At 53.1% G+C, this 116,086-nt stretch overlaps 2 protein-coding genes and 1 long non-coding RNA gene across 14 annotated transcripts; 1 reads left to right on the top strand and 2 right to left on the bottom strand.

Moving 5' to 3' along the window:
- Positions 1-39,219: 39,219 nt before the first annotated feature.
- Positions 39,220-92,168, bottom strand: ATE1 (arginyltransferase 1). Of its 11 annotated transcripts, none has more exons than XM_081104517.1 (13): positions 90,745-92,168; positions 88,249-88,312; positions 85,375-85,437; positions 83,305-83,408; positions 81,335-81,574; positions 79,169-79,380; positions 78,110-78,238; positions 77,116-77,244; positions 68,932-68,964; positions 61,552-61,733; positions 58,692-58,791; positions 49,018-49,138; positions 39,220-42,117 (listed from the first exon to the last, which is right to left on the bottom strand). In XM_081104517.1, exons 1-13 carry the CDS (start codon positions 91,250-91,252, stop codon positions 41,939-41,941), a joined length of 2,064 nt encoding a protein of 687 aa, XP_080960643.1. In that variant the 5' UTR covers positions 91,253-92,168; the 3' UTR covers positions 39,220-41,938. The 11 variants fall into 11 exon arrangements, with proteins under 11 accessions (XP_080960643.1, XP_080960649.1, XP_080960646.1 ...); XM_081104523.1 differs by lacking the exon at positions 90,745-92,168 and adding an exon at positions 90,114-90,290; XM_081104520.1 differs by lacking the exon at positions 77,116-77,244.
- Positions 90,516-101,410, top strand: LOC308528751. The gene is made up of 3 exons (XR_013996733.1): positions 90,516-90,618; positions 98,745-98,819; positions 100,361-101,410. It is a non-coding gene; the product is annotated as an uncharacterized lncRNA (long non-coding RNA).
- A 2,672-nt stretch (positions 101,411-104,082) lies between these two features.
- Positions 104,083-114,063, bottom strand: NSMCE4A (NSE4 homolog A, SMC5-SMC6 complex component; the record flags this gene model as incomplete). 2 transcript variants are annotated; one of them, XM_081104516.1, is made up of 11 exons in its annotated part: positions 104,083-104,249; positions 105,059-105,144; positions 105,229-105,317; positions 105,960-106,008; positions 107,008-107,102; positions 107,713-107,803; positions 108,411-108,510; positions 109,745-109,896; positions 111,919-112,049; positions 113,243-113,320; positions 113,767-114,063. In XM_081104516.1, 10 exons carry the CDS (start codon positions 114,050-114,052, stop codon positions 105,061-105,063), a joined length of 1,155 nt encoding a protein of 384 aa, XP_080960642.1. In that variant the 3' UTR covers positions 104,083-104,249; positions 105,059-105,060. The 2 variants fall into 2 exon arrangements, with proteins under 2 accessions (XP_080960642.1, XP_080960641.1); XM_081104515.1 differs by having other exon boundaries at positions 113,240-113,320; positions 113,767-114,052.
- Positions 114,064-116,086: the final 2,023 nt, after the last annotated feature.

Raw genomic sequence — 116,086 nt, 5'->3', positions numbered from 1 at the left:
CTCCGTCCCCTCTTCAGGGAGCTGATGGTACTTCACCGAAGCAAAATCATGGGGCCCAGCACGGAGCCGCACCCTGATCCTGAGCCCAGAGGCCTGGCTTCCCGCGGAGGCCTGACCGCCCGGTGCCAGCGGGCAAGGCGGCCTCTCTTCGCTCCAGGCTGTGTGGGCGAGTGACTCGACTTCTCGGAGCCCCCCGCGTTCTCAGGGGTGACCTGATCGTGCCCGGCTGGCTTAGGAGGGGCACCGAGGGGCGCCGTGGATGGAGGTTTGCCAAGGCCTTTCCTATCGGAGGCCCCTCTCGTTCTGGAGACTCTGTGCAGGGAGAAGGCCACAAGTTTCCCATCAGTCTGATGGGTCCTCGCTAGTCCCCCCTCCGGGGGCGACCGGGAGGACTGAGGGGTTTCCGGGTCGATCCTAGAACCCACCCACGCCAGCTGGATGTCATTACGGACCCGGTTTTAACAGGTCCGGGCCATTCCCTGCTGAGCCCATCCTCTCCACCCCTCACCTCTGCCCAGCTGGACGGCCTGGCGTGCCCGCGGGAGACCCACCTGAGGGGAACCCTGGCCTGGGTGGGTGGCCTGAGTCGTGCAAACGGCCGCCAAATGGAGGCTGTGCCACGCTCACTGGTACCCACGGCCCGTGCTCTATCCACTGAGCCACCCCGGCTGGGGCTCCCTCTTCTAGTTGAAAAGGTAAGTGTGTCTACGCTCCGGCCCCTCTGAGCACCCCTGGCTCCAGAGACTCTGAGAAGGTGCCGCCCATCACCCAGAGCGACCAGGTTACAGGAAGTCAAGTCCACTTATTGGAAACCACAGCCCAGGAACCCCGCTGCTGACCCCCGTCTCCCCGAGAAGCCCTCTACCCCGGGCGCTGCTTCGGGCAATGGACGGCCTGTCGCTGCCTGGTGCCACCCCTGCCCCATGCGCGCTCCACCGCCAGGTGCCTGCTGGCAGCCGGAGAGATAACGCAGGTGGCTTTAAGCCTGGTCTCCGTGGGAGGTTCTGTGGCCCCAAGTTCCTGTCCGTGAGGACTGCGGCCCCCCCAGATCCTCGGGTCCCAAGTCCGCGCGCTCAGAGCTGGACCCCAGAAAAAGAAAGGCTGCTGCACCGAGGTGGCAGTGCCGGGAGAGGAAACTGACCTCCGATGGCCCTTTGGGGCGCAGGGTCCCCTGGGAGCCACTCCCTCTAACCCCCAGGAAAGCCCCGCTTTGGGGCTGGCCCTCCGCCTGGCGGCCGGCAGTGTCCTGTGCTGCCTTCTGCCTGACAGATGCCTGGGGCTGGATGGAGACTGCGATTTGGCCTCTTGGGGGGTCTCCTGGTTCCGAGTAAGACCCGGGGCGTCTGCAGGGCGTTGCGGACGGTCGGACAGCCGGACAGCCGGACAGGCGATGGGGTTATTTACAAGCTGGAGGGTGAGCGCCCTGGGCCGCCGGGCCGTGTGGCGGGGTTGCCTTCCCCAGGCGGCCTGGTTTCCACCGCCTACCCCCCCCCCCCCATTCCTGGGTGACCCTGTTCCTGAGGGGGTGTCTGCTTTGTCAAACGTGAAAAGAGGTTCCGTTTCATAAGCCAAAGGGAGGCAAATGCTGCGGCCGGACCCCGGTGAACTCGGGGCAGGAGACACGCACACAGGCGGGGCGCGGCGTAAAACCACGAACCCCGGAACCGTGTGGGGTCCCCGCGCGCCCGTGTCCCGTCCCGGGGCTGGAGTCGGGGGGGGGGGAGGCCATCGGGGAGGCGATTCCTTCGCGGATCCCGGAGCAGCGCGGAGCAGAAAGGAGCTCCCCGCGGGGCTGGTGCCCGCGAGGCCGGGGCGCCCCGGAGCAGGTGGCTCAGGTCCCGGGGCTCCCTTTGTTCTCGGGCTCCGGGCGGGCGGCGGCGCCCCCGTGTGGCCGCCGGCGGCCGGTGCGCGCACAGGGTGCAGGGGGGCGGCGAGGGGAGGCCGGCGGGTGCAGGGGGCGTGACGGCCCGGGGGACCCGCCTGCACCGGGCGCAGGTGCTGAGCCTGGGCGTCCGCGGCAGGAGTCCCCGCGCTCCCCGCGCGGCTGGCCCGTCCCGGGCGGCTTGTCCCGAGGGCCGGGCTCCGGACGAGCGGTGGACGCACTGCGGCGGGTGTATCTCCAGCGGGAGCGTCTCGGACCCGCGCTCCGCAGCCCTGCCCCAGCGCCGGCCTGGTTCCTGCTGGTTCTGTTCGCGACCCGCGTCTGAGCTCCTCTGGTCCCGTTCGCAGGCGGCGATGTTGGGTTCAGTGCTCACCTCTCCGTCTGGGCTCCGCCGCAGCTGGGGCTGTGCAGGCGAAGGAGTCGCTCGCCCGCCTCGGACGGTCCCCCTGGGATCACGCAGACCCACCCCCGTGGGAGCTCCCGGCCTCGGCAGACCCACCCCCGTGGGAGCTCCCGGCCTCGGCAGACCCACCCCCGTGGGAGCTCCCGGCCTCGGCAGACCCGCCCCCGTGGGAGCTCCCGGCCTCGGCAGACCCGCCCCCGTGGGAGCTCCCGGCCTCGGCAGACCCACCCCCGTGGGAGCTCCCGGCCTCGGCAGACCCGCCCCCGTGGGAGCTCCCGGCCTCGGCAGACCCGCCCCCGTGGGAGCTCCCGGCCTCGGCAGACCCGCCCCCGTGGGAGCTCCCGGCCTCGGCAGACCCGCTCCCGTGGGAGCTCCCGGCCTCGGCAGACCCGCCCCCGTGGGAGCTCCCGGCCCTCGGCAGACCCGCTCCCGTGGGAGCTCCCGGCCTCGGCAGACCCACCCCCGTGGGAGCTCCCGGCCCTCGGCAGACCCGCCCCCGTGGGAGCTCCCGGCCCTCGGCCTCTGTCGCATCCAGCGGAGGCCGCTGTGTCCTGCCCGGGACCAGCGACGGGCCATCCTCTCCCTGTAGGTAGGTCCCCTGTGCGTCCCAACGGGAAGCGAGGCGCTGGCGGGCGCCCTCCTCCAAGGGGCACAGACACCATCAGCGCGCGGCCGGGGCGGACACGTTCGCTAAGGAAGCAGGACGCCGTACAGTTAGAATTTCAGACAGAGAGCGGATCGTGTTTTCGAATGCACGTTCCCCGATGCTGCCTGCACAAATACTGCACGGGACGCACTTACGCTGAAGAATTGTGCCTTTTTTACCCGGAGTTCCGGCTGCTCCATAGGGCAGTGATGGCGAACCCACTGAGCTCGGTGTGTCAGCATTTTGAAAAACCCTAACTGAACTCTGGTGCCGTGTCACATAGAGAAATTTTTTGATCTTTGCAACCACAGTAAAACAAAGACTTATATTTCTGATATTTATTTTATATATTTAAATGCCATTGAACAAAAAGAAATCAACCAAAAAAAATGAGTTCGCGTGTCAGAGGTGACACGCGTGTCAGAGGTTCGCCATCACTGGTTTAAACTTTCCTGCACGTGCCCCAGCTGACGGCTACCTGGGGCCTCCCTCCCTCCCTTCTCCCTGCTCATCCGAGCTGTCTCCATCCTTTGAGCCGCCCTCAATGCTCTTCAAATGGAGAGATCTCGCTCGACCGCCGTGGCCCAGTGGTTGAACTCCGACCTATGAACCAGGATCCACGGTGCGATTCCCGGTCAGGGCACAGGCCCAGGTTGCGGGCACGTCCCCAGCGGGAGGTGTGCAGGAGGCAGCCGGTCAGTGATGATGCTCTCTCATCATTGGTGTTTTTCTCTCTCTCTCCCCCGCCGCCTACTTCCTCTCTGAAATCAATAAAGATATCTTTTTTAATTTTTTAAAAAAATATATGTTATTGATTTTTTACAGAGAGGAAGGGAGAGGGATAGAGAGTTAGAAACATCGATGAGAGAGAAACATCGATCAGCTGCCTCCTGCACATCTCCCACTGGGGATGTGCCCGCAACCCAGGTACATGCCCTTGGCCGGAATCAAACCCGGGACCAACGCTCTATCCACTGAGCCAAACCGGTCAGGGCAAGATATCTTTTTAAAAAGCAAAAAAACAACAACACCCGAGTATCCTGACCTCGGACCTCGCTCGTTTCCAGAAACAGCCCTGGGCAGCGTCCCCCGCAGATGAGAGCAGAGCCGAGAGGACGGGGACAGCTGTGCTGCTGGGAACGGAAGAGACGGCAGTGTCACTGGGGTTGAAAGCTGCCCGAGAGGGAAGCACCATCCCCCCAAAGGCGGTGCCCAGGCTCTGACCTCGGGGCGAGGGGTCCCCGGGGCCAGCCTAACCCTGTTTTGTCGCCAGCGTCCAGCCCGGGTCTGGGAGATCCGTGTGGGTTTGTTCAATGAAGACCTTGAAGTGACCTTGAAGAGGCCATCAGCCAAGGCTCTGGACACTGCCCCCTCTTGCAATGGGACCTGGTCTCCGGCGCCTGGTCCAGCATGCGGGCGGTCACCTCCCAGGGGCATGGCCTGAGGGTATTGGCCGAGGGCAGAGCTGGGGGGGGGCAGCAGCGAGGGCCACGACCGCCTGGGGCCGGGAGGCGTCCGCGCTGTTTATACGATGGGTATCTGGTGGATAAATAAACTTCGTATTCCAGGGCTGCCAGTCTCTAAACATGCAGAAATACACACTCGCTCAGAAACTTTAACAAAATAAACAAAGTGGTGATGTTTGAATCTTCCTCACATCGAGGCCGGGGCCCCACGCTGCTGCCTCTCAGCTGCTTCGTAGGCCCGGGGTATGGGCCCCCGAGGTTCCGCTCGGAGGAAACGCTCCTGCGGGGCTGGGGAGGGGGTTCCCCAGCAGAGCCTCCCGTCCACACCCCGCCCCCCGCCTTCCCCAGCCCAGGGCGCCGGGCCACGCACACGCCCACGGTCCAGGGGGCCACCAGTGTCCGCTGCACTGGCCCTGCTCAGCCGACAGCAGGGAGGTCAGGGGAAAAGGCAGAGACTTAACCTGGTCCCCTTTTTCCGGATCTGAGGCACCTTAGCCAGGCCTCTGCCACCACCACCCCCTCCCCCCGCCTCCGTCCTCCGGTGCCAGAGTGAGGACGGGGTGCCACAGACACCAGTGTGTGCGCTGAGGACTCACAGCAGCCTGGGGGCAGGATCAGCCATACAGCAGCCTTGGGGGGACATCGCCCTGGCAGGGGGACCAATGGCTGGGGGTGCCAGGTCATGGTGTGGGGCACCAGGTCATGAAACACAGGCATCGCCATCTTCCCTTCAGGCTGAGAGCGGGCGGGGCCATGGCTCTGACATCCCCCACCCCCGGCCTGGGCTGGCCACCTCCTCTCTCCTCCTCTTGACTCTGGAGGTGCCTGATGCCAACAGGAAGCCCCATCGAGGCAAACACCTGCTCTCGTCCACTGGGGGACCAGATGGCAAACCCACTTCCTGCCGCACCTTCCACCCCCGGCCGACACCGTGCGCCGTGCCCATGACCTGGGTGAAGTGAGCCTGTCAGGGCGTGATTCTCCTGCAGCAGATTCGCATCCTCACGGTGCAGCTCGGAACCGGAACCGGGGAGCCCGCGGCAGGGGTGGGGGGTGGGGTGGAGGGGGGGCTCTCACTCACCCCGCATCCGCCTGACTTCCCAGCGGCTGCAGGTACCACCCAGCAGGACCTCTGAGCTGCACCCAGGCCCCGGCCACCCAGACGGCAGGGCTAGCAGTTCCCAGGAAGGGCAGGGGGGAGGAGGAGGTCAGAAATAGCTTTTTTAAAGAAACTTTTTCTTCATTGATTTCGGAGAGGAAGGGCGAGGGAGAGAGAGATTTCCCCGTGATCTCCAGGTCCCGTGTGGAGCATCGGTCGCACCTGGAAAAGCTGTGCTGTCTCTTTAAGGCGGGGAGGGCCACCTGGCATCGGGCTGGGCATCTCTGGGAACCTGACCCCCATCTGCAGACGGTAAAGAGCAATCGTCAAGCAGGAACTTGCTCGCGCCCAACCCACCTACTTAATTGGCGCTTGGCTGAAGCTAATGTTTCCCATTATTTGGGCCTCCCCAGGTCTCATTAAAAAGGCCCAGCTCATGCCCGCAGGGCTCCAGGCCTGGGTGCGCCCGCAGGTGCCCGCATGTGCCCACAGGCGCCCGGGGGCCGAGCCTCCCCGCACGGCGCTGGGCAAACCAACGATGCTTCCTGCAGCCGTGCACTGGCCCTGGAAGCCTCCTGGGGCCACAGCGGAGGCGGGAAGGCCGCCCTCTGTGAATCCTCACGGCGACGCCCAGCGCCGGGGCCGAGGCTGAGACACGCGAGTGGGCCCGGCCTCCCCCGTCACTGCCTTCGGGGCCTGACCGTCCTCCGGACGTAGGTCTCGGGGAGAAGGACTCAATGGAGCAGCCGGGAGTGAAAGCATCGCGAGGGCGGGTGGGCGAGGGGGGCGGGGGGAATGGGAGGCGCCTGCCATGTGTCAACAATAAAGAATTTAAATTCAGTAAAAACAAAATCAGTGGCCAAAACCGGTTTGGCTCAGCGGAAAGAGCGCCGGCCTGCGGACTGAAGGGTCCCGGGTTCGATTCCGGTCAAGGGCATGTACCTGGGTTGCAGGCACTTCCCCAGTGGGGGATGTGCAGGAGGCAGCTGATCGATGTTTCTCTCTCATCAATGTTTCTAACTCTCTATCTCTCTCCCTTCCTCTCTGTAAAAAATCAATAAAATATATTTAAAAAAAAAAACAAAATCAGTGAAACTGTTCACAAGGCACAGGCCTGGGACATGTCTTTCCTCTGTCCACGGGCGGCGTTTACCAGCAGTGACAGCATTAACATTAACTGTTGAAAGTGGCCACACGCGCCTCGCAGCAAAGCCGGAGCCATGGTTACTCACACCGGGAGGGCAGGCGCCCACGGGACCGCCGGGCGAGGAGAGCCCCGGCGGTTAAGAGTGATGGGCCGGCCGGCGTGCTCAGTGGTGACCTAGGAACCAGGCGGGCAGGGTTCGGTTCCGTCAGGGCACAGGCTGGGGTGCGGGCTGGATCCCCACTGGGGGCGTGCAGGCGGCAGCCGATCCGTGGTTCGCTCTCATCACTGATATTTCGGTCTCTCTCTCCCTCCCTCTCCCTTCCTCCCTGAAATCAGTAAAAAAAACCAAACAATTATTATTAGTATTTTTTTAAAGAACGTCCCGAGTGGCGCTGCCTGTGAGCAGGTTCAGGCTCGGTCGTGCCGGCTCAGACCCCAGGGTCAGCGTCGCTCTGCAGTGACTCAGCTCCTTGCCCCCAACCACACCGGCTCCACCGGGAGGCACGGTGACGAGAGGGCACCGCTGTCACCGCGGTTCTGCCCGGTCACACTTTGCAAAGGACGACAGTGAACCTCAGAGAAGCGGAGAAGCAGCCCGAGGCCACACAGAGCAGGGGCGGGAGCGGGGGGGGGGGGGGGGGTCGGGCTGCAGGGGGTCGACTGCGTGGTTTCCGGGGCGCTGAGCGCGCTGATGTCGGTTGTGATACGAACACTCCCTCCAGGTCCTCGTCTTCTCTCTGCGTGTCTGTTCCGGAACTCACGCTCGTCCTGGTCCCGGGAGCCGAAGCCGCCCTCGGTCAGGACGCGCCGCCTGCCCTGCGCCCACGCGCCTCCCGCCATCACCAGCTAATCACCTGCGTGCACCGGTGTGCCCAGATGCGCACCCACCGCGACAGCTGATGCTCAGAATGTATTTTTAAACAGTTTCATTGACTTCGGAGAGAAAGGGAGAGGGAGAGAGCGAGAGAAACAGCAATGATGAGCCCTAGCCAGTTTGGCTCAGTGGGTAGAGCATCGGCCTGCAGACCGAGGAGGCCCGGGTTCGATTCCAGTCAAGGGCACGAACCTCAGGCCCTTGTCGGGGTGTGGGCAGGAGGCAACTAATCGATGTGTTTCTCTCACCTCATGTTTCTCTGTCTTTCCCTCTCTCTTCCACTCTCCCTAAAAAATCAATGGAAAAATGTCCTCGGGGGAGGATTAACAAAAAAAAAAAAAGAAAAAAGAAACATTAATAATGAGAGAACCATGGACCGGCTGCCTCCTGCACGCCCCCTACTGGGCATCGAGGCCGCAGCCTGGGCTTGTGCCCCGACCGGGAATCGAACCCGGGACCCCCTCCTCCCTCCCGCCCCCTCGCCAGGCCTTTCCGCGCTGTTGCCTGTGCCCGTGGTGATGCACAGACGCTTGCGGGTTCCTTGGTTCACCCCTCCCTGCCCTCCCGCCTTCGCTCTGAGATGGTCTGCGTGCATCGCAGCACAATGCGCAGCCCTCGGGTCTGGACACGGCCCCGGGCTGTCAGAGGCGGCGGGAGGACAGTGTGGGCAGCGACACCCGGGACTCCTGTGCAGCTGGGAAAAGAGGGTCTCTCGCCCTCTGAGACGCACGGGGAGCATCATGCCAAGCTACTGCTCTGGTGTTTTTAGGGAGAATTCTGACGAATTTGGTGGCAGAAATAAATAAAGTCGCACAAAGATGGTAACATAAGCCCGATGTCGAACGAGGAAAAGGATTTTTAAAACATCCATCAGCGGTTACGTCCTCACCACTGAACCGTCACCCAAAGCCCAAGTTTCTGTTCCCACCAACCGAGGAGTCCAGCGCGGCGCCCAGCACCTCCGCTCGGCGGTCCCCGGATCCTCAGGCACCCCCTCCCCGCCCCCCGACTTCCCTGGTGGCCGCCCTCGGCCCTGCGCCTGAAGACCAGGAGCTTTTCAAGGCGCTGCGGACTGGGGAGTCCCTGCACCCACCGCCCCCCCCTCCACACACACCGTCCCACCCGCCACAGGTGCGTCCGAAACCCAGACCGCGAGTCCCTCCCAACCACATGCCTCCTCCCCGAGCAACAACACCCAGGACCTGGGGCTCCCCACCCCATAAACTACAGGGAAACAGGAAGGCCCCACGGCCTGTGGCTGCCGAGGGTACAGAGGGGGTGACAGGGAGCCGAGGTTGCAGGGCTCCCCCGACGGAAGCCGCCTCACTCCCCACATCCCCTGGGAGCAGGGTGAGCATCCTCTTCCGCTTCTAGAATGTTCTGGATGCCTCGGTGCACCCCAGACTCGCCAAGGTAACCAGCCTCCGCCAGGTGCTGGGGGAGCAGGTGGGGCAGGGGCTGCCCTGGGAGGAAAACTGGCCCCGCTCCTGCCCCTGCGGCCAGTGCAGCCCCGGCGGCAGTCATGTGACCCCAAAGTCACCCGGGCAGTGAGCTGTGACTGAGCAGAGCCCCAGGCAGGTGAGAGGCCCAAACGCCCCCCTGTGCCCCCCCGCCCCCCCAGCTCCGCCCTGGATCCCAGGCCCACGCCTGCTCTGGTCACCACCAGGAGCCACCCAGGGCCCCCTAATGCCACCCAGGAACACGGCTTCTCTCCCCAAGGGGCAATGGGAAAGCCCTGTTAGGATGTTCTGGAAGCTCCCATCAGGCCGAGCCGGCACACACAGCCCAGGCACGGGCATAAAGCTGTGGGGCCTCCGTTCCGATTGGGGGGCCTCCCCCCACCCCCACTTCTGCTCTGAGGACACACAGCCCCGCCTCACCTGGGAGCTGCTGGAGGCACAGCCTCAGGCTCCGCCCAGGTGTGGGGAGCTGACCTCTAGCCTCTCGACAAGGTGGGCAGGACGCTCGCAGGCACATGAACGTCCGTGCCCTGAGCCGGCAGGTCCGACGGCTCACGCGTCTGCGTCTTCCTGCTCTGCCAAGGCTGTGGCTCCGTCCCACGTACAGGAAACAGCCAGCGAGTGCACAGATCAGCGGGGCAGCCAATCAGTGCTTCTCTCTCACCCCCTTCCTCTCTCTAGAAATCAATAATAACTAAAAAGTTCGAGAAACCCTCGTTTATGAAACTTGTGATGTTTCCGCCAAACTCTGCGAAGCCGTGGGGAGCAGCCAGCGCCTGCTCAGAGTCCCCCCGAGAAGTCGAGAAGTCGGCTCAGCCTCGTCCGGAAGCGAAGCCGCGAGGACAGGGTATGGGAGGCGCCTGCGGAGGGGGCGCTGGCTCTGGGTGAACCCCTTCACCGCGGTCGCACACTGGGGGGCAGCCCGCAGCTCCGTGTCCGTGTCCGGCGGTGGGCTCTGACGCGGTCCCTCACTCACAACGTACCTGGGTGTCGGCCGTGGGCTCCCGCGCTCGGAGGCGCCGCAGGAGCCAAGCAGAGGGAGGGACGGTCGGCTCACCTGGGGGAGCAGGGAGGGGGGTGCAGACGCGGCTCGTCATCCCGCTCCTCGCTCCTCCATCCCGGGACCCTCTGCAGCCGCTCCGCTGGCACAGCGGCCGTGGAGGCGTAGCCGCTCTGAGCAAGGCCGCCAGGCCCCTGCCCGTCTGGCAAAGTGCCCCTCTTATGAGACCAGGGTGTCCCCTGGGCTGCCATTTAAAACACAGACGCTTGCCCGGCCGGCGTGGCTCAGGGGTTGAGCATGGACCTAGGACCCAGGAGGTCAGGGTTCAGTTCCTGGTCAGGGCACAGGCCTGGGTTGCAGGTTCGATCCCCAGTAGGGGGCGTGCAGGAGGCAGCCGGTCCATGCTTCTCTCTCATCATTGATGTTTCTCTCTCTCCCTCCCTCTCCCTTCCTCTCTGACATCAATAAAAATATCTTTAAAACAAACAAAAAAATCGTATAAAACACAGAAGCTCCATGAAACGCAAGCCATAGCCTTGGCAGGAACCAGCTTGTCAGACAACTGGTCAACCTGGGAGAGTGGGAAGGGGTGATGGGTAAGAAGCAGGCGCACTCCAGGTGCGGGGGTGGGGGTGGGGGGCAGAGAACAGGCAGCTGGGCGAGGTCATGTCCACCCTGGCCTTGGGCTCGAGGAGGCAGAACACCGGCCGGGCCCCTGGGAGAGTGAGGGCTCCGCCTGAGGGAGGTGGGCAGCCCCAAAGCCAGGGGACTCCCCCTCTAGACCCGAAGCCCTCGGTCAGAGCACGGAGAGCCCTGGCAGTGCCACGGGGGCAGGAGAGGGACGTTAAGTCAGCGGCTCCAGCGGGTACATGGGCCCCAAGGAGAAGGATCAACCGGAAAACTGGGTTCAGTAAACAAGCCCTTAAGCCAAGCCATCCACCCGCCAGCAGGGCCGGGAGGGGCTGGGGCTCAGGCACGGGTAGGTTTTGATGAGGGGAGGGGAGGGGCGGGGAGGGGAGGGGAGGGGAGGGGAGGGGAGCAGAAAGTAGACTAGGCACAGGCTGATCTGAAGACAGGGGTGCAGGGTGCAAGGGTGGGGGTACCAGCCAGTGAGGAGCTAGGGTGAGGGCTCACGGCTCTGGGGGAGGAGGGGGGCAGGGACAGTGGTTGCCTGCGGTACAGGCTGCAAAGCTGCACCTAACAAGAGTGACAGGGAAGTGAGAGAAGAGGAAGGGACAGAGAGAGGAGGGAGGAGGGGAGGAGGGAGGAGGTGGGCCTGAGGCACAGAGAAGCCGGCTCACTGCTCCTGGGCCCAGGGCAGCAGTGCCAGCCCAGTGCCGTCGCCTGGCCCTCGCCTCCCCAGGCCGCCCCCAGGCCTCAATGCCTCTCTGTGACTCGGGGACAAGCCCCATCCCCCCTCCCCACCCGCCCTGGAGCCGAGGCCTCGCATCATGCGGTCCCCACGCGGCGGGCACCGGGCAGGAAGGCAGCTCGCTCGCTGGCACCAGAAGCTGCAAACAGCCGAGCTGTCACTGCCCCTTTGTGTGGGGACAACAGAGAGGCCGTCTCAGGACAGGGACCGCCTGCCCCGCGTCCTTGTCTGCGAGGAAATGCAGGAGAGAGAGCTGAGGGCGGTGGGCTCCCAGTGGCTCCGTGACCCAGCAGGTCCTCGTTCTCACCCGCATGTCACCGCCGCCTCTGCAGCCGCCCTGCCAGGCCACCTCCTCCCCATGTCCGTCCGTCCAGCTTCCAGCCCTGCAATCACACCTCCTCGCTGACCTCTGGTCTCCATGCCCGCCCTGGTCCTGGTGACCCCTGCTCGGTCCCTTTCTGACTCCTCCACGACCTCCCAGCATGCACTGTGGCCCCTCATGCGTTCCCCTTGCACCTGGCTCCATCCCAGGCTGTCCTCCACCAGCAGCCAACATGGTCTTTCTTTTTAAATATATTTTATTGATTTCAGAGAGGAAGGGAGAGGGAGAGAGATAGAAACATCAGTGAGAGAGACGCATCAATCAGCTGCCTCCTGCACGCCCCCCACTGGGGATGAAGCCCGCAACCTGGGCCTGTGCCCTGACCGGGAATCAAACCCTGACCTCCTGGTTTATAGGTCGACGCTCACCCACGGAGCCACGCTGGCTGGGCCTGCGTTTATTCTCCATCAAATACTCATTGAGCACCTACGACAGAGCGTCCACCCCCTCTCTCCCCCCAGAGCCCGTGAATTCAGGGAGTTCCTGAACTTAAATGGAATAAAGTGACACCTTGCATCTTATGAACTTCAAATCAGCACACAGCATTCCTGTCCATGACAACCACGGTCCCAAACCACAGCGGTATCGCCAGTACCTGTGACCTTTGTCGCCAACGGGAACCCCAGTGGCTTTGCAGCATTCTTCAGTTGCTGCAGATGTTGTAAAATAGCACTTACCCTCACCGTTACCTTGAAATGCAGTTATTACAGTAGTTATTACACCCATATTGAATTTCATTGCTTAATGTATTAATATAGAAGCACATACATTATTACACCACATGTTTTAAATATATTGATATTGATTCAATTATATTGCAATATACTTGGCTTCCTTTATAATCTTATACACTTCGGTTTATGCATTTAGAGACATTATGCTGAGAAGGCTGCCAGATGGCGAGGCGGCCATGAGTCCCCAGTCAGCCTCCTCTGGATCTGAGTCTCTGACAAGGAGCAAGGCCGAAGGAATCCCGGCCTCACAGAGAGCACGCCAGGGGGTGAGACAGCACAGGCACGGATCACGCAGTGACATAACTGCCCACCGTGACAACGACCTCCGAGGAAACAGGGAGGGGAAGGGCACAGAATGACTGGGGGGTGGGGGGCTGTTTGGATAGTGCAGGTGAGGAAGTCTCTCAGAGAGCAGGGTGTGTGAGCAGAGACCTGAATGATAAAACATGAGCAGTAGAAAAAACGTGGGGATGAGATCATTGGGCAGAGGTTACAGCAAATGCAAAGGCCCTGAGCTGGGCCTGAGGGGGGTGTGGCGGCGTGACCATGGGCAGGACTGAGATGGAGAAGGGGGTGGAGGTGGAGAAGTAGATGGAGATGGAGAAGGGGTGGAGATGGAGAAGGGGGTGGAGATGGAGAAGTAGATGGAGATGGAGAAGGAGATGGAGATGGAGAAGGGGGTGGAGATGGAGAAGGGGGTGGAGGTGGAGAAGTAGATGGAGATGGAGAAGGAGATGGAGATGGAGAAGGGGGTGGAGATGGAGAAGGGGGTGGAGATGGAGAAGTAGATGGAGATGGAGAAGGGGTGGAGATGGAGAAGGGGGTGGAGATGGAGAAGTAGATGGAGATGGAGAAGGGGTGGAGATGGAGAAGGGGGTGGAGATGGAGAAGGAGATGGAGATGGAGAAGGGGGTGGAGATGGAGAAGGGGGTGGAGATGGAGAAGGGAGTGGAGATGGAGAAGTAGATGGAGATGGAGAAGGGGGTGGAGATGGAGAAGTAGATGGAGATGGAGAAGGGGGTGGAGATGGAGAAGGGAGTGGAGATGGAGAAGGGGGTGGAGATGGAGAAGTAGATGGAGATGGAGAAGGAGATGGAGATGGAGAAGGGAGTGGAGATGGAGAAGGGAGTGGAGATGGAGAAGGAGATGGAGATGGAGAAGGAGATAAAGATGGAGAAGGAGGTGGAGATGGAGAAGGGGATGGAGGTGGAGATGGAGAAGGGGTGGAGATGGAGAAGGAGATGGAGATGGAGAAGGGGATGGAGATGGAGAAGGAGATAAAGATGGAGAAGGAGGTGGAGATGGAGAAGGGGATGGAGGTGGAGATGGAGAAGGGGATGGAGGTGGAGATGGAGAAGGGGGTGGAGATGGAGAAGGGGGTGGAGATGGAGAAGGGAATGGAGGTGGAGAAGGAGATAAAGATGGAGAAGGAGGTGGAGATGGAGATGCAGAAGGGGGTGGAGATGGAGAAGGGGGTGGAGATGGAGATGCAGAAGGGGGTGGAGATGGAGAAGGGGGTGGAGATGGAGAAGGGAATGGAGGTGGAGAAGGAGATAAAGATGGAGAAGGAGGTGGAGATGGAGATGGAGAAGGAGATGGAGATGGAGAAGGGAATGGAGGTGGAGAAGGGGTGGAGATGGAGAAGGGGGTGGAGGTGGAGATGGAGAAGGGAATGGAGGTGGAGATGGAGAAGGGGGTGGAGGTGGAGATGGAGAAGGGAATGGAGGTGGAGATGGAGAAGGGGTGGAGGTGGAGATGGAGAAGGGAATGGAGGTGGAGATGGAGAAGGGGGTGGAGGTGGAGATGGAGAAGGGGGTGGAGGTGGAGATGGAGAAGGGAATGGAGGTGGAGATGGAGAAGGGGGTGGAGGTGGAGATGGAGAAGGGAATGGAGGTGGAGATGGAGAAGGGGGTGGAGGTGGAGAAGGGGGTGGAGATGGAGAAGGGGGTGGAGATGGAGAAGGGGGTGGGGATGGAGAAGGACAGGGAGAAGGTTGGCAGGCCAGCCCTTCAGGGCTCAACAAGCCCGGAGAAGGAGCTGGGATTCATCCCCAGTGCGAGGGGGAGGAGGAGACAGGACGGTGGAAGCACAGTGATGCTTCCATCTCATTTACAGTTGAAAGGATCGCTCTGGCCCCGTGGGGAGAGGGAAGCCAGGCTAGTGAAGAAGCCATTGTGCTCCTCTGGCCAAGACACAATGGAGGGGCCTGGAGCAGCAGGGAGCTGGAGAGGGGATGAGCGGGCTGCATGTGGCCTGAGATCGGAAAGCAGATGACAGGATCTGAGGGGCTGCAAGGGGTGGGGAGGAGGGGACAGTGAGGGAGTGGGACTGATGCAGCTCCCTGGCTTGGGCCCCAGCCACTGGGTAGACAGCTGCCAAGAGGGAGACAAGGGAGGAGAGTGTGGGGGCAGGGCAGGCCCTGGAGCTCTGCCACGGAGTGCCCCCAGGGCAACAGCCCGACTCCTGCCCCCTGGCTTTAAACCCCCACCACCTGGCCCATCCTCCCGCCCATCTGATCCTGCTCTGCCCCTTTGGGTAAATCCCGCCCCTTCGGGCAAACCCTGCACCGGTAGAGTCTGCCGCCTGCCAAGCCCCTGTGAGGCTCACGTCCACCGCGCCCTCTCTCCCCATCCGCCGCAATCCAGCTCCCACACCAGGGCCCAGAGAAAGCCCACCTCCTCCACGCAGGCCTCCTGCGGGCACTGGGTGTCGCCTGCTTTACTGGTGACTTTTCTTCCCGCCCCCCTCGTCAGGGCGGAGCAGCCTCTCTGAAAGGGTCAGTCGGATCAGTCCTGATGCTTCTCGGATGTTACCCACAATCCACGAGCGTCCTCGGGGCTGCCAACAGCCGGAGCCGCTAGTTTTGAAACTTTTGCTCGGTCGTCTCCCAACTTGAACAGTTAGTTAGAAACCACTAATGGGGTTGTTATGAAATGTGACATTAAAAGTATCTGTGGTCCGGCCGGCGCGGCTCGGGGGTGGAGCATTGACCGATGAGCCAGGAGGTCAGGGCCCAGGCCCCGGTGGCAGCTCCAGCCCCAGTGGGGGGCGTGCAGGAGGCAGCCGATCCATGATTCTCTCTCATCACTGATGTTTCTCTCTCGCTCTCTCCCTTCCTCTCTGAAATCAATAAAAACATTTTTTAATTCTCTGCTCCCGTAAAATGGAATCAGCACCAACTTCCGGAGAAGGCGGAATCGAACCTGAACGGCAGCTGAGGCCGCCAGGCCCTCGTTCGCTGGGCACTTTCATGGCCTCTCTGGCCCTGCGTGTGCCCGTCTGCGACAGAGGGAGACACTGTACGGGCTGGTGTGAGGAGAAGGAGGGTAAAGGGCCCGAGGTCGAGAGCCAGGCCTGGTGCGTAGCAGCTGCTCAGTGACCGGTCGCTGTCGGCCCGAGCGAGAGCCACCCGCAGTTAGGAGACGCTCCTCGGCAGGGCCACGCAGGAGGCGGGTCTCCGGGAGGCACCACAGACAGCGGGTGGGGCTCCATTACCCCGGATGCCGGACGCGGGTCAGTCTTTTTGGCCGTCACGTCTGGTGTCGGTGTAGAGCCCGTTCTTTAATCCTCCCCCGAGGACATTTTCCATTGATTTTTAGAGAGTGGAAGCGAGAGGGAGAGACAGAGGAACATCGATGTGAGAGAGACATCGATTGGTTGCCTCCCACATGCTCCGGACCAGGGCTGGGAGCCTGCAACCCAGGTACGTGCCCTTGACCGGAACCGAACCCGGACACTTCCGTCTGCAGGCCGACGCTCTAGCCACTGAGCAAACTGGCTAGCGCTACAGCCCGTTCCTGAAGCTGCCACCGACCCTCGGCCAGACCGCCAGGCCTGCGCTGTGCCCGCCGGGCAGTGCGGGCGGAGGAGAGGCAGTGCGGGGCGTGGGGGAACCGGGGAGGCTACCGCCGGAGAGGCTTTGCAGCTGTTGATTTTGGACCCCGTTTGCGGAGCTCCTTTGAGGGCTCGGCCAGGAAGCCGGTCCGCAGCGCGGCGCCTGGAAAAACGAAGCAGAACCCTCGTGAATTCCTTCTGTGGCTCTGTGGCCGGCCGCCCTGCCAGCGCCTGCTCCAGGGACCACGGCCGCCCCTTCCTCGCCTCCGTCCTCCAGCCTCGGGGCCTCAGCCGGCGGCCCCACCCCTGCCTGTGCTGGAAACAGCGATGGCACCATGGACGGGAGGCGCTGGGGCCAGGGGCACAGGTCGTAACTGACGCTTCGCTCCCTTCTCCTCACCTGCACTTCTTCTCTCTGCACAAAAATGTTTCCTTTTTTTGTGTTTTTATTCATTTCAGAGAGAGGAAGGGAGAGGGAGAGAGACAGAAGCATCCATGATGAGAGAATCATGGATCGGCTGCCTCCTGCAGGCCCCACCCTGGGGATCAAGCCCACAACCCGGGCCTGTGCTCTGACCGGGAATCGAACCGTGACCTCCTGGTTCATAGGTTGACCCTCAACCACTGAGCCACACTGGCCGGACAAACGTGCCATCTTTAAAGAGGCCCCTCTCGCTAGGGTGACCCCCAAATAGTAGGTACACACCTAACCGCTGATAACTCACTTATTTCCACTCCTTTCCGGGTTTAACTGACACTGACTTGATAACCGTTTAAAGTGTACAGGCATTGCCGTAACCGGTGTGGCTCAGTGGATAGAGCATCGGCCTTCGGACTGAAGGGTCCCGGGTTCGATTCCGGTCAAGGGCATGGACCTTGGTTGCGGGCACATCCCCAGTGGGGAGTGTGCAGGAGGCGGCTGATCGATGTTTCTCTCATCGATGTTTCTTATTCTCTATTCCTCTCCCCTCCTCTCTGTAAAAAGTCAATAAAATATATTTTTAGAAAAATAAAGTGTGCAGACATTTTGTGGGGACGCCCTGTATATTTTTAAAGTTTGCCAACCAGGCCGAGGCTTGACCCACTACTAGTTCCTTGATCTGAGCAACGAACCCTCCCTGCCTCGGTCCCCATCGGGAAAGGCGGCTGCTCCGTGGGCCGCAGCGTCGCTGGGAAGTTGGCCTCACGGACGCTGGAGGCCATCGCCATCGCGCCTCGGTGAGCGGAGTAAAGGCGGCGCCGGCGCCCGCTTCCTCGTCCCCCTCAGCAGGCGGGCGCCCTGCGGACCTGCCCTCGGGTCTCCCGGGCCTGTGCGCCAACGACGGCTTTTACGCTCACAAACGGCTGCCCTAAAAGACAAGAAGAGAAAATGTCGCGACACATTATATGAAGAAGCAAACGCTCAGGCCCTAGACAGACATGACAGGGCGTGTGTGCACGTGGAGACGCTCGTACACGGAGCGGAAGGAGAGGCTGGTGGTGGGGATCCTGGGAAAGACCGGAACCGACGGCTCTGGAATCTCCGACACCAGGAGTCTCGGCCGCGGTGGGTCTGACCTCATGATGCTCCTGAGTCATGTGCTCGGTGAGCCGGGGAGGCCAGCGGCTCTGGGGTGAGGCCGCCCCGAATTCCTCGAATTCCCGTGGGATGAGCCAAGCGTGGAAGCCACACGGAGCGTCCCTTCCAGCGATGTGGGCAGCGGGGCGCCCCGTGCAGGTGCAACGCGGGCGGAGCGACCGGGGCACCGGAACCCACGCACCCGGGGCCCTGGGCTCGGCTCCTCGGAGAGCACAGCACCTCCGGCCCCTTCAGCCGGGCACGGCTCCGCCCTCCACCTGCTGCTGGGCGGGCGGCGGGGGGACTTGTATTCCAGGGAAAGGTGTTTTGTGGTACAAAATGCTACACCTGCCCGGCCGTGTGGCTCAGGGGTTGAGCGTCAACCTAGGAACCAGGAGGTCAGGGTACGATTCCCGGTCGGGGCACAGGCCCGGGTTGCGGGCTCGACCCCCAGTGGGGGCGTGCAGGAGGCAGCCGGTCCATGATTCCCTCTCATTGTGGATGTTTCTGTCTCTCCCTCTCCCTCCCGCTCTGACACCAATGGAAACATTTAGAGGAAAAGATGCCCAGAGGCCCACAGCAGAGCGGGAGGGAGTCCGGCGCTCTTGGCTCCTGGGTCACCCTGTGCCCTGACCCCGAGCGGCTGTCCTCAAGCCCGGCTCCCCCGGACGGACGTGCACAGAGCGGCTGCGGGTCCTGGACGTCCCTGGCCACCAAGCCCGACCAGCCCTCCTGTTCCCTTCAGCTCCCGCCTCGGGGAGCCCCACCGTCCCCTCTCGGCCGCCCAGCAGCGTGACTCTCTGAGCTCCTGCTGAGCGGCCACGACCTCGCGTCCTCTCACCTGCACGCCGTGTCTCACTCCTTCACCACACGGGCTGCGGTCTGACCCGTCGCGCCTCCGGAGCCGGCTGCGGTCAGTCTCTCCGGGTTCCCACGGGGCCCCTCCACGGCCCAAGGACCACGCAGCTCCGCGTGTGCACTGTCCACGGAGCCGCCGCGGCTTCCAGCAAACGCCTGGAGCAGAACAGCCACTCTCCCTCCCAGCCTCAAACAGCAGCAATGGCCGGAACGGACCGCGCACAGAACTAAAACACGACGAAGCTGAATCGCCTTTGGAAATAAGAACCGCCTGAGCACAGACACCGTGCGGGGCAGCGCGCAGAAAGGCCGCGTCCGCGGCACCCAGGCCCAAGTCACAGGGTCCACGGACCAGGCTGCGTGGAGGGCGGCCTGAGAACAGCCCGCATCACAGCGCCCCACGGGTGTGCCCCCGGGAAGGTCGGCAACGAGAGATCTGACCTGCCGATCTGCCAGCGTCTGGGGCTTCTCCAGGGACCAGGGGTCCCCAAAATGAGGGGAGAGGGTGGTCAGTGGATTCGCATCTGATTCAGAGAGAGAGAAAGAGAGAGAGAGGGAGAGAGAGAGAGAACACACCTGGAATCTCTCCCCTCTCTCCCCTCTCTGGGCCAGGTGACCCCCCCCCGCATCCCCCCAGGCCTCCCTCCCACGGGGCCTCAGCAGCTCTCCACAGAGAGGAAATAGCCCTAGACAGGTTGGCTCAGTGGATAGAGCATCGGCCTGCGGACTGGAGGGTCCTGGGTTTGATTCCCGGTCGGGGCACATGCCCAGGTCATGGGCTCCATCCCCAGTTGGGGGCGTGCAAGAGGCAGCCGATCCATGATTCTCTCTCATCATTGATGTTTCGTCTCTCTCTCCCTCTCTCTCTGAAATCAATAAAAATATTTTTTAAAAGGTAGCTGAGCATATATTCATGTGGATCCACTTTCTAATGAGAGGCGACTTTTAAAAAATATATCTTTTTATAGATTTCAGAGAGGAAGAAAGAGAGAGATAGAAACATCAATGATGAGACAGAATCATGAATCAGCTGCCTCCTGCACGCGCCCCCCTGGGGATCAAGCCCACAACGCGGGCACGTGCCCTGACAAGGAATCGAACCCTGACCTCTTGGTTCATAGGTCGACGCTCAAGCACTGAGCCGCGCCGGCTGGGCCAGGGGTGACTTTTTCACAGTGAATTTTAAATCTGTCGTTTTGAAGGTCGTTGTGCAGCGACGGGGGCGGGGGTGGGTGTGGGGGGAGGACTTCTGCAGAAACTGGCAGCAGAAATCACGGCGTAACAGCTACGCTGAGGTGTGCGCCCGCTCGCACTCGGAGGTGTCAGGAGGGAGGCGGCCTGCCTCTGCTGTTTGTTCTGGCAGGAGGAGCGCGAGCGGAGGAACGAGGCAGGCGGTGGGCCTCTGAGCGGGCGGCTCTGGTTTGCAGCAGAGAGAGCCAGGCCGAGCCTCGGGGTGTGGCTTTCCCAGCTCAGCTGCCGTCTCAGGGCGATGCTCCCTCGCCCTTCAGGAGGGCAGAGCGCGGAGCCCGTCCCGAACCAGGATGCAAGGCGAGGACACCAAGCGAACGCCTGGCCGGCGCTCCCGGCAGCTGCTCAACTGCCCCCGGAAGCCAAGACAAACACCCAGGGGCCGCCACAGGCAACTCCACAGCCCTGGCCCTCCACCCGGCCCGGCCTCCTGAAGGCTGCGAGCTGGGCCTCCACCTGCCACTGCCTGCACCCCCTCCCCTGCCCCCCACACACGTCCCTCCTCGAGGGGCTCCAGGAGGCCACGGCCGCTGGCCCGAGGAGGATGCTGGGAGCTCTGGGGAGAGAAGGGCCGTGTGCTCTTTCTTTCCTGCTGGACGAACGGTGGGTTTGGTCCCGTGCCCACTCAGCCTCCCAAGACAGGAAAAGCCGAAGGCGCCAGCCAGGCCAGGGACCTGCCGGAAACGGTGCAGAGTCAGCGGAAAGCGGCCTCCCTGGGTGTGGAAACTGCTGCCGGGACACACGGAGCCTTTCCAGGTTACAAGGCAAGAAACGGCGCGCCCCGGCATTCCGCGCTGGCTCCAGAAACCAGGAGAAACCAGGCTGCACATTCTTTCCAGAAGGACTCCTGAAAGGGCTTGCTTTACCCCAAGTCTACCTATCCAGTCACCCATCCATCCATCCATCCATCCCTCCATCCATCCACCCATTCACTCATCCTTCCATCCCTCCATCCACTCATCCATCCATCCATCCATCCATCCATCCATTCACTCATCCATCTATCCATTCACTCATCCACCCATCCCTCCATCCATCCCTCCATCCATCCATCCACTCATCCTTCCATCCCTCCATCCATCCATCCACTCATCCATCCATCCATCCATCCATCCATTCATCCATCATTCATCCATCCATCCATCCATCCATTCATTTTCATCATCCACTTATCCATCCATCCACCCACCCACCTATCCTTTCATCCCTCCATCACCCATCCCTCCATCTATCCATCCCTCCATCTATCCATCCCTCCATCTGTCTATCCATCACCCATCCCTCCATTCAGTGCTCACTGAGCATGTTTTCTGCGTATAGCACTGGCCCAGGTGTAGTGGGGGCCCAAACCCAGCACCGGAGTCAGTGCCCCATAGAATAGAAGACACTGAATAAATGTCTGCTGAACAACTGAAATTCACAATCCAGTTTGGACGGCCAAACACACACATGACAGGTTAATCCATGAAATAACACCGTGAGAGGGAGTTGAGGTTACGTGTCAGCGTGTGCAGAGGACGGTACAGCGTGGGGACAGGATGTGGGTGGGTGGAAGCGAGTCTTCGTGGGGAAGCCTGGCCTCCAGGGGCTGGAACATGAGGAGGTGGGAAGGGATGAGAGAGGGCGTGTGAGGCTGCAAAGTCGGTCTGGGTGACGATTCTCAGCCACCATCTTCCGGGTCTAACGGGGCCTCTGCGGGCCGGGGGGGGGGGGGGGGGGGGGGGCGGCTCCACGTGCTGCCGGGAGGAGGAGTGTGCGTGGCTTGGAGGGCCCTCAGCACCGTGGGCACCGCTGGGCACTGCTGTTTGTGGTCCTGCTTTTACGGCTCCGACTGGGTTCCGTTTGCCCCAAGGAGCAGGTCGCCCTCATACACAACGATCCCAAGGCGGGTCCGAGCGAGGGAGACCGGCCGCCACCCCCAAGCGCGCGGGACAAACCCGACAGAACAGCCGGTCCTGGAGGCCCCACCCGGGAGAGCCGCCCCCTTCGCCGCCTCTGTCGCCGCCGGAAGCCACGGGCGCACACACGGAGCCCCCCACGTGGGCACGAGCCGCGCAGGGACCCGCGGAGAGCGCTCCACCGCTGGGAGGGCAGCTCCAACGCGGTGCCTTCCTCAGGGCACCCGAGGGAGCCTCTCCCAACAGGAGGGTCCCTGCCCCTGGCGTCGCCTCTCCGCCTCGCGCAGCCTGATCCCAGCCCCACCGTCCCTGTCCTGACCTGCACCCGCAGAGGGAGAGCGGGCCTGCCTCCCGGGCCTCCCCTCGGCGTCCCTGTAGTTTCCTCTGGGTGAGAACAGACCGTCCACGCGTAGCAACCGCGTGAGGATCGAGCCGAAGGCACCGCAGCCACGTGGGGGCCGGCGGGGGCACCTGGGAGGGGGCTCGCTCCCTCGCTGCTGACAGTCATGGCACAACAAAGGGGCTGGGGGGCTCCCAAGGCATTTGAGGGGACCCCCCCCACCCCGCTCGCTCCTTCCGCCAACCAGGGAGCTGGGAGGACAGTGCCTCCCTCCCAGCGACCGAAGACCAGAACTTCCTCTGGTTCCGCCTCCTCCCCCAGCAGCAACAAGGAAGCGCCCCCCCACCCCTACCCCACCCCCCGCACAGCTTAACTCGGCTGCACTTTGGGTAAAACGCTGTTTTTCTGGGAAAGCTGGCCTCTCGCACCGGGTCCCCAGGTTGCCATCGCCCCTCCCCTTTTAGGCAACGGCCGGGAGCCAACCCCGTCCTATCAGAAGCCCTGGGTCTGGTCACACCCGTACAGTCTGCGCCCAGAGCGGGTTTGGAACGTGGTTCGGCCGACAGTAGTTGCTGTGGGATGTGCAGGCACGAGGGGGGGGGGGGAGGCCCAGAGGGGCAGATGGGGTGCCTGGCTCACCCCGGCCCGCCCCCTCTCCCCTAACGCCCCCCAGGACGGCCGGGAGCTCGGCGGGTGAGCCAAGGACTAGGAACTAGGAACGTCACCGCCTCCGTTCTAACTCGTGGTCTTTCTTCATGAGCGTGGACGAGGGAGCTGGCCGCTGGGAGTCCTGACGTAGCGTCCCTGCAAAACGGGAGCTCAGACCCCGCCGCACAGTGGGATGGTCGCTGCGATGGTAACACTTCCTTGTAAATCAAGGCCGGGCGCAGGGACCTGTGAGAATTACGTCTTTGTTCCCAAAACTGCGGCTCCAGCCTGCCCCCCCCCTCCGTCTGCCTCTGCGGCTCAGAGGGGCCTCCTCCTTCCTTCCCCCATCTCCCCCCGACCCCTCAAGGAGCCGGGGCGTCTCCACGCGCTCTCACTGACTAGCATCTGACATATGCCCACACGGGCCTACCCTGGCACGGCCGTGGCATGCCTCCAGGAAGTGGTTGTTATCTAAGCTAGACAGCCTATCACGAAGACCCCTGCCTCAGTTTCCCCCTTTGTAACAGCCCCGTTGCTCTGTGCACGTGGATGCCGCCATTTCCACATCGGTCCTGATCCCTGAGCAGGTGCTGGGCTCTGCCTCGCGTTTCTGACTCTCCTATCACATGTGGCGCCGCAGAAGCGGGAGAGGGGCGACGAGAACAACAGGCTGGGTGCGGCTAGAAGGGAAGTGATGCCGGTCACGGCGTGTCCAGCCCGCAGCTCGGAAGGGAGGAGGAGAGGGTGGGGATTAGGACAACTCCCTGACACCCACCATCTTTCAAAGGCATCCTACCGGCCTTGTCATCAGGACCTCAAACCGCCCTAAAGATCCCCCCAGAGAGCGGCACGCCCGTCTCCCAGGGGTGAGCGGCCGAGGCGCGCGGAGAAAATTAACAGAAAGTAGACCAGTCGCCACCCGCAGCCGCCCCGTCGCTACAACAGGTGGTGCCGTCCTTGCGGGCTTTCGTGCACTTGGACGCCGGCAGCGAGAAGAAACGGAGCCCTGTCTCCTTTACCGGGAGGATCATCGGCACTGAAACAGCTCCATCCGGAGGATTCAGGCCCGACCTCTCAAACGCCGTCCCTGGAAGGAAAGAGCCCACGTGAGGCCTCGCTCTGCGGGGCCGGCCCCTGGGAGATGCGCCCGGTCCGGCAGGTCCCGACGGGACCGGTCTCTCCTGCCCACCTGCTCGCCCCCATCCGGGCTGGTGACGGCTCAGAGCCAGCAGCTCCGCGAGCCGCCGGGCTGGTCTGAACTGGTTTGGAACAACACGTGTGTCTTCCCTCTCAGGTACGGGCAGGTTCCGGCTCCCCATGCAGATAACAGGGGGACGTGTTGGTATGATTTTCAGTGCTCAGCTCTTTCCCTCGGGGGCAAACCGACCGCCGGGGCCTAATTAAATTCCCACGGAAACCGTCCGAGGGCGTCCCGGGCCCCGGCGTCAGCAGCACCAGCTCCCGGGGCCTGGCTCACGCGCTGGTCCTGCTTGGACTTGAGGACGCGGACCTGGTGAGATGCTGACGACGAGGCGCCTTCTTTATAGGGATCAATATATTGTTATTGACGTCAGAGAGGAGGGAGGGAGGGAGACGTCACTGATGAGAGAGGATCGCGGACCGGCTGCCCCCTGCACGCCCCACACTGGGGACCGAGCCCGAAACCCGGGCCTGCGCCCCGACAGGGAACCGAACCCTGACCTCCTGGTTCACAGGTTGACTGACACTCAACCCCTGAGCCGCGCCGGCCGGGCACAACATTTCTAGACTTTAAAGCGTTTCTAAAAACGCTGTGCGGCCCCCTATCCAGGAAGCAGAGAGAAGTTCTTTCCTTTGTCTTATTGTCCTGAGTTCAGGCAGAGGCCCCAGCTCAGGGCACCAGTGAAGATGAGCCTCCCCAGCCCGTTCCATCGGAGGCGGAGGCGGCGGGCACAGCAGACACAGCCTCTGCCTCCCAGGCCTGCGGAGCCGGTTACCCCCGCCCCGCCCCCCGCTGTCGCCCCGGGGCCCACATTCTCCCGGCAGCCTCCTGGGATGGCAGGAAGGACGCGCCCAGACAGAGCGGCTGCGGGAGACATGCTTCCCTCCGCGGCTTCAGGTCCCGGCAAGATCCGGAATCAAAGGAGAGACGCCGGACGCCCTGCGCCCCAGCCCGTGCCGGCGCCCGCCCGGGGCAGAGCCCAGCGAGCAGTGGGCAGGGCTCTCACGGAGGCGCTGGGTCGCGGCAGGCGGGTCCCTGCGGGTCTGAGAAGAGCCCGGCCCCGGTCAGTGTGAGTCACGCGGGGAGCCGCACCCAGCGCCACGCGGACAGGGGCCCGCGTCAGGCCGGGAGCCTCAGTGCGTGTCCGAGCCCAAGCGCAGGGAGCAGACCGCCTGTCTGTCCCCCATGGGAGTCACAGCCTCCGGACACGCCCAGATGGGGCCCGGCCCACGAAAGGCTCAGACCACCCGAGACCCTGGCCCTCAGATTCCTGGGAAGGTCTCCGTTTCCATTAGCAACAATGTGGCCCTGCCCAGCCCGCCCACCGCCCTCCCCGTCACTCACGCTCATGCCGCCCTCGCCCACGGACGCCAGGTTCTCCCTCTAACGTGCTGCCAGGAGCGACCGGAGACGCTCCCCAAAGGGAATGACATGAAAAGTACACGCAGCTCACAACCCTGCAAACGGGTGGCCGAGCTCCGGGAGCCGCCTCCTTGGAGAAGCGAGCACACAATGGCTCCGTGCCTGTGGAGGTCTCCCCCCACCTTCACACGCCCAAGCACATGTGTGCGCACACGTGTATGTGTCTTCCGCATGTGTGCATGTGGGCATACGTGCATGGGTATATGCACGTGTGTGCACGTATTTGTGTGTGTGTTATACGTGTATGTCATGTGTGCGTGTGGTGCTGTCTCTGCTTTGCTGGTTGCTTGGATGAGGCTTTAAAACACAACTTCCCGGGGTCCCCCCTTGGGCTGGAGGTGCTGCCGGGAGCCACACGGTCACCTGGAGACGGCCGGGCTGTGGAGGGGCCTTGTCAGCCTCTGGGGGAAGGCCCGCTGGTCAAGGGCAGGAAACAGGCGGAAGGTGCCGGGCCCAGTGAGACGCAGGAGGCAAAGTGGGGCGAGCTCAGCACAGCCCCCATGTCGAGGGTCCTCTCGGGCCTCGCCCGCCCGCCCGCCCTGACCCGGGAGGAGCCGCTCACAGGAGAGGCCCTGGAGCGGGACTGAAGGACCAAGGACAGCGGGGCAGCCGGCACGGGGCAGTCCGTGCGGGGCAGGCACTGGGCGCGGCCTCGCGGGCTCTCCTCACGTCTTACAGAGGGTGGAGGCTGCCCGGCCGGTGTGGCTCAGGGGTGAGCATCGCCCTATGATCTAGGACAGCCGTGGGCAAACTACGGCCCGTGGGCTGGATCCAGCATTTGAAATGAATAAAACTAAAAAAAAAAAAAAAAGGCCGTTCCCTTTTATGTAATGGTGTTTACTTTGAATTTATATTAGTTCATACAAACACTCCATCCATGCTTTTGTTCTGGCCTCCGGTCCAGTTTAAGAACCCATTGTGGCCCTCGAGTCAAAAAGTTTGCCCACCCCTGCTCTAGGAGATCGCGGTTCGATTCCCGGTCAGGGCACAGGCCCGGCTTGTGGGCTCCATGCCCCAGCAGAAGGCAGCCGATCCGTGATTCCCTCTCATCACTGATGTCTCTCTCTCTCTCTCTCTCTCTCTCTCTCTCTCTCTCCCTCTCTCTCTCTCTCCCTCTCTCCCTTCCTCTCTGACATCAATACAAATGAACTAGTGTTTTAAAGAGCAGAGGCCTCTCCCTGGGCCCGAAGCTGAGGGTGTGAGAGCGAGTCCCTCTCCAGATCTGAGAGTGGGAACCAGTTCACCCCCCAGCCAGGACCTCTGTCCTGCGACTCCGTGGGGGGGAGGCCGTCTGCAAGCACGGGGTGGGAGCTGGTGCCCAGGGAGCCCGGGGGTGGGAGCTGGTGCCCAGAAAGCCCGGGGGTGGGAGCTGGTGCCCAGGGAGCCCGGGGGTGGGGACTGGTGCCCAGGGAGCCCGGGGGTGGGAGCTGGTGCCCAGGGAGCCCGGGGGTGGGGACTGGTGCCCAGGGAGCCCGGGGGTGGGAGCTGGTGCCCAGGGAGCCCGGGGGTGGGAGCTGGTGCCCAGGGAGCCCGGGGGTGGGGACTGGTGCCCAGGGAGCCCGGGGGTGGGAGCTGGTGCCCAGGGAGCCCGGGGGTGGGTGCCGGTGCCCAGGGAGCCCGGGGGTGGGAGCTGGTGCCCAGGGAGCCCGGGGGTGGGAGCTGGTGCCCAGGGAGCCCGGGGGTGGGAGCTGGTGCCCAGGGAGCCCGGGGGTGGGAGCTGGTGCCCAGGGAGCCCGGGGGTGGGAGCTGGTGCCCAGGGAGCCCGGGGGTGGGAGCTGGTGCCCAGGGAGCCCGGGGGTGGGAGCTGGTGCCCAGGGAGCCCGGGGGTGGGTGCCGGTGCCCAGGGAGCCCGGGGGTGGGAGCCGGTGCCCAGGGAGCCCGGGGGTGGGAGCTGGTGCCCAGGGAGCCCGGGGGTGGGAGCTGGTGCCCAGGGAGCCCGGGGGTGGGAGCTGGTGCCCAGGGAGCCCGGGGGTGGGAGCTGGTGCCCAGGGAGCCCGGGGGTGGGAGCTGGTGCCCAGGGAGCCCGGGGGTGGGAGCTGGTGCCCAGGGAGCCCGGGGGTGGGAGCTGGTGCCCAGGGAGCCCGGGGGTGGGAGCTGGTGCCCAGGGAGCCCGGGGGTGGGGACTGGTGCCCAGGGAGCCCGGGGGTGGGAGCTGGTGCCCAGGGAGCCCGGGGGTGGGTGCCGGTGCCCAGGGAGCCCGGGGGTGGGAGCTGGTGCCCAGGGAGCCCGGGGGTGGGAGCTGGTGCCCAGGGAGCCCGGGGGTGGGGACTGGTGCCCAGGGCGCATGGAGCATCGTCTCTGACCTGCGAAGCCCCAGGGTCTCCTCCCCACCCCCCTGCCCCCAGCCCTGGGGTGCCGTCCACTGTGTGACAGACAGCTGGCCCCGGCCTGAAAACACTGCTTTTAACCGAAAACAAACACTGTTTTGTAAACTCCAGCAAAATGCTATGAGCCCTGGCCAGTTTGGCTCCGTGGCTAGAGCGTCGGCCTGCCAACCAAAGGGTCCCGGGTTCGAGTCCAGTCAAGGTCTGGTCGGAGTGCAGGCGGGAGGCACCCCATCGATGTGTTTCTCTCGCGTGGATGTTTCTCTCTGTCTCTCCCTCTCTCTTCCACTCTCTCTAAAATCAGTGGGAAAACGTCGCTGGGTGAGGATGAACAGAAGCCTCTGTTACGGAAACGTCCATTTATCCCCGCGTCCTCCTGAAACACGGCTGCTTGGAAAATGTCCACAAAGACCCGTGACCGAGAGGCCCGTGGGCGGCTTCCCGGCCGGTCCCCGACGGGCCAGGCACAGACACAGCTGGGGGCCGGGGGTGACGGCGCCGCGCACGCAGGGCCGCTGCCGTGGCGAATGCCTGGCCGCGAGGAGCCGGCGCCGGCCCCAGCGCGGGGGCTGCCCGGCGCGTGCGTGTGCGGCCGGCTCGGCCTGGCCCGGCGCCGCTGCCTCTCACGGCCCCCGTTACAGACGTGCGATTGAGGAGGTTACAGCGGGACGGGGAGTCGTAACTGAGTGTCCTGACGGTTATGACTTGGAAGGAGGGTAACACGGCTACTGCTTTCCCTCTGTGTGTTTTTCCTGTTCTGGTCGAGGCTGCTTTTCATTGCATCTTGGATTCCCTGAACGATGTGGCGGGTTCTTTATTCCAATGCAGAGATCAAATGTAAACCTCTGTTCCCAAAACAGCCGCTCAGGGCCTGTGCTGGCGGAGGGGGGCGGTGCACATGGCGGCCAGCACCTCCTGCTCCCCATTCTCCATCTCACCCAGGCGGTGCTGCGTGCACACAGTAGGGCCACGACAGCCGCCTGAAGGTAAGAAGCGAGTACTCGATGGAGGGTGAGGAGGAGAAGGCAGCCCGGCCAGCATGGCTCAGGGGTGAGCGTCAACCTATGAACCAAGAGGTCACAGTTCGATGCCCGGGTTGCAGGCTTGACCCCAATGTGGGGCGTGCAGGAGGCAGCCAATCAATAATTCTCTCTCTTCCTTAATGTTTCTCTCTCTCTCTCTCCTTCTCTGTTCCTCTCTGAAGTCAATAAAAACATTTTTTTAAAAATAAGAGCCCTAGGTGGTTTGGCTCAGTGGATAGAGCATCGGCCTGTGGACTGAAGGGTCCTGAATTGGATTCTGGTCAAGGGCACAGGCCCGGGTTGCAGGCTTGATCCCCAGTGAGGAGCGTGTAGGAGGCAGCCGATCCATGATTCTCTCTCATCATTGATGTTTCTCTCTCTCCCCCACTTCCTTTCTAAAAATCAATAAAAATATATTTTAAAAAATAAAGGGAAGGCAATTAAAATGTATTAACTCTCCACTGCAGTTTACGGAAATTGTATGTTATCCCCACATTTGATAAGAAAGACACGACCCCATTTCACAGATGTGAGTACTGAGACTCCCACAGCTAACGCTGGCTCCTGGGTCACAGAAGCAGGGCCTGCACGTAACCTTTGAACAGCTCGAGCTTGCCCTCATTCCCACCACCCCAGGCAGCTTCCTGGCATCCCCAGCCGGGCCTTGGAGACTAGGTAGGTGCCGTTTTTTAAATCCTTTTCTGTTTCTCCCCCTAAAGCAAAACACATTTGATGGTAAAAATTCGGAAAGCAGAAAACGCATGCATGACCCCATAACCCAGAAACCACCACTGGGAATTTTTCAGGGTTTTCTGGGTGCGTTTCCTTGTTTATTGCTTATCACATAAGTGATGTTCTTTTACACGAACGCGCTCACGACTCTCCCGTGGGTTGTAAACGGTTCAGGGCGGGGAGCGTGACAGGTGAGTGAAGGTGTGGGTGTGGGTGTGGGTGTGGGTGTGGGTGTGGGTGTGGGTGTGGGGTGTGGGTGTGGGGTGCAGGCACCCATGGGCTATGGGCCGCCTGGGCCAGGGCCGCCCTAATGGCCTCCTTGTAACGTTATCACCTCTTCAGAGACCCTCTTATCAAGTGCAGTCACCCAGGGGCTGGGCTCAGGGCTTCCACACCCAGGTGCAGGGAGGGACCCATTTTGGCGGGTCCTGCCCACCTTACAGAGACGAGGACGGGGTGCCAGGATCACCGGCGTCGGGGTTTCCTCCCGACACCACCAACGGGCGACCGGCGGAAAAGCAGACCCGCCCTGGCGCGGTCCCTCCCGTCGCTAAGAGGCGCCTCCCGGCCCGTGTCATCCATTCTCCACGCTGGGGCGGCCGGGTCTGTCCCCACCGCCCCTCTGCCCGCTGCTGGCCCTCAGCGCCCGGGGGGAGCAGGCGAGGCGGACAGGCGATCACACACCGTGAACTCTTCATTCACAAGAAACCCACCCGAACGTCGCCCTCGCTTTTAACCCCGTGGGGCCGCGTGGGATGTGACGGCGCAGCACGGGAGCCATCGGCGGCGGACAGGCTTTCCCACAGCCTCTGGCCCCTCGGCGTCCTCATCCCACGGACGCCCCTCCTGCCGGCCCCTCGCGGGGACCAGGGCTGCGTGGAGACCGGCTGCCTGTTGCTATGGCGACGCAGGGCACCCACCCCGAGCTCTTTTAAACCAAACCACAGGCTTATGAAAAGAAAGGAGAAAGTTTCCATGAAAATACCGGGCTGATTACATGTGGAAACTTAATAACACGCTGCGACTCAATCACTCCCGGGGAGCTGGGCCCGGCGGGGCGTCCGGGGTTCGCAGGGGAACAGACATCGCGGATGGAACTCGGCCTCTTCACCCCGTGCAACGTTTTAATTCGCAGGGAAAGTCGGGGGCACGTGCTTTTCTTCGGGCTCCAGGAGCCGCCGGGGGCGCGGGAGAATCCCTCCCCAGCAGCCCGGCCGCAGGAGCCCAGCCAACGGGGGCCGTGCCCGCCCCCTCCCCGGCCAGCTTCCCGCTGCCCCTCGCCCGCCAGCGATTTCGCAGAAGAGGGTGCGTGGGCCTGGCTTCTTCAGGCCCGGGTGGCGGGCTCCATCCCCAGTGGGGGGCGTGCAGGAGGCGCCGATCCGTGATGCTCTCTCATCATTGATGTTTCTCTCTCTCTCCCTCTCCCTTCCTCTCTGACATCAATAAATATATATATATATATCTTAAAGTTGGAGGAAGGGGAAATAAACAGGATCTGAAGGAAAACATTGCGGACGAGGCGCGATCGAAGTCGCCCTGGTGGCCGGTCTCAGACGGCCGGGGAGGTGGGGGGAGGCGCCCACTGGCCCGGGTTCTCTGTCCCCCTTCCCTGTGCCCACGTGCGTCCCTTTCCTCTCCTCCTCTCGGTAGAGGGACCAGAAGCACGAAAGCCCAGATGCCCCCGAATGCGGCGCGGAGACAACGTGGGGCCTGTCCGCAGCCCGCGCCCCCCGCCGTGAGGAGGTAATGACTGCAGGGCAGAGGCCTCGAAAGCAAAGCTGCCAGACCCGCCCGCCCGCCGCCCGCTCCCAGGTAAAGGCACATCCGGACTGTGAAAAGGAGCTAAATAGAACCGCGATTTACAGACCCAAACGCAAGTCTGAACGAATCCCAAAGCGTGTCCTCCCTTCACAGCAGAATCCGACGGAAATGAACCCGTTTAAGGACGGAGGTGCGGGGCCGGGGGCCTGGGCGGGCGTCCTGACTCGGCAGCTCACTGTGCGGCCCCAGGCGAGTCCTCGGTTTCCCCACTTGTGGGATGGGCATGAGCATCACGGAAGCCGTCACTTCAGGCTCCACAGTGATACCCGCCCTCCTGCTGCTCAGAGTGAGGCCCTGAGGTTCGTGGAGCACGCGCTGCCTGGGCTGCCACCCGCGCTGCCACCCGCCTCCCCCTGCGACCTTCCTCAGGACCCGCCTCTGGAGGGAGATGAGGCCCCGGCCCCCAGGGCGGCAGGTCAAGCAGAAAAGGCCAGGTGCTGGGGACGGAACAGACGGAGACACCCTAACCTCAAAATCCCCGTGGAGACTGGAAGAGCTCTGGGCGCGGGAGGCAGGGGGCGCGAGGCCCGGGCAGTCGGCCGCCTCCTCGGAGAGGTGGGGGCAGTGTGGGAGGCAGAGGGGGTGGCTCACCCGGCCGGGAGGCCAGGAAGGCGGCGGGATGCGCGCTTCTATTTTGATTAATGACACTTAAAAGATAACGCACTTAAAGGGCTCGAAGTGCTTGGATTTCGCTAGGAAATAAAAACCCTATTTATACGGGTGCACAGTGTAATTACTCACACTTCCAAAGTGTCTGAAGATAACTGGACGGAGTCCACAGGTCTAAGTACTCAAAACGCCAAGGAAACTGTGTGCTCCTGTGATTTGTTTTCTACTTAGAAAATAACTCATTTTTAAATTATTCTGCTGGGAATACTATTACTCAGACTTTCTGGTCCGAAGGAGAAAACTCCAGATTCTAAACAAAAGCGAGTGCACATAAAGCTCTTGGGGCAAAGAGGCCTCTGCTTCCACTTTGCACGCTGGCACAGGGCTGGGCATTTATTTTTTTAAATACATTTTTATTGATTTCAGAGAGGAAGGGAGAGGGAGAGAGAGATAGACACATCAATGATGAGAGAGAACCTTGATTGGCTGCCTCCTGCACGCCCCCTACTGGGCATGGAGCCCGCAACCCGGGCCTGTGCTCTGAGCAGGAATCAAACCCTGACCTCCTGGTTCCTAGGTCAATACTCAACCCCTGAGCCCCTCTGGACGGACACATGGCTGGGTATTTAATACAAATAAGCAACATCCTCCACATACATTTACCCAAACAGCAGCGGCAGCCACAGTGACAGAAAGATAAAGGCGGCATCGGCTGCAAGGCCAGGCTGCCCTGAAAGCAGACAGTCCCTCCGACGGGGTCGTCTGTACCCTCCAGCCGTGGCGCTTAAATGTGGTCCACGGACCCACAGTATCCGCTTCACCTGGGAGCTCGTGGGAAACACAGAACGTCCACACCCAGCATCCGCACGCCTCCTGAGTTAGAATCACTTTTACTAGAGCCCTAGGGCCGTGGTCGGCAAACTGCGGCTCGAGAGCCACATGTGGCTCTTTGGCCCCTTGAGTGTGCCTCTTCCTAAGCCTTAGGAGTCCCCTAATTAAGTTAATAACAATGTACCTTCCTATATAGTTTAAGTTTAAAAAATTTGGCTCTCAAAAGAAATTTCAATCGTTGTACTGTTGATATTTGGCTCTGTTGGCTCATGAGTTTGCCGACCACTGGCTAGGTGATCCGTGTGCACCTGAAACTTGGAGAACTGATGGTCCACACGGGGTTTGCACAGAGCAGAGTGAAAAGACACGCAGTCACCCACTTAAAGACTGCATTTCCCAGACTCCCTTGCAGCTAGGTGTGGTCATGTGACTAAGTTCTGACCCTTGGTAAGTGACCAGGAGGGATAGGTACAACTTCCAGGCCCTGACCTTCTTCATCTCCATAGCGCTCGTGACACCACCTTCCGGTTGCAACCTGTATGTGCTGCTCACTACAGACCGTGAGCTTTCTGTAGACCAGACGGCGACCAAGTCCGGTGTGATGCTCACATCACCTGTTCTGTGCCTGGCCGACAACAGCCTCACAAAGCGCCCAGTTAAAGGAACGAGCAAACGAATGAATGGATGACGAAGGAGCCTCCCACTGGCCAAAGACGGCACCTTAGGAGCTGAAGAGGATATAACTGCAACGGACTAACACTCACCGACTGTGTTCAGATACGTTAAGTACGTTTAAATCACTCACACACAGACACACACACACACACACACACACCCCTAATTGGTCACCTTCAAAGAATAAGGAGCAAATTTATTATCATGAAAACTGGTACGTGAAAGGATCAAACACGTATCCTTCATTTCCTGTGTGACCGGAGGAACAGGCTGCAATGCATTTAAACCACTTTCTCTGTTTCTACCCGCAAGTTCCTATGAAACTTAGGAAAAACTCATTGGCTACCTTTGAAATATGCTAGGAGACCAAGTCCTTATTTCGAAAATCGCTAAATAAAGAGCAAGAATGAGGAACTGATCTGGCTTCTCTACATGCACTGTACTTTGGGGGCAAAAGTTGAGAGTAAGTTCTCTTTATGAGTAACAAATCAAGATAGAATGCAATTAGCATGTCCCCATCTCCAACCCCGGCTTAAAATATGGGTCCAGGCAGTGACCACAATGGCTGTGAATATGGAACAAGAGAAACGACGTTTGGACTCTCTGTAGACCACACCATCACCATTAAAAAACTGAACTTGGCCCGGCCAGCATGGCTCAGTGGATAGAGCATCCGCGTACAAACCGAAGGGTCCTGGGTTGGATTCCAGTCAAGGGTACATGCAGGGTTGTGGGCTCGATCCCCGGTGTGGAGCATGCAGGAGGCAGCCAGTCAATGATTCTCTCTCATCATCGATGTCTCTCTCTCTCTCTCTCTCTCTCTCTCTCTCTCTCTCTCTCTCTCTCCCTTCCTCTCCAAAATCAGTAACAGTACAAGGTTTTAAGATGAGGAGGAATTGGAAACCCAGGCCCCACTGACCGGACCCCTTCCCGTGGGCGATGCCCAGCGAGCGTGGGATTCCCACAGGAGCCCCTCAGCCGAGGAAGACGTGACCTGCTGGGGGGCGGCCGCGAGCAGTCGTATCAAAAGCGAGGCGCCCTCTCGGGCCAGATGCCTGAGGATTTTACTAGCGACACAAAATACCAGCCATCAGAATAAAACAAACACTCCGGGCTCAACCTTTATCTTTACAGGGTGTGGCAGGAGCCGGGAGGTCTGGGTTGCGGGGCCTCCTGGGGAACTTGGTCCTGATTGAAATGCTCTGACACCGGCTCTTACTGTTCTCTCCCTTCGAAACGGGGTGGGAAGTCTGATACACGGCAGGGCACAGCCCAGACCTGCCACTCCCGACTCTCACGCCCTTTGTGCCCCGGAAGCCAATGTGAGCCCCGCGACTTCCCCCGAGATGCCCGGGTCCGGCACCGCACGGGCTGGGAACGCCGGGCCAGTAGCGAAGTCTCCGCTGGGAAACGGTCTGACAGAACCTATGACACCAGGTTCACTGCGTGGACCTCACCGTCCCTCTTGGAAGAGGTGGGTCTGGCCCTGGGAACTGACACTGGCTCCCGTGCAGGCCCCCCCAAGCGGGGAGCGGGGCGCTCGCTTCCTCGGCAGATGAAAGCATCGGCAGCCAGGCCGCGGGTCCTGGGGCAGCTCGGGAAGAGTCACCAGAACCAGGACCAAGGGAAGGGCCAGCAGTGGAGTCCTCGCAGTGGGCGCGGCCTCACTGAGCACCCTGTCCCAGCACCTGGTGTGACCTGGGGGCACGAACCTGTGGAGTGGGAAGGGGCAGGCACGACAGGGGAGGGAGACCCCACGGAGGTCAGGAACCAGGAAGGAAAAGGCTGAGGTGGAGCTTCAGGAGGGAGATGTAGGGGGAAAGGTGGAAGAAATTGGGCTGGCCAGGCGGGTTCATTCATTCAGCCGGGATGGGTCGCTGTGATGTGGGACCAGGAGAGGGACGGATGAGAAGGGCGACTTCAGGGAGGTTAAACTGCCAGGGGTGGGGGTGGGGTGGGGGATGGGGACGGGAGGCTGCAGAAGGCTTTCTCAATAAGCCAATCCGAGGTGCCACCGTCCCGCACCAGCCCAGCTAGTCTGGACGCGGAGAACAACGTAGGCGAGGCGGGGATGCTGTGTGGGGCCGGGGTCCAACCCCAAAGTCATTCATCGATACAGGACGCTACATATCTGTAACTTCCTCTCACCACTGTCTTAGATGCAGAGGGGAGAATTAATTCAAAGACAACCCAAATCTGAAAAAATAAAGCAATCAAAGACATGCCCAATGGGCAATAGAATCCATATCAAAAACACTGGCCAAGATGGGCCAAAGGAAAGCTCCCCTCTCCCCATGGGGTTGTCAGAAGTTTAAGAAGAGGGTGAGACGGTCTCCTTCTGCCCCCTGGTGGCTCTGGGGAAACCAACTGAAAGGGCAGGACAGGGACAGCGGACGCGTCTCCACTGCACTCAGGGCCACCTGAGCAGCTCCCTCTCCACGATGAAGATGATTCACTCTCCCGCCACAGCTCGCTTCTGCCCAGGTCGCCAGCAGGTGCCAGGTAAGCAGGCGGCTCTGCCCACCTCTGGCCACAGGAGCGCGGGCGCTGGGGCTGAGCCATGTGCTCTGGAACCATCACTGGTCACTGCTGTGAGCACAGAGCTTCCGACGACCCCAGGAAACAGCTCGGCCGGCCTCCGTGTCCAATGGTGCTGCCCGGGGCCGGGCACACAGCTCACACAACAGAGCTCACTAATTACCACCAACATACAGAGACTTTATTTTTATTTTTTGGTTAAAAGCTACAAATCTATTTCCCAGTCTCATCGTCCCCACTGCCCCAAGGCAGCATCCCGCAGCCCTAGGTCAGGCGCCCCCTCCCGTCGGTCTGAAGGGGGCTGGTTTCCCACCTACTGGGCAATGGACAGTGCGCTGCGCTCCCGCTGTGGGGAGGCAGGACTTTTCCAAACAAGCTGAGCCCCCGTGTTTACTGGGATCTTTATGCTTAGGCCTCAGCGTCCTTGCTTACAGGACACCGCAGACGCACGTGTCTTCGCAAGGATGCTTGCCCTGCTCATAGTATTAATAGTTACTGTTAGTTCAAGCTGTTACAATAAAAGCCTAAGGAGGCAGGCGAAGTTGGGCCGTTTGGTTTCTCAAGCCAGGCAGTCCCTTAGCCTCTTTCACAGAACCGTGTCGGAGTAATCATTCACCCGTCGCTCAGGGTCTGCCGGTCAGCCCCACAACCTGTGACTCCGAGGCAAGTCGAGGGGACGGTGTAAGGCCTCCGCGTGGGAGGAGGACGCAGGAGAAAGAAATGCGGGAGCAACTCGCGGACAAGATGGAGCAGCCACCTGGGCCCTGGGTGCAGCTGTAACCGCCATGACAGCTGCTGTGTGAAGCAATGCTGGTGTCCCAGGCATCCCGCTGTCTAGTTTTATCTCAAAATAAACAGAAACGCACAGAACGGTACCCGACCTCAAAACCTCTCCCTCATGACACAGCGGAGTCTGCGGTGGCACCGAGGGTGGAGGCTCCCCTGGGGCCCGAGAACCTGCCCACATCCTCGTGGAGAGACAGCCGCTCGGGAGTGCTCGCCCTGTGGGGTCAGACCCCTCCGCGAGCGGGGACTCCAGATGGAACCAGGTCCAGGCTCTGCAAGACTGGCCCGACGTGGTCAGTGTGCGGACAATGGTCACTGACCCACAGAATCGTCTGAACGACTGTGAACGGGGACGTCTAAATGCCAACATGGTCTCCTATGTGGGAGGCACTGCATGCCTTTAGCTGCTTCTGTGACCCTTCGGCCGGTCATTACCAGCGTCTACGCCTGGCACCTCGGATTATACTAGGGTTTGCTGTATGTTTGTGTGTATGTATTACTAGGGTTTGCTGTATGTTTGCGTGTATGTATGTATTGCTAGGGTTTGTTGCATGCATGTATGCATGTATTTATTAATTCTCACTCAAGGATATTTTTTCCCCATTGATTTTTAGAGAGAATGGAAGGGAGGGTGAGAGACAGAAAAAAACATTGATGTGAGAGAGACACATGGTTTGGTTTCCTCCTGCCCACGCCCCAGCCTGAGCCAGGGATTGAGCCTGCAACCAAGGTACGTGCCCTTGACCAGAATCACATCCGTGACCCTTGAGGCCTTGGGCTGACACTCTAACCACTGAGCCAAACCAGCCAGGGCTACCTCAAGCTTCACAGACAGACACGTTCTAACTGGAAACGTTAGGGGTGAGCAACCTGTAAGAACAGCAGTGCGGGTCTGCCTCCCAGATACTCAGTTGAGGGACAGGGAGCGTAGGGCAGAGCTGTATGAGTCACATCCCTGTGGGACCTTCAAGGGCAAAGACAAGTCCTCCTGCTCACTGACCACTGGCGGCCAGGGAGCCGGAATGCGGAGTGCGGGCATCACCGAGTCTTTTTTTAACCCTCTCTGGAGGGTATTTTCCCACTGATTTTAGAGAGAGTGGAAGGGAAAGGGAGACAGAAACACCGATGTGAGAGAGACACTTCGATTGGTTGCCTCCCGCATGCCCCCGACCAGGGCTGGGGAGGAGCCTGCAACCGAGGTACGTGCTCTTGACTGAAATCGAACCCTGGGCCCGTCAGTCCGTAGGCTGACGCTCTATCCACTGAGCCAAACCGGCCAGGGCATCACCAAGTCTTACAGAGAACTGACAAAAACTGTGAAGCCAGTCAATTACAGCCCTGCTACCCACATGGGGGACTAACGTCCACGCCCCGTCTCAAAAGACACAGCGGAACAGTGTGCAGCCGCGGAAATGACATTCTTTCCTCACTGCATCGTCACAATGTCCTAAGACGCTCCACGACATCATAAGGAGTAACGAACAGAATACATGGCATGAGTCCATTTTTATTTAAAGCCACAGGCTGCACACGTGCAGGCAGAACACTCGACAGTGGCGCCCCGTGAAGGGGCGGTGCTTAGGGTCGGGACTGTAAGCGACTCCATGGTCTTTGGTGCACTTTTCTGTCGTTGCAAAGAAGAAAAACAGTGAAGCTATTTCTATGCTGGAAAAAATGTCCGTGGGAATGGTAACTGATATTTGAATAACTTGGAAAATTGGATTCGTTTTACCATGAACTCACCAGGAAAGACACACACTTGTAAATGTGTTCCATAGACACACTGTGGACTGTTACAAGCAGTTGAAGCAGACTGCTTTATCGATATGTAGGAAAACTTCTCTGTAAACTAAATCTTTAGAGAATTAGATCCGAGTTTGTCACAAATCTTTCACTGCAAGTCCCTGTGGGTGACACCAGGTCCGCTCTCCGATGTGCCTGTGGAACCCAGGTTCTCACTGGAGGAGACACTTCCTCCTCTTCTTCCCGAGGAAGGAGCCCAGGGTCCTTTGGCTGAAGTGACTGGTGACCGGGAAGCCAGTGACCGAAAACCGATGTCACGACGCTTCGGCCCATGCTTCTCTGCTCTCCACACGTTCACGCAGGTGAAGTGAACTCCAGGGTCAGCAGAGGAGCACACGTGTCTTTTGTGTATCGACCGGCAGGAGCCTCTGCGGACAGAAGCAGCTTTATTGTCTCCACTCGAGCGTTACCCAATCGGCCGCTCAGAAGGAACAGACGAGAGCAAAAACGTAACATGCCAGCCAGCCGTCCGGCCTCACTGGATCTCTTTTGGAACAAGAGGACATGTTTGAACAACTTCTAACTTAACCCTTTCCCAATTACACCCACTATATTTCCCTTTCTTTAAAGTTAGCAAAAGACAGGCACGTTTTAGGTAACTGGTCATCATATTCTTTTTCACCTTTATTCACACTGAAATAACAGAAAGCCTATAAAATCAAACCATACATCCTTCAAAACCTGACAAGGTTCATTTACATAATAGATTCCACTATGTCAAGCAACCATACACAACTGATATTTTGCAAAACAGATTAAAAATAGGGTAAGCTTGTTTGAAAGGGAAAATGAACAGTAATTTCTTATCCAATTTTAATCAAATGATTACATATTTATCTAATAGGCTCTATATTTAAGAATATAAGAAGTGCTCAGATTACACTTTGTAAAAATAAGAGAACAAAAGTTTCAATAGAACAGAACTAATTTAAGTAACGATGGTCGTATGGGGAGCCTCTAGTACCTTCTGCCCCAAGACAGGAAGGTGGGTGTGACCAGAGCCATGAGCTTGGAAAGGTTCTGTCTTTAGAGGAAGCCAGGGCGTGAGATGATTTCCCAGCTGGACTGTGAGTCAACTGACAAGGTGGCCACTGCCCTTGACTGCCTCTCCCTTCCAGCCACCACCACCAGCAGCAGACGCAGAGAAACACATGGCTGGCTTTTCAAGAAACTGCTACCTGCTCTCAAAAACAACAAAAAACCCAACACGTGACGTGAGCAACCGAGCCAATCTTCATGCCGACCCTCTGGGGCCTCCCTGAGCCACCAGGCCCCGCAGGGTCAGCCCAGGTCCTGGCAGGCAGACCAGCGGCCTCCCTGAAGGAGCCTCCTGCGGAAAAGCCAGCCTGTGCTGGTCCAAGCTGTCTCCTCGCTGACACTCAATGCGATCCCTGCCAACACCATTCTACATGCCAACTGCTCAGAGGGAGGCAGCCGACGCCCAGACCTGCCATCCGAGGGCCCAGGGCACCAAGGACCTCCCTGCCGACCACACTGAAGCACTCACGCCTTCCAATCCCACCTGAGAACGTCCACCTTCAGAGCCCACAACTTGAGAAAACAGCATGTCGACAGAATCCGATTTATGTTAAAATAACGTACGAGTGTACAGGACTAATCTTTCTCTGTATGGCAGGATTTCTGATTATTTTTACTCTCTTGGTTATATTTTTCTTAATGTTTTAATTGCTCATACTATCATTTTTGTAATCATAAGAAAAATTAAGCTACTTTCACTTGAGAGGGCAAGTGAAGCAGTTTTCTATAGATTCTGAAGGAAGCTATAAGCCAGTCAATCAAATGCCCTTGGAGCCTGCTTTGAAGGATTCCAGGAGAACGTGAAATCCCTGCTCTCAGAGGACACGGCTCACTCACCACTATCGCCAGGTGGCCATGTAGCCGCACACGACAGGTGGGACCACACTCTGAGTGAATATGCAGTTTTCCTGGATGTTCAATGTCTAGACATTTGACTTCTGAAACATTGCTTTATGAGTCTGCTGAAATTATTGTACAATGTTTTATCTAAATTCAGTGCATGTAGAAGAACATGTAAAGGCAGCAGTGAGAGTCAGATGACTACGCTTTAGAGCACAGTCTCAAAAGGCTCACGCAACACAACACAGACCAAAGCCGGAACGGGGCTGCCGGGACCGAGGGGTCAGCGGAGAGAGCGCGAGAAAACCAGCCGACTTCTCCCCAGCCTCTCCTCTCTCCTCCCGGGCTCTGCTTCAGACACGTCAACAGAGATAGGACAACGGAGAAAACTCGAGAAAACCACCCATCCTCGTGCTTCCACAGCCCGCCTGCCCTCCTTTCCAAGCACAGCCCACCACCGACAGCGGCCACAGGGGCAATGGCGCCAACAAAACGAAGTGGGAGGGGCAGGGGAGGCTTCACTTCAATGACCAGGGTCGCATCCCCAGTGACACCCAATCAAAAGGCGAGACACGGAGTTCCACCCTGACCCTAGAGCGGAGGCCACAGCTACGAAAGCAGCCGGATAGGAACGAATTCTCAATCAAGAACCAACGACGAGTGTCCTCAGTCCAGAGGAATGAGCAGCCAGGGAAGGCAGGAGCCAACATTTTCTTTAGAAACCCCGCTTCCTTTTAGAAACAGAGCAAATTACGTACCTGGGCAAATACAATTTCCACACTGGGAAACTGAGTGACAGGAGCACTACCAACAACTTTCCCGGAAGAAACCATGCCACGCCGGCGGTGAGCGGGGCTGTGGGGTCCACAGACCCGGTGTCAAGATGCCTGTGCCGTCTCGCACCTGCCCCCCAGCTCCCTTCTGACCCACACGACGTGACGCTCGGTAGGGACTGGACACTGAGAACGAACAGCAGTTCCCTTCTCCTGAGAAGACGTGTTCTAAACGATGAAACGCGCCCCCACCTTCTTCCCCACACGTCAGGGTTTTGTTTGTTTTTTGGCATAAACTAATGTTTTAAATGGATCTGAGGACACACTCTGCTTTGAATTCTAACAGAACAAACAGGCACAACTGTAATTAAAATTACTTACAATTCACGGGTTAATTTTACTTTCTAAAATATTGACAATAAGAGAAGTTTACCATGTCTTATTCATAAAACAAACCTCTGAAATTATAAACCCCAATTATGGAGCTAGGTCATAACATATTTTTTAAATCTTTACATTAACCATGAGATTCTCACAAGTACATTTCCACAAAATAGTTTACAAAAGCCATATGATAGTCAAAATAAAAGAGATTTGCGGGCGGACCGGGATTCCCGCAGCGGCGCGTCTGGGCGGCACGGGCCCAGCACACGGGGTGCGGCCGGCGGAGCGGCTCAGTTCCGGAAGAGCAGCATCCGCTCGGAGCAGGCCTGGCCCACGAGGCTGGCGTACTGCAGCACGGCGGCCTCCTCGCCCGGCTCCCGCTGCTGCTGCTTGAACACGCCGTAAGGCAGGATGGCTTTCTTGTACAGCACCTGCAGCCGGTCGGGGTCCCTGCTGCGACCTTCATCCACTGCAACAACAAAACACCGATTAAAAAGGCACGAGCAAACTCCTTTCCCTAACTCACAGCCACGCACTGGACAGACGGACAGAAGCGCTGAGATCCCCCTCGGAGCAGAAGGCTCAGGGAGGGCGCACAGCAGGAGGACCCCTGAGCGGGTTAGACACGCCCAAGGCCCTGCTGAGGGTGTGCTCCTGGCACGTCGGGGAGACAGAATTGTGTGCCGTGGAAACACTGCCCCCCACATCTTATCACGGTCTCACCACAATCAGGCGCACAGTCAGGTCTTTCCTGCGCAGACTGACGCGGACGTGCCTCTCCTCGAGCCGGCGCACCCCAGGCTGAGGGTTCCCTCTGCGCCGAGCCTTCCGCCCACTCGCAGTCTTGGCGGACCCGGGCGGCCAGGTCAGGGTCTCGGAGAACACGGCGGAGCCTGCTGTGGCTGTCACTGTCGGGTCTGCTTTTTCCCGGTAAAGGACCTTCTGGGTGTCAGCAGCACACTGGACGCCAGGGGACAGCCTGGCCTCTGCCTGGGAGCCCGAGGTGAAGAGCTTTCCCTCAGCTCAACAAAAGCAAAACCACCAAGGACTCCGGGTACCTGAGACTTCGTGGAACCAAACGGCCATGCCAGCCCCGGACGGCCATGTCTAGAACTTCACAGAAAACAGGAATAACGATCTGTTTACACCAACCTACTCTAGGTTTCCATTTCTTTTTTTTTTTCTTTTTTCTTTGTTTAAAGGGATAAGAATGTTTTTAATCATAGGTATGAACAACATACCTTGCCAACATTCTGTTCCATATAGGTTTCCATTTCTGACAGTTGCTCCTAATTCTAAATAATCAGCATTGACTCTTCAACTGACACTGTGTCCTCCACGAGACAGCCACTGGCTGAGGAGGATAAATCAAGTTCAGTGTCAGGAGAGACAGAGCACAGAGCCCTGCAGCTTCTGAGAGGCCAGGTCATGCGCTTGCCTCAGGCTACCTGCCTCCATCACCTTGTGAGGAGGCGAAATCAGGCCTTGCAGGCTGACTACATCCCGGGCCTGCCCAGATACCTGCGATGGGCGGCTTTTCCCAAAGAGGTCACTCAGGCGAGAGCAGACCACATGCCCCCACTGAGCACCAACCTGCTCAGCGTGGACGGGTGAGGACCAGGGGACCCCAGGACGCAACCAGAGGGTCCTCACACCACAGAGCGAAGTCCAGTGCCATTTCCGGTTTCCCCTTGGTCCAGGTGGAAGCATAACGTGGCAGGAGGTGTCTCCTCAAGGCTGCTCCCATCCCCATCCCCAGGGCCGGGTGTCCCGCCTGCGCTCTGCCCTCGCTGCGGGAGCTGGAGCTGGAGCTGGGGGGACAGATGCCAGGACTTCTCCCCAGCGTCTCCCCTCTCCTCCCGGCTCTGCTTCGGCAGCGGCTCCTGCTGCTCTTGATGCTGTCAGGCTCCAGCTTCTGGGGCAGCCCGGCCCCCGGCCCCTTCTTCTTCAGCCAGGCGCGCGGCCGGCCTCCTGCTGCTGCCCAGCTCCGGCTGTCCCTCAGTGCCCCTGGGCGCGCCTCATACACAAGCACTCAGTTCCCTGCAGCAGGTTCTCCGTGGTGAACCTGCAGTGGCTCTGCAGCCCTGGCTGGGCATACCAACTTCACAGTGTGTTGTCTCTTATAACTTCCTATCCAACCGAAGCAGAAAAACCCATGTGCTTTACAATAGGCAAACACGTACATTTGCTAGGTCACCGCCTCCCTCCCGGGGGGAAGCGACAGCAAAGGAAAAGGCAGCACCTGGTTCCTGCTCTCAGTTTCGTGCACATTAATGCTCATGCATTACACCACCTCCCAGCTCTCCATACGCATCACAACCCACACACCTACCCCCACCACCCAGCTCTCCACACGCATCACAACCCACACACCTACCCCCACCACCCAGCTCTCCACACGCATCACAACCCACACACCTACCCCCACCACCCAGCTCTCCACACGCATCACAACCCACACACCTACCCCCACCACCCAGCTCTCCACGACGTTACGGTTGAATGCACCTCTATGTTTGTTTACATTTTTCTCCACAGCAAATGGTGCCACGTGCAGTCTGTGGTTATGTGTAAGTTTGTTAATTTTATGTCAGATATTTTACAATAGATTTGTGCATATTTTATGGTGGTAAATGCACTACTACCTATATACAGTAGTTTATGCATTCATGACATGGCTTTTTCTTAAGTGTTTTTTTGCTATTTCTAAGCTACACGCTTCATCTGTTTTTTCAAATTGTTTTTTCAAACTGTTTTTTCAAATCTCCAAAAAAAATTCCCCAATATAATATTTATTGAAGAAAATTCACAGCCTGGCCAGTGTGGCTCAGTGCCATCTTATGCCCTGAAAGGTCGCTAGTTTGATTATCGGTCAGGGCACACGCCCAGGCTGCGGGTTAAACCCTGGTTGGGGGGCATACAGGAGGCAGCTGATGGATGTTTCTTTCTCACATCAATGTATGTTTCTTTCTCCCTCTCCTCTCCTGTCCTCTCCTGTCCTCTCCTCTCCTCTCCTCTCCCTCTAAAATCAATTAAAAAACACACACCCATATTTAAAACTGCCAGTACTTTAGGAAAAGGGAACAGAGATCAACAAGACATGTAATAAGAGAATAAAAAGAACGATACAATATAAAGTTTAAAGTATTTCACTAACCTGAAGTAACAACGAATTTCCTGGGAATTAGTCATCTATGAAATTACTGAATACTCAGTAATAAGCACATTATGTTTAAATATCCTTTTAAATCATAAAACAGTACTTGTTGCAAAACCAAATAATACAGAAAAAAATAGAAAGTGATGTCAACCCCCATCCATAATCCTCTCCTACCACTCTCGTCCTTGCTCCACCAGACATCTGCCCAAGTTACCAGGTTTAACGATTTCATAAGATGCATTTAAACATGTAAATTCAGAGTTTCCTATCATATTTTTACCATACCTTAAATTACGGCCAGAAAATTAAATCAATCACCTTTTCAATAGGTACACTGTATTAATGTCAGAAACTAATTATTGTTATAGACAAAATAACACATTTCTGTTTTCTGCAGGTTTATAACCACCAGTCATATTTACAATAAAGGCAGGTTCTGATTCTTGGCACACTATACAGAATCAGTTTTAAAACCAATTTAAAAGCTAAACAAATTTACCAGACACTTAAAATACTAAAAATAAATTAGTTGTTATGAAAGGAGGAAAACCGTGTCCTAAGTCCTCACAAAACCCCTCGGTAGCCGCCATCGTGCCGTCTGCCTGACACGTCCTCAGTGCCCACGCCCCGCAGCCCGAGGGACGGCAGAGGCTCGAGGACAAGCCACTCTGAGACCCCAGACCAGACTCCGCGTCTGTCCACGGCAGGCCCGCCAGTGCTGAGCCGGCCGGATGTGTCACTGCAGAACCCCTCCCCTCCTTCTCTAATGCATCCACTTGACTTCAGGAAATCAACACGGAAGGCAATCCCGCAAACCCCGTTTTCTGAGACACGCGCTCCATCACTAGTGACACAAATGCGCCATCAGTTCTATGACGTGTTGATCTTGAAGGAAAACGCGAGAAACAACTGTCTGATTTCCTAGCTTTGTATCCACAGGAGACACAGGTGCTTCAAAGGAAGCGCATCGAGAGCGCAAAGCGTGACTTATCCTCACGGGACGTAACGCCCTCATTCTTCTCGGAGATTTGGTAACGTGTAGGCTTTCCCGACGCGTGGTGAGAGGCGATCCTCTTCACTTGTGCGCTGCTACAGCATTATGACGTGACCACGACAACCGTTCCTCATGAACAGAGCTGCACAGCGGCCGGCACAGCGACGGCAACGACGCCACATGTACTTGGGCGTGAGTGCGATGTAACGGGAGAACGTGGATTGCCAGACAAGTGCACGACAGACCCAACTCAGGAATCAAACCCAACTATGGAAAGTCCAAAGTCAGTATGAGTCAGGCTATTTCCCAGCAGGCCTAACAGCGAGGGTGCCCGGACAAGGAAGAGCAGGGCGCACACCCAGCAACGCGCTGCTGCAGGAGACGGTGTCGCTTCAATCTCCTGAGCGTGGTTTCATGCATTTGGACAAATTTCTATTAGTGTCCCAGTAAGTATTCTTTTAAAGTAATTTTTAAAAAGAGGTAAGATGTAACTTTGATGCAGAAATTTTTAAATCTACTTGCCCTGGCCAGGGAGCTCAGTTGGTTAGTGTCAGCCGCATACACCAAGATTGATAAATATTCAATCTATCCATATCCAACTATCAATTTAAAACAACCGGAAGACTTAAAAATCATTTGAGCTCTAGCCGGTTTGGCTCAGGGGACAGAGTGTCGCCCTGCGAACCAAAGGGTCCTGGATTTGATTCTGGTCAAGGGCACGTACTGTGTCTGTAGGCTCCCTCCTGGTCCCAGCCCTGGTCAGGGCGCATGCAGGAGGCAACCCATCGATGTGTTTCTCTTACATCAACGTTTCTATTTTTCCCTCTCCCACTCTCTCTAAAAATTAATGGAAAAATATCCTCGGGTGAGGAGTAACAAAAATAAAATAAATAATCATTTGAGAAACCTTTGAGATTCTTTCTTTACAGTGGGGCCTGAGGTCCTGAACGAAAAACAAAAGGCCGGCTGGTGATTTCTTTAGACTTTTCCAAGTTACTTCAGCTGTCAGCTCCCCAACCCACCCCAGTGCTTTAAAAACAGGAAATACACCGGGTTTTTATTGTTACCCAGTCTTCCTAGCTGAGAAATAACCATAGAACCTAAATCTCCAGTGTGTGTGGGGGGTGGGGGTGGGGGGGGGTGTATTTGTAGAGGAGGGAGGAACAGGTTCCCAGAGGCCTGCAGCCACTCAGGATGGGAAACGTAACTTTTCGTACAGGTGGGCCCTGGTGCACCCGTAGCCACTGCGCTTCACAGAGACTAGGGTGGCGGCGGTGCCTTCGGTGGGGATCTGACTGCTGGAGGCTGGAGGGGAGCCGGGACCTGGGAGAAAGCACCCGCTGACCGACAGCACGACTTCTCTGCGTCAGCGTCTGGGTAAGCAGAAGCAACCCTGGCCCAGAGAGGAGGTTTCTCACGAACGCCACTTCAATCTCCAACGGCCATGCTTCACAGCACGCACAACATTCCAGCAGAAACTGCACTTTAATTTCCTAAAACCACAGGACATAAGTCTGATTTCAAATAGTGTCTGGACTGTGATATTCAATACTGATAACACAGGCCCTGAGTGGAGTCCCCTGTGCCCAGCCCGGTCAGCAAACCGAGACTCACTGCCTCGCTTTCTCAGGGTCAGCCTCCCCAGGAGCCGGGCCTTACACCGGCCCAGCTGGGATGACATGGTCAGCACTCCTGAGGTGAGCTGCCTGACAGACTCCTGGCAGACCCTGCCACAACCAATCAGCTCTTTGCTAGTGTAACTTCCTTGTCCCGCCCTCTTCTGCCTATAAAGTCGTCCACTGTGCACAGCTCCTCGGAGCTCCTTGGTGTCTGCTAGGTGGGATGCTGCCTGATTTACGAGTCATTGAACACAGCCAGTAAGATCTTTAAGATTTACTGTTGAATTCTGTTAACACTCCGTGGGAACCACACCAGAGTCGCCAGATGCTCAAGGCCATCAGAGTATGAAAGGCTCTACCTACAGTACCCGGTGCCAGGGCCACTCTGAGCATAGGACTCTGAATCGAGTGTCCAAGGACACAGCAAGCTCACAGTACACTGTGCCCTTCTACAACCCAAACATGATGTCACTACTTTGGTCTCAGTAGTCTAATGCATGTGACTGACCAGCCAGTGTGCTGGAGAGGGAGCTCAGAGGCGGCTACGATGAGAGGCGGTGGGTCCAGAGGCAGCTGCGGCTGCTCAGATAACAGCTGTGGGGACAGAGGCTCCTGCTGCTGTGTGGGAAGATGATTTGTTAACTAGCCGTGGGCAGCTACCTGCTGAATGGGACTTCGCTTTGAAGATCTTTTTGTCCAGTGGCTCCTTGTTAGCAATGGCTACATGGCCACTAGCTCCTACAATAAAGACTCCCTCACACACCCACAGCGTCTCACGGCTTCTCCGTCTACCACCCAGTAGCCCAGAAAGTCCAGCCCCAGCCGTGGGGCTCGGACCCAACCGCTGGCGTAGCACGGCAGGACCAGAACCGGTGCCCCCACTCGGCCCAGGCGGCAGGATGGAGCAGTGAATGCTGCCACCAATGACAGTGAGCACAGGATAAAGGAGGAACCTGGACTGAGTTCCCAACAATTAATGCAGCGAGCAGGGTTCAAGGAGGAACATGCTTCCACCACACTTCGATGCACTATTTAAAAAAAGGGGGCGCACCCATGGGGAACACGGGGGAAAATGTGCTGGGTTTTCTGGGCAGGAGGTGCAAGAGGCAGAAAAGGAGAAGCATAGAAATGCAAGAAGTCAAGAAAGTATCACAAAACCAAAAGCCATCACAGCCTGTTGCCCAGCTCCACCCTGAAGCCCTTCCACAACTTTACTCAGTCCAGCTGGTCAGTAACTGGTCAGTATTTCTATCTTGGTCGCTAATCGGGGGAACAACTCTTACGCACTCTGAGAGTAAAAGTAACGAACGCTGGAGTCAGCCCTCAAGCAAGATGTGAAAACGAATCGAATGAGGAACTCAGTCAGCAAGGAGCACCAGCACACGAGTTGTCTGCATTTCTCTGCAAAGCTATTTGTTGTGTGTGCATGTGGTCCCTCTTACACACACACACACACACACACACACACACACACACACTCATGCACACTCTACAATAGACAGAAAGCTCTCTGGACCCTGTTAGGAGTCACAGCCCCAGCACATGAATTCTAGGACCAGAGCCACGGCTTCCCGTCGAGCTCTGCTCCACACATACCTGCTTCGGGGTCCTGGTTGAAACGGCAGTACTTGGAGTTCTCCAGGGAAGGCAGGCACTGCTCGATGGGCACCCACACGTACGTCTCAGGACACAGCAAGTCGGAAGGTCTGTAATGACCCTGAGGAGACATGAGGGAAAAGGCATGACTACCACCGTACGCCCTCGTTCCGAGGCTCCTGGGAGGGTTGCACCACATGTAAGGAAGGCAGCCAGAGCGGCTTTCCTGTCAGGCTCATGGACTCTAGCAATGCCCGCGCCCCACCCACAGTCACAGGGCATCCAGGGCATCCAGGGCCTTTGTTGTGTGACACAGGACCACTGGGAGGCCTGTGCCAATCTGGAAGATTTGGGTTCCTATTTCTTTTGGGAGAAATAACTGACATATGATTTTTGCTGGGCTGATTGCTAAGAATATCCAGTTTCAAAATCAAGTTGTCTTTTAAATGCTAGTTAATAACACAGGGAAATTTCTTTTCATGTATGAGAGTATTCTAATTTAAATATGAAATGAACTTATTTTCTAAAGTAAAATTTCATCATGATCCTTAGTCACAAAATTCTCACTTTGTAGACTCAGTTGACAATTTCATCTCATTCTAATAAATTAAAAGGTACTGTCTTGACAACATACTTCCACTTCCATGAGCAATCTAAACTAATAAATGTAAATAAAGAGAAGTCTAAAAAACATAGAAATTTCAGAGAAACATCTGGGATGTTTCTTTTATCCGATTACATCTTCCCAGATTCCTACAGAACGTACAACTGATGAAAAATGAAAGAAAAGCTTACTATTTATATTACAATGGAAAATTCCCTGTAACAACCCTGAAGAAAGCACTGGAATGACTACCCCTTTTTAAACAAAGTCAAGTGTTAAAAGGTCTACTCTTTGACTATAGTAAATCCAGAAATACATGATTTCAATTTCAAAAAGGCTTTAACATCTTTTAAAAACTTTTTTTTTTTTTGGCCTTCATAAGATATATGTAAACCCCTATGTATTCAGGACTATATATGTTTACAAATCTGACATGTAAGAATTCTCTCTGAATATTACATTTTTCTTTGCATAAGTTTAAACAACATGCAAAAAAGAAGTTATTTCTTTAATTAAAGAACTTGAGACTGTTATTTTTCTCAGGAAAAAGAAAAAAAGAAAATGAGAGAAAAGTAAAGAAAGGCTTTCATATGATATCCACCCAAGTGAGCGTTCCTGGCTTCTAATTGGAAGCATCTGGGGATGGGCTTGGCCGATGGCAATAAAACTGAGGTTACCAATTCACACCCTGCCATTTTGAGGGAATTTTGTTTTTCCAGTTTTCAAATTAAAACCAAACGGACTTTCCTTTGAACTCTGGTCCTGAAGCAAAGCTCTTTATGAGGTTTCACTCTCAGGAATACTTCATAAACATTTTGAAAAGTTCGAAGGATTTTGTGAGTATTTGAGAAAAGGATAAAGCAGCGGTTTGTTTTGAAAGTTCAAGTTAAATAAAAATGTAAGAACACAAAAAAGACAATACTGTTTAAAGAGAGAGAGAGAGAGAGAGAGAGAGAGAGAGAGAGAGAGAGAGAGAAGCACCGAGCAGAAAGGAAGAGTAGAGTCCTCCCTCAGGCAAAGCTGACAGGTACCCCTTTCTACAACAAACCTCGTGGCTTTACTACGACCACTTGCCTACAGAGCAGCTCTGACACCACATAAACAAAACCAGCCGACAGCAATCCATTAGAGCGGGCAGCACCTCAGAGAAAGCGGAGAACGGGGTTATGAAACCCAGCCTTTCTTCCCCTGAAAGACAACACCAGCGGAGCCCTCGAGGAGCCCTGCGCAGACCCCGCTCCCGGCTCTCACATAAACAGAGGCTGACTTGGGCCCAGGGGGGTGCTTGGGAAGTAACTGGAGCCGCGCTGTTTTCAGAAACGGTGTTGGGACGGACGGCACCGCTCAGCAGTGAGGAGAGCGGAGACGGGAAGACAAAGGGCCCAAACATCTGCATCCATTTGTGCTCCCCAATTTCTGAAAGCCAGCAGATGCGCTCCACGTGCTGCAGGCTAAGCTTTGAAAACCTAAAAATACATATTTCTTCCTCCGACAAACAGAAGTGATGGAATCCTGTGTTTCTTTAATTAAAATCCAGGGCTGGCAAAGGCTCCAGGACTTACTTGAAAGCTTCCTTAAGACGGGGCTATTTATTTTACTAGTAGCGAGTAAAGATTCCAATTCAGCTTTAATCACAATCTTTGCTTTTATTTTGGAAACCCTGGGTTAATCTTTTTTCTTCTAGAAAATACAAAGAAAGCTTGTGAAGAAAAGATTCAGGGAGTCAACTTACAGCCCAAATTTAATTTCAAACTGAAGGGTCATAAGTTGAAAAGGATAGAGAAGAAAAAAAGAAATAGGATGAAAGATGAAGAGAAAGAAAATAATAGAGAGAAAATGAAAAGTAAAATTCAAAGTTTCTTTAATTTCTGTTGCAGGTTAAAGATTTTAAATGCATGTCTGTGTGTATTTGTGTGTATGTTAAATGTGGCCTTCGCCACGTTGATGAAAAGCATCAGTTCGGTGTTTGCTTTGCTAAGCTGTTGCTTAGAACACGGCAGCTAGTCACTGGGTCTGACACTCCCTAAGGTGACACCTTCCAACCCACAGACAGACATGGGAGCCGACTCCAAGTTCTCCCTGGTGAGCCCAGCTCCCTGCCACCATCGGAGAGCACTGACGGGGTAAGTTCTCTACGAGCCCCCCTTTCTGGTCCCACAATATCTACAGTAAAGTGGAACGACACATTTCAGAGGCCAGTGGCCTTAGTTACAGCTGACGAGAAATGACACAAGATAAAAAGGCACGATCAACTCCTTCCTGCTTTGAAACGAGCTTACGTCTGACTAATCCCAGAACCCTGTGCGGTAAAGCGTCAGTACTGCCAGGTGTTTACAGCTGCGTGGACCCAGGGCTCCTGCTCCGTGGCTGAGGCCGGACACTGAGTGTCAGGCCCGCGTGCGCCAGCCGGCCTCCTTACCCCGCGCTCCCCAGGGCACTCGCTCTCAGCACAAGGCACGGGCTAGGGGCCCGCGGTGACCGCTCATCGGGCCTGAATGCCCACTGCACCTCGGGCTCGGCATCCCCTCACCACCACCGACTCCTTCCGTTCCAGACAGGATCCCCCGGGCTCTCACTCCTGCAGGTCAGCAGGTGATTAGTAAATACCCTCCACCTGCCGGGCTCCATGCCAGCGTCCTGGGCGGGCATGCCACGGGGAACAACACTGCCCATCCCAGTTCTCAGGGACCTCTACCAGGAGGGGAGGCGACCGAGTCTGGCAAACAGGTGAGGAAAAGCACATCAGACAGCGAGTGCCACAGGGCTAAGCCCACCCTAGAACGCAGTGCAGCCGGCCCTGCTGTTCGCTGGGAGCCACCCCTCCCCGCCCCCACCCCCACTTACCCCAACCTGGAGTTTCCTTGCCTCCCTTGTGCCTGGGCAGAATTCCTTGTATGGACTGAGCTCTCAATAAATACTTAGTGTTTGCGACTTAAGCTAAGCTGTGTCATCCTGTGTTCCTTAAGAACAGAAAATCAGACCATTCCAAAGCTAGAAGAGCCTTAGACCCTAGCAGTCTCCAGTCTCATTTTGGTATTTAAGAGGGAGGGGGAGAGAGAAGTCAAGTGACTTAAGGCCCGTGTCCTGTTCATGGAGACTCGCCTGCTTAGCGCCATCGGGGGCTGAATCCCAGAGAAACACGTTGTTTTCAAGGTTCTTGTTCAAGTTGAGAGGCCCCGCGTCAAACCAGTGCTGCAGACAGTCATGAAAACACAGCTTCACACACAGCGAGCTGCCTCACTGGTCACGCCTCTATCTGAAGCTATAATATTTTCCTAGCAAACGTTTTTCAATGACTATGAAAGCCTCACTCCTGAAAGTCTGTGTAATGACACCCCTGAGGGAAATAAGAAGTTAGCGGAACCTCCTGTGCACCCCAGGGGGTGATCTTTGGTAATCATCCCTTTTTTCCTGCCTGAGGGGAAATTCATCACAGTGACCTGAACGCTTCAAGCTTAAGGATAGCCTTCCCCCTCACCCGTGCAGCAGGAGTCCGGGAGAATCTACATCCTACGGCCTTGAGTGTCATCAATATTCTGTGTCTCTGCAAGGAAGCACTCGGGAGAAGGCGACCGTGACAGCTTGGGGAGGACCCACACGTCAGCAAGCTCAAGGGATAACGAATAGACCGCTTCCTCCCGTTCTCAACCATCAGTTACGGGATTATGAAGAACATAGCGACTTTTACCTTAAACAGTATTCAGAGTGGGCAAAGCAAGTCCATTCACAGAATTCTAGATAACTTACTGTGAAGAATTTATGATGTTATAAACACCAAACAATCTTGGATGACAACTTGAGAAAGCTTACTTATTCATTCCATCCAGCTTAAAATATCCAATTGGCCCCAACTCAACCACGCCGCCAGAACAGAATTTACAGAGCCTCAAGATGATAGTAATTAACATCTTTGTAATGTTATAGTTTTATCCATTTCAGCCCATTATAAAACCACATACGCAAAAAGCAAAAAACGTTTATGATGCAAGAATATGGTATTGGTGGTCTGAATGAACTTTATTTTTATTTTTTAATCCTCACCAGAGGACATTTTTCCACTGATCTTTAGAGAGTGGAAGAGAGAGGAAAAAACAGAGAGAAACATCGGTGTGACAGAGACACATCAATGGGTTGCCTCCTGCACACACACTGGCCAGGGCCTGGGAGGAGTCTGCAACCAAAGTATGTGCCCTCGACCAGAATCGAACCTGGGACCCTACAGTCCACAGGCTGACGCCCTATCAACTGAGCCAAAACGGCTGGAGCTGAAAGGACTTAACTTTAAAATGCATATGTAAAGGGAAAGTTACCAACGGCCAAACCATTCAACCATTCTTCCACAGTGTTATCTATCTTTGACTTTACACAAAAAAATACATCCTCCTGCCCTAGCTGGTTTGGCTCAGTGGATAGAGCATTGGCCTGTGGACTGAAGGGTCCTGGGTTCGATTCCAGTCAAGGGCACATGACTGAGTTGCAGGCTCGATTCCCAGTAGGGGGCGTGCAGGAGGCGGCCGATGAATCATTCTCTCATCATTGATGTTTCTATCTCTCTCTCCCTATCTGAAATCAATAAAAATATATTTAAAAAAGAAAAAGAAAAGATAGCTACTCCTGCTTTCAAAACACACACACACACACACACACACCCCACATCCTCCTAAAATTTACGGAGCCAATCATCACCTTTACATCTAGTAACAGTTTGGAGAAATCAAAATAGCATGATTATCACATCAGAGCTCTCTGGAAATAGTAGAAATAAAACCGAAGCTGAAGTCTACGACTTCCAGATGCGGGAGGGTAATTCTGACAAGTCACGAGTATGCAGAGCCTGAAATTATGGCAATTTTACAGCTTCGAGCCCGAGAGTGTGGAGCACGGAGCAGGTTGGAAGCTGCCGACCTGCAGCCGCCTGGAAGCTCCGCAGACACAGCCTCTGAGCAGCCAGCGGGGTGCCCAGCGGACAGACCCTGGCAACATCCTGGGTATCAGCACAGGCCCTGAGGCTAAAGGCACTCACTGTGCTTCAATCCACGGCAGTGAGTCTGCCTGACGCTGTAGGGCAGGGGTCAGCACGCTATGGCAGGAGCCCCATTTGGCCTGCTGCTCGCTTTCGCGTGGCCTGAACCCTAAAATGGTTCTTACATTGTCAAAGGTTGAAATGAAAGAATGCCCCCACTCCCTGACCTGTAGGAACTACATAATCCACATTCCAAGTCGTGAGCAGAGGCTTCCTGGAGCACAGCCGTGCCCTTGCTTACATACTTATGGCTGCTTTGCCACAAGAGCAGACCACGTGGCCTTCAACCTACTATTACTCTCTGGCCTTTATAGCAGGACTGCCAGGGAGAGAATGTCCATCTCCAGGAGGTGATCAGAGGGCGCCAGGCTGTGTTCATCCTGTGGTCTCCATGGGCTCTCCACTTCTGTGCACTGCCTGAGATTTACACTGTGCCTCGACGGAAGGGTTTCTTAAAAAACCCAAACACTTTCCAATTATGAGAATTTAAGGATATATGAAAGAAGTAACATTCCCATAATGTAAAATAGTAAATTTTTTAAAGCCACTGTCAGAACCAGGGGTGGATTTGGGACAAGGAGCCCAGACTATGCACGGCCAGACATGGAAACTGCAGAGACCCACCTGAGTAAGGGTTCAGCGATGATCCAGAAAACTAAAGCAGCCCAGGCTGGCAGACGGCAGCAGGGTCTGACTCAAGTCACAGACACACCCACACAGGCCGGGGTCTAAAGCCAGGCCCCAGGCTCCAGGAGGATAGAGAGTGAGGGGAGACACATGATTGGCATTTGAAATGGAATCGTATTTTACAAGAGCAAAGAGGAATGAGCTGGCCACCAGGCAGAAGGTCCTCACAGCGGCCCAGGCTGCTCTGCTTCCCGGCTGCTTCCCGGCACTGCCCACCGAGATAACGATGCTGCTCACAATGGCTTCCCTTTAGCTAATGCCACCAATGGAGACAGCAGGTTCTGAAAGGTCCGGCATAAAAATCCTACAGCTGCCTCGCTCTCACAGGATGAAGACATGAGGAGAGAACATGTCCAGATGCAGATGCAAGAAGGAAAGGAGGTCGGAGCCGGGAGGGGGAGTTCTGGGGGAGCTGGCTTCACTCTAACATCAACACGGAGGCAGAGTAACAGCCGGGAAACCAGTCAGACACACGTGCACACATGCTTCTCTGGCAGCTTAGTGCCACCCAGAGCGAGGACGGGCCGCGCCTCAACAGCTGGTCCCAAAATGACCGCCCAGCCCACAAGCAGCAGCCAGCACGGTGGTGCCCTCTGTACAGGAAAGATAAACTGAATGCAGCTGCGAGGGGCAGAGTCATTCAATCCATTTGGTTATTAGGAAGCTGCGGTTCCTGTTTATTCCCACGAGGCAAGGACAACAGAATGACTTACATACACGAAAGGCAGACCTTCCTCGCACATGGGAAGCAGAAAAGTGAGCATCACACTTTGGAAATGCCAGCCCAGGTGCTGTGCTGCTCCTCCTTGCACAAACACTAAATCACCTTTAAGTGACGTGAAGGCCACACGTGAGCCTCCTCAAGAAAATGTCAGACAGTCCAGTGTCCTCAATGAGTTATGGCTGCCCAGGGCCATGGATTGGGCCCAGGAAACCTCTCTGGTGTGTCGTACAGGATACTTTATGTCAACGTGGCCACGTGAGCCCAGTCACTCTTTCTGACAGCTCCTCTCTGACGGCAGCAGTCACATTACCCACAGTAACCGAGCAACTCAGACCAACGGCGATGGGCAACCCTTTACCCAGGCCTCTCGTACCTCAGCCATTTGAGCCAGAGTTCTTGGTTGTCAAGGAGTTTTCTGGGACCGGGACAGTGACAGAGGAGACATGGTTTGCTCAAGGGCCTGGCAAGCAGGGACCACATCTGCTCCTGGTCCTCGTGCCTGGCGTCCGCATGTTCTCCCAACACAGGCTCTCCATGGACACTCAGGGATCACGCTACAAACAGCTGAGCGCAAGGAGCTACAACGTGCACTCAGAAAGGACAGGAGTCCCCCTGCTGCACCTGCAGAGGTGGATGTGTGAGTGCCCATCAGGTGAGAGACGGCAGGAGAGAGGCGTGCAGGTGAAACAGCGCCCCAGGCTGTGGACACTGTGGAGAGAGCGGCAAGCTTCCTTCTTCTGGGCAGAGCTCATCAGTGCTTTTCAGAAGCCCCAGAGGTGACACAGCCATAAACTCACTGATGACCCAGGACTGTCTTTCCAGGTTAGGAATCATGTTCCCTCCACACCAAGCTCTGCCTCTTTGTGGGAAGGAGTAGAGGAGGACGGGAAAAGAAGAAACATTGATTAAATACGCTTTCAATCCCGTTAACATCTACCTTTCATGAATATGCAAGGACTTTAGGGTTCTCCAATTAGAAGTGACAGACACCTCATCATGAATCTGGTAAGCAGAGCCAGTTAGATGCATTTCAATTCTCCAACCTCTCCTCATGTTGCTAAAAGGAAGACGTGAGCCAGTGCAGACGCTGGGCCCATGAACCACACGGAGCTTCCACTCGCTCCCATCAGTGACGGAAGCTCAGCACACAGACCCTGAGGAAACCGCCTTTGACTCTGAGGCAGCAAAACCTAAAACAACAATTTAAACACAAGAATTTGTGATGAGCATGTGATGTTTTCACTCGCCCCTGCCAGCAGGAGGCATCGGAAGCCCCTACACTACAGCAATGCTCTGTGGCCACCGGGCATTAGCTCCAGGAAGCCGTGTGCTGGGCTCTGTCCATGGAGCAATGGCAAGGTCACCTGTTCCCTGAGACGAGCAGCAGCGCTGGCACCGCCTGTGCCCGTGCTGTTAGACCACGGCCAAGGCCGGCACCGAGTTTAAGGATGATTAATCACAGCTAATGAGCCTTTTGTTTCTTTTCTGACATTTCCGAGCCCTTTCTGCTGTTTCAACCATCTGATGTCTGGCCACGCCATGACACCCACGCCGACTGCCTGCAATCACTGCTAACTCTGGCCACAGACAGATCTGGATAATGAGCTCAGCCAAAACACCGCCTTCAGATCCCAAAGGCCTGGCAGCATTAAAACAAGTTTTGGCCATGGCTGGCCTATAGAGAATATTAAAACACGGGGAAATGCCAGCAAAATCACTATTTCCACAAACCTAACGGCTGGCGCTCAGCACGCTGGTGGCACTACAGGAAACCCACGTGGGAACGAACAGCTTACAAACCTGCCTCGCTCCCAGCGCTCACTTCTCGGAGCCCCACTCATGTCCTCAGGAGATAAGCTGGTTAATGCTACGTTCACAGTGTTAACAGCAGACCGGGGCACAAAACCTCACCGACAGGGCCACCGCTACAAACCAAACCAGCTGCTAGACAGACTCCACACCTGTCTTCTTCCTAAAAATGTCAACGTTCCCCTGGTCTAAGATTGACGCTGGTGGAATCCTTCAAACCAGTAACAGTTCTATGGGGATTACTCAGCTTTAATTCTTGTGGCAAAATGATTATACTTTCCCCCAACTTCCTCACTTCTGAACTGATTTTCCCCAGGCTTCATTCAGAAAAAGCATGTAAATTTACCCAGAACAGCTAAGATTTCTACATGGTCAGCAAATTACTGCAGATTAACTACATTAGACAACTATTAAGTGCTGATGGGTAAGGCACTATTCAAGGCGATGAACAGGACCAGCCGTGGGCAAACTATGGCCCGCGGGCCGGATCCGGCCCGTTTGAAATGAATAAAACTAAAAAAAAAAAAACCCAAACCGTACCCTTTTATGTAATGATGTTTACTTTGAATTTATATTAGTTCACACAAACACTCCACCCATGCTTTTGTTCCGGCCTCCGGTCCAGTTTAAGAACCCATTGTGGCCCTCGAGTCAAAAAGTTTGCCCACCCCTGGGCTAGACACTACAAAAGGTTGAAGACGCTTAAAGAAATGTGTTGATGTCCATTAGAAATGTACAAGCAAGTGAAACTATTGTGATGACAAACTGTGAAAGCACGGATATTCATAAACTGGATCTACAGCAGACATGTGTGAAATCAACGTTACCTTATATCTCATCTTGGGACATGAGTGAATGTAGAAACCCATATAATAATAGCTGAGTTGAGATGCTTTTTCATGAAGTTGCCTAGTGAAAGCAATTTCTCTGTCAAAAGAAGAATAAAGAAGAACAGTTATATCTAGTTCCAACAATGTATGTAAATTGATGACAAATATTTGGTAAAATTTGATACTAAGCTATCAAAAAAAAAATCCAAGTATTGAAAGAACTAGTTTAAAAACACTGTGAGATGATTTTTAATATAAAGACACCAAAAAAACCCTCTGAATTTTGATAAATGCATCTAAATTCAGGTTTCACACTTCCTTGGGCATAGATAGTGGTTAATCTGAAATTCAAACATCATAAAGTTGGAGACATCTATTTAGTATGGTTTCTTGCTGTTATTCATTAAGCAGATCAGGTAACCTCACGCTGGCACTGGGTTGGTATCACACTTGAAGTCCAACCTCCTTCCCATGACCCACAAGCCCTGCTCCCTCTGCCCCTCCTCACCGCTGCCAGCTGCCTCGCTGCCCTCCTTGCCCATCACTGCCCATCGCCAGCCGACACCCTAGCCCACCACACCTTCCTTCTCTTTCCTCCCCTCCTCAGGGTCCCTGGACTTCTACCCCAGACTGTACAGAGCCGGCTCCTTTCCTGCTTTCTGCTCCTCAACTGCACCTGCTCAGAGCCTCGCCCGACCACCCTGCGTAACAGCAGCCTCAAGCCCACCGTGGTTTTATTTGTCACAGCACAGCAGAGGGCCTAGAATTATGTTCTTGGCTTTTGAACATGTAAATAGAACTCAAGTAAGCATCTACTAAACGAATGAATTACATTGCTAAAATACATCTTTTTAAAAAAAGCCATGCTCAAGATCGCCAATTCAAACATTTTTCAAATCTGCAGACTAGATTACATAAAAATCTATATTGATTATAGATTGAAACACAAAAATCTATATTAAATGATTGGTGAGAAAAACTACCTGAACAGGTTTCACTGAACTACATTAAAGTCGGTAGTAACAGAATTGGAACTTGTGACCTACTGGCTCCGATTTTGCTCTGAAATACTGATCTCCTAGTTCTCTCTCCTCCACAAGCTCAGCAGCTCCACCTCGAGGGCGCTAAGGGAAGGGCGGGAAGGGCGGGAAGGGCTGCAGACAGGGCACCTCCCGGTGCTCTCCTGTGCAGGCTCCCTGCTTCCTCCTCAAAGCTCTCTAGAATTTTCCCAAAGTACATCAAACAATAAACACAACTCTCTCATTTTGCAGGGAATTAATTATTTACTATCTCAAATGCAGGATTTCTATGTCTCTTAGTTATTGAGACATGGATGGGACTTATTATACAGGAATAAATATTCTTTTTTTATATATATCTTTTATTGAGTTTTTACAGAGAGAGAGAGTCAGAAACATCGATGAGAGAGAAACATCGACCAGCTGCCTCCTACACACTCCCCACTGGGGATGTGCCCGCAACCAAGGCACATGCCCTTGACCGGAATCGAACCTGGGACCTTTCAGTCCGCAGGCCGACGCTCTATCCACTAAGCCAAACCGGTTTCAGCGGGAATAAATATTCTTAATATTCATCTGTGATGTCTAGACAAATACACAGCTATGCACTGTAAAGTGATAGATACAAAAAAAAATCGCAATAATTTCCAAGTGTTAACTGATTTCGATATGAAGAAAGAGTATGTTTTCTGAAATCAACAGAATACATGTCTCAAGTTATAAAATGCGACTGCTTCAAATGATCAGTTCCAATTTTAGTGAGATCACCAAGAGTCATAAATATTTTTTAGTTTATATAAAAATGCAACTAAATACATAAAAAAAGTAAAAGATGATTAGAGATCGGTTGTAAATATTGTTTAATTGTGAATTTGCTATCACTATTTTCTTGGTTGAAAATACCAAGATGGAGAAATTCTTTATATCATGGGCCACTGAAACACACACAAAAATCAATTATGGACCAAATCAAAAAAATAAATCAAACGGTGATTAAAGAAAATATTAACTTTTACTTCCATAAAGACAAAAAACACTGTACACAATAATTAAAATAATTGCAGAGTATATTTTACCATGATGTAAAAATGTGACCATCAGACAGAGGAACTGGGAAAGGAGAGGAAAAAAAATGACACAATGATACCGAAGGACAAAAAGAGACTCAAGCTCCCGAACAGAACAGCTATTCTCAATTCCCGCCCCCCCCCCCCCCATACAGGCACCAGGAAGAATGAAAACAGAAACAAGCATTTTCATGGAATAAGGCCCTGCTCTCTTCCCCTCAGGATCATGCACCTGAGGTATGTGCGCTGTGCTGCACATATTTGCGGCTGACATACAAGGGAAGTCATCGCCCGATATGGAGCCGACGTCAAGTCAAGCCTAGGCTAGGACTCCCGGGCCTAATCGATCTCCTTTACATAACTGCATATTTCAATTCATTTGTGCCAGATTCACTTAACCTTTATGAAAACAATATATACAACACCGATGACAAGAAAAATAAATATCACATTTAAGGATCATTAAGTGGTTCTGACAGGGGAGCTTAAATAAATGCATAAACTAAACAACAAAAACATCCCACAAATATAATGACTTCTCATGCACTAGAGCAGATGGATGGAGACCTTCAAAAGCTTGGGAATTACCATCAGGCACTGGCCTCAGTTCTAAAAGTGGTGTTTCTAAATACCAATATAGAAGAGATTACTGTAGCAACAAATTATATGTACTATCACAATAGGATTTCTACTGTTTATGATGAAACATCATCAAATGAGGAATTACTGGAAGTTCTATATGACCCTAACAACTGTCTAAGGCAATCTTACCGTAGTGCAGAGTAGACACCCAAGGACAGAAACGAATAATCAGGATCATAGTACAAATACACAGACGACACACAGTAGGGAAGGATGTCAATCACCCCCACAGCGATGATCTTGCCGTCCAGCCAGTACTGCTGGTGAAAGGAGCCATAGCCACAATCGGGTCCATTAGGGGGATTCTCTGGCTGTGAAAACAGACACACACGAGCAGTTTGTCACAGATGTGCACATATGAGGGTTAGCACACACACATGTATTTACTTGTTCTGTGAGATAAGGCCTAAGACAAATGACGCCCCCGTAGTAACAGGCACACCGAGCACCCAGATCTTGGTTTCTCCATTCTGCAATCAAAGGAACCAGAAAAAGAAAACGAACCATTTCTCTCTGGAGGACTGACTGACTCCAGGACTGAGGAAGGAAATGGACAAAATGAGCCTAAAATATCTGGTAATGCCAAAAGCAAGGAAGGACTCAACACAAGAAAAACAAACCCCGACGAGTGGAGGAACATCAAAGGGGCAGGGGAGAAGTGAAAGAGGTCCAAAGGTCCGAGCTGAAATACTGAAAGAAAGTAGTGTCGCCCAGCCAGTGTGGCTCAGTGGTTGAGCATTGACCCAGGAACCAAGAGGCCACCTGTTTGATTACCGGCCGGGGCACAGGCCCAGGTGTGAAGGAGGCAGCTGATCGATGTTTCTCTCTCAGCGTTGGTTCTCTCTCTCCATCCCTCTCCTTTCCCACCTCTCCAAAAATCAGGAAGAACCGAAAGGCAGGGGAGCAGAACTCCCTCCTGCTGAAGTGTGGGCTGCACAGAGCCACTTCCTCCCCCAGAGCAGCGCATGGGGGGAGGGGAAGTACCTGCACAGGGGACCACGGTCACAACAAACACGAGGACTCACTGAGGTGCCAGCAGTGTCCGTGGTTTCTAACTTCCACGGAGTAGTTCAAGTGCTGCTTGGGCAATAAACACATCTTCAAACTTTTAAGAGCTTCCACTGACTATAATGCATTATGTCAAACCCACATGTAGCTTTGCTCTAACGTGACTATTATTCCCTGGAAGTAGACACAGGTTCAAGAGGACAGGTGAACTACCTGTTATGGCTACACCACCTCAACCAACACCAACAGCTGAAAGATAGAGTCTAACACCCTGTTTCAGAAACTAGACTACGCCAACTCGCCACAAGGAAGACTCCAATCCCTGTGTGTCCTGGCATTTCCCAGGAACCGCCTTTCAGAGGGGAGCCCTGGGGCCCACAGGAATGCCCTCCCTGTTGTTGGAAATAATCGCACAGGAGAGCAAGCCTGCAGTGGCCAGGAGATGGAGAGGGGAGAGCTTGACTGTCAGAACCCTCCAGGTCAAACGCTGATGAGGCCGTAACCAGTTTGACTCAGTGGCTAGCGTTGGCCCGCAGAATCAAACTGTCCCGGGTTTGATTCTGGTCAAGGGCACGCACCTGTACCTCGGTTGCAGGCTCACCCTAGTTTGGCACTTGCAGGAGGCAATCAATCTATGTGTCTCTCACATCGGTGCTTCTCTCTCTGTCTCTCCCCCTCCCGTCCACTCTTTCTAAAAAATAAAAATAAAATTAAAAAATCAAAATATCCACGGGTGAGGATAAACAAAACAAAAAAAGCTAATTAGACAAATTTGTGTATCAGCTTGAAATATTTTTTAAGATTGCAATTTACCTTCTCATTTCCAATAACCATTATTTCTCTCATTCCCTGGACTTTGCTTTTAATAACCTGCTTCCATTCATTTCACTGCTTTGAATGAGCAGTTTGCCCTCCCACAGTTATTATTCCCATCTCTCAATGCATGTGAAAGCCAGGGACCTTCGCCACCTGCAAAGCACTTTATGTAGATACGGGGGCTGCCTTCCAATTCCTTAGGAAAAGGAAGCCACTGACCCCCTCACATCACAGAGGAGGAAACCTGAAATCCACGAGGAGTCAATTAAGCAAGACAATCATGAAACCATGGAGTTACAAACTGATCCAAGACAATAATTTAACTTATTTTAAAAGTATGTTTCTACACTTTAAAAATAGGAATCATCCTACTACTCACGCTCAAAAGTAGTTGTAAGAAACAAATGACAATGTACAAACAAAAGCACCCTGCAAATTTGGGTCAGTTTCGCTTTTGGTTTAAGGGGGTCTGAATGGCATATCCTAAAAGATTATGTCCATGAAGTTACATCAGTGGCTCATTCATTTAATAGCAAAGTTATTTAAACTAATAACTGCAGTTAGCTTTCATCTCCTCATACTTAAGTCAGTGATGTGATAGCAATTATTTAATAGTTTATCTTTCTCATGCCTGCAGTTTATACAGATTTGGATATGTGAAAGAATAAGCAAAGTTATTTCTCAAAAGTTCCTCATTTCAAGGATTGAGCTGACAACAGGAGAAGTAGAATAAAGCTCACCACCAGCTACACAAAAGGAAGCCCCCCTCACACCCGGGAGATGGCAGCCGGCTGTGATTAATGAGCCATGCAGCACAATCCCAGGGCGCTGTGCGGAGTGCCACCGATGTTAATAGGCCACTTCAGGCTTCTAGTCCAACTGCTCCCCAATGAGTGTCTATTCTCTCTGATAAAGTGCACCTGTCTCCTGACCATCTGCCTCCATGTACCTGTTACGCTTAAAACACACACTTTAGAGGCTCAAAGGGGGAGTCAGCTGCCAGGCACCAGAGGTGACACTGTAGGTTGGTGGGGGGAGGGGGGGTGGGGGGACGTCAAAGACAGGAACAGGGAATGTCTTCAGGGGCTTTAGGATCAGAGCCTGTGTCCTCCTTCCTTCAGTGGCAGCCAAAAGCGCCTCCCCCAAACACAGCTGTTCACCACAAGCCGTGATTAGACAACTGGTGTCCTGAACTTTTTTAAACAAGTTTATGGAGGCCCCCAAAGGTACTCTTTTTAAGCACAATTAAAAGTATGCATTGTTTTACAATAACTTACTCCTTGTTTTGCCTTTTGTTAATAGTTTCATGAAATACTGTATATACTAAATTTTGAATTCATTTTAAAAATAGAAACCCAAAGGTGTGCGAAACCACTATGGCATCAAAATCTACATTATTTATTTATTCATTTATTTTAAAATTTTTTTTTATTGATTTCAGAGAGGAAGGGAGAGGGAGAGAAAGATAGAAACATCAATGATGAGAGAGAATCATTGATCGGCTGCCTCTTGCACGCCCCCTACTGGGGATCAAGCCTGTAACCCGGGCATATGCCCTTGACCAGAATCGAACCTGGGACCCTTCAGTCCGCAGGTTGACGCCCTATCCACTGACCCAAACCAGCTAGGACTACATTATTTAAGAAAAATAGAAACTAAACTTGAAAATTTGAAATAGTCTATAATAAGAAATTAAATAAGTTTAATATTGAAACTGCAAATACCAACATTCAGGGTTAACCAGTTTTGTAAAAGTGATTTAAAAATCAAATGCAACAAATTCCTAATTTTCTGGCAATTGGTACACTAAAGAAACAAATTAAAACCGTAAAATAAAGAAACTAATTACAGTACATTTATATGAGCAACTGTTATGTAATAAGTAAAAACTATTCTTACCAAGACTTTTTAGTAACATGAACATTTCTCCAAGTTAAGTAAGACTACAACACTGTAAAATGGAAAATATGATCCCCATCATATGAAAAATTACTGGGTGTCTTTCAATGCAGGTCTGGCCACACACCGCTACGTAAGTTAACTAACATTTAAGAAAATTGAAAATTCGGCTCCTAATGAGCTCAGTAGCTGTGTGACCACTAGCAACATCCAGGTTGGAGACAGTGCAGGTACAAACATTTCCACAGCCGAGCTTTGGTTTAGACCCGTGGTTCTCAACCTTCTGGCCCTTTAAATACAGCTCCTCACGTTGTGACCCAACCATAAAATTATTCTCGTTGCTACTTCATAACTGTCATGTTGCTACTGTGATGAATCGTCATGTAAATATCTGATCTGCAGGATGGTCTTAGGCGACCCCTGTGAAAGGGTCATTCGATCGCCAAAGGGGTCGCGACCCGCAGGTTGAGAACCGCTGGTTTAGACCGTTATATTTAATATAAAGTCAATAGTGGTGGATTCCAGCGGGCCATCTTGCCATTTGTTTTCTGTCTCACCTGTGCTGTCCACCTTTCCTTCTCTTCCCGACCCCGAGAGACTGAAGATGTGCTCTCGTCGCTGCCGCCCTCACCACTGGACTGTGACTGTGTCTCCTCTTTCCTTTTCTAAGGCTGCTCTCGGGCAGTGGCCCCCCCCGCCCCCCACACACCCAGGACATTTGGCTCCAGCTCGGACGGAGGGTGCTCCTGGCATCCGTGTGAGTAAGAGACAGGAGTGCTGCTCAGGAGAGCACCCACAACAAGGACGGAACCGACCCCGACAGTGCCGAGATTGAGAAAGCTTGCTCTAGCGTTTACAGACTCGTCTCCAACTCATCACTGTCTTCCTTCCAATAACGTGACATCACTTCATGTGTCACGAGTGTCAGAGCAGTGTCCTCATCCACTCCGCCTGTCGTCACTGCCGCTCACACAAGCAGCTGCGATGCTGACCTTACCCCGCCTACCTCTCCAGGCTCAATGCGCGTCGTAAGCATATGGGGACTATCTACCTCATAGACACTTCGTGAGAATTGAAACAAGGGAAGCAGGGAGCTTAGCACAGCACCCACACACTGTAGGTGCCAACTTCTTGGTAAGTCAAAGTAACTGCAACTGAAGACTTTAACTGATCTGAAAGGAAGGGCTGGAAGGACACCGCTGAAGACAAACCTAGCAGCCCGCAGCCACACAGAGTTCAGTTCCTCACAGGCCCCTCCTGGGCTGTCCCCTCCAGAATGGGGCTGAGACTGCCCCCTACGCACCGCTGGCGGGGCCTGACTCAGAGGAGAATTTCAAGAATCTCTCGGCCTCTGATATATAATCCCTTTACTTACCTACACCTAATTGAAGACATCTGTAGGTGGTGCCACACAAAATGTAATTCAGACTTAGCAATGTCAATAAAAACGTCTGTAAGGGAGAGGCCGATGGAAACCTAGCAGGGAGCGCACACCAGCAGCCGCAGAGCCACACAAAACGGGGACGAGAATGGAAATATGTTGCCTGACTTGACGAGGTGATAAAAGCTCTTTTCCCATAAAGCGTAATGAGCTCTATTAGTCCTCAACTCACAGGAACGTGAAGGGTCAGCCCCACAGAGGGAAGCAACGACGCTCCACACATGGCTCCACTCAAGCGGCAGCGGATCCCGTTACTGATGGAGTCACTACCCAGACAATCTCATCAGTTCACGTGGCCGGTAACTGTTAGGACTTGCAACAAAGGGACATGGTTCATTCAGAGCAGCTTTTGTGGACAAAGTGAAATTTAGTCTCCTTCATTTCCACCTGCAAGTCTCATGTACTTCAGTCTCTACCAGATTATTTTTCTTTTATTCGAAACTGGAGGCCCGGTGCATGAACAGTGGGGTCCCTTGGCCTGGCCTGCGGGAATCGGGCCGAAACAGGCTCTCTGACATCCCCCAAGGGGTCCCGGATTGCAAGAGGGCACAGGCCAGGCCGAGAGAGCCCACCAGTGCATGATCGGGGTTGGAGAGGGACCACGGTAGGGCTCCAGGGCGTGTCTGGCACGTCTCGCCCAGTCCCCATCAGCCGGACCCCAGCAGCAAGCTATCCTACTGGTCGGAGCGGTCGGAGCGTCTGCCCCCTGGTGGTCAGTGAGCATCACAGCGACCGGTCGAATGGTGGGACACTTAGCCTACTAGCCTTTTCTCTCACATTTTATCACGAGCTTCTCAGATTAGTCAAGGGGCTCCTCCTACAGCGAAACCATAAGCTTAGTGGCAAAACCAAACATTTAGAGACTCCCAACATTCTCCTGCCTTAGCTCTGCTTTGGCTCTCAGGTTCCGCGGGGCCAAGGAGCCGAGTCCTGAGCTCAATGCCTGGAGATTGGGGGGGGGGGGGGGGGTAGCAGACAATAACTGTCATCAGGTAGCCCCTGGGAAATTCCAGTCTAAAACAGTATGAACAGAAAGCCCTCAACCACTTCCCAAATACTTTAAGGAAAAAAAGAGCACAGTGGCCACGTTAAATTTTTATTTTTTTTCCTCCCCATGTCCATAGGTCCAATCAGAAATAGGTCACTTTAGCTAAGGCAACGTACAACTCCAAATCATTACGTGGAAAAAGCAAATCACACAGAAAGTGACAGAAACCATCCCTAAGCTTCAATCTTGATACTTGCCCTCCTGTTTTCACCGAAGATTAAAGCGGCCGCACATAAGTCCCAGTGTTAGCCGGGTGCGAGGGCTTATTAAAGAGCACGCGTCTGGTGCAGCTCTAGGTGTGCGGTGATGCCCCAAGCCCACCTACACCTGAGAGAACCCTGAGACGAAGACGGCAGACCCGAGGCTGAGGGGCTACCACCCAGCTGGGCAGTCAGAGTATCACCCACATTAAGATACAAACCTTACCTGCTGTGCTTTTAGCTGCCAAAATATGGGTAACACCTGCTACTCTCAGCCTCCGCCCCACCACCTCTGTCCTCCGAGCTCCTGCGCACACCACCGAGAATAAAGCCAGGAGGCAAGAAAAGCAGGCTCCTCTCACTGCCGTGAGCGGCTCGAGAAGCTGGGGCTGGCCAGGTGGCCAGGAATGAAGGCGTGATCTTGAACCCACAAGGCTCTAAGTCCAAGCGTCTCGACACCTCAGCCGCCTCCCTTTCTATTTTTCCCAGTCTCACGCCTCTCCTGCAAGTTATTCCGTATCCGCTGCAGCTACAATGACTCCTGGTCCTCTGAACAGCTAAGTGTCTTCTTCCGCTCACATTTTATCACCAGCTTCTCAGTTCTAATCTGCAGAACCGCCACGAGGACTAAACCAGGAAGTGAACGAGGCACCGAGAGGGCGTTCCAGGAACAGCTCAGTCAAGGCCAGCCTCTGCTCTGCCCGAGTCAACCCACAGATTTTCAAAAGCTTTTTCGAACCAAAGAAAACGTCCCTGATGTCAGCCTCTGCCTACGCTTCTCCACCTCGTCAACACCTCGGCAGTTCAGAGAATAGAAGGCTGGTGTTAAAACAGTTATGGGAGCAGGAGACACAATACTGTTCACTCCACTTATTAAAATAGAAAATGTACCAAAAAGAAGCAATGGCCTGTTTGCAAGGTGAATAGCTCTGTAAGTCATCAAAACTCTTATCAAGAAAGTCTGCATTCATCTCGTTTCTGTTACTGAAGAACGAATGTGTCACAACGAAATGATCCAGCGAGTGATCGTTACCAAGTGCGTGGCCCACACAAGACGTCCACCGGCGATGCTAGTGCTGAGGTCGGGGTGCACTTACCTCCAAAGGTGAGGTGCAAAGGAATCCTGTGAACTGCGGTCACATTCGAATAGAATCAGGTTCATCCAGGTAAGGAGCACAAAAGAGAACAGAAAAGGAAACTTATTACACGTGTTTTCCGCAAGAGCACGTCAGGTAACCCCAAAGTCTACATGTAGCATCAATGCTCTCGTACACGCACAGCCACCCAGAGCAGAGAAGGGCAATCTGGCCCACAGGGGACATCTGACTACTTGAATTAGATTAAGTCAACTTTTTTTTTTTTTAAGAATCTGTATAAAAACAAGTAAGTCCTAAAATATCCTTTGAAGTTTCATTTCACAGCCCTTGTATAAGAAAGCGCCCGCTCTAAGGGAAGAGGTCAGCATCTGCCTGACCATAAATGCCACAAAGTCAAGTAAACGCCAAGCAAAGGACAAGGTGTAAATCAAGAGGAACCGAGAAGAGAGAGGAGAAAGTCAAGAGCAAAAGAGGTTGGATTTGATTGAATCTCCGAAGCTCCGGGTTTAGGAGAAGCAAAAAGAAGCAATCCTATGTATTAAAACAGTCCCACTTACATGAAATATTCATAATAGGAAATCTCTAGAGACAGAAAGTGGAGGAGGGTTACCAAGGGCTGGGCTGGGGGGAGGGTAGGGAGTGTCTGCTAATGGGTAATGAAATGTTTTAAAATTAGATGATGGTGGCCCTGGCTGGTTTGGCTCAGTGGATAGAGCGTCGGCCTGCGGACTGGGGGGTCCTAGGTTCGATTCCGGCCAAGGGCACTTGCCCAGGTTGTGGGCTCGATCCCCAGTGTGGGCGTGCAGAAGGCAGCTGATCGTTGATTCTTTCTCATCATTGATGTTTCCATCTCTCTCTCTCTCTTTCCCTCTCCCTTCCTCTCTGAAATCAATAAAAATAAAATTTGAAAAAAAATTAGATGATGGTGGTAAAATCATTGATTGTACACCTTAGGGGTGAAATCTGTAGTATGTGAATGATATCTCAAGATATTAAATAAAAGCTCCCTCCCCGCCAGTTTTGCTCAGTGGATAGAGCATCGGCCTGCGGACTGAAAGGTCCCAGGTTCAATTCCAGTCAAGGGCACATGCCTGGGTTGTGGGCTCGATCTCCAGTAGGGGGCGTGCAGGAGGCAGCCGATCAATGATTCTTATCATTGATGTTTCTCTCTTTCCCTCTCCCTTCCTCTCTGAAATCAATAAATATATTTAAAAAAACAAACAACTCCCCCATCCCCAAAACAGGCTAGATGAGCCCAAGTGAGAGGGAAGTTACTGCTCCACTTGGTGACAGTTACCCTGTTCAGCTTCTCCTTCCCCAGCCACACGCATACCTTTCCTCTCTGCTCTTTCTCTGAGGTGCACAGAAGCTTACAGAATGCTGCCTCCCAGCATTTAAACAAAGACCCATACGATTTGGGGGAGGCAGTCATGCACAAATGACAAAGCCAAGTGCAGGTTCGCTCTGAGCCCAGGACTTGACCTCACCTCATACATATGCATAATGGTGACTCATGTTTTCTTAGATGTACTTACAAAATCAACATCCTTGTCATCAAACCCTTTGAGTTACAATAATGATGATATACCCAAGTAGCATAAACTCTTGATCTTTCTAAATGCAAATTAACTACGAGCACAGCGGGTCAGGCCTGCTCCCGAGCCCTGCTGGACTCTCCCTAGCCGGCACTCACAAGGAACACAAATGATTTTATTTTCTCTTAGAGATACACACAGAAATGTTGCACAATGCAATTACATGATGTCTGGGATTTTCTTAAAAATCACTGAGGGGTCAGGAGGGAAGTAATGGGGTGAGCGTGTAGACAAAACAAGACCAGCCATTGTATTATACTAGTGAGGACAGGAGATGAGTATTTGAGAATTCATTATACGAATCTCTCTACTGTGCGAATGTTTCAAGTTTCCAGACTAAAGTTTAAAACACTGTATCATGTGGTGAAGGCAGGGGGCAGGGGCGGGCTAGAAAGAGCCAATGGGGAATAAAAGGGGGCATCTGTAATACTTTCAACAATAAAGTAAATTTAAAATAAAATTAAAAAAAACTGTACCAGACACTTCCTCCCCCAAATACTAAAGTAAATGTTACTGAAATATTATTAGTACACGCCAAAGCCACATAATTAACTAGTATCCTATAGGCTCTCGATGCCAGGGAATACCAAAATACAGAGACTGTAAGAATGTTTTCTTAAATTATATCAGTATGCAATTCGATTATATTAACTGTTAAGAGAACTTTCTGAAAGTGCAAGGTATAACAAAATTTTAAATTCTCATAACGCTGACATGAAACAAGTCACTGTACAGAAATTTAAAGTCCAAGCTTTGTTGTTGTGGGTCCCTTTTACAGTAGCCCAGCATGAGACAGACTGACTGCACACTTATAGGTACCACTTACACACTTGGTCAGACCGGCTCCGGGCAAGACCGCATTATGACAGGTTCAGGTGTTGCCAACAGCTGTTAATATTATTAATAGTATTTTACCATTTTTAATATGAATGAAAACCTATGAAAAGAACTTTGAAAAAGTATTTTAAGATTTGTTAGCTAAAATGTGCAAAGGACAATGTCTTATTTATCTATATGTCCCCAAAACCTACCATACTGACTGAAGCATGCTAGGAATTAAATATTTACACAATTGGTTGAATAGAAGAATCACACTCATCCATAGCCGAGGGGAGAGAAATACGGGAGCCATTTTAACCCCTAGAGTCCCGGGGAGCGCAATCGTGCTCCTCCCGTCTTTCCCCAAAAGTGCTGGGAGCGCTACTGGCAATTTTTTTTCCAACTAGTATTTTATAATACAATCAGCAAACAATATATGTCAAAGATGAAAACAAATGTAGTAAAGGTTTCCTTAAGTTTTTGAATATGTAACTTCCTTTACTTGCGACTCATAATGTTTTCCCTAAACTGCTGTTAAATCAGCAAAAATGCCTTGGCAATTTTAGCATAGTTCCTAGGATATTGGTTGCCACTCAAAGGGTTAAAAATAAAATTTTGAATGATTTCTAAAATGTCACAGAAAAGCTTTTATATATGTGTATGTTTATACACACATATATACCTCTATCTTATATTTCTAGATCTACACAAATATATTCCTATTTTTACACATTCTTCAAGACAGAATTATGCTCTGGGTAAATAATCATGTATGTTAATACATATCCTGTACAACTACTAGCTGGGAGAAAATCGCCTGCTTTTTCATCATGCAAGCAGCTCCCTAAAATTACCTGGCATATTAAATGAATTACCACAGCAAAGCCACAAACTCTCCTTGTTTGGACTAGCCATCAACAGGCAGCATTGTTCACTTGTCAAGTCCTCAGGAGGAGGCCGTAAAGCATGAGGCTCCTCAGGTTTAATGGGGAAAGCAGACCTAAATTACAGCCGCTCAAGACCAAAGGCGCTCGCGCCAAGATGATTCCTATCACGTGAGCTTTGCAATCACTCAACGGTGCTTACTCGTTGGAGGCAGATTTCTCAACACTCAGGAAATTAATGCAGCTTTTACTTATAGAAAAACTGTCAGGCGTTCCGGGCTTCCTTTGAATTTTCCTTTTCCTCACGTCCCACGTTTCAAGAACACAGTTTTCTTTCTGAGTAGTTTTCCGTTGGCTGCAGCTTCTCTCCAGCTGCTTCTTAGGAACAGTCAGCTCAGCTGTGGGTCCTCCCCATGAGTTCCTGGGCACCGCTCCGGGCACCGTCCCAGGCACTCTGCTGACTCCAGTAGAGTATTTTCACAAGTTGGTGGAATAGCACAAGGTACGCTACAGGTTATGGGAATCTGATCTAGCGAGTTCTTCAAAAGCAAGAACCTCCATCACCAGAGTGCAAATCCAGAAACATCAGTTCCCTTGTCTTCAGTTCCAAATAAAGCAGTTAAGAAATACACATATAAATCTCCCCTGAATAATACCTTTTATAGGTTTTATGTGGTATACAAGTAACTTAAAGACTAAAATTACATGCTGATGAACCAAACAGAATGGTTTGAAATATTACCTCTTCCTTTGAAAGGACTAATTCTAATTTAATTAAAAATTTAAACCTATGTAATCTTTTAATTCAAACAAATATTTGAAATAAAACAGAAAAACCACCAAAGAAAAACATCATTCTGACTGCAAATGCTGCCTGGTGGCCCTGACCTGCCGACTCCTAACGGTGGTCTTCTGCACCCTAGCAGCCAAGGTGCAGTCAATCGTCATTAGCCAAGCACCGTCCCCTTCATTTAACCCTTACAACCAGCTCACGTTTGCCACGAGGGGCCTGACAGGAGGCAGCCGAGGGACCGGACTGGCTCAAGGCCCCTCAGGCAGCAGTGGGAGCGGAGAGCTAAGGCAGGACGCCTGCAGAGTGCACACTGCTACGCTGGAGGCCTCAGCCCTCAGGTCATGTTCTCACCCAAAGTGTACGAGGCTGTAGACATAACAAGCATGTTGGGTGTCGTCTTCATACCACTCAGTATAAATGATTCAGCAGTGGGCACACCAACTTTATGCAGTTGGTTAATCAAGAATTAACATTCAGCCCTGGCTGGCTTGGTTCAGTGGATAGAGCGTCAGCCTGCAGACTGAAGGGTCCCAGGTTCGATTCCCGCCAAGGGCACATGCCTGGGTTGCAGGCTCGATCCCCAGTAGGGGTGGTGCAGGAGGCAGCCGATCAATGATTCTCTCTCATCACTGTTTCTCTCTCTCCCCTCTCCCTTCCTCTCTGAAATCAATAAAGAAACACACATATATATATGTATATATATATATATATATATATATATATATAAAATAATAGATTATTTTAAAAAAAGAATTAACATTCATTTCATGCCACACACTCCACTTCATTCTCTCATTACTCAGCTTTTGAGAAACAACACAGGTATGTGCATATTAATATACTAGAGACCCGACACACAAATTCATGCACAGGTACAGTCCCTAGGCCTGGCCTGTGATCAGGGCCATCTTCTCTGGCTGCCCGCAGCTGGCCCCACCCCCGGCCGCCACCCACCCCAGGTTCCCCATTCACCATCGGGGAACACCAGGGGGCAGCTCCTACATTGAGTGTCTGCCCCCTTGTGGTCAGTGTGTGTCATAGCAACCAGTCATTCCACTTGGATTTGCATATTAGGCTTTGATTATATAGGATATGTTTATGAGAGGTCAATTATCAAGCTACTCTAGAATTTCAGACATTCAAACCAAAAACAAAACCCCCAAAGAAAGCACTAAAAGGTGATAAAGGTTGATGAAAAGCATCCCGACACTTGTACCCCCTCACACAAGGATCCCTCCACTTCTGTTACCTGGTGCTCGTTTCCAGGACAATTACAAGCACCAGCATGCTCCCTGCACCTGCCCTCCTCTCAACCCATCCCTGCCAACCACCATCTCGACTCACTCACTATGCCAACTGTTTCTGACCATCTCTGATCACCTCCTGTCACCCCGGAAGTGCCCCACCAGAGCGGGGATCTCAGCCTGCTGACTCACGTGCTACCTACCAAATGCTTCTCCAGCAGTACCTGGCACACCCTAGGTGCTCAATAACTATTTTAACAAACACATTAAGAGACCACAAGGTAAAGAGGGAAAGCGCTAAAACTAGACAAACTAACACAGTGAGAACTGACATCAAAAAGAGAAAGGAAGAGGCTAAGAGAGTCAATTAGAGAAAAGGCAGTCGTCTGCGGGCACTTGCACAGGAAACACAAGGCACCATCAGCAGACAGTCCTGCCCGGCGCTGTGAGGAGGCAGAGGACTACCACGCACTTGTGAAGGACTGTCACTGACATGATTTGAGAACATAAAATCTTGGCAATAAAGATGTTTCAATTACCTGGAAGGTTTGCTCATGTTGAACATCTCACTCACTGGTGTCAGTTATTCTACAGACATTATTTAGGCCACTGTAACTTCGTCGAATGGTAAAATGTGGCCCAGTAGAAGGCACCTTAATTTGTAGGCATCACTCTGCCATTGATCCCCCATTATCTTGGACAAATCGCCTAATTCTCCAAATAGGGGAAGTCAATCTACACAACCACGAAGTTCCCTGTGTCTCTAATGTATGATGCTATGATTTTATGATCTGAGATGAGTTTCCGGAAATTACTGACCAAAATAAACTTTAAGAAAAATGTTCCCAGTGCTACTTAACACAAACCCTTTTGCATCTCCCCCAAATTAACATTATGCTACGAATACAACAGAGCCTTTAACTTATTTAAGTGATTCAAAAGCTTTGGTAAGTTAACAAATGTCTCACACACCTTAAGACAGATTAGAATACGAAAGTACCCTGACTTAGAAGTTGCTCATAAAAAGTGGGTTTTTTAATTAAATTAAACCGATCATGGCCTAAGCCCTCTACTTTATTCAGCTAAGTTAGTCCTGGCCTTAAAAAATATACAAAAAATATTTCAAAATGCTCGGAGCTTGCCTTCATTCACATTCTGTTAATTGTATGAGTTAGATATTTATAAACTAGTGCATGCCTATGTACATGACTGGTTTGTCCGCATACCTGAAGGAAATGTCAGTCTGACAGTGATAACTTTCTAAACGTAAGTTATTATTTTCATATACATAGAGTAAGACTACTGAGGGGAAATGAAACTGAAAGTGTCTGGAAGTTCCAAAAAAAATGTAAATCTTTCACAAGCAACGAATCATCTATAATCATCATATTCAACGCCTCAATGCAAACTGCTTCTACCCAAGGGCAGGAGGAAAGCATTTATCCCACATCTCAGGCTGTGAATACAGGGCTGTATCCCACACTGGTAGGGCTGATGGGGATCAAAGCGCAGACTGTTCTGGAGCCAGGGCGCCACCTGCTGGCTGGAGCCATGCACAACCCAGTATCCCATTAGCTCCGGTGTTTCTCCAGGTTAGGGCGGACCCAGGGTGACTGTCTGACCACATATGCCTCATGGAAGACAAGCCTCCCCTAACCCAGTCCCCCTGAGGAGTGCAGGCCTCCTACATCTGCAACGCTCACAGGAAGTGCTCTGAACTCTGTAGCAAACAGTGTCCAGGAAGGCACAGGAGCCGGGAATAACCTCCATCACGGCAGGAACATCTGCAGCAGGGACACCTCCTTACACAGAGACCGCTAGGGCAGCTCACAGGCTTGACACTGCTGATCAGTGAGCCCCAGTGTAATATCGTCTAGGGAAGATCCTGCTCATGAAGCAGGGGTGTCCCTCCAAGAGAAAGGAGCCAGAGAGCAGCGGCATGAGGGGCTGCAGGCCATAGGAGCAGAGAGCTACTCAGCACCCCCAAGAATTGTTACCCACTGCCAACAGCAGTCCAAAAATATTAAATGGGAAATTCCCGAAATAAAACAATCCGTAGGTTTTAAACAGCACACCACTCTGAGCGGTGTGAGGAAATCGCGAGCCACGCCGTTCCACCCGCCCAGGACGTCAATCATCCGTGCCCAGCGTATCCAGGCGGTCTATTCTCCTCCCCTGGTTATCAGGCAAACATGGCTCCCATAACTTGATTATAGCACCAGCTGTGGGCAAACTACGGCCCGCGGGCCGAATCCGGCCCACTTGAAATGAATAAAACTATTGAAAAAAAGACCGTACCCTTTTATGTAATGATGTTTACTTTGAATTTATATTAGTTCACACACACACTCCATCCATGCTTTTGTTCCGGCCCTCCGGTCCAGTTTAAGAGCCCATTGTGGCCCTCGAGTCAAAAAGTTTGCCCACCCCTGGTCTAGCACGCTGTTCAACTGCACCATTACTGTTAGCTATTGCTGGCCATCTCCTAGGTGCCTAATCTATAGATTAAACTTCGCACAGGCATGTGCAGGAAGAACCATGGCACACTCAGGATCTGGTGCACAAAGACTGGCGATAAGGAGCATGCAGTGATATCTGCTGACGTGGCCTGAGGACAACAGATAAACAGGCTTCATTCAGGCTCCTGAGCAGGACACTGAGTAAGAACACATCCTTCTTCTGAGGATTTACAGGCTGACGTGTAAAAGGCGTTTTCATGATATTCAGACATACACACTGAAAGCAGAGTAATACACCCTCCACTTGGCAGAGAATAAAGTGGCATAAGAAGTTCTATTGCTTCTTCACACACAAGCCCAGCACATAGGAAAACGTGTAACAGAGGGTACCTCAGTCTTCCCACACTCCTCGGGCGGATCCTGGTGTATGGCCATTTGATACTTGACATATAAAGAAAACGACTGGCTGAGGGACGACTTGAACTCTGGGTCCTCAAAGGAGACAGGTACTAACCTCACCTTCAGAGCAAGGAAGATACAAGCAAACGCTATTGAAACACCTCCACCTGATGACACGCTTCTGAAGGTGAGGCTAAGTAAGATCTCCGCAATTCCCCTTCCAAAGCTCAGCACTGGATTCTCCAGGAAGTGAATCGTCCTGGGAGGAGTGACGGGCACAGACCTGAAGCACTAGCTTCACATTAATAACGGCCAAGACATTGATCTTCCTTTGTTTGGGTTTCCTACCCACCTACGTCGTTTTCTGCACACCCTGGAGTCAATGTGGCTGCTAATGGCCATGGCCGCTCCCTCTGTCACCACGACATAGTAAATGCTTTAAGCTTTTTCCTCTTCCAGATTTTTCCTGGGTAATTTGATTTATAAAGTTACAAGCAATAAGACAGGACTTTTGTTCAAATACTCTATCTTACTTTACTTTTCTAACTCTCCTGAGTCTGGGCAGTATATTAACAGAGTAAGGCAGCTGTTATGAATGAACCCTTCTACACGTGACTTGAAAATGGGGAGAAAGCATATTAACCTGTTGTGCAAAGTATGCCTACCATAAAATGTAAAGGTTTTTTGCATTTTTCTCAAATATTTTTACTTAGACCTCTATTATTTTTTAGATAAATGCCTCTAAAGATAGTGATTTTAATTAAAGGTAATTCATTTTGTGTGTTCCTTTTCCACTTTGAAATTACACATGACTGGCATTAGGCACAATTTGCACTTTCAGAATGTCCATCAATCCAGTTCTCTCTTTGCAGATATGCTGCAAACGGAATATAAATAAAATGCACCACAAGTAAACCGATAGTTCATACAGGGATATCGAGTGGAAGGGAGAGTTCCGTATGCACAGAACGCTTGGCCTGCTGACCTGGCTGACAGTTGGTTCATCAGGTGAGTGGTTGTGAATAACCATCTGGTACCGTTTATAGACCTGGTACGACTCCAGCATTGTGGCTTTGAACTGAGAACTTGGTGGAGATGATCTCACCACCCTCACCTTCAGAAGGAGTTAAAAACAATGTCCATTAATTCATTCGCTTATTCCATGGAATATGCATTAACAGTTACTCCCACCCAAAAAGAACCAAATGCTCCAGTACAAATATTAATGCATAAATATGTAATATTTTAACGTTAAAAATCTACCAGTTAGTAAATAAATTTAAGAAGTTATTCCTCCAACTTACAGGCTCGTTAAGAAGGCAGAGGACCCTGTCTCATTCTAAGACTAGCTAAAGTCTACGACCCAGTTATGGAAGCTGCTCTCTTGTAAATGACAGGATCATTATGGCTGATTTAGAAAACAAGGTATAAATACCAAACGGATACTGAAAAATCTAGACTTAATCTGGAATGTAAATCAATTTGGGAAAAATAGCAGGAACACTCTAAAAGTGTTCCTATCATGCTAACCTGGCTTGGGGGAGTAACGAGAAGTTTCTGACGCAGTACGACTCAGTACTGCTGCAGTGCTCCCCCTGCTGGCCTGCACAGGTGCTGCTGCTGCTCCACTACGATCAGGACGACAGAATAGCGACAACAGTGATGCACCTTCTGTGACCTGTTCGCCTTTACTATCTAAACCAAAACTGCCACAAGTGAAAGTTAAAACAGGTGTTTTTTGCTTCTTTTCACTTAACTACTAAATTTCAATCACGGGATACAGAAAGCCAGACTTTACGCATCATAACATGCAAAAACCTGGAATTGCTTTGGTAACTTTAGTCAAACTGCCTATTTTTTTAATCTTAAGTTTCTCTCAAGTAGCAGCTGACGTAGTAAACACAATGCCCCTCCATCCACTTTAATTCCCAGTTTACACAACGGATCAATGGGTTAATATAACCTCAAATGAGAACATACAAGGGAATCCACGCAAAAAACAAACAATAAAGCAAAACAGAACATTCTATGTTCTCCAAAGTACCTCTAACTTATGTGACGCATCCTCTGGTAAAGATTCAAAAATTAACTCTTCCAGCGATTTCGGCTGGTTGGGTTTGGTCTTTGGTTCCCGTGGAGCCTGGAAGCCCTCCGGCCCTCCGGCCGGGCTCTGCTGCATGAGCTTTAACCTCTTTCTCTCCTTCCGGATTTCCTTTGCTTTCCGACACGGAGGCTTGCTCAAATCTGCCCCTTTGCCTAAAAAGAATTTCAGAATATTAGACCAATCACAGTTGACTCTGGAAATGTTTTTTCAAGCCTCAAAGACTCTACAGAACAAGTCCAGAGAGACCCAGCTGTCAGGTGAGCTTCGGGGAGGTGTCGGAGAGGGTCCTGGTGTGGAGCCGAAAGTCCGTCTTCAAATTCGACCGTGGAAGCAAGAACTGCTGGAGAAGGTGAAGAGGCACAGAGCTTTCCAGCTCTTACTGTTGAAAATCTCTGTTTAAAAAGTATTTACTTCCTCTCTGCCTTTGTGAGCAGAGAGAGCATAATCAAGTATCTTTTGCTCAGGACATGGCTGCCTCAGGCCCACACTTTCTGAGCACTGGGGACACAGACACGCTCAGCCTCAGGGAGGAAGATGTGCTGGTCCCGGAGCTCACTGGGGCGGGTTCTCAGTGACAAACACCTTTACCTGGCGGACAGTACCTCTCTCCCCACCTCACTGAGGAGTCGCACTAGTTAGCTCGTCAGCGGTTCTCAACTGTGGGTCGCGAACAATGAAAATACATCCTGCATGCCAGATATTTACACTATGATTCATAACAGGAGCAAAATTTCAGTTATGAAGTAGCAACAAAAATAATTTTATGGTTGGGGGTCACCACAACATGAGGAGCTGTGTTAAAGGGTCGCGGCATTAGGAAGGTTGAGAACCACTGCATCAGAATTTTAATCAAACCTCTTTAAAAGGTAAAAATTTTAACTATCTGGGACCCCATAATTCGACAATATCACATATTGAAAATGACCCTCAACCTTATACCAAGCTAGACTTCTCCTGGCATCCATTTCCCATATCCTTGCTATGGGCCAGTGTAATAGTAACACCAGTTCAAGGGTAATCGTCATTATAGAAACAGTAGTACCAAAAATGGGAGATATCTGTAATACTATCAGTACAACAAAAATCATAAGTATCATCAATTATATGTCAGTGACTCTTTCAAATGAGGGGAGGGTACACTGAAGTTCATTATAATATTCAGTCTTCATGTGTCTGTTTGAAATTCTCTGAAACGGCTTTTTAATCTGATACACAAGTAATTTTTATAATAAGAAATTAAAAATAAAACTAACCCTATCACTCTAGTAAAAGTTGAAGGAAATTACCTAAACCATTCAAAGTATTTTAATGGCTTATTCTCATTTTTAGGATAAAATCTCAGACCAACATCAGTTTAAATGCCATGAAAGTCTTACATTAAAAAAAACACACACACAAAAAACACTTCAACAAAAAGTTTTCTGTGCCTTTATATATGTAGCAAAGAAAAACTAAAATAGTACTAAAAATACTTTGTTCTTAAGTATAAGAACAAATTCAAGAAATGAAGCATAAAAATCATCCAAACTATTTTTATAAAATTTTAAAAGAATTATATACACATACATGCACACGAGCACATTATATACCCATTTAATGCTTAATAAAATTTTTAAACTTAATTCTTTTTATAAGTGAAAATATAGGAAAAAAATCTTACCTTTTTAAAAGTGAAATCAAATATCAGAATCTCAAATTTTTTAAATTAAAATTTATTATGATTACCTAAAAAAACTAATGATAAACAAGAATTTTACGATGTCTATATACTGTGGACATAATACCAAAAATTACTGTCTCACTTAACATCAAAAATAAAAATGTTTAGCATATCTTTTCACTAAAAAGTTTGGTTCTCAAGCCTCGAGGGCCCTAAGGTTGTAAGAAGAAATGGAGCTCTTTTCAAATGTGTTTGGGGATAATAAGGCTAGTTTCAGGCTTACTAAACATTGGTTTTAAAAAGATGTGACTCGTCCATCTAAACCCAGGTAGTAAGCTGTATGCTGTAGACTCAGGAGTAACTCGCATCTGCAGCTGGTGAGAGGACCCGGGTAGCACCCAGCACATAGAGCACCTGACAAGACGTCGATGACAACGGCGCACTACCTGGCTTAGGAGCTGTGTGCACGTCCACTGGGTGGGACGGTTCCCCAGAGCCCAGCTCCTCGTTTTTGTCCTGTGACTGAAGAAACTCGTTAGATTCCTCTTTCTTTGTGCTTTTCCCTTTCTTCTTCACTTCCCTCTCTAGGCTCTCTTGGAGGTTAAGGTCACACTGTAGATCCAATTTATTGATTAGCGCCATGTCCCCGGCAACGGCATCCTCCATGCTGGGCTCCATAGGCTCATCTACAAACAAGAAAACAGCCAAGTCCATCAGCCAGACACGGTCAAGGCACATAAAGGGGAGCAATGTCCCTTTCCCCTCCGTAGCAGAAGCTCCTGTGTGTCCACAAATCCACCCTCCCGCCCTCCCAGCAGCAGAGCGGCAGCCAGGACTAGGGCAGCCCAGCCAGGGAGCGCACTACCATCCCTCTGCAAGTTGGGACCAAGCTCCCACCAACAAAATATAACCAAGCGGATATATCCAACGTTGCCTCCCTTGTTTTAAAGGAAATGTGTGCCCTGAACTTCCATCCTTTCCCCTCCCCACTGGCAGGATCAGGAAAAACCAGAGCGAGCTTGGAAACACATGGAGGGCGGCCCGGAACGGCCAGCCTGACACAGCACCCGAACGCTGTGCGAGGCAGAAGCAGAGTGCTATCCTCGTTTAGTCACTGCATTTTGGCGTCTCTATGTTGCAGCTTTTACCCTAATGAGTACATCACTCCTTTGAACTAAGTTGCAGACATAAGTAATTCAGAAAATTATACAAGTCAAATAAAGAATCGAACGTAAGAGCTACAAAAAAAGACAGGCAACCAGGGAGGGGTAAATGGGAGATACCTGTAAAACTACCAACAATAAAAAACATACATATTAAAAATAAAAGGGGCAGGCAACCATCAATTTACAAATGAACAGCATCCTCAAAGCTTATCTAAATATTAATTTTTGAAACTCAGGACAGGATTCCCAGCCATTGGAAAGTTTGTACATTGACTAACCAACAAACTCTAACCTGCAAGACGATGAACGGACAATAAGCAGCAGAGCTAAGCCAACATCCTGAGGCTCCCAAAGCTCCAACTGCCCGACCGGAGCCCTGCCCGGCCAGCTCCAACCTGTCCTGAATCCTGGTCCATTACGGACAGTGCAGGAGGGCAGAGAACGGACCTGTCTTGCTGGCCACTGTCTCTCCAGTGCTTACAAAAGGGCCTGGGACATTGTAGGCACTCAAAGCAAACTTGGGGAAAATTAACAAGCTAAGACTGGGGTGGGAGGCTTCCTTCAGGAGCATGAAGAATGGGTGCATTCTCAATTCTTATGTTATTTAGGCATACCTATAAGAAAAGGGGTTTTTTGTGTGTTTTTTTTAAGTAACAAAACTGAAAATGCAAAGTATCTGTAACCACAGTTAAATGTTACTAATTATCTTTAAGAAATTCACACATTAAAAAACAAAAAAAGAAATTCCCACATAATTCGAAATTGGTCAGACAAGTAAGAAACAGAATTTCAGGCAATATAACTTACTAAAGTCAGTCTCACTTCAACAGAAAATCCGCGCCCGACTCAACAGTCACAGTGACTGCAATCGCATGCAAGTTGCATGCGAGCACCTGGTCTCCAGAGACAACACCCCTTCCCGTTTCCTTCAGGATATTACTGGGACCAAGTAAGAGAAGAGTTGTCAAAGCACCATGACAACTACGATTTCCATAAACTCCACAACATCATATCTCAAAAATGACCCTCACTCTCACATCAAGCAAGACTTGCCCTGGCATCCATTTCCCATGCCCTGATGTGGGGCCAGGGTCAAGTAACAGCAGCTCGCAAGTAACTGTCGTCACCGGAACAGCGGTACCTGCTGCGGTACCTGCTGTCGTAAGGACCTGTTCCCTGGCGGAAAATGAGAACCTTGGAAAGATACATCATTTTAAAGTAAACAGTTTTTAGACCGCATCTCATCTTACCCTCACAATTTCCTTTGGAAATTTCCCCTTTAGCCAGAAATTTCAACATTTTTTTCAAAACCTTCTTGTGAGATTTTGATGGCTGAAACTGTAAAGATCGGCACCTAGGAAAGCAAAATAAATATTTAAAAAATGAACTCAAACTCTGAAAAAATAAACCAGTTATGGACAATATCCAGTATACTGAGGCAAAGCTTATGCCTGGGATTTCTGGATAAAGTCAAGGCTTAACGTAGCCTCTGACCTCACCTCACATCTCACTACAACTAAGGATTAGGAAGAAAAGACCTAACACACTAGGAAACAGATGGGAGAGATGCTGGGAGCCGGGAAGCGGAAGCACAAGGGCAGCTGACTGGGCAGACCAAAGAAAGTCAACCCTGAACCAACCGTGAGCAAAGCCCAAAGGATGCCCTACTGTCGGTCTCTGCATCACCCACGATGCCTCAGGGCTAGTGATACCTGCGTCACACACCGTAGGGGACATGCAAGAAGGTGCATCTACAGCTCGGAAGAGCCCCTGGAAGGAGGTTCTGGAAGCCGCTCGATGTCAGGTGCCCTCCCCCGCCCTGCACAGAGGACCCCCTCACAGCCCAGTAGAAAACTGCAGTTTCAGTAAAGAGAGAAACAGTCTCTTCCACGAGGGCTACACGCACGCGGGGAGCACGGGACTGAGACCTCCTGGAGGTGAGGGCTTCTCTCCAAATGTGATCAGACCTGAAAGCACCGACATGGGGGATCCCAACAGAACAGCCCAGCCAGACCCCTACTCAAAGCCCACAGTAAGCAAGACCCGCACGGTACACGGATCCCCAAGGGGACCCTGGAAAGCTGGAACTGCCAGACACTCGAGGAGGGCCTGCTACAAAGATAGGCACCAAAAAAACTGAGCTACCTGGCCAGAGAGAGAACATCTTTTCATATTAGGATGTGGTAAAGGGGGCAGAGGGTAAACCCAAAAGATTATGAAAAATTGAACATTCTGTAGGAAAATAAGACTTTTTCGTTTAAGTTTTCTAATAAAGAAAAGTGGACTCTGAATGCATGTGGCAGTTCAGGTTTGAGCCCTCCTGCTGCTCTTCTTCCCCGAGAATCCGACCTAGCACTGCTGGAATGCAGGCACGGTGTTAAGTTATATGCTAGAGCAGGGAAAGCCCTGAGCTAAAATCTGTAAAAATTTGGTATCTAAAAGTAATTTTGGTATTTACCAATATTTCACGATATCCCTGCCAACACTGCCAAATGAAGAGGATATTTTTTCATATATTTATACTAGAGGCCCGGAACAAGGATTTGTGCTTACCAGTGGGGTCAGCCCTCAGGGATCAGGCCAAAACCGGCAGCCCGACATACCCCGAGAGGTCCCGGATTGCGAGGAGGCACAAGCCAGGCCGAGAGACCCCCCCCCCCAACGCGGCCCCCCCCCCCCCCCGTGCACGAATCTGTGCACTGGGCCTCTAGTATGCATATAAGATCTTTGGTTAATCTCTTCCCACCCTTCCCTCCTCCCCTCTGAGATTCATCAATCTTTTCCATGTTTCCATGCCTGTGCATTGAGCATCTGCCCCAAAGGTCAGTGCATGCCACAGGCACCAAACAGTTGCTTAGGCTTTTATATAGATAGATGTGAACCAATTAAGCACTACTAAAAGCTTCTGATCACCACATGAATATAGCAGCAGTATGTGGAAAAGCCCTAACTCATTTGCTCTTCCTTATAAAGAATGTCTACTTAGCCCTAGCTGGTTTGGCTCAGTGGATAGAGCGTTGGCCTGCGGACTGAAAGGTCCCAGGTTTGATTCTGGTCAAGGGCATGTACTTTGGTTGCGGGCACATCCCCAGTGGGGGGTGTGCAGGAAGCACCTGATCGATGTTTCTCTCTCATCGATGTTTCTAACTCTCTATCCCTCTCCCTTCCTCTCTGTAAAAAAATCAATAAAATATATATTTTTTAAAAAAAGAATGTCTACTTAGAATGAAAATTAACATTTAAAAAAAACAAGACTCTACTAAAAAACTATACACAATCTTCATATTATGGAGCCTCTTTCTATTAATCAAAATTCTTACCTTATAGTGTATTGAGGACAACATGTTTGATTCATCACAGGCTTGTACACATATCTCCCACTTCTAAAATTATAAAATAGTTTTGTTAATTTCTTACATATTTCTCATATATACCAAAGTAGATTACTACAGAAACACAAACTTAATTGGGGAAAATCTAATCAATAGCACAGAAACGCATTTAGTTTAGTTCCTCTTCCTAAGCGACATCTTGAGCGTGGGTGTGCTGAGGCCAGAGGCCAGCTACTCTGGCTAGACCTGACCCAGGTCCTCCCAGACCACTCCCCTCAGTCACCTCCTCATCAGCACCTGCCACCCCTGCCAGGCCTGAGCTACCACCCAGATCCTCTGCCCTGGAGATGGTGGGACCCAGGCCCGCTGCGGCCTGTGACAGCCACACTTGGGGGTTCCATGCACAACAGCACAAAGTACCCACATCCGCCTGTTCCTTTCATGCTTTCTAGAGCGCAGTTACCGGCAGAGCCACGACATTGCGGGCTGAAATTCAAATGTTGAAGCCCTAACCCCCAGCACCCCAGAGTGTGTTTGCAGATAAGGCCTTTAAAGAGGTGATTAGGCTACAAAGAAGCTGTTAAGATGAGCCATAATCCAATCTGATACGCGTCCTTATGAGAAAAGAAAATGGAAACACAGAGATGAGGCACCAGGGATGCCCACCCAGAGAAGGACCATGTGTGCACAGGGAGAAGGCAGCCATGTGCAAGCCACAGAGAGGCCGCAGTGGACACCAGAGCTCCGGACACCTTGGTTTTGAACTTGGAGCCTCCAGCTCTGCGAGAAAATGCATTTCTGTTACGCTGCCCGTCTGTGGCATACTGTATGGCAGCCCAAACAAACATTCAGTTCAGAGCCAGGCACCGAGGGGTCATCTTAGACTCCTCCCTCTAATGAGCGCTATTTCCTGTCATCTTACTTCTAAAATGAACCTCCAGCCCTCGTCAGTTTGGCTCAGTGGATAGAGCAGGGGTCCTCAAACTACGGCCCGCGGGCCACATGCAAATACAAGTATCGTATTTGTCCCCGTTTTGTTTTTTTACTTCAAAATAAGATTTGTGCAGTGTGCATGGGAATTTGTTCATAGTTTTTTTTTAAACTATAGTCCGGCCCTCCAGCGGTCTGAGGGACAGTGAACTGGCCCCTGTTTAAAAATTGTGAGGACCCCTGGGAAAGAGCACTGGCCTGCAGACTGAAGGGTCCCGGGTTCAATTCCAGCCAAGGGCATGTACCTTGGTTGCAGGCACACCCCCAGTGGGGGGCGTGCAGGAGGCAGCCAATCAATGATTCTCTCTCATCATTGATGTTTCTCCCTCTCCCTTCCTCTCTAAAATCAATAAAAATATATTTAAAAAATAAATCAATAAAAAATAAACCTTCAACCTGTCCCTCCTGCCTCTGGCCACTGCTGATGCCTCACACCCCAGCACTGCATCGTCCTGGAGCCAGTCTTCTGCCTCTCGGGTCACCCCTCAGACACACGTCTCTGCTACGTAAACGATGATTTCCAAAACTCAAGTGCCGTCCCATTCCCGTGGGACACACAGCCGGCAGGTTCCCTTCTGCCTTTAAAAAGGCTCCTTATCATGGCACACAAGGTCCTTTGGCACCTGGCCTGTGTCTACTTTTGAACTCTGTTGTTATTAAGTTTAAGGGAAGTTGTGAAGTTTCATCTGCTGTGCTTAATCCCAGTCTCTTGATTGGCACAGGGCACTTAACTGCTCATACTACTATGTAAGGAACTTTACCTAATAGTTACTTTTAAAGAATCCACATAAAAAATAACTTCCAAAGCAATCTTAGCCATCGAAGGCAATGCAATGTGTGGGCCTTAATGGAATCCTGATTCAAATAAACCAATTGTTAAAAACACACACATCTGAGACGAGCAGGAAATCTAACCAAAACTAGATAACAGGTAAAGAATTACTAATTTTGTAAGGTATACCAAATGGTATTGTGGATAGCTTGCAAAGGAAAAAGAACCCTTCCCTTAGAAACCAAACTTGTTACAGGTATACTGGCATGGCACCTGAAATCTGCTTTAAGTTATTTTGTGGGGGGAGAAGTCCACTTGGGCTGCTACCACGAAGTGCTACAGTCTGAGTGGCTTCTAAACAACAGAAATGTATTCCTCCCCGTTCTGGGGGCTGGGACGTCCACGACCAGGCCTGGCAGGTCCGTGTCTCGTGAAGACAAGCCTCCTGGCTCCTGTTCTCCGGGAGCCTCGCGTGGGAGAAGGGCAGGGAGCTCGCTCTCACTGGGCACCAATCCCACTCTTGAGGGCTCCATCTAGGCGGACGGCCTCCCAACACCATGACAACGGGGTTAGGACTGAAGCTGTGAAGTGTGGTCGGACACAGACATTCAGTCCATTGCAGGGACCAAAAGGAACTGATGAGCCCTGGCCAGTGTGGCTCAGTTGGTTGAGCATTGTCCCAGGCACCAAAAGGTTGCTGGTTCCATCCCCTGTTGGGGGTGTGGGAGGGAGGGCAACTGGTTGGAGTTCTCTATCCCATTGATGTTTCTCTCAAATCAATAAAATTTAAAAAAAAGAGTTAAAAAACACACCATACTTTAAAAAAAAAAAAAAAAAGAATTGATGAAACAAGACTGCCAAAATGTTAACAACTGTTGAATCTTGGTGACAGATACATGAGCTTCATCATAATGTACCTTCTATGTATATATTTGAAGTTTTCCTAGTAAACATCATTAAAAAGAGAACAAAATCATTACATAAAGGGATAAAAAAAGTCTTAAACCTCTTCCCAACAGCAGAAAAAGTTCTTAAAGAAAACGGTGTCTTTTTCCCACGAAGAGCCTGAGTACGGGAGAAGCCGCCGGCGCCGCGCTCACCTCCGCCACCCGCGGTCGATGAGGTCCTGGTAGTCCTGCACCGTCATGGAGTGCGCCCACATGCCTGGGGGCAAAGACAAGCAGCTCGTCACCCGCAGCAGCACGCACTGCTTTACACATTCAAAGCAGTTTGGGTTCTTGTAACGTGAATACAGAAGCAAAGAAAGAAAACCTAGGCATCACTGGAGGAACAAAAGTCTGCACATTGTATACTTGTTGGTTTGACATAATACAAATGGAAATCATGATATGTTCTCCTTAATTAAAAAACACACACGAGCCGAACCGGTTTGGCTCAGAGCGTCGGCCTGCGGACGGGAGGGTCCCGGGTTCGATTCCGGTCAGGGGCATGTGCCTTGGTTGTGGGAACATCCCCAGTAGGGGCTGTGCAGGAGGCAGCTGATCGATCTCTCTCATCGATGTTTCTAGCTCTCTATCCCTCTCCCTTCTTCTCTGTGAAAAGTCAATAAAATATATATTTTAAAAAATAAAAATAAAAAACACACACGAGCGATTACATTTAATTCAGGATTAGTCAATAGTCTCCACGGCGTCATACATTCAGCTCCTCACTGCAATCAGGTTACATCCCACCTTTAAACAACAATAACACCCCAACCACCTAAGCTGGTCTCTGCGGAAAAATTAGACAGCAAACGTTTCCTGTGCGTAATTCTCCTGATTTCCATATGTTTACACTGGAAACGGGACAAAAACATAACAATATTCCTTTTAAGTACAGGAACTAAAGCGCAGTACAAAAGCCGGAGGGAAGGCTGGTGCCTAGGAACCGGGGCGATCCCGGGCGGACTCTCTCCGACGTGCGGTGGCCACAGAACACCAGGCCCCGGCGCGGAGGCGGCCCCGGAGGCGGGTGCGGAAAGCGGCACGGGCTCCGGTCGCACCGGGAGGGTGCATGGGGTGCGGACGGGGGGCAGCCCCCGCCCCCCCAGACCCGCGCCCTGCGGCAAGACCCGAGAACCACATCCGGCCCCACAGGCGCAGTCCCCTCTCCAGGTTTCCCCCAGACTTCAGCCCGGGCGCCCCGCCATCGTCTCGGGGAAGCTACCGGCGACTCACAAACCCGCTGAACGGTCAGTGAGACGCGACTATCGCGCCCGGCCACACGCGGCGGCGACGGTGCTCAGGTCTGAGGGGGTCTGCGCCCTCGGCGAACGCCGGCGCCGGTGCGCTCCGGGTCTTCTCCCGGAACCCGGACCCGCACCCGCAGCCGCTGGGGCACTGCACCCGGGGACCCCCCGTTCCCGCTCCCAGCGGCGGCCCCGCCTCCTCAGTGAACCGGCAGCCGGGGCGCCGTCCCCGCCCGCCCGAGCTTCCGCACCCGCCGGCGGGGCCCGGCAGGAAACACCGCCGCCCGTGGACAAACGGAACGCCCCGGGGAAGCCGAGGGGCGGGCGGGCACGGGGCGCGGGTCCGCATCGCACCCGGCGCTGACACGGGGCCTCGCCAGCAGCGACGGCGCCGGGCGGCTGTTTCCCCGGAGACACCGGTCCCCGGCCCGGCACCTGCGCGCACCGCTCTCTGCGCCGGCACCGTCCCGCCGCGTCCGCGCCGTTACGGGGAGGCTGGCCCGGCCCTCGGCGGCGAATGCACGCGCGGGTCAGCCCGCGCCCCCGACGCGCCACGGCGCCCGGGCACCCGCCCCGGGGAGGCACCGGGGCCCACGCTGGCCGCCGCGAGACCCCCAGGACGCCCGTCAGCGCGGCGGAGCGAGGGCGTGCAGCTGGGAGCGGCGCTGCGACGCCGGTGCGGCCTGTCTGCACCCTGACAGCCGCGGGGGCGGCCGGACCCCGCCGACGGTCCGCCGAGCCGAGGAGCCACGCGCCGCCCGCCCACCCGCTCACCGTGAGAGCGGCTTCCCGACTCGTTCTTGCAGTACCCGCAGCGGTAGAAGTCCTCGCCCTCGAAGTACTCCACCAGGCTGGGCGACAGGGCGGCGCAGGAGGCCATGGTCGCGGCGCCCGCCTGACTCGCCGCCGCCCCACAATGCACCGCGCCGCCCGGACGCCTCAGGCCCGCCCCCCCTCAGCCCGCGGCCGCCCCACAATGCACCGCGCCGCCCGGACGCCTCAGGGCCGCCCCCACCCCACAGCCCGCCGCCGCCCCACAATGCACCGCGCCTCCGGATGCCTCCTGCCCGGCGCCCCACTCAGGCCTTCGCCGCCCCACAATGCAACGCGCCGCCCGGACGCCTCAGGCCCGCCCCTCCTCAGCCCGTCGCCGCCCCACAATGCACCGAGCAGCCCGCAGGCGAAGGCGCTGACGTCGCCCGCGCCATCTTGGCCCCGGGCGGGCAGTCATCGGCTACTGCTGCTCCTTCCCGGACCGGGGCCGCCATCTTCGGTGAGGGTGAGGCGGGGACGGAGCGAGGGGAGACGGTCCGGGGAGAAGCGAGGGGGCGGGGACGCGGGAGTGGGAGCGGCGGTGCGCTCCCCGCGCGGGGCTGGCCGGGCGGGACGCGAGGCGGACACTCACCGCAGGACGCCTTGCCCGCCGCGGAGTCGCAGTAGCCGCAGTGGTAGCCGGCCTTGAGCCCCTTGTATTCCACCAGCGAGGCCATGGCCGCCGCCGGCGACTCAGCGCAGCGCGGGGCCCGCGGCGGGGCGGCGAGCGCGGCGGGAAGGCGAGCGCGGCAGCCGGTGCGTCCCTGGCCGCTGCCCGCGCCTCTTCCGGGGCCGTCCCTGCGGCCGGGACGCGCGGCGCGTCGGCGGGAAGGAAGCCGCGCACCAGCGCCTTCGCCGCCGCCATCGCGCTCCTCCGACGGCCGCCCGTGACGGGGAGACGGGCCCGCGGGGCGCTGGGAAGGTGGGCGTCCCGATCGTCGCCGGCCGCCATGTGGCCACTCGAGCGCTTGCCAACCAGCGGGCGCGTGGCTGCCGGGGACTGGACCCGCCCATGGCCGGGGGGTGGCCCGACCACTGGCCGCTTCTAACGGGACCGGCCGAGCCCGCCGCTCCGGGCCCCTGCGAGCCAGCGGCGCCATAGCTTGAGGAGAAAGCTCCAAGTCCAGGTTTTTCAATACGATTTTTGAGACGTTTCTTTAAAAGAATGTCCTTGAACAGTGAGCCCGCGGGCCTCCCGCCGCCAGCGCCGCCCTTGCCCGGCCCCTCTAAGCTCATCTCAGTGCGGCGCTGGGACAGGGACCGCGAAGCTGGAGACACGGGCGGACCTCAGGCCCATTTCGGCGCCCGCCCCGCGCCCGTTGGGTGCCCGGTGGGTGCGGAGGTGCAGATCCTCGCCGAGGGCGGCTGTCAGGACACACGGAGCAAAACGGGGTGCTGTGCGGGTGCACCTCGCTAGAGACCGCGGTCCTCAGACTCCGTCCATCCTCTTCGCGTGGAGCATGTGCTTTCCCAGCGCTTCCGGCTCGGCTCTCGGTGCACGAAGGGCTGGGACCGCAGCGCAGGACGCCGTGCCCGGTGCCGAGAGGACGGCCAGGGCCTCGCCTCACAGCCCAGTCCACTCACTGTCCTCCTGAGGCCCCCCCATCCCACCCCTAAGCCAGCCCCGGGCTCATCTCGACGACGATAGAGCCAAAGGCCTAGGCATGTTTTACTCCCTTAATCCTTACAGTTCACGGCGAAGAAAGCAGACCAGCGGCTAATAACTTGCCCAGGGCCATACAACTGGTTCAGACAGGAGGAAGAAAGGCGATTGCAGTGAATTGAAGAGGAGAAGAGGTCAACAAATACTACGTCTGGACTTAACGTAGCACAGCAGTTCCTAAATATCTTTATTTTGCCCTGACCGGTGTGGCTCAGTGGATAGAGCATCAGCCGGTGGACTCAAGGGTCCCGGGTTCGATTCCGGTGAAGGGCATGTACCTTGGTTGCGGGCACATCCCCAGGAGGGGGTGTGCAGGAGGCAGCTGATGGATGTTTATCTCTCTAACCCTCTCCCTTTGTAAAAAAAAAAAAAAATCAATAAAATATATTTTAAAAAATAATATCTTTTGCTGAAGATCAGACAGTTTTCATCTTTGAGGCCCAAATGAGAAAATACAAACCTTCATTTAGTTTCCCCCTTCTTGGGAAACTATGACACCTACCAATAAAGGACATATTAGAATGTCCTTTAATTTTTAAATTGCCAGCAACAGACAGTTAACTTTGTTTTTAATTATTCCAATTATATCAATTTTTTAATGACTTTAAACATATTAATAAAATGACTATAAAAAAATAAAATGACTATCAAACTAGATTTTTAAAAGGCCCAACTATATATTATCTACCCAAAACACCCATTTAAATTTATAAACAGATAAAAGTGAAGAGGCAGAGAAAGATAAATTAACACTAATCAAAACAAGGCCGGAGTAGCTACATTAATTTCAGACAATGTAAACCATCAGAGCAAGGAAAATTAGGGATAAAAAGGTACATTACATAATACAGGGATCAATTCTCCAAGAACACGTAACAATCCTTAATGTGTACGCACCTTGCACAGAGTGGCAAAATATGTGAGGCAAAAAGTGAGAATTGCAAGGAGAAATCGATGTCAGTAATTCACAGATCCATCAGGCATTAACTCAATAAGGACTTAATTGAACTCAATACCATCAATCAACTGGATCTGACATCCCTAGAATAGTTCATTGAACATAGCAGAATATACATTCTCAAGCTCACATGAAACATTGGCCAAAACAAACCATATTCTGGGTCATGCACACCTTAACAAAAGAAGAGAAATATAAAGTATGCTCTTAGATCATAGTGAAATAAAACTACTAACAAAGGTAGCTGAAGAATACCAAAATGCTTGAGATTAAACACACTTCTAAATAACATTTGAGTCAAAGAAGTTTCAAGAGAAATTGAGAACTATTTTGAACTAAATGAACATGAAAATACAACTTGCCAAAACATGGAATGCAGCAAGAGCAGTGCTTAGAGGAAAATTTATAGTACTGAATGCATATACTTAAAATATGATCTCAAATCAACAATCTAAGCCCCTAGGAAACTATAAAAAGAAAAGCAAATTAAATCCAAAATAAGCAAAAAACAAAAAGCAAAAATAAATGAAGTTGAATACAGGAAATCAATAAAGAAAACCAAAAGCCAATTCTTTGAAAAGACCAATAAAATTGATAAAACTCTAGTACGGCTAATTAAGAAAAAACTAGAGAAGAAATTATCAATGTCATAAATGAATGAAGGACCATCACTACTGATTCTATAGACCAGCCGTGGGCAAACTACGGCCCGTGGGCCGGATCCAGCATTTGAAATGAATAAAACTAAAAAAAAAAAAAAAAAAGACCGTACCCTTTTATGCAATGATGTTTACTTTGAATTTATATTAGTTCACACAAACACTCCATCCATGCTTTTGTTCCGGCCCTCCGGTCCAGTTTAAGAACCCATTGTGGCCCTCGAGTCAAAAAGTTTGCCCACCCCTGCTCTAGACATTAAAATGATAATAAAGGAATAGTACTACAAACAACTCTATGCCCATACGTATGAAAACCTAGAAGAAATGGATCAATTATTTGAAAGACATAATCTACAGAAGTAGAAACCCCACATCTACAGAAGTAGACCATTTGAATAGACCTATATCTGAAGAAATGGAATCAATAATTAATAATCTATGAAAACAGCACCAGGCCAGATGGGTTCACTGATGAATTCTATCAAACATTTAAGACATTCTACTAACTCTACAGTGTTTTCCAGAAAATAGCAGAAAAAGGAATTTTCTAATTCTATGAGGCCAGCATTACCCTAATTCAAAAACTAAAGATAGCACTGACCTGTTTGGCTCAGTGGATAGAGCACTGGCCTGCGGACTGAAGGGTCCCGGGTTCGATTCCGGTCAAGGGCATGTACCTTGGTTGTGGGCACATCCCCAGTGGTGGTGTGCAAGGGGAAGCTGATCGATGTTTCTCTCTCATCCATGTTTCTAACTATCCCTCTCCCTTCCTCTCTGTAAAAACTCAATAAAATATATTTTTTTAAAAGAAACAAAAAACAAAGACATTACAAGAAAGGAAAACTAGACCAATATCTCGAGTGAACATAGATGCAAAAATCTTCAATAAAATATTAGTAAATGGAATCAAACACTGTATAAAAGAATTATATACCACCACCAAGTAGAACCTATTTCAGTTAAGCAAAGCTGGTTTAACCTTACAAAAGCAATTAACCCTTTGCGGTCATTTGTCTACTCTCAGCCACCAAAGCTTTTTTACTGTTCCAGTCGTATGTCTGCTCTCAGCCACCACAGCAAGGAACCGTAGGAATCTTAACTCTATTCATTCATGTATCAGTTCATAATTTCTCTGAAAGCTCTTAAGTGTCTAAGCGATCTTGTCACGAACCAAAACACTGCCCCGACAAATCGGAGATACCGAAACTCAACATAAACAAACGCGGCTGTTCCACACTCGCCATGCAAAACACCATGGCGAGTCAGTCGCCTTTTGAGAGTGAAGAAATCAACAAGCTTGTGAGATACTTCGCAGAATTTCAAATAAAACTTTACAAATTACGTTTAACTGTAATTAGACATTGTCGCTTGTTAAGATATTTCAAAATAATACTCCAAAATGGCAAAAAGAAAGTTACTGAAAGAAGTGTACTGCGAATCTGAAAGTAACGATGAAGAGTTTTATTTTGGCACCTTGAATACTGACTCTGACATAGAAAGTGATAACGTTTGTAGTGATTCTACTAGTAGTGACGTAGTTCCAAAAAAGAATTAATAAATCTTGTTTATCCTTCATAATCTTGCATGTTATGTATCACTGCTCTTTCAATGGAAATTAATTCCGACCAGTACGACACCCATGTCCAAATTTAATACGACCGCAAAGGGTTAATGTAATCCACATTAATCAGCTAAAGAAGAAAAATATCAGTAGATATAGAAAAAGCATTTGACAAAAACCCAACAGCCATTCATTACAAAAACTCAACAACTAGGAATAGAGATGAACTTCCTCAACTTGATAAACACCTACCAAAAAATGACAGTTAGCATCATACTTAGTGGTGAGAAAGTAGATGCTTTTTTGGTAAGATCAGGAAAAGTGAAAGGTGTCCCCTCATAACTCCTATTCAACATCAAACTGGAACTCCTGGCTAATGCAGCCTTACCTAATAACAGACATGTAAATTGACCGTCCCTCCACTATGCTCACCAGCCAATCAGAAGAGTATGCAAATTGACCCAACAAAGATGGTGGTTAATTTGCATACATAGGCATGAAGTGGTGGAGCAAAGTGTGAAGACTGAAGGCTCCGGCTGGAGCAGCGAAGACTGAAGGCCTGGGTTCCAGGTGCCGGAGGAAAACCGGTGCCGGGAGCCAGGGGAAGGGAAGGTCTTGCATGAATCTCTTCGTGCAACAGGCCTCTAGTCTATACTAATAAAAGGGTAATATGCTAATTAGACCGGACGTCTTCTGGACAAAGCCACAGTGGTTGGGGCGATCAGGCCAGCAGGGGAGAATGGTTAGGGGTGAACAGATTGGTGGGGGCAGAGCAGTTAGGGGCAATCAGGCAGGCAGGCAGGCAGGTGAGCGGTTAGGAGCCAACGATCCTGGATTGCGAGACAGATGTCCGAAGGATCGAAGGATCCCAGATTGGAGAGGGTGCAGACCGGGCTGAGGGACACCCCCCCGCCCTCCATGCCTCTAGTAAATAAAAAAAGGAATAAAAGGTATACATATTGGGAAGGAAAAAATAAAATTGTCATTCACAAATGACATGATTGGCCAAATGAAAAATCCCACAGAATCAATAAAAATATCTTGGAACTAATCACCAATTATAGCATTAGCACCAGAAAAAAAAGACAAAAGAAATAATTAGGTATAAATCTCACAAAATATGTATAAAATCTATATGAGGAAAACTACAAACCTCAGATGAAAGAAATCAAAGGTGTAAATAAATGAAGAGATAATCCTTGTTCATTTATAAGAAGATGAATATTGTTAAGATATTACTTCTTCCCAACTTGATTTTTCAAGTCAATGAATCCTAATCAAAATCTGAGCAAGTTATTTGTGGAGCTCAACAAAAGGATCCTAAAGTTTATCTGGAAAGGCAAAATACTCAGAATAAAACAGTGTTAAAGGAGAAAAAGTCAGAGGACTGACACTACCAGACTTTAAAACTTACTATAAAACTAGAGTAATCGAACAGTGGAGAGAGAACAGACCTAGATCAAGGGAACAGAGTCCAAAGCCAGAAGTAGATCCATACACAGTCAACTGATCTTGGGCAAAGGAGCAAAGGGAACTCACTGGAGAAAGGATGGTCTTTCAGCAAATGGTGCTGTAACAACTGGGAGCCACATGCAAAATAAGTCTAGGCACAGACCTTACACCTCTCACAAAAATTAAAACCTCAACTACAATTATCAACACTAACAACCCAATTAAAAGTGGGCAAAAGATCTGATGATTATAAATAAGGGACTCTTGTCATAAATTTTGTCAAAATTCATGGGATGTACACCATGAGTGAATCTTAAACTACAGACTTTGGTTAATAATAATGTATTAATATTGGTTCAAGAACCATCCTCATCTTCCCCAGGCAGAACTTCTCATAACTATTTAAACATATTTCATGATGTTTGACAAAGGACTAAAATTAGGTATATGATAAAATACTGTTGGCACAGACTAGTTCTTTTTATATTTATCATAGAAAAAACAGGCCATCTTTTGCTCATATTACGGCAAAGTCTAGTCTTGCTAAATTTGTTTCAACCTGATTTGCTTATCAAAAATATTCTTTATCTCCCTGGCTTATAATCATTTTTTATCCTCCCAGTTTCTCTTCTCACGAAAGAAACAATGTACAACATAGTATTTAAATGACAAGCACTTTTAAGTCCAAGTGATTCTCTTTATATAAGTCTTATTTTCATTAAGCTGATTCCTTAAAGAGAGGCTCGCATTAAGAAATTCATACCTTGCCCTAGCCGGTTTGGCTCAGTGGCTAGAGCGTCAGCCTGTGGACTGAAGGGTCCCGGGTTCAATTCCAGCCAAGGACACATGCCTGGGTTGCAGGCTCGACCCCCCCCCCCCCCCAGTAGGGGGCATGCAGGAGGCAGCCAATCAGTGATTCTCATCATTGATGTTTCTATCTCCCTACCTCTCTCCCTTCCTCTCTGAAATAAAAATTTCAAGTTACAGTTAAAAAAAAATATATATATATATCTTGCCTTAACTGGTTTGGCTCAGTAGATAGAGCATCGGCCTGCGGACTGAAGAGTCCCAGGTTCGATTCCAGTCAAGAGCACATGCCCAGGTTGCGGGCTCGATGCCCAGGTTGGAGGTGTGCAGGAGGCAACCAATCAATGATTCTCTCTCGTCATTGATGTTTCTATCTCTCTCTCCCTCTCCCTTCCTCTCTGAAATTAATAAAAATCTATGTATATAAAAGGCTAATATGCAAAGTGTCCCCACAGGAGTTCAACTGGGAGATAGGGAGTTCAATCGCTTGCTATGATGTGCACTGACCACCAGGGGGAGGCACGGAACGAAGGAAAGCCCCAGACCCAGCTGGCAGCTGGAAGGCCACAATAGGCCCTGATTGCCAGCCAAGCCTACCTAGGAACCCTCTAGTATATGTATATTAAAAAATACATATTTTTGCCGAACCGGTTTGGCTCAGTGGATAGAGCGTCGGCCTGCGGACTGAGGGGTCCCGGGTTCGATTCCGGTCAAGGGCATGTACCTTGGTTGCGGGCACATCCCCAGTAGGGGGCGTGCAGGAGGCAGCTGATCGATCTCTCTCATCGATGTTTCTAACTCTCTATCCCTCTCCCTTCTTCTCTGTAAAAAATCAATAAAATATATTTTTAAAAAAACACATATTTTTATCAAACAAGAGACTTTAGTCTGTTTTCACAGGAGCCTTTTAGCACTTCACACAGTGCCTGGCTCACAGTCAGTGAGCACAGGGAGGCATACCTCAGACACACTGTGGTTAGGTTCCAGACCATCATAAAACAAGTCAGAGTCTTTTGCTGGTGGAGGGTCATCCTCTCAATTTGTACAAAAACACAACATTTGTGAAGTGCAATAGAATGAGGTATGCCTGTCCTGTACTAGGAACTTGTTATGCAGTATGACGCTGTCACTATTATTACATGAATTCGACATCACAGTGGCATGACTTAAAGTATCTTTTTGGGTTTAGGAAACAAGTGATTAAAATGCAAATTGAAATTTTAATTCAGTGCTTCCTATGAACCAGACAGAAACCACTGTCATGACTTGATGTTTGAAATTCTTTCATTTAAGCATAAAATATCCATATTTACTTTTATAACTTTTCTTTCTTAAAAAATTTTTTTTAATTTTTTAGAAATAGATGGGGGAGAAGGAAAGAGAATGATGTAAAGTCGGTCCCAAATCAATTCCCAAATACAACGCATGCTAGAGCATGTTTCCTGAGCCCCTTCTCCAAATCCTAGCGTAACTTCTCTTTCTGACCTTCTAGATTGGCCTGGGCCAAAATACTCCAGACCCTCAAATTGCAGTATGCTCCCAGTCCCCAAGAGAAAAGAAGATTAAGGTGAGGAAATACATTTACCATGGGTTTTGGAGCCACGAACACAATGATAGTTTATCACAAGGTGAAGAGGGCCTGGTGCTCTGCCTGGCGTGTGGGTTCACTGAGCCCCTCTGCTGGCTGGACAGCCCGGCCACCGTCCATGGCCTGTGTACTCCCTGGGCTGGCAAGGAGGGACCGTGACATAAAGCAGGTTGCTACCACAAACGATGCTAAGTGCCATGGGGGGGGGGGGGGTGCTGTATCTGAATGAGTGTGCGGAAGGCCTGAGGAAGGGGCAGGTAAGCTGAGACCTAGAGGTGACGCGTGTGTGCCACAGTCAGGGTTGCCACTTCGGTGTGACTCTGAAGGGAGGAAGGCGAAAGGACTCAGATGGGGAAGAGCATGGCTCTTGGGGAACAGGAAGTCCATGTGGCTGCGGCAGGGGAGCGAGCAGTCGACTGAGGCGATCAGGACCAGGTTAGGACGCCACTGAGACCGTCGAGGCGGAAAAGCCACGGACTCGGATGTGTAGAATGCAAAGGCCACTGCCACTGTGACGCGGCTGGGGGCAGAGGGAGACAATTCGGAGAAGCCAGTGAGGCTACTACCCCAGTGGGGGGTGTTTTGAGGTTAGAAGTGACAGGACTGAGAAGGGCAGACTGAAGGCAACACTCTAGGGAGAGTCACGTAGAGAGTATCTGGGCCTGGGGCTGAGGCAGGCCCAGGCAGCCTTGTCCATTCCTCTCCACCGAGCCTGACCCATGTGAGGTCACCTGGTTCATGCTGAGACTGTCGCTGTCCAAGCAGCCCTCACTGACGGCTCTATCTTACGTGACAATTTCTCCACTCTCCTTTCCTGCGTTACCACTGAAAGACAGAACCAGCAACGCGGGTGGAGGGGATGGCCATGCAGTAGGAAGAGAATGAGGGCTGGTCAGTCACTTGGGGACACAGCGAATCGCTGGGACAGTGTACAGACCCATGCTGGCCTCCGTCACATGCCTTGTCCACAGCCTGGAGGAGCATGGTCTCCTCCAGAGAACGAAGCTGCGAGGTCAGGGTGACAGGACAGGTGGGAGCACCGGATCTGCCCAGGCACAGTCACCCATGACGTAGATGCGAGCAGTCTCGGAGAACAGGTGGGGACAAAAGCCCAGCCCAAGAGGATTGAGAGGAAAATAGGCAGGAAAGTAGAGGGGGTCGTAGGTAAGTGCTTCAAGTTACGCTGTGGAGGGGAGCAAAGAAGGCAGTGGAGGCTGGAGAGGAGGTGCAGGAAAGAAGGTTTCTCTTCTGTTCAAAGGCGACGCAGGCTGACGCTTATCTTCATGCTGATGGGGTGACCAGTAGTGGGACGTTTTGCTGAAGCAGGAAAGGGAATTGGAGCATTTGCAAATGGAAGTTCTTGAGGCTCAGTGAGCACAGGTGGAAGACTGGCTTTTGATCTAGGGAGGGGCAGTGTTTCCATTGGAAAGGCAGGAAGACGGAGTCGGGGAGGCACTTGGTGGTGGCTGTGACCGGGAGAGGGGTGCTCCTGAGTGACTGCTTCTGTTTCCTCGAGGAAGTCTACGGCCAAGGCTTCAACGAGGACGGATCCTGCGGAGGGCAGTGAAGAGGAGGACGGGGTGCACAGTGAAGAGACTCTAAGTGAGCATGGGGTGGGCGTGCCAAGCAGGGCTGGCTGCCACCTGAGATCCGTGCCAGGGACCATGACAAAGAGCAGCCGACTTAGACAGTTTTATACGTCCCTCTGACAAGCGGCTGGGTGACGTCCATCCTACAGAAGTGAGGAAACAGTCCACGCGTTTCAGCAGGAGAATAAAACACTCCGTAAACATACCCTGTCTTTTGACTTGTGGTTTGCCAAGCAGAGGAGCACTGCTGTCAGGGACATCAAGAAATGCTGGAAGATGCTTGGGAATACTTCATGCTTCCAAAAAGGGACTTTGGCAGAAAGGAAAAGGGAAAGAGAATACAAAGTGAAAAGACTGGTGATGATCAAAGATGGGACTATCTAGTGTCTGAGAAGGAGCTGGACCAGATAAAGAAACACATCCACCGAGCAGAGCGAGCTAGAGGCCTCCGAGACCACAAGTATCGGCTGCCTCAGAAAAGTCCATGTGAGATACTTTCCCCCAAAACATTCCCCCTGGAGCATGAAAAGACGGAAAACAGCCAGAGAAGACCCAGAGCTAGAACCAAACAGCACCAGCTGGCGTGGCTGCAGGCGCAGATGCAGAGACATCGAGAGCGCATGATCCGAGGGCGAGAACTCGCAGAGCAGAGAAAGCACAAACGAGACGCTCAGAAACTCGCCGCCCAGGCTCCTCCTCTCCTAAAACCTCGGGTGAGGAAAGAGGAAGTGAAGGAATTGGAGCAGATCACAGCCTATCCCCTCGTACAGCCTCGCTGGGGGGCACCCATAGAAGTGACTGTTCTGAGGGAAAAGTCCAGAGAGAGCAGCGTTAAAAAGCCCCTCCGAAGACAGCTCTTGAGGATACCACCATTTTTGAGAAGTCAACTAGAAAATAAAATAAAAACTTTCTAGGTTACTGTATTTCTTGTTTAGGCCAGCAGACTTTCATAGCTGTTAGTGCAATAAAATCCCATATCCTAATTTTGTGTCCAAGTGCATCAAAATGGGGGGAGGGAGGAAGGAGTTAAACCATAAACACAAAACTTGACTTAAAAGCACCATCTTATTATAGCTCACAATTCTGTATCGAGAATCCAGGCAGAGCTCAGCTGGGCAAGGCTCTGCCCCTGTAGCACCAGCGGAGCCACGTGGGGACACTCAGGTGATGGCAGGGCTAGTCTGGGGGGCCCATGCTTCCCCTACAGGCCCTTGGCAGGAACAGCTAGAAAGCTGGGCAGCTGGGCTAGTCCCCCCCCCTCCCTCCCATCCCCGTGTGGTTTCAGAGCTCATGGGAGCTGAACTTATTACAGTGACTCAGGGCTCTGAGAGGCCTGTCAAGCTCTGTAAGGCTTCTCAGGGCCTGGGCTCCAGCGCATCCTTCCTGCCATACCGTGTTGCTCGTCGAGTTGCAGGCCCGCCCAGATGCAGGGGAAGAGGAAACAGACTCCTCCTCTCTGAAGTGTGCAGCCCCATTTTCACCTCCCGCTCCCAACCCCTGAACCGTCCGTCACCCATAGAAGGAGCAAAGCAGAACACCTCCACTTCTGTAGCACAAGCTCTAGTGTAAGAATAGGGACTCGGGAGGAGGGTGCAATGGATGGGGCCTGGAGCCCGAGGATGCACCTGGACGGGACTCCTCGGGCAGCAGGGCAGTGAGGAGAGCGTGGCCTGCACCCCCGCAGCCAGCGCCACACAGAGGAAGGCGCAGCCCTGGCCCTGGGAGAGCCCCACAGGAAAAGGGTGCAGATGAACAGGTGAGCACACAAGACGACTACATTAAGAGCAGGTGCTACTCAAACACACGGTTCTGGAGGGGGAAAGGCTTTGGGTACTACCTTGGTTTGCTTTTTAAAAGATGGCATCCATCAGTTGTTTTTCAGTTCAGAAGTTGAAAGAGGAAAAAGTGGCTCCTAACCACCCTGCCCAGGTAACTTGTTGACAGTTTTTAAAAACAATGAAAAAGTGGACGGTTTACAAAGCATGCGAAGCCGCAGCTTTCCCCTTGGTGTGAAGAAGGTAACCACTCGCGTCTCAGTGGGGAGTGTGCGCAACAAGCAGAATGGAAGTGAAGGGGACGAGGAAGGCAACAGCCAAAAATCTGTAATGTTAAGACCACACACGTGATTCCATTGATGTGAAATGTCCAGAACAGGCACGTTTCTGAAGACAAACAGCAGAGAGAGAGAGTGGGTCAGCGAGGGGTTAGGGCCGAGGGGTGAGGAGGGCAGGTGAGGAAGGCCGCGTGCCTGCTGACGGCCGGGCCAGGGCAACAAAGCTCTCCAGCTGGCTGTGGGGACGGGTGATTCCCAACCCGAGGAGACTAAACAGTGAAATACACGAACTCTCTCACCCAGGCCGTTTAACAAGAATGAAGAACTGACCAGTCTAGAGGAGGAAGTGAGCCAGAAACATAGGCAGAGGCCCTGATCGCAAGGGGCTGGACGTCACTGATGAGCTCAGGTCTTTCAGTTCTGAAGGCAGTGGCGAGTCCCAGGTGGAAGGAAGGGGAGAATCTGAAGGGCAGACAGGAAGCAGGCACCAGATGGGTGGCTGCGGCAGAAACCGGGGCAAGACAGAATCGGGAGACCAGGGGAGAGTTAATGACCAAATGAGGGAGGGCCGTGGGGGATAAAGACAAGAATTCACAGCCTCTGAGGAAGCAAAGCGGGAAGAGCGCCAGCACAGGCGGCGGGAGAGCAGCCCGCGTGCTGCCCAGGAAGCCTCTGTCCAGCCCCTGGAGCTGCTGAGAGAAGGGTCAGGATGGGAAGGTTCAGGATGCGATGCGTCTGTCACGTGAGCAGGATGGTGGGAGGAAAACGGGAAGCGTCAGACACAAGGATGTAGTTTTCGAGAAGCACATTTCCAGCATGTGCTCACTGGATCTGGGCTGGAAAGGAATCGCCAGTAAATGGCGTAGACCAGCCTCAGCCAGCGGTGGGAAGGAGGTGCTGAACGGTCAAGGCCAGGACTGGACGCTTCCGCAAGGGGTCCTACTTACAGGAGACAGGACAGGAACCATGGGTCTCGGCATCTTGCTCAGATGAGATGAGATGGTGGAGGGGAAAGCACGAGGTGTGGAGAGGGAGGGGGATGACTGGCAGGGCGAGACGAGGAGGCAGGGGAGCTCGACCCGAGCCTGCCACAGACAGGCCCTCCAGCTCTGCCTCGAGGGGAGGAGTGAGCAAGGGCCGATGTAGAACGCGAACGGGAAAAGGAGCCCACTAGGGACTCAGAGCACTGGGCACAGACCTGAAGGCCCAGCAAAGACCAGGCCCTGGGAGCAGCCTGCATCCACCCGGGTGTGGTCCCCTCTAGCGGCCAGCAGCCTCATGGACAGAGAACTGGCGAGACAGACCCACGCTGGCTGGCTGGGAAGGTGGTCCAGCCTGGCTTGGCGAGGAGCTGCTTGTGCATAAATCATAGGCCGAGTCACGTGACATTGCTGACACTTAACCACGTTTTAGCACAAAGACTATTTTATGTGGTACAACCTGACAGGCGTGGAGCCGACTAGCTGACTGCACAGCTAGGGATGTGACAAGGACCATCATGATGTGTAGGCCACTACCAGCCGGTCTGAAACTTCCCATGGGACAGGACGGGAGAGAAGCCACTCTCCTGATAACAGAACAAAGAGGAACTACAACTATTTGTGAACATGGCAGTGAATCTCCTTTAATCAAAGACAACCATGACAAATCGATACACTATCAAAAGCTACAGTTTACTAAAAACAATCTGCCTTTAAAAATGTTCAATCATACAATATATACAACACATGCTGCTCTCCTTTCTGGACTTCACTATCCGTCTGAGTCCTAAAGGGGGAGGGGAAATAGCTGGTTAACAGTTTAGAAATCGAAAGTTGACTTAATATACAAGAATGCAACCTAACAGCTCGCCCTCAGTGCGTAGGCCCAGTTCACCCATCACACACCTACCTGATGTCCACACTCCCCTCTCCCGCAGGACCCCAGAGCAAAAGCAGCTCCATTAAGTGAGGCCCATGTGAAGATTTTACATTTTAACTCTCAAAATCATAGACTACTTCAGCTAGAAAAAGAAGCCTCCCCATTTTATGGAGATTCATAGATCCGTCAGGCAAACGTGGCCGAGCGTGAGCAGGTGACTTGCCCGCCACCGGAAAGGGGCAGAGCCAGCCGAGTCCAGGCTCCCGGCCCCACAGCTGCGTGCAGAAGCCAGGTCACCCCTGAGCCTTCCTTGCAGCAACGCGCTCCTTCGTAGAAAGGCAGTTCCCTCACAGCATCGCTCGTTTGAGAAATGGCCATTTCCTAGCTTCATCTTGAGGGGATCCTCCTTTTCTGCTTTGTACCCACAAAGTAAGCAAATCTAACGGGACACTGAACCAAACCGATGGAGGCTTCCATATTCACTTATGTACCGATGGGTCATGCTAAGGGTTAAAAAAGCCACGCCAGGAACTAGCTGCTCTGACTCTACCGACTACCTACCAAAGAGGGGATCAACCACAGGGCCTGCCCGGCCTTTGTCCCCAACAAGGGAGGCAATGGGCAGCACGACCCACACTTGCCCAGAATGTGCCCCGAGGGATGGTCGGACGCCCAGGAGCGTTTGCTAAAAGCCCAGGTGGCCCCCAGAGCCTTACCTTCAACTGCCGTCGGCGCTCAGGCTCTGCCGGCTCGGGCCGGAGACGATCACGGGCTCCGAGATCTCAAAGGTCCGCACGATCTCCTGCAGAGCAAAGAACAGGTGGGCACCGGGCTACGAACAAGGTCCAGGCCCGCGGGACCCCCGTGGGCATGGGCGGAGCTTTACCTCCCAGTCGCGGTAACTCAAAGCTATGATCCCTTGATTCCTGATTTGGGTGTTTTGGTCAATGCCCTCACTTTCCTCATTAACAGGCTCTGTTTGAAAGACAAAAGTTTACAAAGGTTATCCACTCAGAAGAGGTAAGCTAAACAGGAACTGACGAATAACAGGAATGAAACCTGTATCGAGAAGATGATTCCAATTCTACCTAGTTATTGGGACTTCATGCATCACTGAGTTGTAATGTTATTATAGTAGCAAATCATCCATTTGTTTTCATTAAAAAATGTAGTCGAGCAACACATTCTACCACTTGGAAACCTTGCATCTCTGCGTAGCAACCACGGAGCTGCGCCCTGGCGGTCTGCACTCTCCACGAGTTCTTACCAGGAGCAATTACTCAACTAAGAAGCAAAGGTTCTCTCAGGGAGCGAAGGCGCTGGCATTAGGAGAAAATAGGAAGAAAACTACAAAAATATCGGCAATGACCAACTTTCTAACTTAAAATTTGAGGGAAATTATATGATTTCTTGTTCATCTTGACAGCAGCTGTTGAACCAAATCAATGATATAGATGAATCCATTGTTTTAAACTATGGCCACATTTTCAGTTGGTTGAGAAAGACACAGCATTACAAGAGTTTGTTTCCTAAAGTGAAAACTCTTACATTTAGTAAAATACATAAACCAAATAAATTTTCTCTAAAACTAATTTTCCTGAACACAGGATCATTTACCTATTATTGGCAGTCGGTCTTGGTCAAGTTTTATTCTTGCAAAACCATCCTAAAACACACAAAAAAATGACTTTAGAAGACTACAATTTAGATCCTATAACCACTGGATAAAAAAGTTATTCAGAAAGTTCTGTATCTCAGACAATGAAACTGACAACAGTGGGGCGATTACATGGACAAGACCTGAACGTTTTTCTTTACACGCCTCCGGGGCCTCTCACAGCTTTTCTACCCGACACGCCTCCACCCCAGGATCTTGTGACTAAACTGTCTTCCTCCTTAACTGATACATGTATTTTTTTGCATACTCACATTTTATTGGGCATAATTCTATCATGTACCATTGACAAAATATGCCTGGTATTGTTTCTGGGAAAACTTTGGTCAATGCAAGATTTTTGTCTCAGGTGAAGATCACTTTCCTCTTACATGTGCTGGAAAGCAATCCGGTAAGACAGACAGTCTAAGCAAGCTCCTCAGCACTTTACTGTACCTCCTTTAAAGCAACTTCCCGCTTAGAGCTACAGGACTGCTGTACGACCTCCACGTGCTGCCGCCCCGCTTTATCCCTCTCTGTAGACACAGGGGGGCCAAAGCAGGCTGACAGTGGTTTACGTGGAAAATACAGTACTAATCAGGGTTCCACGGCGTGAGCCTCCTTTGGCCCACCTCGCATATTATATTACCAGTTTTTATGAGAGTACGTGATACACCACGTGGCCCTGATGCTCCTTGAGAGCAGGGAGATTCTACGTAACACGACAGCTATCGAACGCAGGGCGTGTACCGTGGACACCACAGTGCTATCGAACCCATAGTTCCATGTTCACATTTTGCCAAGCCTTTCACTGAAATTCTAAACGGGAAAGCAAGCACCTAAATTATGAACTTGGTTCAGCCGGTGCTTCTGCCTCCAGGTCAGTTCCTATTTTGCGACAACGGGTCTACATTCACACTGGTCAGTCCAACTCCTCTGCCAGCTCCCTCCACAGTTTTTATTATTTATTTTTTAAAAGCTCATAAAAGCAATTAGAGAAATAAGTCTTACCCTTACGATGAAGGAGACATGAAAGATGTTTTCCACCGTTCGAGGGAAAGAATGTGGGTCGACCACAAAGTCAAAGAAGGACATAGGCGTGTCGGCTACAGACAGAGGAGGAGAAATTCTTCAGGACGGGGTGTGGCTGCTGCTCACCACGAAGCCCAACGTCAGTGCCAGCCGAGGAAGGACAGGCACCCCTGCTGTGGGCGTGTGAACAGATACAACCCTTCTGGGGGGCAGTGTGGCCAATCTATTAAAAGCAGGCACGGCTCGTGGCCCCCCTCTCCCCCCAAAGCGGCCCTAAAAATATTAGCACCTATGGACAAAGGCAGGCCAAGCTTCCCTCCTGCAGCTTACAGGGAGTGAAGGGCGATAAGGCCTCACTAGCCTGCTGCACCGGGGCTGGTCAGTGGGTCTATGATGCAGCTGTAGAGTGGGGGTCACCGACAAGAATAAGGGGACCCCACGCACTGAGAGGAAAGTGTCCACACGGAAAAGTCATGCTGCAGAAGAATGTGTGCATTGTGATCGGCTTTGAAAACCCCACAAAACACCCTACTATGTGCCTATTCATAGGACTGGCAGAGCTCTGAGACCATCTGCGAATCTACCCAGCACGGTACAGGTGGCTGCCTCTGGGGAGGGGGAGTGGTGGGATGGGACACATCTAGCAAGTAGACTGCTCCATCTGGAACTTGGCGTCTTACTTACGATCTTCTCGGAAGTATGTCTGCAACAACCCTAAGATCCGTTCTACTTCTTTTTCTGTGGCTTCTTGCTGAGATTCTTCCATTCTTTTTAGCTGAAAATATAAAGTTGTCATCAAGCCGACTGTCGCGCAGCGAACCTCCTGCTCTTCCCAGGCACCTCCTCTAGGCCTCTCCCGGCTAACAGTGTTTATCGCTGTCTTAAAGCTTACAGAGCTTTTCAGGAACATTCCCTAGGAATTCTTCACACAGGAGTAACATGACCAAGCCAGCCAGCTTCAGGTGGAGCATCAAACAGCAAAACGCAAAAGGGGGCTTTACACAGCGCTCACACCTGGGTGTGGTTTGGCCTCTGGGGACATGGCCAATATGTGGCTGCCCCCCGGGTGGGGGGAAAGCTGTTCCTGGCATCCAGTGGGAGACGGCCAAGGACGCTGCTGGACATCCCACAGGCACCAGACCCAGCCTCGAACAAGAACTTCCACCCACGCGTGGTGTCGGGAGGCTGAGAAACCCGGGCTTAGAACTGACCCCAAGTACTGGATGCGTTAAGACTTAAGACCAATGGTCAGTCCAATAAAAAGCTTAAAGACTCAAATAACACGACTACTTAAGTGACTCCAGACCCTAGCGCCTCGACAAGATGGCCAAACTGCACGTCCACCGCACTCGTGCTGCTCCCACGTCAGGTGCTTCACGAACCTGGACAGGCATTTCCCGCTCCTTCTCCAGCGCACAGATCCTCCTGGGGCGCTCGGCGCGCGGCTTCGGCACAGGGCACTCGCCCTGGATGGAGCCCAACCTAACGGAAAAGGTGCTCTCAGCAGCGGCTCCCGTGGGTACCGGCCTTCGGACAGGTGTGCGGGGAGGCCCACGGCTCCAGCAGAGACCCTGGGCTCCCTGCCCCACTCCCTCCCAGAAGGCCCGGTGCAGACGGAAGCCACAGCGATAGGTGCATCTCGCCGAGGCCAAGCCCCAAGAATTCAGACTCCCGTGGTCCCTACACCTGAGCAACCAAAGGACAGAGTGTGGGCAGGTGTGTACCGTGCCCTGTAGGTCCCACGTGCAGCCTGGAGCACCACCCTGAGAGGGCCGCCTGGCCCTGCACTCACAGCTCGGCTGGAGCCACTACCGGAGGCTCCCAGGCTGGGGGGGTGGGGGAGAGTGGGAGGAGCCATCGCGGGCACAGGGTCGCAGGCCCGCTGGTGAGTAAAGGGGACGCTGCCAAAGGCCAGCCGTCCCGCTGGGATCTGACAGAGCCCAGCCCTCAGCAGCCAAAGAAAGACCCGGAGTCCATCCCACAGTGCAGAGGCCTGACCTTCGCGCCCGAACAGAGAAAGGGGTCAGGCCCCGGCTCCGAGGCCTGTTAGGTGGGAACCTGTCCCCACACGGACCCACACGGGCCCCTCAGCCCCCCCGAGACACCAAAACCAGCCAGGGCCAGTCTCGAGGTTCTGAGGGGGATCAGGACACACGGACGCCCAGCCCCGCCTCACGAGGAAGACAGAACGGGGCCTGGAGAAGGTCTCTGGGACAAGGTCCCCCTCTGCACTCCGTCTCTCAAAAGAGCCCTGGGAGCGTGCGCTTCCCCATCGGCTGAGCAGGAAGTTCAGACAGAAATGAGTGCATTTGGGGAGAGAAACTTCAAAACCAGAGTTGTATCCAAAACCAAACTGGGCAGGTCACATGGCAGTGACTCGAACAGCCTTCAAACGCAGGAGAGCAGGCACCCGAGCGGGAGCGTGACACACGCACTTCACGCGTGTTCGTCTCGTGGTGCCGAGAGGCACGGTCTCTCTCCGAGGATTTCACGGACGAGACACCACGGACCGGACGCAGGGACTCGAGGCGCCCTCACCGCCAGGAGGGCCTGCCCGCAGCCTCTCCGGCCTCAGACAATCCCCGTCACGGGCCCTTACGCCAGTTAAGCAAGGGTTCCGATCGCCCCTCTGCAGCACCACCTAACTCCTGTGCCTGCGTTCAAACACAATGTACACGGTTTACAAATGCTGGCCCTGGTTGGTAAGGAGCCTTACAGGAAGTGGAACGTATGGGTTTTATTAAAGGTGTTCTCTGCCGTTTTGCCTGATATTCTCCAGGAGTCGTAGACTATGAACTCAAAGTCCGGGCTGTCATCCTCACGGACCAGCTCTTCGGCTTCCAGCGGGTTCACGCCCATGTGTGTCAGCTACAAAACGAAGGGAAAGCCCAGTTAAGCCACGGCAACCATTCACCGCACGGAGCCACCCTCTCTCGGCGTTCACAGGCCACAGGCACCGTCTGTCCGGTGCAGACGCGCCGGCTGCATTTCTATTACCAAGATCACTTTATGGATAAATGCCCATTTTAAAAGCACCTGCCATGGGCAGCAGGTAGTCCTCAGTGCACCGAGGACTGTGGGGAGAGCGAGCTGTGGAGACATCTGTGGGTGTCACAGCTGGGTGCGGGGTTCTCCCAGCATCGAGTGGATGGAGGCCAGGGATGCTGCTACGTCCTCCCTGGTCCAGGCCCCAAACGGCCCTGGAGGCAGACGGGACCCGGCTTTGGCCCACGCAGGCTGTGGGCGGAGAGGCACACGCAGCTTATGTGTAAAATGCTAGTAAAGTACTGGTTAGGCTGTGCCAGCATAAAAACACGCAATCACGCCCCAACCACACGCTCCAAGACAACAGGGAGGCTGAGCTGCGCTGGGATTTTCATTTTAGCTGACCCCTGACCCCTGGCCCTGCTCAGTGGTCTCAGCACCCAGAGGCCAGGCCCCTGAGCTCCTCCTCAGCACCCAGGGGCCGCGGGCATGGGGGAGGGTGGCCCCCGGCAGCCGCCTTCCTGGGGAGCTGGCGGGAGTGGGTCCTCTCTCAGAGGAGCTCGCAGAAAAGGCGACACTCTCTGCTAGGAGAGCACGTGGTCGTTACGTTATACGATTACGAAGTGTCCAGAGGTTATTGAACTAAAATGGTCACACCACACAGAGCAATCATCAAAGTCCTCCGAGAGCGTCACCCCAGGAAGGCAGCCCCACTCGGGGGAAATCGGCTGGAAGCAGGTCAGAGAGCCCATCAGCCCCTGCAGCTCCTGCCCCTTGCCCCTCCCCCACCCCTCCCCCCACCTCCTCCGGCTGCCCCTCCACCCCGGCCGCCGCCCACTTGCAGGGGATGTCCCAACTCCTGTCTGGTCGAATGCACTGCCTTTTCTTTATCATTTATCGGCTCTATACTTGGCGTCCGACTTGGAAAGGTCTTCCCCACATGGACGCTGGACAGCTATTAATTTAGGGTCTTATATGGAATGCTTTCAGACTTCTGGAACTTACTTTGATAGGTTATTTAAAGTACAGAGCTTTAGCCTGATAAATAAAAGTAAGTTTTAAAAAGATGACCCGTATCACCTCACTTTGCTGAGCGGTACTTGAGTGTGCCTTTTAAAAAACGCACTAACTTCAAAATAAAAAGGTTTTTTTAAGAACAGAGAAAAATGTAAGATTTGAAATTTAAGTAATTTAAATTTTTAAATGAATTCTAAGGTTTTTAAGAACAACAAACGCCTCATACCTTTACAAAACAATGAATTTATCTGGTCAGATCTCATGGCACTAAATCACGTAATAACATTTAACAAACACCCAGTCGGAAGGTCACCGACCCGCAGAGGCCGGAGGGCGGAGGTGAGCACAGCGGAGAGTCAAACTGACACCAGGAGAGAAAAGGGCCCGCTGTGCGTGTCGGGCAAACGCAGCCCCGAGAAGCCGCACCATTTCAGGTAACAACACCACTCACACTCACTAAGAGGCAAAGAAAAATAAATAAAACAACAGGAAAAAAAGAAAAAGAAAAAGAACCCCAATCGCATTCACATGGTTCTGAAATATCATATTCTCAGACCGACTCACACACCCGCCCACCGGCCCTGACTGGTCGCGGAGAGCCCGCCCCTGCACCTGGGCAAAGGTCCCCGACACGAGAGCAAACGAGGAAACAGCGCGGCCGTCTGTCCGTCCACAGCCCGGGGCCTCGGAAGCCGCGAGTCCAGCTGCTCCGAGCTCCGACGGCCCCCTCGGCTCTCCTGCCACCCGTCTAACGGGGTGAGTCTCTCGCCAGAACTCCGAGGCCCCCAGGAAGGAACAGGGGTGACAGCTATCTGCGTACGGACACAGCAGAGCAGACCACTGGATGACGAAACTTTTTTTTTAAAGATTCTGTCGCTTTGAACTTACGAGAGTTTCCACGTATCTTAACATATCGAACGAGTTCAGATCGGACCGCAGCTGCTTGGCCTTCTCTTTGCCCAGATCCGAGGCCAAAACAAGAAAGTGGGCGTCCAGGACGGCTTCCCTGGCTCGGGACACTGTTCGGGAGAGAGACGCGCGTTACACCGCCCGCCGCGGGCCCTGCGTTTCCAGCCACCACGCGCCCTTCCCACCGACCACCCATCTCGCTGGAAACACTGGCTCCCCGCCCAGCTCGCCACGCTCTGGAAGCAGAGCCGACCAGTCTCCCTAGAGCCAGCCGCCTCCACTTGTCCTCCTGGGAGCCGAACCCCCACCTTTCGTAACCGCCACTAACAAAGCCTGGGTCTTCACAGAGGGCTTTTCCCTGGACTGCGACAGCCCAGCCCCGGCACTGTCAGCCTGCACCCCACTGCGCGCTGACGGGCCCACTGCGCGCTGACCGGCCGTCGGGAGTGGTCAAGGAGCCTGGGCTGAAACAGCGTGAGGGCCGGGCGTCCCAGGCCCCACCCTGCAGGCGGGGAGGCAGTGCCCTCTGAGGATGGACGATCCAAAAAGATCGGACCGCGGACAGGGAACTAAAGATAAGCTACTGCAGGCCCGGCCCTGAGGCTCAGGGGTTGAGAATCCACCCAGGAACCAGGAGATCGGGGTTCAATTCCCCCTGGGGGCACAGGCCTGGGTTGCGGCTGGATCCCCAATAGGGAGTGTGCAAGAGGCAGCCGATCTGTGATTCTCTCTCACCATTGATGTTTCTATCTCTCCCTCCCTCCCTCTCCGATATCAATAAAAAATACATCTTTTTAAAAAATAGAAGCTACAGTGAGAGATTTAAATAAAAGGAGATGAGAGGGGAGTGGGAGGGAGGCTGAGGATGAACTTGGGGCGAGGAGGGGAGCGGCCTCCGAGGGCAGCGGGGCTGAGGGCTGGGTTCCGGGCCCACAGGACGTGGAAAGATGCCCCGAACAGGAAAGGCCCAGCGGAAGGAAGCCCCGGGAGATGCCCAGGGCCGAGTTCAAACAGAACTGCCGCCGGGCTTGCTCCCCAGGCCCTGCCATTGGCATCACCCCTTCCTGGACGCTCCCGGGCTGGGGGCCTGGCGACCCCCGCTTCTGTGTTTACGGGTCACTTCCCCCGTGTTTCAGGGGAGCCTGTGCATGGGACCACGGGTGCGAGACCCTGGAGCCCGGTTCCGGGGACCGTGTGATGTCAGCACAGCGGCTCTGGTGGTCCCCGAGCACCTGCCACGAAGGGCGGCCACAGGGAACGCGAAGGGCAGGAGAGATGCATCGGAAACGAATACAGAAACCACCTCCATTGAACAGGGTGTTGGCCTCCTCCAGGACCTCGGTCAGCCGGTCGCTGGCGTTCAGGATGTCCTCCCGGTTCTCTGTCCCAAAAACACACACACTGGCAAGGGGGCTGGCCCTCCCGCCCGCGCGCCCCCCGCCCCCGCGCGCCCCGCGCCCTCATCTTTGGAACCAAAAAGGCGCCTTGGAGCTTGGAGGAGGCCGCGCCCCAGGCGACGGGGACTCCAGGAGGCGGCTCCCTCCACCCGCGCCCGCAGCCGGGGCGCAGCGCGGACGGGGCGGTTCACGAACTTGGGGAGTCCCAGGAGCCCCCGGGCCACGCCGCGCAGGGGACCCGCGCAGGGGACAGCTCTCCGGCTGCCTGCCCCCCGTCCCCCCGGCCATCGGGCTCGGCCTCCGCGGTGCCGTCCGCCGGGGGACCCGCCCCCGCAAGGTCGTGCGGCCCGAGGGAGACGAGGGATGCAGGGGGCCCTCGGGGAGCCGCCCGCCTGCACCCCGCGCTCCGCGCCCCCGCCCCCCGCCTTACGCTGCACCGAGTTGATGAGCGCCCGGTACTGGTGGCGGATCTGGCGGCACAGGCCGTGGTCCGTCTCCGCCTCCAGGCTCGCGGGGTCCAGCAGCTCGTCCCCCGAGTCCGACGGCTCCTCGTCCTCCAGGCTCGGGCGCTCGGGGGCCTCCCTGCGCGCGGGCGCGGCGCCGCGGCGGGACCCCAGCGGGGAGCGGGAGCGGGAACGGGAGCGGGGGCGCCCCCGGTGCGGCTCGCGGGCCCGGCCTCGGCCCTCCGGCCGCCGCCCGCTGCTGTCCCCCGACATCGCCGCGCCGCCACCTCGGGCGGAAGTTCGCGCCAGAAACTGAAACCCGGAGCCGCGAGCGCGCTCCCCGCGGGTCGGCCGGGGCCGCCGGCGCACAGCGCCTCCCGTGGCCGGAGGCCGGCACTGCAGCGGCCGGAGCGGCGCGCGCGGGCAGAGCGCCCCTCGCGGCAACTCGGGGAACCACAGGGGCCGCAAGCCCTCTGCCCCGCCCTCTGCGGACCGGGACCCCGCGCCCACGCCCGCGGCTTCCGAGGGGCCGTGGCGCCCAGCACCCGGCCACGGTCTGGCACGTCCTGGCCACGCAGCGCCCCTTCTACCTGCGTGTCTGCACCATGTGGTTGACTCTCAAAAACACATTCAAAAATACGCGGCACAGGTGGGATTATATTCAGCATCGTTTCAAGGACAAATGTATAAATTCCATCCCGTGCATTTCGGCTTTGACTGCAAATGCTGTTTTCCCAAAGTTCTCTCTGGCGCCGAGAACACATTTCTCACAGGAACATGAGCACACAGGCCTGCAAAGAGCTCACTTTCTGCACCATGGCTGCCTTCCATTGCGGCCTGGCGCCGACACCCGCTCCACCTGCGCACTGGGTCTCAGGAGGGAGACCTCTGCCCCCTGCTCCGCTGGGCGGACAGACGGTAGATGGGACAAGATTCCCACCAGCACCTGCGCTTGCACTCCAGGCCCTGGGCTTTCCTAGCTTCCCCTGTTCCACCTGTATAGCTCCCTCCTCAGCAGTGTGACTGTGAAGGTACCTGCCCACTTGCCCATCGCTTTTTAAAAATATTTTTTTTATTGATTTCAGAGAGGGAGAGGGAGAGGGAGATGGAAGCATCAATAATGGCAGGATCATCGACTGGTGATTGGTTGCCTCCTGCACCCCCCACATTGGGGATGAGCTGCCGGGTGTCCCTGAGCCACGTGGCCTGCGCTTCCCACCGAGCAGCCTGCCTGGTGCGCCCCCTGCAGTCGCTGCCCAGGAGCCCCCCAGGGAGCGGGAGCCAGGGCCAGGCACAGACACAGGGATGAACCCCCTGTGAGCCCTGCAGTGAGAGGTCTCGGGGTCCCCCTGCCGGGGCACAGGGCTCGGCTGCTCCCAGAACCCAGTCCACTCCCCAAAAGGAGGGCAAGGAGGGTCCGTGTCCTGGGGCTGCTGCTCCCATGACTGCAGACCGGCCTCAGCCCACAGGGACACGTGCTCCCTCTTCTGGGGCCAGAACCTGAAATCAGGGTGTCGGGTGCTCCAGGGAGGGTCCTTCCTGCCCCTTCAGCTTCAGGGGGCTCCTGGCCTCACCCCATCAAACTTCACGTGATCTGTCCTCCATCTCCACGTTACTTCCCAGGTGTGTTCACACAGCCCCGCCCCTGTTCACGTGACATTTTTAAATATATATATATATATTTTTTATTAATTTCAGAGAGGAAGGGAGAGGGAGGGAGAGAGAAGCATCAGTGATGAGAGAGAACCATGGGTCGGCTGCCTCCTGCACGCCCCCCACTGGGGATGAGCCCGCAACCCGGGCCTGTGCCCTGACCGGGAATGGAACCCTGACCTCCTGGCTCACAGGTCAAAGCTCAACCCCTGAGCCCCGCCGGCTGGGCGCTCCTCTTTCTCCGTTTTGCACAAAGGTAGCAGATGGCACACGCCGTTCTGAACCTTCTGTTTGGTCCCATTTAATGACGCATCTTGGGGAGTTTTCAGTGGTGATGCATAAAGCGATCCACATCCTTCGGGACAGTTACCGCTTTCCTGCCGCCTGGCCGCCCCCTCCTCCCCTGGGCCCCGAGCCCCGAGGGCCAGCGCTGGCCTTCGTCCTGCTCCTTCTCCCTCCTCGGGCTCACCCGCAGCATTTCGGAAAGGACAGCTTGGCTTTATGAGGTCAGGAGAAGCTGACGAGGATCGGTCTGTTTCCTCGAAGCCCTTCTGATTTTATAGCCCTTCATCTCCTCCCTCCTCCTCCTCCTCCTCCTCCTCCTCCTCCTCCTTCCTCAAAAGTCTGCTTTGTTTTGAAAGGTGGCTCATCCAT

The sequence above is a fragment of the Myotis nattereri genome, assembly GCF_964212035.1.
Source record: "Myotis nattereri genome assembly, chromosome: 13".
NCBI lineage: Eukaryota > Metazoa > Chordata > Mammalia > Chiroptera > Vespertilionidae > Myotis > Myotis nattereri.
This window is presented reverse-complemented; position numbering and strand designations above follow the sequence as displayed.

Coding starts and splice junctions, on each gene's coding strand:
- ATE1 (XM_081104517.1), bottom strand. CDS start 91,252: ATGGCGCCGCTGGCTCGCAGGGGCCCGGAGCGGCGGGCTCGGCCGGTC. Junction 77,245..78,109: donor ATGAACCAACTGTCAGCCAG/GTCAGCAGGCCA, acceptor CTTGCTCTGAAG/GTGAGGTTAGTACCTGTCTC. Junction 49,139..58,691: donor GTCCCAAGATGAGATATAAG/GTAACGTTGATT, acceptor ATGTCTCCTCAG/GGTCATTACAGACCTTCCGA.